Genomic DNA, 144,179 nt, shown 5'->3' on the forward strand with positions numbered 1-144,179 from the left:
AATATATATGATTTACTTCTGGAAAGGTTCTGGTGGACTGATTCACCGGGTTTCTTGCATAACTCAGAACTTCATCGCTCCATGTTGCAGAGTAAGCAAAAACATTATATTCACTTTCGTCCTTTTCGAGCAGAGTGGTGGTAATTTGATGTTTAGGAAAAGGCCTTATCAAACAAAATGTCTATGAGACTGTCTGGAGTTTAAAGCAGTTGAGTTATGTGTTGGACAGATGCCCAGCAGAATTGGGCTTCCATTATCTGTCACACAACCAGACAGCGATTAAAAGCCTGTCTGCTGCACAGCTCAGAAAATGCTCCATCACAGACAGCGAGAATCAACTTATCACTTTAGGTAGCCTTTGCTGAAGAGGGTCTCTCTCCTCTCATGACTGCTGAGACTTGAAGGCTATTCCTATTAAGCTATCCACCAGCAAAGAGTGGGACAGGAAGTGAAGTGTGGGGGTGTTTAGCCTGCAGTCTGGCAAAGACTTCATGTGATTAATGTTCTTTCTTGTTTTCTTTATTTATTTTCTGTCTATAAAATAGCTTAAAAATCTCCCCCTTAGTATCCTGGCAAGAATTAAAAAATAATTTCCGGAGTGATTGAAATTGGCTGGTTGAAATTAGACATGAAGTTACTCTTCATCATCTTAGAAATAATATTAAAAATACCACTTATTCTCTATTAAGGTACATTTCATGTTATACCGTGTACTACATTACATACTGCACATACATATACATTGGAATATTGTCCATGTTGTGACCAGATAAGATTTAAACAAGGGGAATCAGGAAATCATCGGGCAAGCTTTATTTAGAAACCAGACAGCTGCTTTCTTCTTCTGCTTACCATAAACCGGACTGCAAGGTTCATGGGAATCATAACAGACGACATGACACAGGCGAAATATCCCAGAGGGCTTTGCTTTGGTTCTCATGGCCAAACAGGGCCTCTTAGGTCAGACCTTACTTCCTCTGTTCAGTACAACACACGGCTTTACAAGCAAAGCCACAGTCCCATAGTATAAATAAAAGTGCCTCATTAGAGGCTGAAATGGCGGACTGTATCGTCATTAAATCGGTTGTTCTAATTAATGACGAGAGCACAATACATTGCCACTATGGCTCACTTTTGTGACTTTTCATATTTGACGAAGAAAATAGTTTTGATAAAATGGTTGTTGCTTATATAGTAATTACAAGAAAAGGGCAGAAAACATTCACATTGGCATTCTGCTAGATTTACCTAGTTTCTGCATTCATTGGTTTTCTTCACTGCATAACACCAATGATAAACATATGTATGTAAGAAATAACATTTCCAATTGCTATGACACACGGTGTGCATTTTTTAAAATTTAATTCATCACATGCATGATAGCATTTGAGTTTCTCAATTTCTGTTTAGCAGATTTCTAAAGCTAGAATAAACAACCTCCTTCCCTGGAATGTGCTTCTTTTCTTTGCCACCTATTCGTGATTTCACTGTAACTGCATGTGAGCCCGGGCCTGCCCGAGCCTGCGCCGTGTCATGTCCCAATTCACCCACATTTGGCACAGTCTGTGACATACATACGTGCCTCTGCAGAGCCTGCATCATGCCTCCAACGTGACTTCTCCACACTTTCCCTAGGAAAAACAGAGGGAAAAAAACAAAGCACTAAAGAGAACGGAAAAAACATTAGCTTCTCTGGAGACAATTAATGGGTTTTCTATTTCTTGCGGAGCCTCACATTTCAGCGCTCTCATAAAGCAGCAGTTTCCCCCACACTCTTTGTCTAAAAAAAAGATGGAGACCACAAGGTCCGCTTTGAGAAGGCAATTGTTTGACACAATGGCACACAGACTCATATCTGGTCTTGTTTGTTCAGATGTATGAAGATTAAACTTTATTGCCATGTCGCGCTCTCTCACTTCTCAGAGCTAAAACTGGGCACGTTTGAAAAATAGTTGCAGTAAATACCACACCACTTTCCAGACAAAAGCCAGTGGTGGATGCCAAAGCCACATATGGTGTAAACTCCATAGATAACTTCCAGCCTTTGCTGTGGTAGGATGCAAGTGTGTTAAAGTGTCTTTGGGAATTCAGAGTCCATTCACAACCACACAGCCCAATGTGTTTTTATGGTCTTACAGGCAAAGCATCAGCTCAAACTGCCCCTACTAAGTCAAACACACACTTTCAATGCCAAACACAAGCATTCACACTCTCATGCACACAAACATTGCCACACTGTTTACCTTGATACAATAGACACAGAGGAATACAGTCAATAAACCAGACTCTCCTCAGAAGAACTTGCAAGAGCTCAGAAAGACCAGGAAGAGAAGAATCTGTGTTTTCTTTGTGACAATCAGACTTGTGTTTCATAATGAACGCAAAACTAACCCTCTAATGTCTTCTGATTTTAAGGGCATAATGGGGCCTCTTTGCCTTTGGCCTTTTAAAATGTCTGATAAAAACTCACCCGTTCTTACCCTCGCCCTCGCATTTGCTCAATCATTCTAGGCTTAAAGTAGTTCATGTGACTGACATTCAGAGCACGGGGAAGCAATGTAGCCTCTGCCTTTTTTGCCAAATATTGCAGACACAGGAAACATTATAGACTTCAGTAAGTGTGGGAGAAGGGGGTTTGACTGGCTCACGGTTGGATGAACTCAAGGTGTGGAGAGATAAGAGAGGAGGCAGAGTCAAGAGACAAAAAATCCCCCTCTACTGGGAGAGAGAGGGATGGGAAGGAGGGATTGCTGACGAGTAATAAAATAGCAGAAGAAGGAAATGATCTTTCAAGCTGAATGCAATGAAGAAGCACTGTTAAGGTGAGCTAAAGGTGCAGTAAGTGATTCTGGAGAACGCTTTTCATCAAAATATTTTTTTGTCAAGATCAATGAATGACACCTCACGATCAGCTACCTGTCCCTGTAAAAAAAAGTCCAGTCTTAATACACACCCTAGGCTTTGTAAACAGGTATGTAAACAACAAAGGGGTTCCACCTTAGCTAGCTACATGCCCGTTTACAGAGTCTAGGCTGTGTATTTATACCAGAATTTCTTGCAGCGCACACACACAGTACGTACAGGTACATATCGTGAGGAGATATTCAATTATTTTGAAAAAAGTGACAACAAAGGCTTTTCACCAGACACGCTGACTCCACCTTTAAAGTGTGAGTGGGTGTCTGGTTGGGAAAGACAGCTTAGAATGCAAGCCAGCGCACAATTGGTGCTTCTGGTGAGCAGGATGTGGAGGTCAGAAGAGTGACCTTGATAAGCTGTCTTCCTGTGGTGCTCCACAGCATGGTCATGCCACAAACTGTCCCTCCGCAGCTCCGGACAGAAAGACTGGCGCTAGACGTCCTCACAATAGAGTCCTTCTTCAGTCTAAGATGGGCTGCACTGAGGAGACGGACAGAAAGCAGACATTGTGTGGTCTCAAAGATCCCTCAGTCTCCCGCTTCCTCCAACTCCTTTTCTCTCTGACATTTCCACTTCCTGCTCACACTCCCCCCCCCCCCCCATATCTGGTCTCCTCTATCGTTTGAAGTCCGTTCTATTCACTGTGATAAAAACCATAAACAGTTTGCCTTTTTAACTGGGTCCCATCAGAACAGACCTCCTGTAGGTATTTGTTGGTAAAGATGTGCTGTTTGTTTGTGTAGACTTTGCTTTTACTGCACGCTCAAACCCCGTCGGTCATGGACGGCTTGTTCTCACACTGTGTCTGGCTATGGATCATTTGTTATGATGGCTGAACTTGTTTAGTGACCCCCTGTCCTGATATATGCCAGAGCAGGCTGAGTGTAAATAGAAATGTTGAGAAAAATGAGAGAAGATGTCCACAGAGGCCATCCAGTCACACACAAATTGTAATCATAATGATACCCCCAGGGGTTGTTTGTTTACGTTCGCAGAGATTTATTTCTCAAATGCTGGAGCAAAGAGAAGCGACTCCAAATATCAACCCCACCATTGGCCATCTTTCACCAGTTTAAACAGAATGGTTTGAATCTAGAACTCTCCATCACAAACAGATGTGTCCACACAATCTGTGATTAAGCTTAGCCAATTTCTTTGAAACTGTTCCCCTGTTGTACGGCAAGCCTTCAATAAGTGCGTTCATTCTTCAAAGAGATGGCATCTGTCACGGGTCAAAAAAACGTTTGAAAAAAGGGCCCTTATAGTTCAAATCCTATGTCATGGAGGATCAGCTGAGGTGATGGTGGGTATGATGGGCATGTTGTCATGTGGGTAAAGAGAGGGTCAGAGGGTGAAGTTATATGATCTTGTGAGAGACCAGATGCCTCCAGAACTGGGAAATAAGTGAAAATGCAGGAAATGGTGAATTCTCGTTAACCTCTTTCTCTGTGAAAGAAAAATTATATTTTTTGGCATTTTCAAGCTTTATTAGATAGTACAGAGTTGAAATGGGGAGACAGAGAGAGAGGGGGGATGACCTGCTGTAAAGATCCACAGGTCAGATTTGAACCCGCGACCACTGCAACGAAGGCCTGAGCCGATACGGTATGCGCTCTATCTACTACGCCACCGGAGCGCCCATTCTCTTTCCTTTTGTTATTATTTTTTCTTCCTGCGCTTAAAGGAACAGAATAAGATTTAGGAAAAAAGACAGAAAAAAATAGATGAAAGGATAACAGTGTCATGTTTGTTCATTTGAAATAACATGAAGCTTCACTCAGCATGAAGACTGGAAATGGAGGAATTTAAAAAATATCCACCAACTAGCACATCAAAAGCACATGCAAAAAATATATGTATTGTTCAAATGAGAAAATGGTATCATTTCAACTAACTGTTTAATAGGATTTCCCAAAAAGCCCAAATATTCAGCTATAGTTGAAACCAAATGCTATTACTAAATCACTAGATCACTATAAGCAGCTACAAAATGTTTTCTTACACAATAACATGGAAATATAATTTTACAGTACATTGTAATTGTGTTAACCAAAAATGTTAAATAGATTATGTTAACTAAAATAAATGTAGAGTATAGCCTACATACATGAGCTACTAAATCTATCAGTGCGTTAAGGTAAAAGCTCCTGGCTGGCAGAGAGGCACGTACTCCTCTAGGCCCCTGTGTCAACACTCAGCCCAGTGGAGGTGGGCTACTGCAGGCACCATATGGCTGTCTGCAGCACCTGGACTACTGTTGATTTTTAAACAAAGCTGTCAGTTTTAATGCAGACTGTGTGACTGAGTGACCACCTTAGTACCACTGAAGGAGTCAAATATTAAACTTAGAGTTGCCAACCCCCTCCCCCCCCCTCCACCCTTTTCACTGCTCACTCAGCAGATACACATACTGCACACATTGTCCCATTCCAATGGTTTTAAGTCCATTTAAGATTGATACAATACTGATCACTGTGAAAATAAATGTAAGCTTCCAGTTTGCCAGCAAAGCCAAGCTGTTTTTGTAACTTAAGATGTATTGATTATGATGATGAATTTTACATGTCATTTTTAAATCAAACCAAATAAATATTTCAGACACGGTTTGGAAAGAATCATTGACCCTATGGAAAAGCGGAGTGATTTATGGTGGTGAAGAGTGGCTGAGGGCTCTCTTTTGCTCAGATCCGGCTTTGAAATCATAAGTATAATTATTAATTATCAGAGTAAAGTGAGAGTGAAACCACGAGAGAAACCTTAAACATTTGTCAACAACAACCAGTCCTACAGTTTAATAACCAGAATTTCAGGCCTTAACGTGGCCTTGACTGTAGTTGTAATCAATTGGCTGAGTCAACGGTGCATGAGAAATGGAGGCAGGCTGGGTGAAAAAAAACACTGTTATTAATTGTGCACATTAATGATAGTGTGATGCGATCATTTACAGTAACCTTAATGAGCGTCGTACTTTATTGTAAGAGGGCAGTGGCGGACTGACAGTGCCATGCATGGGTCATATGGTGACTATCCTTGTTGGACCCTCTGATTAGGCTCATCTGACAACAGTATTTGAGAATTGATCAGCAGCACTGCATACTGCAGACTAATGTAATGGATAGCATGGCAAGATTGAGCATGACATGTTTACATACAGAAACTGAAATGGAACAAAAGTCAAAAAATTTGAATTAAATGTTTGCTTTATGCAGTTTTTCCAGTAATGTCAGTGGACAAATATAAGCCACTGCAGCAGATCAGTGCTCAGCATTACACAGTTGAGGTGTAATATCAAGTCGTCATCCAGTCCCTAGATGTAATAACACTACCATGGCAGGTGTTGGCTATGAAATCAAGAAACTTCTGGATTGTCGTTGGCCTTGAGGCCTCTCGACCAAACTGCCACAGCAGATATGTCTTAAAATAACCTGTTGACCCTTTTCCAGCAGCTGCCACACCCACTGTCCCTTAATGAGGATTTGAATGGTAGGTTAACTGAAGATTCGATTTGAATGATGAGTCAACAAGTGAGATGGATCACGTAATACACCCAAGGCAGAGCAGTGTGGGAACTCATCAATCCAAGAGATAGACCGGCTGAACCAGCCCAATAACCCGGGGATGCAACGTGGGAAAATAGGTGTCACTGCCACTTCACTCAAGCGCTCCTGTTAAAAGGTAAAAATTGCCCCTGAGACACATAATGAGACAGCTACGGTAGCTGCATGGTTCTAGAAATGAAATGGCTGGTTAGTCCACTTTGATCCAGACTGAAATGTATTAACTAAAGGATGGATTACCATGAAATTTGGTATGGACCTCCATTTTCCAATCAGGAATAACTGTAATAACTTAGCTGATCCCTAAACTTTTTAAATCACCCACTAATATTTCAATCTAAAACGCTAAACATTTTTGTCGGCTTCAGTCTTTTAAAAGCGAGGACTTGCTGCTTTACTTTTTCTAATAGTAAGCTGAATATATCTTAACTGCGTTAGATTGCAATTTAAATATGACACTTTCAGCTTTGGGGAAATTGTGTATGTACTCAATGTGTGTGTGTGTGTGTGTGTGTGTGTGTGTGTGTGTGTGTGTGTGTGTGTGTGTGTGTGTGTGTGTGTGTGTGTGTGTGTTTAGAAAAAAGTTCAGTAAGTTTTATACCCAAAACGTTGAATTCATTTATCAAAAAAATCTGTCGTCAGAATTCACAATAATGTGAATAATCGATCCACTCTTTTTTAAGAAACAAGAGGCGCACACACACACACACACACACACACACACACACACACACACACACACACAGGCAATGATTTGCACCACTTTATGACCGTGACAGCCGCGGCGTCTGTGTAGCTGCAGGGCCGAACAGTATAATGACTTTTACATGGGACAACACAGACTGAGCACTGTGTTGCTAATTACTCAGCCGTTGGGCTCTGACACCTTTGTTGCCCCTTGTGACTTGTCACCACCCACCCACCATACAGCCATCAACCCTCCCCCAAACACAGTGTCTGACCCATGACAAAAGTGAAAGTCCTTGACTTGACAAGAGAACTAAAACTCTCATTCAGACCTGAGGCATGGTAAATATGCAGGAAAAGCTCTGGTTCTTCATCTGCCGAGACACTGTATAAAAAGGTCCTCTGCTTGAACAAAGTATATGCAATAGAGTCTCCCTCTGGGGTCTCAATGGCACTATATCAGCTCAAATAACAGCCCTCATTCACCTCTGTATCATCTAATCAGCACTATTGAACACATAAACAATGTGTGATCTAATCAGGAGTGGATTTCTGTTCCATAATCTGCGCTGACTTTTCACCATCTGTATTTGAATACCAGCTCACACATCAGCATAACTAGAGCAAATAAACCCCAGATAATGCAATGTTTACACAGCGTTGCTCTGAGAGGCTGAGTAATGCATGTCGCTAAGTGCAAAATCAAATAGACTGGTTCAGCAGCAATTAACATTCACATTCCTACTGAGTGGTAAACCCACAAGCATGCTGTGTTTGATGTTTTTGATGAAAGTTTAGCTGAATCAGGAACCGGTTTTAATGACACTTTCAAGTGAGAGTTTTCTTTTCAGGCTTTCAATCAGACTTTCAATCAAATATGTTTTTTTTAATAGAGGGATGTAAGGTCACAGTTAGGCAATGGTAAATGGCCCCTCTATGTTTCCTTACTTCATTTTCTCAAAGTGTTAGATGAGCAGCAAGCTCCGTTTCCCAGATTTTGTTTCCTGTGTCGCTGAAACCTTTAACATTCGACATAATATAACCACAAACTAAAAGATTTATAGTAATTATGATATTGAACAGTATCTGTCGATATCCAAAACCGAGATTTCGGAATCGGACCAGAACTGAAAAAAAGTGGATTGTGCATCTCAAATGTTTAGCAAAATATATGTAACACATCACCTGAAACCTGCAGGGCAATGTTATGGAAGTGTGCGCTGTGACGTGTTGCTTTTCTTTCTCGTGGCACATGATTAGCTCTTGTGTCTCAAGCGTGTATTGTTAATGCTTATTCAGTCACACTCTGACCTCCAACCACAGCTGTGAAGCCCCATAGGTGTTAATTGACAATTATCCTATATGACAAGTTCAACTTGGGAATCTTCATCCATATTAAGTCAGCAAAAAGAAAAACTCCATCTAACTCCCATGAAACAAGAGTCAAAGAGATGGAGCTGCTTGTTTTTACGACTTTGCCCCACTTCCTTCATTTGCCAAATGAGAAACCACGCCATCATCACAATTACAAATGAACATCATCTGCCACGGGAGCAGCCTCAACTGATGCCTTTGATAAGATACTAATGACATTATCACAGTGGCATTTGAAACACGGCTCTATCTGGGCGAATAAGTGAATACTGTGTTCCTTTGTGCACAGCTGCTTAGCTCCACATGCACTCTCCTAATAGGGTTGATGTGATCACATTAGCCCCCCCCCCCATGACTCTGCTGACAGGTCCCGCCTCTGTTGCCCAGTAGCAGAGGATGGGTTGGTGATCCTCCAGTCCTGACTCCACTATGACAGAGATGCTTTCATGTCACATCATCAGACCACAGCAGACTCCTCTTTCTCTTTCCCACACTCTCTCTCTCTCTCTCTCTCTCTCTCTCTCTCTCTCTCTCTTTCTATTCCTCTGGGACTTTCTCTCACCCACAACAAACACAGATCTGCCCCACAGAACGTCACCAAAAGCACCAAAATAAGTCTGAAAGTAACTGTGCATAGTAGTATTGTGACCGCTAAAGTATGGGGTAAATGCATGTTGTATGCTATTCTTCGTCCTTCAACTGTTGGTGGTTGAGTGGGGGCATTACCTTCCCAAACTTCATGATCTTTTTTAGGTCAAAAACACAATATTGTTCAGCTTGATTTTGTTTTGTCGCACACATTTTTTGAACACGTTCACAATTCAAGCGACAGGACTGCGAGGCTCTGTGACTCATGCGAGGAAATTGAGACCCCCGCAAACGTTTCAAGACAGTTTAGACACTCCCTTACAAATGCAGTGTCCAACTTGTCACAAACAGTCGCAGCCCAGTGAGATACGGCCCTAAGTCTAAATATTCTCATTCTATCTTTGCGTCCCATTATAATACAATACACTGCAACATTCTTGGTTGGCTTGCAGCACATCACTTACAGTAAAGTTACATACAGTGATACTGTATTAGATTTTTGTTAACATCCTCCCTGCTGCCTTTATTATATAAAACGTGCAACTTCTGTATTTTCCTGTGTGACAGCAATGGCCACATTGTATTATTTTCTTTATTCAAGCACGTGACCTGAATTTATTCGTTATGAAGAATGCTGCATTTGTAATAAGTTTTTGCACAAAGCATCAATGTCTTAACGCATTCTTTTTCTTATTATTCATTCCTTGATAATATACAGTGTACATAGTTCCCCTAGAAGGGGAAGTGATGGTTCAAATTAAAACCATAGAAGGAATTCTTATACCTGGACCAACCCTTTCATTTGCCAGAGTGCCGGTGACTTCTAAACCTCATTCACCATCAGTCTTTCATCCACTTTGTATGGTTCGATGACAGTCTGCACGGAGGACTTTGTCAGGTGAAACATCTGGTTTGGGGTGATGCTCTTTGGTCTTTAATGGCCTCTGCGAGAGGCCACATCAATGGCAGGGATGATAAATCTACACAATGAGAGAGCCAGTAAAGCAGTCAGCAGGGGTTCCACGGTGCAGACTACAGGAAGTGTGGCTCCTCTTGACCCCTGAACCCTGAGGTGACGTGTGCCCTTCAGGCTATACTGGGATGCTCAGGCTTGGATATCTGATGCCCATGTGCTATACATTGCAGACGACAGGCTGCATTTGGAATATGGATTCCCTTTGTTATGACATAAAATTATACACCAAATCTCTCATGAGTATAGTGAGAGATTTAGCTCATCTTAATTATTTTTTTAAATATTTGAATGACCAAAAATCCCTCATTACTAAACTGATGGTTATCCAACTTTAGTGTAATCTGCTCAATATCGCTGAATTTGCTACCCTTTATAGAATTATCAACTTACTCACTCTTACTAAGCCAAAATGATCTTAAGCTGACAAGGAAATAAAAGGAAAAGGGTAAAAATATAGATAATGAGATGGATTAAAACGTTCATATCTATACAGCAAATATGTGGATGATGGAGCCAGCGAATGATTAGCTGCACAAAGACCAAAAACCGTTAATTTCAGTTTGCCTAGCTCTGTACCAAATGTGACAAAATCAGCACCACTCAAGCTCATCAATGAACATGTCAAATCTGGTTTGGTTTATTCTGTTCTAAAATCAAGGTTTGAAAAAATCAAGTTGCAATCGAGGGCAACCGCAGAAAGATCCCGGGAAGTCGTTCCTTTGGGCCAATAAACTAATGCTGGACGTGCCTCACCATTAAACAGCATTTTAAAAAAAATACACACAAAACATACATTACTGACCTTGTTTGCTGGTAGATTTTATTTAACTTTGGACAGAGCCATGTTAGCTGTTTGCTATACTAAGCTAAGCTAAATGGAGCATCCTATGTAATGGACTGTATCTTTTCATCTTACACTTGGCCAGAAAGCAAACTTGTGCATCTCCCAAAATTATTTCTTTCACAGTCCATCCATAGGCATGAATCTTTGAATTTTTATGGAAAAGAATAATGCAATCACTTTTTTGGACTTATCATCTTGACTTTTTTCTTTTCTTTTGGTTACCTGCTGCCTGGTGCCTGTCAGTAAACAACACAGACTTGTTAACGCCATTGAGAGAAGGGGTTTTACAACGGTCTGGCACTATATTGGCTGTACACATTCAACTTCTCTCAATTAGCTGAGCAGATGTCACAGTAGTTGGAGAAGATCAATAGGGTCAGTGGCGACAGACTGGTCATCAGTGTGGGACTGGCGTTTTACAACACAGGCTTCTTCCACTGGGTCACTTTGGCTGCTAAAAAGAGTAGGAGGAAGTGTGGCAATACTAAAGAGTACAAGAACAGAGGGACTCTCACAAAGACAGAAGGGTCTAATAGAGCTATAGCTAAGCGCCTGCAGCCAGTGACCTCCTGGACTCTGAGATCTGCCCTTTTCAGAGAGCTCACTGTCCACTGCCCTAGAGGAAATGAGATGCTGCAGCCCAACAAAAAAAGACGATCTAGGTCTATATAAGGAGAAGGCTGAAGAAGCACTAAAACCTGCTGAGTTTCAACTTCTGCTGGTTCTGCCTATGGGCAGACCAGACGTTTACAGCAACTTGTCTAAACAATAGCAAGTGAGGCGGATATGGGGAGAAAAGGTTTCACTTCATGTATCCAATACCATATTTGGATTTGGATAGTGACAGCTGTGCCTGATCATGCTGTATATGATATAGCGTATCTGCACAATTCTTGCGAGTTTTGAAGGAGATACTTTCTGTGTGATTCGAAATGTACAAAAAGAGCTTTAAATGAATCAATATTTTACTAAATAGCCTTGAGCTGCAGGAGGAATTATGACTTGTTCCCAGTTATTACTGAGTGGTTAACCCCACTGCCTCTGGAACTATACTTGTGTGCTGCTCGTACTGGTCAAAAAGAGAAATCTGGCATCAACTTGATTTTTGCATGTCTGTCCAGTGCTATTCCTCAAGATGAATGGGCTGCCCCTCCAAGGAAGTAACACATCCCACCCATTTGTTTTTACTGCAAACCTCCTTGTAAATCCTTGTTTGGTACAAGCCTCTGGGAAAATGGGAGTACTCTGCTCGAGCACTTTTGAGAATGTTCTCTATTTCGTGAAGGAATCAGATTTCAAATACTCTGGCTGTGAAGAACCCTAAACTCCAATTTTGTTGAGTGAATCTCAGCTGGACTACACCAATGCCCAACTCCCAGTGCCCCCCTTTTCACTACCCATCTCCTATTTCAGGTTTTTCATGTGGTCCCACACCTGATGGTGTGCAGCTTTGGTGTTCGGATGTAAAAAAAAAAGAAAAAAAAAAACCTTCACACAGCAGGCCTTGTCCAATCAAGATAATTGGCACCAGACTGAAAACTACAAAGGAAGGGTCGGGCTTTTGGTTTTTTCCTACTTTGCTCTTGTGTGTTTATTAGTGGATAGCCCAGGTCAGGAGAATGTGCTGGCATCGATTCAATAAATTCTGTGCTTTATTCACTACTATATCAATGTGTTATTTATGTAGCTCTGTGTCTGCCTTTATTTATATTTATACAGGGTGTTGGACAATGTGTTTTGGGTTTTAAAATCGACCATGGCCAAGCACAAGAATGAGATGACCATAAACTGAACTCAGAAAACTACTGACTCGGTATAAGTTTTGCCTCATGTCATTTCCAACAGCTACTACCAGCTCATGCTGATACAGGCTTATGTTCCACCAAATTCCCTTTATTCATCAGCATGCAGTCCACATCCTTTAAAGGTGCTGTAAGCGGAATGGTTCTTTTAGCTAACTTCCTGTCAGTTACTGCAGTTAGCAGTCCCCTCGCTCGTCCCTACATCACCACATTAATGCACTGCGGTCTTCAAGCAGCGAGTTATCTAGCATCATCTCAGATCCATAAGTGTGATAAAACATGATAAAAACCATCAAAACAGACATTGGGAAGGATTTTTACCTGCTCCGCCATTGTAGGCAAATAAACATTCACCCATCTGTTGCTCTGCGGGTGCACCGGCAGTGAGACGGGTGTCGGTTTGTAGCGTTCTTTCTTCTGATTGGATAGCACTTTCGGGATCCCCGAACAATTTAATTTGCCGATTACATGCAGAGCGGGTGACTGAGAGATCGGAGGTATGAAACGCGCGCACTATAAGTGATCACGGTATAATATAGAGCGATTTAATACGTATATTAACCTAAATATATCGCTTACTTCACCTTTAACATTCAACGACCAATAAAGACACTTTCAAACATGCTCTAAAGGGAATTTTTTAACATTTTGGGAAATACTGTATATGTATTTTCCCACTTTATGCAAAATTAATACAAAAACCTTAAAGTGGCTACGAGGAACTTTGGCGGCTGGCGGCCCCTTTGGACAAAAGCGGTAGTATTTTTACAACGCCAGCTGTCGTAAAGCTGTTTTCTAGCGCGTGCAGGCCGTTGCGAGTGTTAAATGATTAGGACGTAATATAGTGCATGTCCGTGTTGAAAGTGTGAGGGCACGGAATCTTTTCGGCTCCGTGAGAGTGATTAGTGACACTGCATCAACTCAATGCCAGTTAGTACCACACACACCTGATTGCAATGAGTTGATGCAGTGTCACTAACCACTCTCACGGAGCTGACAGATTCCGTGCCCTTACAGAAAGCGAATGAACGAGAGACTGCAGTATGGATCACGGTGAGGTCGTGTGTTTATGTTGTTGTAAATAATGACTATTTCAGATGAATAATGGTCATCTGATGATGATGAAGCAAAGTAAACTTTGTTTTAGTTCCGTTCATTCACTTAGGAGTAAACATTGCACGACTAGTTAACTCCATGGACATATAAAGAAAGGTTCACTCCTGTTAAATTGTTTACACGTAACGCCCTCCTCCCGCCCGTCTATCGCTCTCCCTTTTAGCTTTTAGTTGTTCTTCATTGAATTTTCTTTTCCATTGTCGCCCTTATGACGACAAATAACTGTCTCAAACAAGGCTCCCCTTCCCTTACCTGGAGGCCGGGGCTACTCAAATTGCGTTGCTGCGCTACACTGAAATCTGCGACCAATACGAATATGTGACAATAGAAAAAAAATCGGACTGGGTGTGCGACCAGACCAAAGGCATTAATAAAAACTATATAAAAACTGCTTTCTTTGCACTGATGGTCCCGTTTGCTGTTAAAGGTCATTTATGATTATCAGAGGAAAAATTAGGCTGTTTTAAAGATATTTAAAAGTTCCTCGTAGCCACTTTAAGATTCTTGCTATACAAGACACAGAACATTCAGCGAAGAGATAGTTCTCGCATTTACAATTTTGGAAACGTAATGGAAACGTGGGAATCACTTTAGCTGTTGGCCACATCAAAGTCAAATTAGTTTAATTGATTGAAAATGATCTGTTTTAAACATCAAAAGACTAATGAATTTCAAAGACTGTGCTCTATATGAATATATCTGACAAATGTGAAGTCTTTTGTGGAGCTCCTTAATTTTACCTACGGCAATGTCCTAATGTGACAGCAATCCACTGACAGAAATAAGTCCAAACTGGTTGCTGGTTGCACTGATGCTGTGACAGATTTTCTATAAACCACATCAACCTCTTCATGTTCCCCTGAGGCCAGAGTGATGGTGTGCGAGTTTGATTTACTGCACCCTAAAAGAGAATCTGAAGGATTTTATAGCTGTCTAAATGTTATAGTCATAAACAATACCCAACTAATGTTGCAACGAGCAATTCTATAGAAGGCTTTTTCTTTACCAGTGTGAACAAATGGCCAGGTAGCATTTCAAAAGTATTCAGTGGTTTACCGAGAGCAAGATCAACTTTGCAAAGAGCGCTGTTTACACAATTTTAAATTTAGCCAATAACTGAATTATTTTTGGTCCCCTTAGCAACAAACCTACAGTTGCTACTGTTTGTGCTGCTTTAATTTAAATGTTTTTTTTTATAACCGATTTATATCCAAAACTCTGAAAATAACCTCATCAGAGCAGGTAAGGCTGCGTGAAGCCGAAGTTACCATGGTGATCTAGCCAGGTTAAAAGAGAGCCACCTTTGTGACATTGAAAACTCCGGCTTCAGGTTCAACATATTTTCAGCATACCTCGCTAACCCCCAAGAAGAAAAGAAAATATACTACATAAAGGCGTTCAGTCTCATGTTCAGTGCTGACCTAAACCCGACTGTGAACAGTTCATTATAGCTGTTAATAGGAGTCATGCAGGGCCCTGTAGCAGCCTACCCTCCCCTCCGCTGACACCCAGGTGTGAAAAGCTCTTGAATGAGGTGGAGGACTGGGCCACTTTCCCTGGAACCAAGCCCACACAATCACAAGCGTATTCCCTTTCAGGTTCACACAGGGATGACGAGCCTCGAGGAGATAAGAGTGATAGGGAGATGGGAATACAAGATAGAAAATATGGGGAATAAAAATAGGAAGTGCAGTATAAACAGTGGGAGACATGTGCAATGATAGCTCAGTTGCTTTTTGCTTAGTATCTCTTTGCTGAACTGAAAATGTTTTGCTTACATTTGCATCGCTATTTAAAAAAATTAAGATCTGTTATTGACAGACGCCTCCTTATCTTACAAAAATGGATCAGTGGTTGCCATATCACAGTCGATGACGGACTAGGAAAAGTTATTATATATTTTTTTTTATCATGACAAAACACATTCAGCATGAGATGTATAACAATTAATACTTTGCATACAGCAGTCTGTTGGATAACATCTCATCTCATCAAACTATGACCATGGAGCAGTCAGGGGATCCTGGCTGGTGGTGAGATCCAAATGTGCCTAGCTGCTCTGCCCTGCCCCAGTGTCTAACCACCGGGCCACGCCAAGGAAAACCTCCCAATCTGAAGCCAGAGCAAAGCCTCTGGTTTACCACCAGTGGAGATTCCCATGTTCAAATATAGACGAGAGCAGAAGCACAAAGTTACACTGGGAGAGCACATTCTTTCTCAGCAGAAGGTTACAGCACACACCCGGTAGCCTCATCCGCAAAATCAACATGTTGTTTGGCAGCGCCGCACTCCTGAATAAAATATTTGATGGAAGGCAAACCTCTCTCCCACTAACCCCTGTTTAGAGCTCGCCGACTACATGTTTAGCTTTGTAAACACACTCACCCTCACCCACACAAGAAGAGCTGGAGAAGCCTTTCCTTTCCATTGCCAGCAAATGCTGTCCTCAGTGGGTTATAGTTCATGCATGTGTGTGTGTGTGTGTGTATGTGTGTGTGTGTGTGTGTGTGTGTGTGTACATTGCTGCGTTGGGTTGATGTCATGTTTGAGCTATGATTAAAGCGTGTATGCAGTAATGCGTAATGACATGGTGGGACAAGAGGGATCCAACTGGAGAGTTGTTTTGAGTGATTTAAGCGCTGGTGATGGAGGGTGTTTCATACACCCACATCTGACTTGGCTCCCAAAAAGACTCACATGCTCACTGCCGGGTTGCCATGGTAACCTACGGCTCATTTAGAACACCTGGAAGGTAAGACGATGCCAGGCCCACCAGCACGGCAGGACAAAGGATGTGTTAACCAGCACACAGCAGGAGAGAAGAGGACTAATCTTAAAAAGAAAAAAGATTCTGACTAACTGACTGACTTTATGATGAGGTTTAGCGATAGAGAAATACAACATCAGTTTCAACCAAAAAGAAAAAGGTGGGAAATCCCCCCCCCCCTCTTGTAATGTTAAAATTGAAACATATACATATACCAATGATGAGGGGCAGTAGATCTAACCTCTGTCTTGCTGCTGAACGTATATAAACTAAGCAGCCAAACAGGGTTGCATTAGAATGAAATACTAGTCTGATTTTACATGATTCATTATCTTAAACGGACTACTCTGCGCCGCTGTCAACCTTATACATGTCTTCTACATGGATCATCAGCTAACCTTTTGCCTATAGCCTGTTTATTTTGGATGTGAGAAATTGTCAAATTTCAGACAACTAAATCGATGGTACCAGATATAACTGATATGTCCTTTGTCTACATTGTATGACATCAAGGAGTGGCAAATCATCCGCTTTGTCATTGAGTGTATTTTGTAATTATACTGTGTGTGAATGGATAGCTTGAAAGGCAAAACTGCACAACTTAGCAAAGACTCAATTATAATAATGTACTGTATATTACCTCTGGATTTTTCAGGTGGATGTATAGATTGAAGTTCAATGTTCGTAAGATGTTTCTTCAGTCTCACTTCTATGGAAGTGCAGAGGCAGCAGCCAAAATATTACACCAGAGATAACATTTTTTTAAAAATATCAAAAGAAACCGAAATACTTCTCTGGAAAACACTTAAACCTCCCACATTGTTAAGCTTTGATTCAATGCCATCAGATTAAATCCTCAATGTTTTTTTATCACTGTCAATAGTTGAACTGTAAGCATGATCCTTTGGACAAAAGTTTGCCAAACCCTGAAAAGGACATGTCGGGAGACATTACTGGAGACTGCTACAGCGCGATCCAATTGGCCACTTGAAAATGACATGAGGTAAACAATGGTCTCCGGAGAGGTAACAGTCTTGCCCCTGGGGACCCTGCCTGCAGTGTGGGGGGTCCCACCCCTGGCACACTTCCCTTGACCTCAGGGTTATCACCATGGTAATCCCGGGCTACAGCACCCATGAGGAATGGTGATGGCTACTGGGTGATATGGGTCAAACTGACTTAAGCTTTCAGCTGTTCCGGTTGTGGTGGTCAGTCACTGCGGAGTCGTTCACTGCATCGATGCAGACATAACCATATCTGTCAGTCTCACATTAGGGTGTTGGTAATCATATTTCACCTTTATATTAAACTAGACAACAAATGTGTTCAACTCCTTTTATTACCCTCATTGAGTTAAATGAAGGTTGTGTGTTATAGTAGCAACCAGCTTATCCTGTACTAATGCATACAGCAAAAAAATATGGTACAAATAATAACAGTATGTTACATTTGGTGGTCTTTCAATGTTTTTTAAGAATGTGTCCATGTTATTCCTGCACATGCATACTCCTAACACACGTGTCTCCGCATGCAGCGTACAGCGGGGAGACTGTTTGGGTTGAGTCCAGGGTCAGTTGGTTTCTCCTGACACTTTTATATACCCCAATAGATGACTGGCTGCTTGCACAGCGTCGCACAGATGTTAACTTCCTCTGTCTGAGAGGGTTTAAAAGCGTGCTGTGTGATGGTGTGTCGCATGCTCTATTTATGTTTGGGCCCTGGCTGCTCCATTGGATCGGAGCTCTGCGTGGACCGACCCTCACTGTACCGCTAAGGCTGGTGTAACTCCTCCGCCCGGGCAGGTTACTGTGTGTTGACATTTGAAAAAGCAAATAGCACTCAGCATTGAAACATGAGCTCTGCAGCAGGAGGAAACAGTTTGGTGAGGAGAGTGAAAGAAAGAAAGAAAGAAAGAAAGAAAGAAAGAAAGAAAGAAAGAAAGAAAGAAAGAAAGAAAGAAAGAAAGAAAGAAAGAAAGAAAGAAAGAAAGAAAGAAAGAAAGAAAGAGAGTAAATAAAAAAAAGCAGAGAAAATAATGAAGGAAGTACCCCACACCCTGTAAGATGAGGGAGATGAGTTTCAAAGCTGCCTCCATTCCATCCTCCTTTTCCCTGTGCAGGCTGGAGCAGCTGAGAGTGGTTTCAGCCAAGCCGTGGCTCAAATCAACTGTCAGAGAAAATCTGTTTCCAATATGAGCGTTTCCTGTGAATGCAGGAAATGGCCCTCCACACAAAGCAAAGCTTGTGAGGAGTCGCCCCGGTGCTACTGCACTCCTCTCTCTCTCCCTTTCCACCCAGTAGCCTATAATAGGCCTACCACTGGAACCTAAAAGAAAAAGGAGTAATCTTTTTTTAATCACACCAAACTTTACATAAAAGTTTTGCTTTGGATTCTGTTGTAAGAAGAAGAAAACATCTTAGTGAACGATCATTTTGGCTGGATTGGCACATTCAGGCATTACAAAATGATTTCCATCCTATTGATAGTTATTTTTTCTTTTATCTTGAGTTGCAATTGGCTGTAAGCTTATGTATATCTTGGATGCACAAACTGTTCTGACATCTTTTAAATATGACAATCGAATGTAAAACCAACTCCTTGTGGTCAGAAACTTTTCATTTATGAAAAAGGATTAGTGTGAGCGTCTCTTTTTGGACTGTGTGGAGGGCTGACAATCTCAATTTCATCTTGCAACTCAAATTCGGAGTTTATTTATTACGAATATGTGCAAAGAATTTGCAACATGCTCTGCAGATATAAGAGTGCTCCTATTGACTGCTCAATAAACAGGGTTATTATAGACTTATGGTGTGCATCAATCTGAACTACTATCTTTGGCAAAACCACTAGATGTTTTTTCAGCTGGGTTTATTACTCTGACACTTCAGTACTGAATGATCTATTAATGTAATACTTCTAATGTATACAACAGAGCTTTAAAGGTGCTCCAAGGAACTTTCAATTTGTGTCCTTTCTTGCACCCCCTTTGGACAAAAACGGTAGTGTTTTGACTACGCCAGCAGTAGCTCCTGGGAGAGCGTACCCATGACAACGGCATTCAGATTTTTTTTTATAAAAATAGCATTCTTTGCACTGATGGTCTCGTTTGCTGTTACATGTAGTTTATGATCACTAGAGGAAAAATTTGATTGTTTTAGAAATATTTAAAAGTTCCTCATAGCACCTTTACATCATTGCAAGCCCCCTTCAATGCAGGTCTGAACAAAATTGGATACTTTAAATGTCTCATAATGTGCTAAAATATCCAATATCCAAGAAATACATCATATAATTCAGAAAATACAAGCTGTATTGTGAGATGATGTTTTGCTAGACTATACTGTAGTTTTGATTCCAGTCACACTGGAACGGAATTATGTTTTTGTGTGTCTCTGGAGGCAAAGTATAGCTGATCATTATTTTATAAGTATGTTGTTCATTTTCTTTTCTCTCCAAATATTAATAATCATTGCCATTGTAGAATTATTGGTTGTTTTTCTTCTCTTTTTCTAAACTACACAGATGGCTTATGCATCCAGGTACCGCACTGTATGCTCTTATCTGTTGTGTAAAATCTAAAGAGATATTGGTCACAAAATAAAAAAATATTAACTACAAATAGAGGCTCACTCAAAAGAATGAAATGTGTAGGGGAGTACAGTATCTCGTCTCTTTCAGCATGACAAGGATTATTAACCCAGTATTACATTTGCATGCCTCTTAAAACCGCTGCCGTATGCACTGATCCAAAAAACCTTGCACCGGAGTATCCTGAATCCCCTTTCTGATCTAAAAACCAGCAGTGTAACACAATATTTCCCAGGGGACCCGCTGTCATCCACACACCACATACCACAACAGGCTTCATGGCTTGGGGCTCAGCACACAGGATGTGACAGGAATTGAAGAAGCTTTTCCTGCTAATTAAATCAGCAGCTCCAATACTTAGAAGTCATGGTCGTAGGACTTCAAAACAACTTCCTCATAAACTACTGCAAGAAATAAAGACAGCAGTTCACAATCATTTTTCAAATTGTCTTGTGATACTTTAAGTGAGAACTTGTTTGCTTCTGTAGAGCTTTATGTGTGTTTTAACTCATTCCTGCTTCAACTTGTTACCATGTTATTTAAACAGTGTATGATGTATCAGCTAAAATACATATGTTTTAAACTGATGCCTTCAAACACACGACAAGATACGTCATTACGTCAAGATTACAGCTAGATCTGCTGTGGCCCCATCCTGTTCCAGATATGAGACAATGTTAGGATGTGTTGATGTCTTTTGGCTGAGAGACATCAACACACCATTGCAGCCTCAACAATGAGCGTGTCTCATTAACGATCTTTTTCTCTCACGTTTAGCTTTATGACTTATAGCACTTTGCATAGTTAACCCTGAGGTCATGCCCCCCGAGGGCCAACCTGACCTGACTCCTTCCAGCTGCATATTCATTTCAGTTCAGTGTATTTGGTCACTGTTTGCACAGATCGCTTGTATTTGTCATTCTCTCGTCATTGAAACTATGTTTCAATTGAATGCAAGAGGGGACTTAAAGATCCCCTCCATGCATGTTTTCAGATAAAAAATAAATAAATACTGAATAATTTGTGTTTGATGAAATTCAATTACAATCCGGAACCAATGAATAGCCAACAATATTTCAGGATGTCTCAGTGTGTGTGCACCGGAGGATTTGAATTTCTACTGAGTTGCATACTGAACTGTGTTAGATTTGAGGTAAACAAAGAGAATGAAGGAGAAAAAAGCCTTGTAGTTCCAAACCGTTCCATAATGGATGCCTCCGATAAATATGCCAGATCTAGGGGGCGCCCTTAGCTCAGTTGGTAGGGCGTCCCCCCCCCCCCCATGGGCCTCGGCCAGCAGTGGACCAGGGTTCGATTCCAGCCCGCGGTCGTTCTCTGCATGTCACTCCCCTCTCTGCCCCATTTCAACTCTGTCTCTACACTATCAATAAAGCATAAAAAATGGCAAAAAAATATCTTTAGAAAAAAAAAAATATGCCAGATCTTTTAGCCTAATAAGATCTCCAACAATGACCTTAACCAAAAAACTGGAAGCGGGAGCATCACCAAGGAGATTACGCACAGACGCCTGAGATGGCTAGGACATGTGTTGAGGATGGAGCAGGACCGCATCACAAAGGTCGCCTTAAGATGGACACCACCAGGCAAAAGAAAACCTGGGAGGCAAAAAAAACAATGTATCCTCCCTACCCACACTTCTAGCCCTCTACCCCTGCCCAAAGGGTGTTTAGTAGTTTCTTTTAAGTATTTATTTATTCTTGTGTATTTAGCGTTGAATATTTAGCATTGAAGAAGCTTTACGGCAAAAATAAACTTCTTTGAATTTGAGATGCAGAGTGCCACTAATCCACATGTTAGCTTTACACAGTTCTAATTCAATAGGTAACGATATATAATTTCCACCACAGCTACATCTCAATACATGTTACTGACGAGAGAACACAGGCTGACAAATTGTCTTTGGCACTGCGTGAGCACTAAGTGACCCAGTGAGTCTGGGCACAGGATCAGATACAGACAGTGAACATGAAAACATGGGGTGTTTCTTTTAACGATGCAGGTCTGTCTACAGATGTCTACCCTGTTCTTTTGCGATACACTTAGTTAGGATGGTGTCTTTAAAAAGGGAGGGATGAGGGTTATGTTGAATGTACATGGGATGAGTGATTTTAACACAGGTCACATTGCCCGGGTGTAAACTGAGTGTGTGCTGTGAGGGAGTAATGGCCCTGTGAAGACTGTTGCTTTTCTTCTTGGGTCATTAAGCTCCTGGACAACAGCCAGGATAGACCTTGAGAGAGAGAGCGAGAGAGAGAGAGAGAGAGAGAGAGAGAGAGAGAGAGAGAGAGAGGGCCGAGATGTTGAACAGAATAACTTTACTTAGAGAAGCAGGTGAGAACGTGCCTTCTGGACATGCTTTATTACTCAGTGTAGGGCCTAATTTACCGATCACGCTGATATCACACGGGTTTTTCTTCCCATAAAAATACACTGCACATGAAGAACACGTTCCTGAATGGAAAAATCAGGGGCCACCTCTAAACCTCTCAAGAAATATGTGGGCAAAACAACGCTCACGAATCGGGCGGGAGGATGGAAGGAGAGGCTGAATTGGGACGCTAAGCCTTTTTTTTTTCACTCTGCCCGCAATCTCCGGAAACAGAGACTTCTCAGGCAACAAACTCAAAATAATAGCTGGCTGTCCCTTGGATCGGCAGAAACAAACTTTAATTCAGCTCTGCTTCTACACCTCTGGTCCCGCTCCCAGACCCAGCCTACTACAAGCTTTTCATATTGTTGAGTGATTACATGATGCTGTCCAGCTGTATGATCACCTGCTGAGAACCCCCCCCCCCCCCCCACCTCTCCACAGCACACTGCTACAAGATACTTTTTTCTAATGGAGCTGAGATGCTAAGTGCAGAGATGTGTGTGAATGTGTGTGTGTGTGTGTGTGTGTGTGTGTGTGTGTGCCATGCTTGTATGTAACGGGGATCCTCATGACCATTCCTATTCATACGTGTGCTGCCTCCATATGGAACATGCTCTCCGAACACATGTCAGGTAAGTCAGCGTCCCGAGTAACTGAATACAGGCACAGATGATGAGCTTTTACACAGAGCTAACTTTCCATTTATCTGATTCTCCACACACCAGGAGGTCAAGGGGACCGAAACTGTGGCGTGGGGTCATACATACACACACACACACAGGCTTCCTGGTGGAATAAACAGACTGTCATGTGTATTACGTGTATACATTTTTTTTTTACTTTTGAAATTCATGAAAAAAAAGGTAATAAACCCAACTAACATTAGACCTTTCAGTCTATCTTTGCATACGATCAAATGATGGCTGCTGATGTGAGAAGTGTTTTGATTGATAAGTAATGCAAACCAGGTGAGTGTCAGTCAGGCCCCTCTGCTCCCGACACAAGGTCACCAAAGGTTGGAGGAAGAGGTCAGCCTACCTCAGGGGGGCAGATGGGAGGGGGGCCCGAGAGTCTGTAAGTCCAGGAGTCGGTTTTCAATTAAGTCACAGCTCAAAGTGTCACAAGGATATATGGACAGCCCGCTGGCTCTCCTTCAAGATGAAACTCCCAATCCATCTTTTCCATCTCAAGCTCAAAGGAATGAAAGGACGCTCACACGTCTTTATCAAACATGACCGTGACTCTCCCATCCTTGTTCGTTCCCCTATCCATCACATTTTATCACTCTGACACATGTGCACTCTCCCCGTGTGTGTCTTTTCATCTCTGAGATTCACTACAGGGTGTGGTGGATCGATCTTTTGCTTTACCTTTCGTATGATTCACAAATCTGAATGATGGATTTTTTAGCTTCAGCACATCTTTCACACATGATCAAATTTAAAGGTGCACTATGCAGTTTCAGAGGAGGTGGATTTGTTTACGTTCACAGAGCCTGCAGTTAGTTTACGAGACATACAGTATTTACTCTACATGTGATTCTTAGTAGTGAATAATGCTATCATCGTAATCAAAACTAAATTATTTTGAGGAACGTGGAACCAAACATAAGACTAGAATATGTTTGTAAAGCAAACTGTGGGCCCTGCTGCTGTAAACAACAACAGTGAATCAGTAACTTTTCAGTAAGCTTTCTGACTTCAAACAGTGTTCCAGGGACCACATTTTACTGTGAGGAAAGTTTGTTTATTCAGTCATGAGAAAATGTTCACTTCTCTGGCACACCCAAAGTTACATAGTGCACCTTTAAATAAAAGGAATGCATCGCTGTGTGTGACAAATGTATTTTTCAGTCATTGCTATATTGCTAGCCCCAGGAAATGAACTCTTCCCATCAGTCTCTGTGCTGCATTAAATTCAATCTGTTCCTACATTTTTAAATGCATGTGTGTGCGTATGAATGAGAAGACAGAGTTGAAGACAACGACACTATCAGAGAGATCCTCAAATACAGGAAGGACAGAGCAAAAAGACCTTTCTATCGAACTGATGGATGACTCCATCTTTGAAACTCAAACATATGAACCAGATGGTGGACTTGCTCTGGAAATAGGACTATGCCTGATGAATAGGATGAGTGTGGTTCACATTTACACTGGAGTGCTCCCTCTTATTTGATTAGTTGATAACCACCAGACAGTCACAGGGTTGAAGACAAATACATTTTTTCGTTGAATCTTTTAAATGAGGTTTTAACCTTTAGTCATTGGTAATTGCTGATAAGTAATTGTAACGTCCTTAATTCAACATTACTTTACCATTTGAAGAAGCCCCGTGACCAGCAGTCAGCTAAGACTCTCTAAAGGACTGCTCTAATGTGCATGCTGTTCCACTCAGAGGTCACTCTTTGGTCATAGGACTAACCAGTGTAACATCATAGTCAACTTTAATTTACACATTTCATTACTGGTCATTAAAGTGTAGGTATTTACAAAATAACCACAGTGCTCTCAGTGGCTGTATAGTTCTTAAAAAAACAACCTTTCAAATTGAGTTTGGACACCACTTCTGACAACTGCTGAATGTTAGAAATACTGTAAAGTGGTATTTGTAGTATTAGTTTCATAAAAATAATAATCAGGCTCTTAACACAATAATGTTAGTAAATTGCATTGATTATAGAAGAAAAAGAAAAAAGACAACTTTTACTTTTACTTTTATCCTGGTTTGATGAAAAGTCATTGTGAGTGCTTTGGGCTTTTGGCACCAGAGTGAAACAGATATTGCTAAGCAGGAGAGCCAGCACCAGAGCAGCAGAGCTGAACATGACATAGATTAATCAGCAGTAAACAGAGAGGGTCTTCATCATGTGGTCTCCCAGGACTTAACGATGGCTTGAGCTTTGCATGCGTGGGAGGGAAAATAGGAAAGGAAGACTCATTCTTAGGGTATTTGTAAGGCTGACTTTTCCTCGTGTGTTTTTCCATTAACCCTGACAAATCCTTGTGTATTATGTAACACAGGGCAATGTGACCTGAATTAATCACCGTGCATGAATCTTTACAACCTTATAACGGTCCAATTTGCTATTCCATGTTTGGACAGTTAGTTATTGATAACAAATTATGTTTGTTTTTTCTCATTAAGAGGTTTCACTGCATTACAACCCCTCTCCTTAAATCCCCCCTTCTGCGTACTTGAAATCAAATGGCTGGGCATGTCTCCCACAGCGGAAATATGAGTTTGATGTTCCCAGAATGTGTGGGAAAACCAGAGAGAAAGAAAGTTTTGTGAGAGAACTGGGGGAACCAGAGGAGGTAACAGAGGGGAGATCAATGTCATGCTGTGGAGACAAACAAAATGTATTTTCAAGAACTCATTGGTGGTGTGATGTATTTTCTTAAATTGTGAGAAAAAATTGTAGGAATGCATCTATAAGCGTCTTGGTTTCATATGCAATCCCTGTTCACTTAAACTGGTAATCATTACAGTGCTTGAACGCAGCAGGGTACATTTCTCATATGTGGTTTTGTAATCATGTGAATACATTATTACTGTATCCATGGATCATTTTTCAAAAAGGAGGGGTGAACTCTGCTCTGAATCCGACCTTCTAAAAAGTAAAAATTGCCCCAGGGCTCACAGTATAGTGGGCCTGAGTCCGGAGTGGGGGATGAGGAGTGAATGGGCTGAAGGGGTGCATGACAGACTGTACACACTGCAGGGAAATTAGACAGGTTGTCGGCTGAGTGTGCAGCAGGGCTTTGGCGGGCCAGCCCTCATCTGGGATCTGGAGGGAGAGGAGTGCAGGATAGAGGAGTATGTGAGCCTTTGCACAAGGGGTCGAGACACGGTTTCCTGTGTGTATTTCCTGTGTGTTTAATGTGGAGCTCAGGGCCAGGGCCTGTTTCCTGTGTGTGATGGCTGCCAGGCCCCATGGACCCCCGACACAAAGACAACACGCCACCGATAGCCCACCAATGTCAGCAACAGACCACCAGCCGGTGCACGCATCAGGACAGTTTCACCGCTTTCTATATACAGACTCCTAGCTTCAAAAGGTTTACATAATGTAGCTCCCTCACTCTGTCTGTGTCATTACCTCTAATGGGCAAGGATCCCAAGCCCTGTCTGCCTGGAGGGCTCGATACAGCAAGGTGTGCCTCTCAACATATTGGTGTTTATTTTCTAATTATTCAATATTTTTTTAACTGACAAATGAAATGAAAAGGCCAATACCAAAACTTTGCTGTTAAATTTTTTTTTCTATAGGTAGATTCAGCAATTCTGGAGAATGTAGACAAAGGGGGCCCACCATAGCAATATGCCCATTTAAAGAGCCTAGCTGTGTATTAGTAAGGATATATATATATATATATATATATATATATATATATATATATATATATATATATATATATATATATATATTTAAGAATTTAAGCTATACAAGGCTTTGACCCATATGGTATAGATACGGAGCAACATTAGCATTCACTTTTTACGTTTTTATCCAATAAAAAGTCCAATATTCACATCTCTTTTAGCCTTGTTTTTCTCTCTGACTCAGACTCTTTAGCTGCTAACTGGACCACTATATTCAATAACTAGTTTTGGACTTTGTCTCTGCTTGAATGTGCTAGTGTTCATTGGGTTCTAGAGTCTTTTCACTGAAAACAGCCTGCAAGAGGTCAGAACTGCAGGGCCTATGTGGGTTCATCCCTACAAGCAACTTATTTCATATACAGCACAAGTAGCAATATAATCCATTGTTATCGTATAAACACTGATTATAGCCGCTTTAAAGTTAACTGGGAAAATTGTGTGTTTGAGCTTGTTTTAAATATTGGACATATGATAAGGTGTGTGTTCCTGTCAGGCCAGGAACTCTGACAAAGTGACAAAACCTCACTCAAGAAAACGGAGCATGTTTTCCCAGTAAGAGTAGCCTAAATCAAACAACCAACACAAACAAAGAGCATATGGGCAGAGAGGCAGAGGGAAAAGAGAGGACAGAGAGGACAGACAGAGCGGTAGAGGAAGGTTGGGATTATGTGAACATGACTGGATCTGTTAATTCACCTTGGACAAGTACAAACACACACACTGAAACTGTGACGCACTATAAACGACTCTTCCCGGAATCCTTCACCTTGATGGTCGAAGTGTGTGGTGAGGATGATCTGCACATGCGCATCCACAGCCGTGATGTATTGTTGTTGTGAGTGTGTGAACACTGGTTTTGCTGACTGATTTATTGATTTCCCTGCAAACAGCTAAAACACAAATACACATGAGCAGCAGGTGGGCCACAAAAACACACATAAACAAATACACACACACACACACACACACACACACACACACACACACACACACACACACACACACAAACACACTGCAATGAACAAAGAGGCACACAGTGATATATGGATGTGTGTGGTGGTCAGCCAAGGGCCAGGGTTATATGAGTCAATCAGACAAACACAGATAGGTAGGCAGACTGCGTCCAGAGGGAAAGCCTCTTTACACACAGAGGCTGCCAGTCCTCTGTCATCAGATGTCAGGGAGGCAGCCTGAGACCCTTCATCTGTACTGTAAAATATCAGAGCAAAGGTAGGAGGCAGGAGTTTAAATGTGAAGGCAGAGGGAACGGAGGCCAGCTGCAGAAGCAGGACTGAACCCTCCAAGGAAATACATCATTAGGGGTTTTATTCTCCCATATTTTCTCATACAGTCATAAAACTTCACTCTAAACTCACATATTATAACTCATTATATCACAAAACACAAATTCAAAGCCAATCACATGTAGCGTAATATTATTATCTAACAAGAACTTGTGACAGTAAACTGACACACCCCCCACAACTCTGAGTCAGTTGTGACACCTTGACACACATGTTGCAATCAAGAGAGTACAAATACCAGTTGGCTAGCGCGCAGGAATGCTGCAATGGGTAGCGAACGGTATATGTGAAAAATAAATAAATTGTTGACATGTCCAGCTTCTGCCACTCCTTCTGCCACTCCTGGTAGTATAAGCCAAAACAAAGGCAATTGCACAATACATATGTTTTGTGTTAAATATAATTGCATCACTATCCATTCATCAATTTATATAGACCTACAGTTTAAAATGGGCATTACAGTAACATCCTGTCTTCTAGTGTACAATCAGACAAAACTGGTTGGAAATGTTTCCAGTGACAATCAGTAACATGCAAAGTTATAATTTAGCTAGGGAAGAATGCTGTATGTTTCATTCACACTTTGAAGATGCAGGTATGAAGCTTAAAGACTGGCCACCCCTACACACAAAGGTCTTAAAAAAACAACAACAACAAAACACTATTTCAGCGCGTGGTAACAGGATACCACAAAACCCCTCAAACTCCCCATCACATCCATAAATCATTAACCTCAGCCGGTTTTCAGGGTCCAGGATATAAACCACATCTTATAGCCATGGGTAGAGAGGTCTGTGCACAGACCTCTCTACCCATGGCTATAAGTCCCCCATCACTCAGCACTCAACTCCTTTATGTACATTTGTCCACCCTGCAGTTCACTGGGGGGAGGAAAGCCATTCACTGAAATGTCTAGTGCGCCAGTTTGAGTGCATGTGTGAGTGTGTGTGCGTGTGTATGCACATAAGTGTGTGTGTGTGTACACGTGTGTGTAGTGTGTGTGTGCGTGTGCGTATGTGTGTGTGCGTATGCGCGTGTTTGTATGCGTGTGTGTGCGTGTGTGTTTGCGTGTGTGTGTGTGTGTGTGTGTGTGTGTGTGTGTGTGTGTGTGTGTGTGTGTGTGTGTGTGTGTGTGTGTCCAACAGAGCTGAAAGGCTGGTGGGGGGAAGTCTATGAGATTATGTACAAAAAAGACCAGGCTGGAGTCTATTGAAAAGGCTCTTGAGGCTAGAAAAGACCTCTCACCCATTACGAGGAATCCCCAAAGCCTTTTTTATTTTGTCCTCATGCGTCATCGTGTGCTATTTACTGCAGAACTCATCTATCAGAGGAATGAAAGGAACACATCTCGATGGGTGTGTATATTATGAATCTGTGTAAGAAAAATGGTGGTCCATTCATCTGCTCTCACAACATGTATGACTGACAAAAGCACAGCAGCGGCTTGGTTACCAGACGACGTGTATGCCTGAGCGCTGTAAACATGAAGCATAATGATGCATCAATAACTCATTAAAAACCCAGACTGAATTTCACAAAAACTTTGGGATGGGCAGCGACATGGACTATTTAATCCGCGGCTTGCCCATTATTGCTGCACATTTTGCAGTGTCACGAACTGACATGTCTGAACATGAGGATGGAAACTCAGGGCAACAGCAAGAAAGGTGAAAAACAACTTACACTAAAAGCTGTAATTGGAAAAGTGCAGCCATATACAGGATGCTGCAGCTTTTTATATATTCAGAATTATTATAACTACTCAATGTTAATCACTTTCAGATCTGTGACTAGTGACCACAATTTGTTATTGGCCTAATGATGAGGACACATCAACACACTCATCCTCAGCTGATCAGACAGGTCACTGTTTCTTTTGGTTTACTTTAACCAAAAGGTCAGGGAGACTTGGCTGTACTGTCGCCTTGTTGTAAAACAAAAGCTTGTCATTGTGCTTTCAGGATCTTAATCCTCTGAGTAAACCAAACGTTTTCCACACCTTGACATTCTGTTTGGTGCCTCTTGTTGTTTTCAACAAGAAGTACCAAGTTAGCAACAACACAGGCTTTCATATTTGATCAACACAAGGCTTTGTTAAATTGATCTCAAAGATACTGAAAGTGATCCTTGAGACAATGCAATTTAATTATATGTTCTTAAAACGTAGGATCTATTCTTATTAGAGTACTTTCAGTGCAGGGCTCTCAGTTTGTTATCAAGCCTTCAAGTTGGCCGTAATCAGAAACAGGACAATCGGATTTCCACTCCACAGTTATGACATTCATAAAAACAAGACAAACTCTAGACTTTCCTACACATTTACTGATCATACCCGATGACTGGAAATGAAGCCAACTGTCGTTGTCCTGTGGTTCCCTCTACTGGTGGTGCAGTATTTCTTCACAAAAAGCCACATAGAGACTGCAACAGCTGATTACAATGGGAAACAATTGATCCCAATAAAAAGCTTCTATTAGGTTTTTATTAAATATGTTTTACTTCTACTGCTCTAAAGTGTATACCATACTTTAGATTGTTTTGTGCGGGAAATGCATGTTTTCTATTGTGTATTGTTGAAGTATTCTCATGATCAGCTTAGAAAAAGAGCCTACCTGTGCCTAGAGGCCTTCAGATGATGTAAGTTACTGCAAAAACACTCATATCCACATGTACACACTAAGAAGCTAATGGGTTTACCTTCACTTATCTACCTTCTGTTAGAAAGTTATATTATTGGTATACACCATAAGATATACACTACGGTACATAACCTGCCATCCTAAAGGCCTTGCTGCTCCTCTTACAACTCAAATTCATTGCATCATTCATCATACACTTATATAATGACTACATATTCTGGTTTCTCCTGTACCATCAATAGAAAATGGCATCGCACATCAGACTCAGTGTCTCCTTCAAAAGTGTGCATTTGAAAGACCAGTTGATTCAACTGACACTCCAGGCTGCCTTTGAAGGTAACTGTTGATGTAATCTAATATCGGTATGAAATAAAAAAAATTAAATTGTACTTCCAGCCTGAAACACTAGAAGGCCTCAGAGAGTTGTTTTGTTTATCCATGGCTCTAGTGAAATTAAAACGTGAGAGAGAGAGAGAGAGAGAGAGAGAGAGAGAGAGATAGGTTTGTCAGAAGCCACCGAAATGTCTGCTTGAGACAATGCAGAGCGAGGATTTTCTTAGTCATCAGTCTGCAGATCAAAGAAGGGATTATCCAGTCATTACACTCACCCCTTAAGCCAAACCTCAATATTTACCTGCGACTATAGCAACATCCATTTCTTTCATGTTTCTGACTGGTGTAAAAATAAAATCATGCTATTTGTTACGTCAAATGTTGATCTACTAAAATGTTTGCCACATGTACAGATGCTTTTATGTTTTTGTCAAAATAACTATTTTTGGAGAAGGATATGGATGTTGAAACAATGATGATATGTTCTTGCACATGTTCTGTTAACTGTCTAATGCATACAATAATAACAAATGATCATTTTAATAATATGGAAATCATTATTTTTAATGACCGTCTACGACTGAACAGCATTTGGGACCGTAGAACTGACAGTACAGACACTAGAGAATATAGATATTTTCATCTCACTCTCAGCAAAAAAGTTAATATGTGTACTTTTTATCCCAAAAAGTTTTAAGTTGAGGATGCTGAGAGGCTATAAAAGTCATTGAGGGAGGAATAATGTTGATGGGGAGGAGTCAACTGTGAGGATAAATGATCAGTTAATCCATAATATGATAGACAGTGGCTCTACAAGAGGGTCGAGGGCCGATGGTTATCTACAGACACACACATACATCACTAAAAGCAACACAGATCTCAGTGTCAGTCACTGTGTTATTTGCAAGTCAACACTGACTTTAAAGCCGCAGAACCCGGTTGTTATAAAGAGTTATGGGAGGTCTTGTAAGGAAAAGTGGTGTTACTTTAACAAGCTAAAACTCCAGCAAAAGTGGGGACACACCTACAATGGGAAAGTACTGTATGTTGTTTCTACAAGGTTCAAATTCAATTATGCAAATATATATTTGCATAATTGTGAGCACCACTGTGTTATTTCCCTTCTTCTTCCTCGTATTAAGGATGTGAAGGAGATGCTCATGTTTGTTTAATCTTGAGGTTTTGCTTTTAAATCTTTTGATGCACACTATAGTGCTATAAACGAGATAATGATAATCCCAGACAAACTGCTGAATCATCACAGACAGTGCCATTGTCTATACTGTATGCGTTTGTTCAGACATGTTGCCACTCTGTCATTAGAAACTCAGAATTAACAGCTGCAGTGTTCTGTATGCCCTGACCCGCAGGTCAATGGGTACACACTGATGAAGGAGATGTGACCAGCCAAAAAGCAAAACAAGTTGTCACAACACACAAGGGATTGACAATATACTCAATCTCAAAGATTGGTCGGTATAACTCGTCGTAACATGTATCTATTTGTACTTAGCTGGCATGTACAGACGTTCTTAAAGACCATTTTTATCCTATTTTTCAAACTCAATTTAGAGTTTAGTCTGTGAGGTTAGCCAAGAAAGAGAAGGTTGGTATGAAAGCATAACATGATTTGATTTGACCCTGTGTTCACACAGTAGCAACAACTATCATAGCATCGCATCTGTTTGATTTAAATCCAGGTGTTAAGTTTTTTAATTTCTAAAAAGAAGACAAGACAGCATCAATTTTCGTAATAATATGGTTTGAAAAACTGGATTCCAAATTTTATACAAGACTAAACTTGAAGTTGTGAAACTATGTCTCTTGAGACCTCCTATGAGGACCTTTTAAATGTTCATGAAACAGTCTCATTTTTCCTCTGATGATAATGAATGACCTGTAACAGCAGAAGAAACTATCAGCGAAACCAACGCTATTTGTATATAGTGATTATTAATGCCTTTGCTCAGGTATGATTGCCTAGGAACTTTGACAAAACAATTTACGGCAGACCATGAACATCCCTAATCTTAAATAGTCACATACAGTACATTACCTCATCGCGGTACATCCTGAGGTCTCTTTTATTTCACTTCATGTCATAAAAACAGTACAGCGTTTGTCCAAAGGTTCCCCTCTGATCAACAGACGCTAAAAGGTCCTCGTAGCCACAGGTTTTGTAATTGATTTAAAGCTGTCATGTATGCCAACAGTGGCTTAACCTCAACTGGGTACCTTAATACTGCTTCTAAATACAGTATAGTACCTGCTGAATAGAGCAATTAAGTCACCTCACAAGAGCTACAACTTACTTTTACTGAGGCAAAGCAATTGTCAATTTCAGGAATGTCTTAATATGTTCATTTTGTGTGAGAAAAACATTTCATCTGAAGCTTCCATTTAGTTTACTTCTAAACTCTTATCAATGAATCATAATTTTGAATGTGTCACACGCAGTTTCTGAGCAGCACATGCCGTGTTGTATCTTCATGTATATTTGTACTGGGTGTGTGCAAATATGTAGCCGTGCTAAAATCATATTCTGGCCATAGCCACAGAGCAGAGAAGAATCTCTTTCTGTGATATGTTGTCACTGTGGTTTCTTATCAAATTTTACTATAAATCATTCTGCAATAATTAAATTAGATCTTTTAAAAGCATGCATAAGCTTCACTTATACATTAGCATAAAGACGGAACACTTAAAAGCCTGGTTCTTTCCAAACTAGGTAACACAATCCATCCACCAGCATCTCTTAAGCTCACATATTCATTTGATGCATCTTGTTTGTTTGCAACTGGTCCTGACCGTAGACTTACCTAAAGCCTGGACCAGGTCTACTGGACTCTATTTCTAAAATGAACACCAAACTAACTAACTCCAGAGACAATTCCTAACCTTTTTTCAAAACATAATTAACAGTGTATTTACATATCCAATCTAAACTAGCCACATAAAGTATGATGGCCAATTTGTGGACACTCACCGATGGATTCTGTTCACGCCATGATCTCTCTTTTGGCTCCACCATCAGGCCTACATTTTCGTTTTGTAATTAGCTATCCACACTTACACTCCAAAGAAAAGCAAACATTAACATTTTTTGGGACCTCATTAATTTCCTTCGACTATTGTGCAAACCTTTCAATTTGTAAAATGAGAAATGTATCCCCAAACCACTCTGTCATACCCATTTTCCTGTTTAAGTTATACTTTTCCTTACCCGTATCTTAATTAACCAGTTTCTGTATTAGAGGTATGACAGCTGGTCACTGGGCTATTTGTCACATGGACAGGTGGTATTTGGAAAGAAAGCTGCAGGCGATTGAGGATCAATAAGAGAGCCTCGTTGTTCATCCGCCTCTCTACACTTATACAACTCTGCCTGAAAGAACCAGGTGAGCACCCATGAATTCCTGCCTTTTGATGAGGTAAGCATCCCCTCAATGTGCCTCCGGCGGAAACACAGCCAGGGTCAGCACCAAAATTTTCTTTTGGATAACTCTCAGCAAACACACTCTCTGCTTCAGTCAACACAAACGTAAGCGGATTTGACCGTTGTCAACAGGCTGCACTCAAGACACCAAATCCACACTCACAGTGTCATTCGCAAAAGAAAGCACAGAAGACAAACATCGCATGTCATCATTCAGTCTCTTTGCATTCCTCTCTCCATCTGGAAACAACAGAACTCTAATAACGAGTGAAATGTGATCAATTATTATTTCACCATTGTGTCTGAAAAACAAATTCCGATTAAATGTTAAGAAAAGAAAAACTCCTTTTTTAAAGTAAGGAAGGAGTTTTATTTTGAAATCAAATCAAAAGGGAGAATGAGGAAGTTATTAACTTTACTGAGTGACCGTTATAACAGCTTTACAGAGTCTGACAAATGTACAAGAAAAATGATTACCTTTGTACCCAACTGCCACCTGTTCAGTCTAAAAATAAATACATGTTCCCACCTGTTGATTGACAGGAGCTTGCTACTGGGAGTTCATCTGCACATATTACAACAATCACATGCCAACTTTTACATCTTCTTTCATATACCTGGTATACCTCCAGATTAAACCCTTGCATGAGAAACGAAAGACTTCACATAATAAGTTCCTTATTAATTAAGTAGAATGACATCTGTGAGAATATCCCTGTAACCACAGTCTACAGCAAGTGGCTACCAGAATACATCCATCAAAACAGTTGGGTAGAGTAAATGCCTTGCTCAAAGGCACATCAGTGGTAAAGCACTGGCCAAGAGATTCCAGCTGGCCTGGGAATCTAAGAGAAAAATCCCACCAGCACAAACTCGTCGTTCCTAACTTTGAGGCAGTTTAGTGTTGTAGCCTGGTTATGATTATGAGGGGGATGTCACATGACACTGTGAAGGACAAAATTAGAATGAGGCGAACTATGCGCAAAGTGCAAATTGAAGCAGATTCAAACCCAAGTCATCTTTTTCTCTATTGTCCCTAACCAACGCAGACTAAAAAGCGGTGTCAGGAGAACATACATGGTGCTGGAATGTGTTTTTATTACTGCAACATGTTTAGGGGCAGCGCGTTCTGTTGGCTGATTCAGAAGTTCCTAGCTGCACAACACATCTGCCTCACACAAAAAATGTTTTCGCTTGCTTGCCTGCCTGCCTCTTCTCTCTTTTTGAAAGAACAAAAGAAACTGATATTTTTCTTAGTGGCACAGAAGCAATGGATGCAAATAAATACACCATGCATCTGAACAGCATGTGTGTTGTCAAGGTTTATCCTAAAAAAAAAGAAAATGTGATGAAACATGCATGATTGACAAAAATGTACCACACATCATGTCATTTCCAACCCGGACAAACATTACATACAATAGCATTGGTAAGAGTACGCTCACATGGAGAACATGAAGACATACCGGAAGGAAGGAATTTGCACATTATTCCAATCACCTGAAAAAGAGTCTTGTGTAAGGCAAGGCAAGGCAAGTTTATTTATATAGCACAATTCAAACACAAGGCCACTCAAAGTGCTTTACAGGGGCAAGATTAAAATACATAAAACACATTAGAAGACATTTAAAATCGAATGAAAAGAAGTAAAACATTTAAATTAAATAAAAAGTACAGGTTAAAATGGAAACAGAAAAGTCTTCAGACTCGATTTAAAAGAACTGAGGGTTGCAGCAGACCTCAAGTTTTCTGGGAGTTTGTTCCAGATATTTGGTGCATAAAAACTAAAAGCTGCTTCTCCTCGTTTAGTCCTAACTCTTGGGACTGTAAGTAAACCTGTCCCAGACGACCTAAGGGCTCTGGACGGTTCATAACGTATCAGCAGATCAGTAATGTATTTTGGCGCTAAACCATTTAGTGCTTTATAAACCAACATCAGTATTTTGAAATCAATTCTTTGAGTGACAGGGAGCCAGTGTAAAGACCTCAGAACTGGGGTAATGTCATCCACTTTTTTGGTCCTAGTGAGGACTCGAGCAGCAGCGTTCTGAATTAGCTGAAGCTGTCTGATAGATTTTTTACGAATAATGTCCTGAGAAAGTTGTGACAATGTATCTCCAGTGCTAGAGGGGCTTGGAAGGAGTTCAGAAAACAGTCTGTATCAAAATCAAAGCCAGGGCTACATCAAAAATACCTCCTTGCACAAAACAATAAAATCAGTCATAGTGTAAAAGAACATACAGAATATACAACAATATACTACACACTGTAGGTTGGGGCGGCAGTGGCGAAGTGGGTAGGGCGTTCGCCTCTGGTGTGCAGGGTCGGAGGTTCGATCCCCCGTCTCCCCGCCACATGTCGAAGTGTCCCTGGGCAAGACACTGAACCCCAAATTGCTCCCGATAGTTAGCTTAGTTAGCTTAGCACCCTAGTGCTAAACCTACCCTGCGTGGTAGCTGCTGCTATCGGTGTATGAATGTGTGTGTGACTGGGTGAATGTGTACAAAAAACAATGTAAAGCGCTTTGAGTCTGTGATAAACGGAGATATAGCGCTATACAAGTCCATTTACCATTTACCATTTACCATTTTAGGCTTAAACACCACAGTCTATTATTCAAGTGCATTATGATGACCAGTATAACATGCTTTACCTATAAAAAAAAAGCATAAAATAAGAATGGAGGATATGATATACTGTAGACTATAGGCTAATTTAGGCGGAAATAGCATGAATCTGATGAGTAGAAACTTGTTGTCCAGGTGCTGCCATGGTAACAATGGCTGTCAAATGAATTAGAGCAAACAGCGGGAAGCTTGTCTGTAAAGGAGTCTAATTTGTGTTGATGTACATTATAGGGGTTGCGCCCTTGAGGGGCAGCTTTTGGCAAGAAGATAACAGGCTCAAGGAGTGTCTGTTGACTGACTTTATTGGGCTATTCATTCTTATATATGACAATATCTATGTTATGAACAATAGATGTTCCTAAGAATTTAAAGTAACACTTTACAATAAGGGTACATTAATTAACTGATAGTTAATGCTTAATTAAGGCTTAACAAGCATTGCTAAGCATAAGCTAACTGTTAATAAATGCTAAATAAACATAAACTAATCATTAACTAACTGTAATGCTTAACTAAGCATTATTTAACGAAACATTAACTAACCGTTAATAACGAAGCATTAACACTTACTTAATGCTTAATAGGCATAAACTAACCATTAATAGCATTAACTAACAGTTAATTAATGTAACCTTATTGTAAAGTGTTACCAAATTTACAGACGTGATAGCATCTTCAGCATGCCCATGTTTGGCAGTTATAATGTGATATTTATCAATATTTAAGTAAATCAAAGGTGGAGCTTAAAATACTTGTAACTTCAGATCAGACAATAGTCTTAGCCCTTTGTGTGCTTTTGAAACCTAAGGTGCTAATAATAGCCATACTGGGAGAAGAAGAAGAAGAAGCATTCTGACTTGATTTGGGGCTGATGGGATAATGTCTTTCTGTGATCTGGGCAAACACTTTTAAATATGTAGGAGTGTTAATAAAATATTTGCCACATATCTTGGTACCTTTTGATAAACAATCAATTTGGCTGGTATCCCACTGTAACTGCACACATCGACACATGTTCATAGGTAAGGATCTTCCCACACTGTACTGGAACCCATTGCAGTTGAAAGCCACCAGATTTACTGCTGTTGCAAGAAAAGGTGAATGCAAGATTTTTTCCAAGCCCTAAACCATCCAGCCTGTCTGTCTCTTTATGGATACCTTCAGCAAATTGAAATGACGAGGGTCAGTGGATAGAACCAGGGATGGCCGACAGAAGATCACGGCTACATAGCTCTACAGTTATGTGCAGATTGTCCTAAAAGGAATACTTCACCCATACGGAACAGGCGTTCTATATAAAATCACTATTATAATATAATGAATGGTTTTTCTTCCCTCTGTCTTCCCTCAGTCTTCCCTTGGCCCAGCTGTCCTGTTAATCCTAGCCCTTACTGTGATGTCACAGTAAGGAAAATGTAGGGTTAGACAGTGAGACCATAAAACACTCTTTCTGCCTTTTCTCAGGCTAGGATTAACCAATTTCAATTTTTTTTGCACATTTATACTAAATAGGATCTCAGAATTCAACACACCTTCATGTTCCCACCGGTGGAGTAGGTCTTTAATAAACTATTTAAAAAGAAATCCACCCAGTGTAATACAGTTGACAAACAGAACTGGATTAGGGCTAAAAGGGAGTCCGACACCTTGTATTTGAGAAGGCCATGTTGAAGCCCAATTCCACAGGTGCTGCTGTATTTTCCAGGTCAACCTGCAGCTATTTAGTAAAAATCCTCTATAAGCAATCATTTCTGACCTAAATTTGTTCCAATGATCACTTTATTTTGCGTGATGTATTTATATGTATGTATGTAATACCATTTTACATGTACCAGCAGGAGTAAATAATGGAGTATAATTAACACAGATAATTAAATTAACGAGGGTCCTGCTATTTTGCATGCTGGCTCGCTATCACAATATCATGGCTTTTTCGGGAGTAATTAATAGAACAGAGCCATATGTTAAATGTTATATAAAAACAACTGCTATAAGGGAGAAAATAAATGTCACTAATAAAATATACAAATAAAAACTATTTTACAAATTGCTAGCTATGTGATATTCTAGCAAAGAACAGCACTCTGACTTACAGTAGATAGATAAGCTAACATTTCAAGCCTTCAAAGTGCAAACACGCTATTTATTTGATTAGGCCTATTTGGTTTGGTCAACGTTAGCATGTTTTTATATCTCTGAACCACCTGGTTTTGATGGAATGAAATAGGATAGCTATTCATTTGGACTATCAGTCCAGCAGTGAATTAGTCTTTTTATTGATGAATATATAAGCTAAATTATATTTCAACATTGCACCTGCCCCTGGTGGTAGCAAGATCACAAACGCCTATGGAGTAGGCCTAAGTGCTGTTCAAGGCTTGCAGTGCTAATTGGTGTGTATTGAAAGACACCAATTAGGTGTCAAGAAAGGTGAAGTATTTCAATTAACAATAATCCTACTGTAGCATTTCATTTTCTGAACTAAGTCAAATGTCCTCAATTAACCTACACATAGGCAAGTAGGCTAGATAACACAAGTGAACACTGTAGCCAACTTTAGGAAAATACTACTACTACTACTACTACTAATAATAATAATAATAATAGTAATACAAGGCTAATAATAATAATAATAATAATAATAATAATAATAATAATAATAATAATAATAATAATAATAATAATAATAATAATAATAATAATAATAAAAAAAGGCTAATATTTAGTTTAGTTTAGTTTAGTTTATTTATTTAGCACACATTAACAATTAATGGTGCAAGGAGGGAACGAAGCCCAATGGGCTTGTACAGAGTTCCACCCCTATCAATAATCACAATAAAATCATATTCGGGCTAACAAATAAACTCTAGAAATTAAGGAGACAAGGTACATAAATATTATTAATAATATGAATACTACTACTACTACTACTACTACTACTACTACTAATAATAATAATAATAATAATAATAATAATAATAATAATAATAATTGTTATTTATTTATTTATTTATTTATTTATTTATTTATTTATTTATTTATTTATTTATTTATTTATTTATTTATTTATTTATTTATTAAATTGTCAACCTTCAAGTTCCTGCTTCAAATGTATAGAGCCTTTACTACAGGCAATAAGTGAAATCGCGTGACCTTGGGTGCCTTGTCTTACCTGGAGATGTAGCGGAATTATTTGGCTAATGTTTCAGCTCCACTTGGTTACACGGGTTGCTTGCAGGCAGGAGCAGGGAGGGACAAGAGGCAAAGTGAATCAGGTTGGAGAGAGAGAGGGAGAGAGAGAGAGAGAGAGAGAGAGAGAGAGAGAGAGAGAGAGAGAGAGAAAGGCATCCGAACAAGTCTGGACTGTTCTGCTGCTGCTTGTGTTCAGCCTACGTTTAGCAAGGCAGCCTCGGGAATTAGAAAAAGCGTGAGCCTTGACAGTCTCTCTCGGGGATGCAGCGACAGGAGTTCAGTTATTGAGCGTCAGTGGATGATTGTGGAGTTGCTCTTTGTTTGTGGAGTTGCTCTTTGTTTGTTTTTAAAGTTGTGACACTGGACACCGCACCGGGGTCGTGGAATACGCCGGTGCGTCTGGACGCTGCACGGAGCTCTAGGGCTGGATATGCCACAGGTGGAAAGGTGTGGAGCGGTATGCTGTTGCCCGGTGCACGGAGCAGACATCCCCAGGTAAGGTGCGGCAGAGGCGGGAAGATGAGGTTATGTGGAAGCCATCCCCCCCGTCTCCCCACAATTCCTAACGTATCCTACAAATGAAGTAACCTGTATTGGACTACCGATGAACTTGAGAGTCGAGCTCAATTTAGGCTACATTTCTGCATTCAATGCTACAGGATCAGGATAAGGCGTAATATTATGTCTGCGATTGCTTATCACACTTATAGATGGAAATTGATTTAGCTTAGTTAATGATAACTGTTATACAGGTAGTCTCCTCCTCAGTACATCCCCTGCAGCAAAAGCCCTCACTTCGAACAAGACCGAGCAGAACATTTCTTTTAATGTTATTTAAATAATGACGTCAGACTTTCAATTGCTTAGGCTTAGAGTTCATCAACATCTGGCTGGTTGAGTCCTCTGAGTTATGAGACTGAAAAAGCCTAATAAAACAATATAGCCTAAGCAATTTTTAATGAAAGATTTCATAACCAAAAAGCTGAAATGATACTGCCTTGCCCTCTCGAATGCTTCCAACTGCATTAGTCCTTATTATGGTTACACAGAACAACAGGGGAGTGCACATTCATGTTGACCTCAGATGAACTAGTGTGGTGTTAGGGCACTACTCCTTCTACAGTCCATGATGCTGCATGAAGGAAGAGACTCTCACTCCTCCGCTTCCTTCTCTGCCCATGTGTCTTGATTGTTCCACGTCTGAGGGAATGTCTGCGGCTTGGCAAAGAAATCCCCGATTGACATGGAAGTCTTTATTCTGACTCAGAATGACTTTTAGAAGGACTGATTAGACTCTTCCTAGCTTCCTCAACCTCTCCCTCCCTCCCTCCCGCTCACTCTCATCTTTTCATCCGCTGCATTTGTTGCAGCTTTACTTGGTTAAGTTCCTGGCGTGCCACGCTGGTAGTGGACTGCTCTGGACTCAACCCCAGTGTGTCATCTTAGGGGGAGGGCTGCTGCTGGTTAACTGTGAGTGTTTGATGTGTTTGTGATATTTTCCAACAATGGGCATTCACGTGGGAGTATTTCTGCTTTCATTTTGAGTGGGTACTTGAGAATTTGGATTGTTGGAGATATTGACTTTTTTATTTTTTTCGTTTTCCATTCATTCATGTCTTTAAATGAGTAGGATTTCCCATTGATGAGTGTATTTATTTTCCTGATTTAGTCCATCTGGCCTTGTTAGTAATAATATAAATACAAAGCTTGTGAAATACTTATTTTGAAGCTTGTTCCAACTAGGAAGCATTCCATAAGCTGCTGTACTTTTGTTTAGTTTGGAAGAAGAAACAGAAAAGTACTGTTCATGTACTATTGGTGGACATGAGATATACTGAACGTGACCAGAGGGTACAGGTCAAAGGTGACAGGATCATTCTTAACTGTACATGACACCCAGACATGACTCTTCTGTTCTTACTACAAGCAGCCTGTGGCCTATCAAGTACACAACATCCTGCTGTCTGAGCAAATTTGCCAGAGACTTTGATAATTTAGTGTGACCCCCCCCCCCCCCCCCCCGTGACCCCTCCATCCCCCTGTCCATTTGTGTCACTCTCTGTCCATGGACTGATGTTATGTTGAGGGCAGCCTGGCTCTTACACAATCCTGCACTCTGTCACATTGCAGTGGCCAGTGGGCCGTAGCCCCCCTGGGAGAATGGCATCTCTATTAACCCACAACCCTGTGATCTTGCCTGAGCTGAACTTTCAGAAAGCACAGCCCAGCCTCTCAACAGCTCCCACCAGAAACAAGGGTTGAGTCCTATTCTCTTATTTTTCTTGTCCCGGAAAAATCATTTTCATCTCCTGTCTCTGCTGATGCATCCAGTTTTCTTCCTCTATGGTTACCCCTCACTTGATTTATGTTGAGGATAGCTCTGTGCAGCACATACATACTGTGTAATTGACCTTTTCAACTTGTACATATGTCAAGTTTAATTGCCAGGTAGTGTATTGTGGGCGTGCCCATATCCAAGACCCAGTTACTTCATCCCCTTTAAATTCCAGGTGTGGGGGCCACCCATCACCCTAGGAATGTACTCCATAAAGGCCAAATGCACATGTTACTATAACAGTAAGAACGTTTATAAGAGGAAGTGTGCCACTCCCACAATTGGCATGCAATCCAACCAGTGTGAGTTATTGCAATTATGATTTGATAATTATGTTTTTTATTTAACCTTTATTATTACAGGTAATCTCATTGAGACATGAGGTCTTATTCTCAAGAGAGAGCTGGTTAGACAACAACAGTACAACATAAAGGTACAGACAGACATTGCATCAAGTACAGAGACAATACATAAAGTAAAACCTAATGAATAAATAAATATAGATATAGAATATACAGATGGATTGTATGTGCACACAGATTAGGGTATAGGGCCTGAAAATAGACTATGGTTTAGTGGTTGTGTTGTGTGAGTGGCAGGAAGTTGAAGAAAGGAGGAGAAATCGTTTTTTTCTGACGTGTACTGCCACTTCTTTCAGTTGTCAGCTGGTGTTTTTAATGGCCCTCGGATATTTAATGCATTCAATTATGACCTGTTGGCCAGGATATAACTGCTCAGAATAGGACTAGACTGTGGTCTCAACACCTGGCTTACATAATGAACCCAGGAACAAAACAAAACAAAATTACAGTCCATACAGGGAGGAAGAAAATCAACATGAGCTTCTGAGCGAGCGTATGCGGTTCGTCAGGAGCTAATTGCACATCATTTCATTTTATAGGTGAAGAAGTATTTAAATAAGTGCTTTGATTCTCAACATGGGAAAGGGCCATTACATTTGGAACATATTAAGCTTTATGTGACTTCATGTTTAGCAAAACAACTGGGTTGGGTGTGTGGGCTTTTGCATCTTACAGTTTTACATTTTAGGAAATATGCTGATTCGCTTAGCTTAGCTTAGCATTTAAGCTCTAAAGTAATGAAATCCACCTATGCTAAACTAAGATAACAGGCTGATGACTGCTGCCTTATATTAAGAGAGAGTGGTATTCATTTTTATCATCTGATTCTTAGCTAGGAAGCGAGTAATCCTACTTCCAAAAATGTTTAACCATCATTCAAAAGGACAACAGATCTAGTTAATCTACAGGAAGGTTGGTTAGTGAGTGGGAGCTTGTATAGCTATTGTAATAGCCATAATAGATGCAACAACCTCAGTACGCAAAGTAACAACAACAACACAGTGGGAGCCCCTTCATGTAGTTTCCTGTCTGCTTTGTTATCAAGTGCCTGTAAGCATGAATCGAATGCATCTGCCTTTCATGTGGCCTAGTTCTGACGGAGGCACACTGACAGTAAGTCTGGTTTGGGTCAGTGATCCAACTAATGCCAAGCAATGAAAACGACCCAATGCCAGATGATGTTAATGTTCTTTGCATTCCATAACAGAAAATCACTTTTGTCTGCCCCTTGTCATGCTGCTCTCCGTTACACATTTGGTTTCATCAACTTAAGTGGTTTCTCATGGTTCTGCCCCCAATGTTTACTTTAGCTCGCGTTGCTCTACAGAGTAGATCAGAGGTTTTCTTCATTGGCTCAACATCTGTCAGCCATTTGCAATAGCCACTGTGTCGCACATCACCTCCTGTAAATAGGTGAACGTGAATAGAGGTTGTCATGGAATCAAGCGCTTCCCATTTATAATGGATTTCTCTTACCAGATAAAAGCTCTCACTGAAATCAGCCAAGAGTGATAGTTCAGTTCATAGCATGTGAGCAGTGGTTGGTGACACTGATGTGTAAGGCTGGCAGGCAATAAATAAACAAATCTACGATGGGAAAGTCCTGCACTCTTGTGTCTAAAAGAGCAGAGATCTGTTTCTTTCTTTTTTTTTAAAGGGTACATATTGTCCATAGAGGTTCCGGCATCTGACAACCAGACACGCAGTAACCAAAGACAGACAAAAATGTGTGAGTTGCAGTTGATTATGGTAGTAAAGTTTTTGTGGCTGTTAGAGGGATAGTGTTTGGATCATCTTCCCTCCTTAAAAGAGGCCTATTTAACCAGAGGTCTCTGTTTTTCTGTTCTAATGTGTGGCATTTTAAGACTGCTTTCAACATCAGTTTGAGGGCAGATTCATAAATAGTTTATCTTCAACAAACATGAGTCTGCTATTGTTGGCTGCTAAATATCTCAATTGTGATGTCAGTTGTGTTAGATCAACATGCACTGAGGTTATTGAGGCATAGTGGCTATTTTCCTAATCATGTCTTCTCTTCTTTTCAGCCAATGTAAAGGCTTTATTTCTGGTTTTGCCACAGGGAGGTTGCTGGTTTATTAACTCCCGGACCCCAGTTATTGAGAACAAATGTTGGACATCTATTTAGAAACAACGCAGGGAGGAAAAATAACTAATCTACTTTCCACTATTTCAAAGTGAACAAGTTTAAAGTCTACAGAATAAGCCACAGGGCTAGATTATTATGAGAATGATCATGTTATTTTTTACTCATTATATTCAAAATAAGATGTTCTGACAGGACATGTGCATAAATGTTCAAAAGAAAAAACTAAAATTAAGAGATAGTTTGTGCATTATTTCAAATTTGGGATTTTTTGTAAGGCAGCACGATCAAATCATCACAAGGACAATACAGCTCGAGAGAGTTGAAGGGGGAAACACACTAATCTACCTGTAATGTCTAGTCAAACATAAATAAATAATATTCAAGCCTTTACCCAACGTGTTTGAAATATGCTTTAATTAGTGTCAGGACAGGAGGGACAGAAACTGAGTGGACTCAGAATTAGAAGAAAGGTTCGATGTTGAATTGTGATATGTGATGCTTGCTGGGTTGAACTTTCTTCAGTTATTATTATGTACCATATAGGTCCAGCATCCGATTGTAGTACTTACAGAGTTTTCATGATATTGGTTTATATGTATGATAAAAATGTTCCCTGGTGAGAATGGGAAAGTAACTTTGTATGGCAAATGCCACAATACTGTTTTTCAATGTTGTGCACATGTGGACAACATTATATATATATATATATATATATATATATATATATATATATATATATATATATATATATATATATACATGACACACTTTATGACTACAATGTTATAGGGCGCACATGAAGGGAATAACACCAGCACAAGCAATAGATGTGTTGACCATGGCATGTAGTACACTCAAGTAGAGCACTCAGTTATGGGAATGTTGTTTCAGCTACATGCTAATGACTTATAATAATAATTTTATAATAATTTTTTCTGCATTATTAGTTTTGTTGATTATTCTACGTGAGCTTAAACAGACTTGTGAAGCTTGGCTTTTATGATATTGACCTCAAATAACATTTAGAACAAGAAATCATGTTCAAAGGGATGAGGCGTGTCAGTCAGGATATCAAAGATGCTTGGTTGGTCAGAACAAGTAAGCGCAGGAACACTAAGCTACAACTTAGAGGCAACATATACAATCCGACAGATAACCAGGCTGATTAACATCAAATGACTAATGTGATGCAGCTGAACAGGAAAGTGTAAAGATGAGTCGACAAGCAGAGACAAGGATCTCAATGGGGATGAGTAGTAAGTATAGCTGAGGGATGGCAAAACAGAGATGGTTACAACTGAGGGATTTATGTAACCTGGAGACGCAAGGAAAGGAGGAGCAAAAAAAAATAAGATCCTTCAAAGTCTGCAAACATGTATAGTGAAAATGTTTTTTTTTTGTTCTTTTTGATTACCAGTTGAAGGTGGAGAGCACTTGATGTCAACATCAGTTTTGGTCAAAATCAGTGAATATCTCCTTACGATCCGTTACCTTTCCGCACTGTGTGTGTGTGCTGAAAAAAAAGGCCAGTGTTTATACACAGCCTAGGCTCTGTAAACATGTACTTTGCTATCTACAGTGGGCCCTACATGCGTTCCCTTTGTTTACATACCAGTTTACAGTGCCTAGGCTGTTTATTAACACCATATTTTCTTTCAGTGGCCACACACTACAGACAGGTAGCCGATCGTGAGGAGATATTCACTGCTTTTGACAACAGGCATTCTCCAGAATCACTGACTCCACCTTTAAAGGATGGTGTCACTATTAACAGAAAGCAGCATGTTATCAACATGTTGTATTTGACTGTCCCAACAGAGTTTGAATTGTTTCCAAACATTGCAAAAATCTTGCTCTTTTTTTCCCCAGGTTGTGAAGATGTGGAGCTGGCTTTTTACTGGGCTTGTCCTTCTGTCCTCCATGAAACAGGCTGAAGCTCAGGGTAATAACTCACTGTTCTTCTCGCACGTATTACATCATATCCCAGAGCTCTTCTCATGTGTTTGTCTGTCAGTTGATGAGCTCCTTATGTGCTCACACGTGTTTTCCTTTACCTGTATTTGCAGGCAGGTGTAATAATGTGCAAGCAGCAGATATTGTTTTCCTGGTCGATGGCTCTTCCAGTATTGGCCGAGTTAACTTCCTGCAGGTGAAGGGCTTCATGGCTGGAATCGTCAAGCCCTTTGCCGGCTCTGTCAGTGAGACGGGGATACGGTTCGGGGCAATACAGTACAGCGACACCTCCAGGTGACTAACAGGATTTATATCTATGTTATATCTTTTTTCCGTGCATACAACAACAAAGCTGCAGGTGCATAAGTGATGTACTGTATTAATGCACCATTTCTCTCCCTCCAGAGTTGAATTTACATTTAACACCTACCTGAATGGCACTGAGCTGGTCAGCGCTGTGCAGAATCTGAACTATAAGGGGGGAAACACCCGCACCGGTGCCGGCCTCAAGTTTGTAGCTGATAACTTCTTCAACCCTACGTCCAGTCGGGATGTCGCAAAGGTCTGTGGAGCAGCCATTCTGCCCTGTTCCAATAATATAAACCTGTCATTTTGAGTGTTTTTTTAAACATTCTACCCATGTGTATCTCCTTATTAACTTTCAGATCACTATCCTGATCACAGATGGGAAGTCGCAGGACAGCGTGCAGGATCCAGCACAGAAGCTGCGCAGTCAAGGCGTGCATGTTTATGCAGTCGGTAGGTGACGCCATCTGCAGGTTCTCCCCCTTTTTCTGAGAAGTTTGGATTCTTTTTAGCCACTGTGATTTATTTTTGACCAATGTTTTGTCTTGTGTTGTTAGGTATAAAGAGTGCAGACAGGAATGAATTGGCTGAGATTTCCTCCCAGCCCAGCAGTGATTTCACTTCCTTTGTCGGGGACTTCAAACTGCTGGACACACTTCTTCCTCTTGTGAGCCCCCAAGTGTGTTCCAAAGCAGGGGGTGTCTACGCTAGCGATGGTACGTGTGTCACCTTAAAGAGCGTAGCATCACTAAACTAGAATACACAAAGTCAGCGATATGTGTCAGACTTCACTGCCAGACCGTTAACCTGGATTTAATTTGATCTCTGTCTAAACCTTCTTCTCTGCTCTCCGCTCCTCTCAGAGGCATTTTCTGGTCCGTCCAACATTCAGTTCACAAGCCAGACGTATGATTCCCTGAGGTTTCGCTGGAGTCCAGCAGGGGGCCCTGTGAATGGTTACTCTGTCCAGTTTGTGCCGCTGTCTGGCCTGGGTCAGCCTATCACAGCAGAACTGCGTCAGGTGAGTCCAGGTGTTTCAGAATATTCCTGACACATGGGGATGAGCATTGGTCTGACCTAGATTGCAAGAGCAAATTTGCAGTTTAAGGAGTCAAAGTCATTCCTGCTTTTGGAGAGGAACACGTGCATTCAGGCTGAGTATAAACATGCCTAATGGGTGGATCTTCTTCTAGTAGATGCTTCAGAGATTAAAACTTGGCAGTGAAATTCCCTTCCCCTGGCAGACATGAGGAAGATAGAGGAATGTCATGGCTAAGCCATCTATCAATCTCTATCCGTCATACGCTTTGCAAAAACTTGTTTGGGGGCTTGACCTCCACCTCTCTCCCTGCAGGAGACTGTGTCTGCCAGTCAGAGGACGTTTACAGCACGAGAGCTGAGGTCAGGAACCGACTACCTGGTGACTATCATCGCCCAATACCCCAACAGTGTGGGAGAGTCCGCTTCTGCCAAGCAACGAACCAGTGAGTCAAGAGTGAAGGACGCAAAATGCTATGGCCCTTTTGCACTAATGTTAAACATACCCTATTCACCTCTCATAGGGTCTTTGCCAGGAGCCTCTAGTCTCCGTCTGGACCAGGCAGGCTTCTTCTCTCTCTCTGTGAGCTGGGATCAGCCTTCAACTCCTGTCCAGGGCTACAGGCTGAGCTATGGTCCACGAGGTCAGGCACACACAGACACTATACCTCTATTACCAATCTGTCTCTATCTATCCGTCTTTCTTTCTGTCTGCCTCTCGTCTTACGTTGTGCATTCAGGATTTCAGTAAGGTAGAAGCTACAGTAGTCAGTAGCAGTTAACCTTCAAGTTGGAAACATGCCGAGAATGTAGAGGAGTGAAGGCTGAGTATATAGGGAAAATGAGTTTCTCTAACACCTTACCTCCCTCAGGCACTCAGCTGTCAGAAATGATTTTTATTGTTCAAGCATTACCTAAAATATCAAATACATTTGATCATCACCACTAGCCTTGAAATCAGATATGCAGTAAAAAAAGAAAACCTTTACTTATTTAAGAGATTGTCAGTACAGTGCATTTCCAGAGACAGGGTGTGGCATAGATCATAACAGTGTTGAGATGTCTGGGTGCTTATACCATGATTCAGGATAGAAAAGTGGCCCCTGAGGGCTGATATAAACAGTCTCTCCCATCCCAACATGTGGCAGGAGTGCCAGTCTCACACGGAGCTCCTCTTCTGACTGCTTTGGTTGGCATGTGTGTGTGTAAATAAGGTAATGAGGGGTGCGTTGTTTCTACCAGTTCATGTGTCTGCTAGCAAGTGTGCACCGCAGATCATTCAAAAAAACAAGAACGATCATGACACTCAAGCACATACAGGAAATGTACATGTACTGTACATGCAGTCATGCACACAACACAGAAACACCCACACACTCATACATCATGCACTGCCTCTGAACAGTTACTCGTTACAGCTGGACGGCTGCCAGACTTGAGGCTCTGTTCAATGAAGTGAGAACACATCCCTTCTTTTTGCTTTCTGTCAGCTAATTTGTCCAATGACATACAGTGAATGCTGTAATTTGTGATTCCTATTAGTGCACTAACCAGTCTAACTGCATGTCCGCCATTTGTATTATTTATTTCTCTGTCTATTATGTGGTTGGATGAGCAGGTCAGCCAGCAGCTCAGCTGTTGGAGAAGTCCCTGTCTGCAGACTCCACATCCACCACCTTGGAGTCACTGCAGCCCGACACTGAGTACGTGATCAGCCTCTACCCCCTGTTCCCCCGAAACTCTGCCTCCCCGTCCGTCCTCAACGCCCGTACATGTGAGTCCACACACTGTGGCCTGTTAGCAATGCACTTTTAATGTATATGGCACTGTTAATGTATATGATGTTGGTAAAAGTGTTTGATACAGTATTCATATGTAGTGATAACATAGTGGTACAGTCATATGAAAAAGTTTGGGAACCCCTCTCAGCCGGCATTATAATTGACTCTGCTTTCACAAAAAAAAATATAAAAGTGGTATGTCTTTAATTTACCAGGAACAGCTAAGTACTGGGATGTTTTCCAAACAAAGATTTTTTGAAAAGCAGTATTTGGTTGTATGAAATAATATAAAATGTGAAAAACTGGCTGTGCAAAAATATAGGAACCCTTGTGGTTTTGTTGATTTTAATGCCTGTAACAGCATGTAAAACTGATGACTTTAAACACAAAGTTGGTTGGATTATGTTGTTAAGCCTTGAACCTCATAGAAATGTCTGTTTAATCATGAGAAAATGTATTTTAGGTGCCTAAATGCAAGTTGCACTTCTCTTTGACTCTCTGCTGAAGTGAGACAGAATGGGATCATCAAAACAGCTCCCAAAAGATCTGAAAAACAAAGATTGTTCATTGTCATGGTTTAGGGGAAGGCTAAAAGAAGCTTTCCCAAAGGTTTCAATTGTCAATTTCGACTGTAGGGAACGTTGTCAGGAAATGGAAGGACACAGGCATAGTGGCAGTTAAACCCAGGCATGGCAGACCAAGAAAAAAACAGGAGCGGCATAGGTGGAGGATTGTGAGAATGGTTGCACACAACCCACAGATCACCTCCAAAGACCTGCAAGAACATCTGGCTGCAGATTGTGTATCTGTACATCGTTCAACAATTCAGCGCAATTTGCACCAAAACATCTGCTTTTTATAAAGACCAAATAACTTAATTTTTGTCTCACCAGTCCAAAGCATTTTCTTCCAATATGAAGCTGGCTTGTCTAAATGAGCTTTAGCATACTCCATGCAACTGTATCTGTGGCGTGGGCGCAGAAAGGGCTTCCTTCTCATCACCCGGCCATACAGATGTTTTGGTGCAAATTGCACTGAATTGTAGAACCATGTACAGATACACAATCTGCAGCCAGATGTTCTTGCAGGTCTTTGGAGGTGATCTTTGGGTTGTGTGCAACCATTCTCACAATCCGCCGCATATGCCGCTCTTGTACTTTTCTTTGTCTGCTAGACCTGGGTTTAACTGCAACTGTGCCTGTGTCCTTCCATTCCCTGACAACGTTCCTTACAGTAGAAATTGACAATTGAAACCTTTGGGAAAGCTTCTTGTAGCCTTCCCCTAAACCATGACAATGAATAATCTTTGTTTTTAAGATCTTTTGGGAGCTGTTTTGATGATCGCATTCTGTCTCACTTCTGCAGAGAGTCAAAGAGAAGTGGAACTTGCATTTAGGCACCTAAAATACCTTTTATCATGATTAAACAGACCTTTATATGAGGTTCAAGGCTTAACAACATAATCCAACCAATTTTGTGTTTTAAGTCCTCAGTTTTACATGCTGTTACAGGCATTAAAATCAGCAAGACCACAAGGGTTCCCATATTTTTGCACAGCCAGTTTTTCACATTTTATTTAATTTCATAAAACTAAATACTGCTTTTCAAAAAATCTTTGTTTGGAAAACATCCCAGTACTTAGCTGTTCCTGGTAAATGAAAGACATACCACTTTTATTTTTTTTTGTGTGAAAGCAGAGTCAATTATAATGCCGGCTGAGAGGGGTTCCCAAACTTTTTCATATGACTGTATTGTCTCCTTGCGGTTTGATGGGTTTTCAGTACATGGGCAAATATTATTCAGAGTCTGTGTGTTTTTCCCTGTGTGTCTCAGTGCGCCTTGAGGCAGTGCAGCAGTTAACAGTGGAGACGGAGTCAGAGGGCAGTGTGCGCTTGCGGTGGAGGGGTGTCGGTGGTGCGCGGGCCTACCGTCTGGTCTGGGGGCCATTTACAGGTCAGAACAAAGAAAAAAAAATACTCTGCAATCTATCGATACTGTCATTTCAATTTGAATGTATATACAGAGATTTAGTTTTTTCCACATTTGCATCATCAGTGAATATTTTCTGTTCGGAAAGGTCGAAATGTGGAGACGGTGGAGGTTGCTGGTGGCAGTGAGTTTCACACTTTGTCCAGGCTACAGCCGGACACTGAGTACATCGTCACTATCATCCCGCTGTATGAGGGCGACACTGAGGGCCCTGGGGCTACGGCCAGGTTCAAGATAGGTATGTGTGCTTTCACTTGATCCTCCCATCACCAAACACCCCTCTCTTCTCTCTTTGAATGTGTCTCTGTTGTCATTCATTGTAGCCTCTTCCCTTTGAAAACTCACTCTGTTAATTGCCAATATGCTTAAAGGGGTAGTTCAGGATTTTAGACATAGGGCCTTATTCCCAAGTTAGCCTTGGTGTTCTTTATCAGTGGAGACAGTTTTCAACACATTTAATTCAGTCCTTCTAGTTGCAGAGTGCGCTCGTGCTAAGCTAGCGCACGGCATCGGGGGGGATACCTAGCCTGCTACTAAAACAGCCTTCCCCACTTCACAGTACACCCGAGGCCAATCAATTATAACGCCAGACTATCGATGTAAATGTCTGTGTTGATAGAATAATTTTAGAAATAAAACCAACCTCGCATATTGCATTTTGAGGGACTTTATTCCTTGTAGGCTGCGGCAGCGGCGGACTAATACCTAGGTTACAGGCTCTATAATAGTTTGTTTACCTGCTGCTGCCCGTACCTGTACGAGCCGGAATACACTGATGAAGAATTGAGAGGGATGCTCAAAGGGCAGAAAGAGAAAGAGCGTCTGTAGAGACAGCCCCCGCTGGAGCTGCAGCAGAGAACCGGGACAGAATGACGGTAGACTGGTGGCAGTGCAGTTTCAGTTTCTGTCCCACGCTGCTCTGTTTACTTTCTGCTGTAGTGATTTGGTTACACAGCAAAGTAAAAGTCCGCTGCTGCTAAGAAAGTAGTCCCTCAAAATGCGATAATTCATGCGATGCGAGGTTGGTTTTATTTCTAAAATTATTCTATCAACACAGACATTTACATCGATAGTCTGGCGTTATAATTGATTGGCCTCGGGTGTACTGTGGAGTGGGTAAGACTGTTTTAGTAGCAGGCTAGGTATCCCCCCCGATGCCGTGCGCTAGCTTAGCACGAGCGCACTCTGCAACTAGAAGGACTGAATTAAATGTGTTGAAAACTGTCTCCACTGATAAAGAACACCAAGGCTAACTTGGGAATAAGGCCCTATGTCTAAAATCCTGAACTACCCCTTTAATGAAATTCTGGGCAACACTTAAAAACGAGGGTACATTTATTTACTGTTACGTAATGCTTAGTTAATGCTTAATATGAATCTACTAAGCAATGACTTACCATTAATAACTGCTTAGTTAATGTTTAATCTGCATTGAATAAGCATTAACTAAGCATTAGTTAACTAATCATTGTTACTTAATGCTTAATAAGCATTACCTGCCTGTTAATAGCATTAATAAAGAATTAACTTACAGTTCATTTGTGTACCCTTACTTTAAAGTGTTACCAAATTCTGTTTCTGTGGTGAAATATAGCTTTTTTTTGGTTAGCGGCTTGCCCTCTCTGTTATGTCCTGCCTAGCACTAGGACCTGAAGTAGAGATTGAAAATCTTGCCAACAATCTTCAATGTTGTTTGTCCTCTTCTGAAAACCAACTCCCGTTACTGTTTAGTTCTGTTTAAGGAACATTTCTAGCACACCTACTCACTCATCGCATGCACACACCATCTGTCTCTCGTGAGTAATACCCATATGGCGGCACCAAAGTCGGACTACTCTTATTTGAATAAAGGCTGAGTCACTGCAGGGCCGATGTACTACTGAGCAGAGAGCTGTGAGAAATGGATAGCCGAAAATCTCTGTGTGGCCTAGATCTGCTATCAAACAAGTCAGAGATATATATAGTGCTTTACATACTGTCCACCGCAGTAAATGGCAAGTTTGTCTTGTTTCCCTCTTGTTTGTTCCTGTGTAAACCAGCCAAGGAACTATTACTGAACTGTTGTCGTGTCCGTGGTTTGTGATGGGGTTTTTCTGTTCTTTCTCACAAGGAAAAAAATGTTGACTCTTTTTTTTTGTGACCACATTAAAATGAAGCCCTCGTGTTTAGACACCCTACACTGTGTATACTTACATCTACATATCAAATATATCCATCAATACAGTACGAACCTTCCTAACATATAGTCCTAAACAATACTTTATCAAAGAGTGCATGACATTTATAGGTTAATTAAGTCCTGCTTTACAGAAGGAATATTTGGGTTGGGTATATTTAGATTTTTTCCCAACCACTTCAGAAGCCATGACATTCAGTCAAGTGAAATACTGTGTTGTGGAGTGAAATGTTGAACTTATTAGTGTATAGTGTGAATCCCAGACCTAAAAAGGGACAGCAGTGGTGGGTGTCTACTGCCCAGCCTCTAGTCTGTATAATGTGTTATTTGGCTCCCAGCTGACACCTCATACTTTGTTGTTGATTTATGTTCGTCACACCTACAAGAAAAGACCTGTGGCTACATACAGCATTTGGTCTCTCTTGGGACTGACCTGTGTGTTACATTTATTCAATCAATGTCAGAGAGAGAGCATTTCTCTGTACTGTGTCCACTACACTGGCACCCTGAGGGCAGAGGTGTGGTATTCTGTCAGAAATGAAAAAAACAGAAAAGCTCAGGTGCAATAACCTTTAACAACATTAACAATGTTCCTCAGAACAATAAGAATATATGCTACACTTTAATTGTGTGCGTTGAGCCTGCCACATTATATCACCTTTGTGACATCTTTGCAAGCAAACTACAATTTGTAGCTACAACCCTGCAGCTGCAGTAGGATGGGTGTGTGTCTCTTTAGTAGTCAGTTGAATAGAAATCAGGGTGCAATAGCATTTTTTAAAGCATCGAATTAAATCTAAACTGCCAATGTGGCTACTGTGTGTGTGTGTGTGCGTGTGCGTGTGTGTGTGTGTGTGTGTGTGTGTGTGTGTTTGTGTGTGTGTGTGTGTGTGTGTGTGTGTGTGTGTGTGTGTGTGTATCTGTGTCTGTGTCAGTGCGCAAGGGTGGTGAAATATGTGATGGTTATTTTGGCACAGCCTAAATACGCTGGCATAACTACAGCATTTCTGTATGGGCATTACTCGAGATGTTCACATTGAACAATGTCTTTCTACAAATAGATGGAAAGCACCGTTTTTTTATTTGATTTGAGATTAAATCTCAGCCACGTTTGTTGCAAGTAAGGGCAATGCAATGAGTTTAGCAATGCAGTTCTTTAGGGAAGGATAACTTCATTTTTTTTCAAATCCATCTTATAACAATAGGTGCGAGAATTTTATTTCGATTAGCGTGTGTGACTTACCTTGATGTGTGTTATTTGACAAAATAACGACTTTACTTATCTTAATTTAACTTAATTCAGACAGCTAAAGCCTGATATTAACTTCAGCTGAACTTTAGAATGCATTTTTTCCCATATAGCTTACATTAAAATAAGCAATACACCTTTCAATTTACAGTATATATAGAATGTGAACCTTTCTTTTTGCATTTTTCATTGATGGATTGATGGGAATAGAGCTTTACGTATTACATTACCACATGCATAACACGTACCATGTGTTTCCCTCAGAGCGTCAGGAGCAGCAGGTCCTCAGAGCAGCTACCACCGGCCCCAATGCTATTCGGCTGACCTGGAGAATCATTCAGTCCTCACAGGGATACCGCCTGGAGTGGAGGGAGGGAGAAGGTCAGATGTCATGTGCGCCCTCACACATTCACTTGCCTCCTTTTTTACTTATAACACTATAGTTTCAAGGAGGGCCAAATAATGCTTTTGATATGTTATTATGTGTGTTAACTAATTCAAAATCAAGGAATTACATTTCACCTTATGTTGATCTGAATTAAAGTAGTTTCAAGCTCCAGATTTCTTATAAACCTATTTTGCGTTGTTATGAACAGGTATATGATAATGTTTTATGGCGATAATATTTGCCTGAAATATAGCCTAATACTATATTAAATGCCATAACCATTCTTAAGTTGCAAGTAGCAGAAAGTACATATCATACTACTGTAGGTAGTATAGCCTACCATAAATCCATTGATCTTTCATTTACTTTGTCTCCAGGAGGTCGTGTCCAGACACTGTCTTTTCCGAGAAGCACTAACAGCTATGATCTAACAGGCCTTCGGCCCAACACAGAGTATATCATCACCCTGTACACCCTGTTTGAGGGTCGCGAGGAGGCCACACCTGTCTCCACCACAAACAGAGGTCAGTGGACCACATTAAACTCTGATTTCCTTTTCAGGTTGGTTTTGGGCTCATGCATGTGCAGGGGGTTGAATTCCATGCAGTTTTTGAATGTATTGTATAATTAATTTCACAAATTTTCCCTAATCGTCAAAAACAAATGTTGCAGAGGAGCAGCCGGTGGGGAGGGTTTCAAACCTGAGAGTTGTGGAGTCTCTGGGCAGTACCGTCAGACTGGGCTGGACAGGTGTAACCGGGGCAACACAGTACCGCATCGTTATCCTCAACACAGATGGTACACTGACTGACTTTTACTAATGATTTCATAGTGCAGCTGGATTTGTTAGTACCCAATTATGAATGAAATATTTCTTGTGAAAATGGCGCATGTGTGTGTGTGTTTCCATGTCATGTCAGCGGGAACAGACGAAATTCGGGTTATCCCTGGAAACCAGACGACCCTGGACCTCAGAGACCTGACCGTGGGAGTGTCTTACGGTGTCAGCGTCACAGCGCTGGTGGGAGACAATGAAGGAGACCCAGTGACTGTCTACATCAAACCAGGTGGGTTGAGCAGTGGTGCTTGGTGCTTCACCCTGCTTCCTGTATACTGACCATCCTGGATCACGGCCGGGCTGACAAAAATAAATCCTGTCCAAATTTGTCCTTTGATGTTTTAATTTATTTATTTCCATTGTTGCTTTTTACTGTCACAGTGTTAGAGATATCTATAGTGATCCTAGGTCTCTCTTCATTTTTCAATATCAACACCACAGAGCCTTTTTAAATGTTGTTCACAGAAACAGTATGAGCTAATTATTATAGTATTAAGGTTTTTTTTTCCTGTGGATATTTGTATAAAGGCACAATTACCCAAAGTATGAGTTTGAATATTCTTATTGAATCGATTTGATTAAATATCTTGTTTAACCCATAGCCTTTGTTGGCACTATTAGTGTACTTACTATCTTTTCTCTTATACATTTAACTTTAGCCACATGAGGCTCTGTCTGCCCTTCGTTTTTACAGAACAATCCGCTGGCAGAGTGACTAACCTCAGAGTGGCGAACGCAAACAGTCGAAGAATTCGAATTGCCTGGACAGGTGTCACTGGGGCAACAGGGTACAGGATTACCTGGAGACAAGGCAACAGTAAGTGTTATGTGCTTTGCGATATTTACCCTTCTCAATCCAGTTAAGTTGTATTCATTTACCTTGATGCTTTTGATAATGGTAGCAGCACTTTGTAGACTGTGCAACTGGATTTGAAGTTTCTTTCTTAATCCACTTGTCTCTTTGCTTTGCTCTGCTGTCTCTTGTTATGTGCATGGTTCCACATTCCTTTATGTTCTGCCTTGCAGGTGCAGAGCAGTCCCGTCTTCTAGGCGCAGAGGCCACGTCCTTCACTATTGAAGGCCTGCAGCCAGATGAGGCGCTGGTGATGGGTGTTGCAGCTGTAGTCAATCAACGCGTTGGAGAGGTGGTCACACTGTCTGCTCGCACGAACCCCAACGGTGGATCAGTGTCTGGCCTTCGCATCGTTGACGTCACATCTCAAAGGATCCGCATCGCATGGTCACCTACCACTAGGGCAACTGGCTATAAGATCACTTGGCGCCGTGGTAATGGTAAGCAATAAGTAGCGTTATTCCTCTAGTATTTTAAAGAGAGTTCCACTAAAATGATTTCAAACTTCATTTAATCTTGATAGATCATTGGGATCAAGCTCTCATTCTCCCAACGATGTTGAGAATGAATAGTATATGGAGTGTGAAGCACATACAAAATCAACAAACAAAACAAATAACAATAAGTCAATAAGGACAATGGTAAGACAATGTTATTGATATAAATTGCAAACAGGACAGACCCAGGATTGAACCCTGCGATACAACATTTGTAATGAGCAAGAACGGCTGGGCATTTCCTGATTTCACACACTGGATTCTTCGAGATAAGAGCTCTGAAAATAACTACAAGTTATCCTATCAAAGCAAATACTGTGGATTCTCCGAAGAAGAAGAGAATGAGCAACTGTGTCAAATGCTTTTGACAGATTTACCAATATGGCAGCACAGTGTTTTCTGCTGTCCAAGGCGCATACTATTATTTACAACTATTGTGGTGCGCCGTTTGCGCTAAAATAAGATTAGTGTGCAATTAGTATTGAGTATTTTGAGAGAAATGCTTTGAGTTATTTATTTACCAATGGTTTCAGGAATTTTGTTAGGCAAGAGAAATGTATGAGCCGTTTATCATACTGTAGGGAATATACAGTATCTGTTGATACAGAGACATTAAATATATATGCGATATTGTTTTAGTGATTAATGGAGCAGCTAGCCTGAGAAAAAAAGGAATTCAGTTTATCCTGTCCTGTGGATTTCCTGGGGTTAATGGATTGCTATACTTCTGAAACAACACTTTGAGAGAATGACTGGAGGGCAAACTGAGAGACCTGCCCTATAGCATGCATATGAGATTGACCATGGAAAAGGGGGGGGGGGGGGTCCTGTATCAGTGTTAAAACAAGTTACTAGCATCAATAATGTGCTTAGGCTGGCAAAAATATTTTTCTGGTCAAATATTGTCAAGAGACGAGACGCATTTAATAAAAAACTGTCATTTCACACATAACAAGTAGTTCATAACCAGAATAGAGAGAGAGAGAGAGAGAGAGAGAGAGAGAGAGTAACTATGCTATTTTGTCAATGGAGCTAGCATCAGAATAAAGAGGCTGATATATACACCAATGACATTGATCGAATTATTAGTCCCCAAGACAACCTGCAAGGAACATTCAAAAAATGTTGAGACCATGAAAGCATTTAGACCTGAGACAGAGAAACATGATTTAACATAAATAAAGATCCATTCAAATGTGTGATAACAGGGCAACATAATGAATAATAAAAAGCTTAGTGTTTAGATTTGGACAGTGTTCTGGCTGGTGAGCCACCATCTACCCTCATGATTCTCTAGTTAAAGAGAGACGCAAATGCTCTCTGCTCATTTCTCGCCTGGTGCAGAGTCGGAAACAACTCGTAACGTGGCCCCCGACATTTCTTCCTTCACCATTGACGGACTGCAGTCAGATTCGGCCTACAACGTGTTTGTTTCTTCAGTGATTGGCTCGCGAGAGGGAAGTCCTACCACCCTGAGAATCAGAACAGGTACCGCCACGCTGAATCTGTCAAATGCACATTGTGGAGTATCTTCCGGTGAAAACCATGGCCATGAGTGTTGTGGGGGGATACTACGATAGAAACACACCCGTTTTGATTGTTTCCTGTTCTAACCTTCAGAGTCAGATCAGTCCGTGGTTGGGACTGTGACGTCACTGCAGGTGCAGGAGACCCAAGGAGAGGTTGTCCGAATCACTTGGGTTGGCGTTCAGGGAGCGACGGCTTATCGCGTGACTTGGAGGAAAACGGACGGTAGATTTGTTGATGGTCCATTTTCACTTTTCTCTGATCAAAATCATCGTCTCATAGAGTTTCCCATAGATCTTGTAATTGTTATGTGATATCCATGAATGATCAAAGTTTCTTTTCAAACCTTTAGTTTTTGTTTTGAAGCCAAGTTATTGAGAAATAAAGTGTGATATAAGTGTTTTTTGGTTTTGTTTTTGGCAGCCAGTCTGCGCTGCACCACTCACTCTGCGTCTGTGTGTTGCTGTATAGGTGGTGATGAGAGGAGTCGGCTGGTGGGGGGAGATGTGACTTCAGTGGATTTAGACGGGCTGGACCCCGGAGCCCAGTATGAGGTGCAGGTCATGGCTTTGGTTCAAAACAGAGAGGGAACCCCTGTGTCCGTCAGGGTCACCACGCGTGAGTCCTCCTGTCTTCCTTATGTTCAGACATTGTGTCAAGGTTCCCACCAGGTTAAGAGTAAATTACCCTTGAGAATGTGTAGATTAGAGAAGTAAACAATGTATGTTTTAAATAATTAAAAGTAGTGAGTGTATGACATTTAACAGTATTTGGATTTTCTTTTTATAATTAAATTTAGTTCCACAAATGCTTAATATGCCTCACTAATGCTTCTTTACTGTCAAATCTCACAATAACATATAGCAATAGTTATCACTAAGTAAAGATTATTGTACATTATCATTTGATAACTGTCTTTCTTATGTGCATAAGTATTTTACCAAATAACAACTCTTTTCAACAAAATATAATACATGACTTTTTTTTATATCACTGTGTACTTGCTGATTCTCTGTATCCGTGTATACAGCTGGTCTCTCCACTCCCCCTACCCCATTACCTGGTACTACCTTACGAGTGGCGGAGGTTACCCAGGATTCTGTGCGGCTGGGCTGGGTTCAACTACGGGGAGCCACAGGATATATTCTACGCTGGCGAGAAGAAAGAGGTGAAACGTGTTATTATATGTTTTATAATTAGTTTATGTTTTAGACTCTTGTATGCCTGCTCTACACTCAATATAGTACATTATTTTAAACTGTTCCAATTTTTGTTAGATGGTGGTCCAGGCTTGTCGGTTACGCTCCCTGCTGAGTCCAGCTCTTACCAAGTGCCTGGGCTGCGTTTGGGCCGTCTGTATCGCTTTACAGTGCAGCCCACCTTTCCAACTGGATTAGGAAGAGAGAGCTATGTTGATGAACGCACTGGTAAACACATCCCCTTTCATATACTTACCATAGCTATATAAACACATTTCAAAACATTACTTACCCCACTACAAACGTCTCTGTCCACAGTGTGTGTGAACGGCCGTCTGGATGTGGTCTTCCTGGTGCCAGGATCTACTGATCGGGTTAGCCTGGCCAGAAATGTGCGTGAACTCCTCACAAATGTAGCCGGGTCATTCAGCACTATTGGACCACGCGACTCACAGGTATACTGTTCTTGAAGAATACGTTTTTTAAAAAGGACATTGATGTGTGTTAAGCTGTTAGGCCACGTGTTCTACATTGTTTTTGTACCCTGTTTCAGATGGGAGTTGTAGTATACGGTTACAGACCCAAAATATGGTTCCTGCTCAACCGCCACGGCAGGTCTGACACACTGTTTCAAGAGATCCAGTCCACGCCATTTGATGAAAGCCCTGGGAATAACATTGGTCAGTGTTTTTCTCCATCCTCTCTGATAAATAGATAGATAGATAGTGTTCTTAGTGAGCATCATCTCTGTAGCTGCTTGGTGTGTGTGTGTGTGGGGGGGGGGAGGGCGCTGGTATTATTCATGTTGTGGGGACATTTTTCTGTTTAAACAGTGATATTGTGGGGACGTACCTTCCTTTTGGGGACAAAAGGAAAGTTCCAATTACGTTATAATGACATTTTTGGGTGAAGACTTGCTGCGTGTGTGTGTGTGTGTGTGTGTGTGTGTGTGTGTGCTTGCGTGCGTCTGCTTCTGCGTCTGCGTGTATGTGAGACCGCGAGCCATTGTAAATGATATTGCCTGTCTCCCCCTGCAGGCGAGGCGGTGACATTCACCGGACAGTACCTTCTGACCCCATCAGCTGGACGCAGACCAAGGGTCCCTGGTGCCGTGGTCATCATCACTGACCGGACATCTGGTGACAACCTCACTCTGGCAGCCAGCAATCTCAGGACTACAGGTATGCAGGAGCAGAGCCAACAAGCAGCTGCATTGTTAGTCATCTGTAGAATTAAACCATTTTTTTTTCTTTAACCTGGTTGTAACTTACCTGCAACTACTAGATCATTTACATTGGTGGCATCTTAAAATTTAGTTTTTAAGAAATCTGCCACAGAAAGGATTGTAAACTGATTTTTTTTCAATTACATTCCTAAAAATTGTCTTTAGTCACTGGTGACAGATGCCACCTATCAGGAACTTATGTGTTGTCTACTTTAACTTTAACTATATGATAGACACTTTTTGATAATAATAATAATAATAATAATAATAATAATAATAATAATAATAATAATAATAATAATAATAATAATAATAATAATAATAATAATAATAATAATAATAATAATAATAATAATAATAATAATAATAATAATAATAATTATATTTGGTCGTTTCAGAAGACTCAAAGTTGCTTGTACAGAAAACCAAAACCTTCCTCTGTTTAGTGAGACAAATCTGTTGATGTGTGTGTGTGTGTGTGTGTGTGTGTGTGTGTGTGTGTGTGTGTGTGTGTGTGTGTGTGTGTGTGTGTGTGTGTGTGTCTGCTAGGTGTGAAAGTGTTAGCAGTGGGTATAGGCCAGGCCAATATGGAGGAACTGCGGCGGTCGGTGACGGATGGCAGCACCCAGAACATTCTGTACGCCCGTGACGGAGCACAGCTGGACACCCTGCACACTGATCTGGCTCACTTGCTCTGTGGTTTTGCCAGAACAACAGACGTAAGAAAGAAACCTGGAAAAAGCACCCTCAACAACATTTGTAACCAACATGCAAAATTAACATTTGGATGCAGATTCTGACAAATGTTCATGCTATTGTTTGGCTTTTTTGGGGTGCAAATTACTGGAATCAAAAAATGGTATATGACAAAAAATAACTTCTCATCTCAGCCTGATATTTCTGTCCTTGATTTTTTTCCCAGACTACAGATCAAAAGTGTACAGTTAATTGCCCACAGGTGAGTTATTCTTTCTACTATTTTTTTTTTACTTTGTCAATATTATCACAGGTTCAGTTTATTGGATCCATAACACCCCAGCTGTAACCTCTGTTACCATGATTATTGTTTTTACATGAACATACCAAAGCACATTGCTTGGATGTGAAATCCTTATTCTCATTGTTGGTTTATTCTTCCCAATTTCTTTTAGGGTGAGAGGGGACAGCCTGGGCTGAAGGTATATCTTGGAAAGTTGTTACATTTCATCAGCACTCTTTTTATAATTTGTATTATCAGCTCAGATTAAGGCGCCATTTTTTGTTTGACCCCACAGGGAGACAGAGGCAGAGATGGGGTAGATGGACGCAAGGGAGAGCCTGTGAGTCATCAACACTGACCTTCAATGACTCTTCTAATCAGCGATTTACAGATTTTTTTCATAATGTTATTGATTGTATTGTACTAATATGGCGTCCATATTTATGTGTGTGATGTAGGGTCGTGATGGTGTGCCTGGGAGGGAAGGTCCCAGAGGACCTGAAGGACGCCAGGGTCTGCCGGGCCAAACTGTCCCTATTGACCCCTCAGTGAGGACCAAAGGAGATAAGGGCGAGAGAGTGAGTACATCTAAGGCCGTACTAAAACTAGACAAACATGCATACTCCAGACTCAATTAAAGATACACTTTGTAACTTTGGGTGTGTCAGAGAAATGACATACTTCTAAGGTGTATTCTCATAACTGAATAAATAAACTTTTCTCACAGGAAAATTGGATCCCGGAACACTGTTTGAAGTTAGAAAGCTTTGTGAAATGTTACTGTTTGACTGTTGTTGTTTACAGCAGCAGGGCCCACAGTTTGGTTTACAAACATATTCTAGTCTTACATTTGGTTCCAGGTGCCTCTAAATAATTTTATTTTAATTCATGATGAATAGCATTATTCAATACTAAGAATTATATGTAGAGTAAGTATGTTTTGTAAACTAACTGCAGGCTCTGAACATGTAAACAAATTCCCCTCCTCTGAAACTGCATAGTGGACCTTTAAGAAGCCGTTCGTATTCCATTTTAGGGCTTTCCGGGTGTTGATGGAAGTTCAGGGTTGCCGGGACGATCGGGTTCCCCTGGAAATGCAGGGCTCCCGGTGAGTAGAAGGGCCAGAACCCACATACACTATGAATGCGTTTATGTTGACACATTAGCGAATTATAATGTTTTTATGTTTTTGCAGGGTTCACAGGGCGTACCGGGCCTAAGAGGAGACCCAGTGAGTACAGCCTACCTCTGGCCCTGACCTGCAGAGTTGTTAAGGTGGACATGTGAATACAAAGCACAGTGCTACCCTAAGTGCTTTTCTTATTGTTCTAGGGTGAACGAGGTGTAACAGGGACGCCAGGGCAAAAGGGCAACCAAGGTGAAAGGGTGAGTTTAGTGGTCATTTTTCCAACCCCTTTTTTTCCAACCCCCCATCACAAGTGTCATCGTGCCACTTTGAGAAGAGACAGAGTGCAAAGTGATATTATGTGACTGCTCACTGCACTTTTTCTGATGCTGCAGGGTGAACCGGGCTCATCCACACAAGGAGGGGGTCTTCCAGGGAGGAAAGGGGACGCAGGCATCGCGGGATTACCAGTAAGAAAACCAAAATGGAGATCAAACAACCATGTGTCAATCACATCATCATCATTATTATTTGTCCTTAATCCCACAGTGACACCCAGCTGCAGTAGAGAGGTCAGGTGTTAGCTTTCTAGACGTTTTGAAGGAAGAGGTTTCTATGTCCTAAGCAGTGTTTGTGTTGTGTTGCTAAGGGAACTCCAGGTCGGCCAGGCATCGACGGGACCAAAGGCGTCCTCGGAGCTCCAGGGACACCAGGTCAAGATGGCCGCCCGGGTGTGTCAGGAACACCAGGACTCTCCATCAAGGTGAAGCCTTAGCATAAGTAACTTTAGTTTACTATATGCAACATTAAGTTGAATTAGAATTAAATCCCAAGTGTCAAATCCAAAAATCATAATCTAAAAACGTGCAGTCTTTTAAAACATGCTGTGAGCATCGTTCTGTCTCGATAAAGCAGGACAATGTTTAGATCTTTTGCTGCTTTTATCCCTTCTCAAAATGGAGACTTCTGCCTCCAAAGCGCTGTTTCAAGATGAAAGTGTTATAGTCAGACTCATGCACATGGTGGTAGTGTTGAGCCACTTCTGTAATTTGTCCAGTGGAGGCTCAAATATTCACTATGTGTATAAGAAAATCTGAGAGGTCATTTTTCTTACACAATGTCATTTTTAATGTATATTACTTTTAATTTTAAAATGTTGAGTTTTTGTAGTGACTTTAATACATTTTTTTCATTTCAATCCTCGAGAAGGACGACTTCCCCAGTACTTTTTTTCTATATTTTTACAGTGTATCAAATAACGATATGATATTGTTTAGTAGTTGGGACAGATAGTGATGATGGTGATGGTATTTCTAATACACATTTGTGTATACGGTGTCTTTGGAAAGTCACATAAATCCCACTTATTTCAAGTATTGATTCTCAGTCAGAGTACAATAGCATTCATTTTTCAATACAGGTTTTTGTTTTTCTGTGGATTTAAAATGAATGACATATCACTTGATTCTTTCAATAAGTCAGCTTTTATTCCTGGTACTGTTTTCAGCATCCTCTCTCTCTCTCTCTCTCTCTCTCTCTCTCTCTCTTTCTCTTTCTACAGGGAGACAAGGGCAGCACAGGAGAGAGGGTTAGTCACACACCATCACCAGCTTGTCCTCTCACAGCATAAATATCCCGAAAGGAGCACACATGGGGCATAAATGATTCTCTCCTCTTATCTCTTCTTTCTTTGCTGACAGGGACCTCCAGGATATGGCAGTGGGGTGGCTGTGAAGGGCGAGAAGGGCTCCCCAGTAAGCTGTCAATCACCGGCAATGTGCTGACAATGTTTAGTTAGCAGATGAAGTCTGTGTGCGTGTAAAGCTTGCATTTTGCATTTACTAATTGCATTTTTTACTATCAGGGTACTTTGGGACTTCCAGGGGCGCAGGGTCCTAGAGGGCTAGCAGGGCCAGAGGGCAGGAAAGGAGACAAGGTAGCTACAAGAAACAATCAGCCAATAAATGATTGAGCTCATGAGACCTTTTTTTTTTTTTTTGAGATTATGTTTTTCTTTTTTTTTTCTTTTTTTAAGGGTGACAGCGGCGAAGGGACACCCGGACCTGCAGGCAAGCAAGGGGAGCCTGGGGACAGGGTGAGTTGAACACAGAAGTTTTCGATTTCGACTGATTTTATGATGATGATTCATCTGGTTTTTGCACAATATGCATACTGTAAATACTAAAAAGAAATAGCTGATAACAGGCAGACATCTGCCATGCCTGCACACAGTCCTCACTACGCCCCATCACTTCTGGAATTTGTTCAAGAACGATCCGTCCTTTCCAAATTTCAAATTTTTGAGACTAATGGCACATAGTCATTTGAAGTCTCTAGCAGTCTGTCGCACCATCTGTAGGTAACATACCATCACATTTTTGCAGCATCTCATTAATCTGATTTGCACATATGCCGTTCAAATGCTATAGGCTTTACGAACCATTTGCTTTAATGAATAACCATTTGCAAAAAAGGAAAGTGCTGTAAAATAAACTGGACTGCAAATTTAAAAAAATCTTTGGCCTATATGGATAGATACATGCTTGGACAATGAAAAAAAAAGTTGTGTGTGTGTGTGTGTGTGTGTGTGTGTGTGTGTGTGTGTGTGTGTGTGTGTGTGTGTGTGTGTGTGTGTGTGTGTGTGTGCGTGTGTGTGCGTGCATACCCAGGGGTTGTGAAGAAAAGTTTCACAAATTGCAACATGGTTGGAGATGTCCTGCTCACTAATGGATTTACACATTATAAAACAGGAGGATTAAAACCTCCATGATTGAATTGAATTGATATATTTTACATTTTAATTGCTGCCACTCTTCACCACTATGTAAATGTTTCAATTGTTTTTTTGTTTTTTTCTCTTCACCTGTTGTTGTGTATTTGATGTTTTTGCATTGAATATTGTTTATGTATTGTTGTTTTTCCTTTGAATTTGCTTTGAACTCGACATCATTGTAAATGAGGGTCACCCCTCAATTGGTCTCTCGAGGATAAATAAAAGTTAAATGAAAAATTAAATATTAATGCTCATGTCTTTCAGGGTCCGCGTGGGCCTCCAGGAGGAGCTGGCAGCAAGGTATGATAAAAGAAAGGAAAAAGACGTGTGTTGTCACGAAGGCTTTTAATAGATGAATAACCTCTGTGGCTCTCTGTAATCTGTTAGGGTGACCGAGGACAACCAGGGGAGGCTGGGTCACAGGGAGACAGGGTGAGTCACATTAAATGAGAGTGGGTCAGTCAAGTGTGAACCTGTCTGTGTGTGTGTGTGTGTGTGTGTGTGTGTGTGTGAGAGGTAGAAGGGTGCAAGTGCTGTGTTATTCATAGACGTCTAAATGTCTGTGATCCTTATTCTCCAGGTTTGGTGATGTGTTTTTACCACAGGGTAGAGCACATGCAATTATCTATCTATCTATCTATCTATCTATCTATCTATCTATCTATCTATCTATCTATCTATCTATCTATCTATCTATCTATCTATCTATCTATCTATCTATCTATCTATCTATCTATCTATCTATCTATCTATCTATCTATCTATCTATCTATCTATCTATCTATCTATCTATCTATCTATCTATCTATCTATCTATCTATCTATCTATCTATCTATCTATCTATCTATCTATCTAGTTATCTATCTGTATGTCTATCTGTCTATCTGTCTGTCTGTAATTTTAAGGTGTCTTAATCTATATAAATAAATTAGCTTGACTAGAATCTAAAACAAGCCCATGTATTGATAAGGTGGGGTTGCTGGACAAAAATTAACCTAAAAAATCCATGTGTCTCTTTGCAGGGGGAGAGAGGAGCGGTTGGTGAAACTGGGGAGCGAGTGAGTACAGCAGCATTTGATTTACAGTTTTTCTCAGTCGCTTTGGTGCTTTTCTCACATTACTATTAACATTTGCACAGCAGTTAGTGCATTTCTCAAAACAATTAGTGCAAACTGCAAAACCTAGTGGATAACCTGCAAAAGTACATCACTTGCTCAAAATGGATAGTCTATTCCTCAAAAGCAAGTATTCATGTCAATGAAACTGCCAGTGTCATCAAAATGAGAAGTCTTGACACCATTGTTTATGAACAAGATAGTCAAATGGCTTTGTCATGTTTTCATTATGACAGTTTATTCTCTCAGTGTTTTCCAATGCAAAAAAAAGGTCAGAACTCGGTGACACTACCTGAAAATGCTCAAGACAGCACTATACACTACTTGTACAGCCATTTGAAAACTACAGTAAAGTTACACATTGCTGTAGTTAGGGGAGTAAGTGAGTACAAGACACTGAATACGTATATTTCACATTTTTACTGTATATGCTCTTTGTAATTCTACAGCATTGTGCAAAAGAAAAATACACTTCAGTCACTTATTTAGAACAAACATAAAAAAACACCCTTTTGGTAGAGCTGTGCACAAATGTGAACAATATAACAGGACATATTGTAACATGTATAGGTAAATCATTCTGGCACATCCAGACGTTCCTGTCTGTCTGGGCACATATTTTCATCTACATCACAACGGATATTATCCCTTGCAATGCAGCGAGGAAAGTATCTATGATAAAGAAAAGGTATAAAATTTGCTTGACAGAATTTGATAACTAGTTCAACAATTTTGTATGTAATGACTCAAGCAATGAAATGAAGACTATTAGTTTTATTGGGAACGACTATTCAGCATCCATAAGTATTGTTCATTTTGACTGACATGACATAAGCAAATGACAATGTTATAAAACAGCAGAGAATTGTATGAAAGCAACTGATACATGTCCAAAAGCATTTGCAATTTGTTCAGAGGAAGGAGAAATTGCTACTATGATGTGCTCAAATGACTAAATGTTGCGGAGGTTGAACTAATAGTTATGAGAATTTTCATTCTGATCTGAGAAAAGCACCAAAGCAACTGAGAAAAACTGTAAAGTACTTTCACTGCGTCCGTCCTTTTTTATTTAATTATTGGATTTCGTTGCCATTACCATCTGAACAATGTTGTCTTTCTCAGGGCGACCCAGGGAAGGCGGGCCTCGAGGGAACACCGGGTTTGAGAGTGAGTGACAAACTGCCACGGTTGTACTGGCTAATGATATCAGCTTGCCCTTTTTTTTCTTTCATATTTTTATGGAATGTTTATAATAAAATTAGCCTTTTTAAAATTTCCATCAGGGTTTACCAGGCCCCATCGGACCGGCAGGAGATAAGGTGAGACTCAATCAATTAGGGGCGTAATCATTGGAGAAGCAGCAGGTCAATATAGGAACGTGACTCCATGGCGGTACGTTTCATAATCGGATGTAATGAATTTTCAAGTAATGAATAAAAGAACAACCGCACCTGTCTGTTCCCAGGGAAACGACGGTGCACGAGGGGAGCCCGGCAGAAGTGTGAGTTTTATCAGATTAGGAAAAGAATTGTGAAGTATAATGCTTTATCAGTCTTTTCATTTTGGATATGCACTTACTGTAATGTCTATGACGGTCTACTGCATGGCTGCATTGATAAGCCTTTACTTTTGTTATCCACATTTTGCAGTCCCCAGGTTTTCCAGGGAAGAAAGGGGACCAGGTGAGCTATTAAATTCAATTAGCATACAACTTTTGACTTTAAAGCTATATTGTGTAACTTTTTCAAGTTAATGAATGTCGGTTAAATTCAGGCCATCGCCAAATGAGTTGACACGCAAAGTTTATTAAGCCTATCAGCTCAGACAAAACTGTCACTTTATTTCTCTGTAGGGCAGTGTTTACAAACTGGTGTCACGATGAAATGTTCCAGTTGTACTGCTAAGAAAAAACCTGGATGTACAGGCTTACCTCATGTAGAAGTGCCAACAGTGTTGTTGTAATTACTCTGAATTCCGCATGGGGGGAGGGGGGAGGCAGAAGTTACGCACTATAGCTTTAACAAAGCTCATTGTTCACTGACGTCAGCATCAAATTGATGGGTGTTGCTGTTCTCCCACAGGGAGAGAGAGGCCCGATTGGTCCGGAAGCGCCCAGGGGAGAAAAAGGAGATGCAGGACAGAGAGGAGAAAAAGTGAGCAAAAAATGATGATGATGATGATGATGATATGGAATTGTTATTGTATGTGTGGGGAACATTTACAATCCAGAACCTCATTTGGACAGTTAGCTTCCTCCATAAAGGACGGTCACGTCTGGAACACGTTACCCGTTGAAATCAAATTAATACCTCATATAAAGTTGTTCACAACAAAAGGTTAACAACTGGCTAAAAGCAAAACAAGCCTGTACCCATTCTTAGCTTACTTCCCGTTGGTCACAGGTTACAGCGTTTTGTAATGTGATTATATAGTACAGTTTGTGTGTTGCTGCTTGAGTATTCATGTGTATTCTAATGTATTCTGTATGGTACTGTGGTTGTAATATGTTGATCAATGAAGGCTTTGTATGTTGATTGTATCCTGATTAAGTTGCCCAAATAGGGACAAGGGTTGTACATTGGCGAAAGCTATAGACTCTCTGTGCAGGACATCAGTTACATTCTTTGTAATGGAACTATGTAAAACTGCATTGTCCCTATACAAGAAAGAAAGAAAAAATGAATGACATTTCCTCTTACTGTGGTTTTGCCAAAGGGCTCTTCCGGTTCAGGAGGAGGGTCGACTGTGCCTGGAGCTAAAGGAGAGACGGGAGAGAGAGTAAGTCCATGCTGCTGGATTCACCTTTAACGCCTCCTTGTCAGAGCAGCAAATGGCACACTCATAATGTATACAGCTGCTGTGATATTATTAAATTCCTGAAAAGTATCATCCATTATTTATGAAATCTTCCCGTGGGTCAACTGTCAGCGAAATTTGTGCCCCCCCCCCCCCCCTCCCCAAGAAACAATCCTCTCAAACAGTTTTTTTTTCTTCAAAAATACATAAAACATGTTGCTCTTCTCATTAGGGACCTGCTGGTATAAATGGAAAGCCGGGTGCCAAGGTGAGAGGCCCGCTAGTGTCTTTGTTTACTGTCCTTTTTTTAAGCATTTCTGTTTATTTATATTAATTAGATTTTTATTCAACTGTTCTCATCTCGTATCTGTTGTTCAGGGGGATCCAGGTGAACCAGGAGAGAGGGCGGAGGATGGCCGGCCAGGAACCCCAGGAAAGGCTGGTCTCCCTGGGAAAGAGGTCAGTGTGATGAATGGAGATATGGCTACACTCAATTCTTGACCTAGCCTGGAAATCCAGACCTGCCGCTGGTCAAAATGTAAATTTGCTCAACCTACTGGTCTGGAGACGAACCATTGGAGCTCATTAACTATGTTGGAAAATTCAGAGCTACCAATCAAATGATACTATCTGATGACAAAGATGGATGCGGATACTTTGTTTGAAACGGCTTTGGCCTCGACACTTAACAATTTCGAAGACGGCACTCAAATCTTTCATTAGCAAGAAAGAGGAATTTTCAGTTTTGCCTACCGACCACGGCAAAAGTTTAATTTACCAGTTAGCCCCACTGTTTGCTAAACAAACGGGGCTTAATACATCACCTTGTTCACTGCTCTGATTGGTCGTAGTGCTATCCGTTTGCGTGCAGTGGTATTTTAAATGCATAAGTTAGTGCCGCCCCTTGAGTTGGGAAGGTCTATTGCTCGTGGCCAAACCCTACAATATTCTAGATGTGGGTCTGGATTTCCAGGCTAGTCTTGACAGTGAAAAGTAACAGAATTCACCCTTCATCAATACCTTCCCTTGTTAGCATGCTCTACTATGTAGTAGTTAGGAGTGCTGGCCTATATCATTCAATATTATTATTTACTCAGTGCTGAAGTGATTGGAAAATGATTAATGTTTGACTGATTAGTCAATGGACAGGGAAATGAAGTGGCAGCTATAATTCTGAAAGTGATTGTCAATGAAAAAACATTATATTACTGTGGGAACGTCAAGAGTCAAGCTGTCAAGCAGTTATTGTTATTGCAATGCAGCTCTTGGTGCTGTAATCAAAGACCAGACCGCCTGTTAAGCTTTCTTCTGTTCCTCCCAACATGCATCTCTTTCTTATGATGCCATTTTAGAGGTAAATACCCTTCTCCTTTGTATATTCTAAAGCTCTACCTTCTTGCTATTGTAGATTTGGAAATCTAATAATGCCACTAAAATGTCATCCCAGTTAAAATCTGTTAAATATTTAAACGTATGTTTTACAGGGAGTCAGAGGAGAGAAGGGTGATGACGGCACACCTGTGAGTATCTTCCTCTTTCCGTTTTTCTCTTTCAAATTCTCCCACTTTTATTTTACTTTCTTTTTGAATATGCTTTCTTTATTGATGCTAACATCTTGATGTGTCCAGTCTAATCGTAAGGTGAAACAAGTGTTTATTTCAGAAAGATTTGTCTCAATGTGTCGCTGTAAATGTCTTTTTTGTTTCCAACTTGCTATTTCTTTTTCATCAGGGAGAATCTGGACTCCCAGGGAAGACAGGAGAAAGAGGACTGAGGGTAGGACAAGTGTGACACATGTGACACAGTCCAGTATTCATTCTTCAATACTTAAGGTGCATCGATTAGAGAGCATTTCAGAGCTTTTTATTAACCCCCCCTCCCCCACACACACACACACACACACAGGGACTGGCAGGTCAGCCGGGACGACCAGGAGAGAAAGGAGACTTTGGTGACCCAGGAGAGCACGGGCGAGATGTGAGCCATGTGATTTTGTCTCATCATAAAGACAGACAGTTTTTCAATACGCTCCGGTGCTGCTATTGACTGAGGCCTTGATAGCGGGAGCAGCGGGGAAGGTCAGATCCTCCGCATCTTTATTGATCTATTCTTTTCAATCACAGGGCAGCAATGGACCTGCCGGAGCAAGAGGAGAGAAAGGAGATCTGGTTCGTTGTCTGCTTTATTTTTTACAAAGTGATTTTACACGCTGGCTATCTATCCATCTATCCATCCATCCATCCATCCATCTATCTATCTATCTATCTATCTATCTATCTATCTATCTATCTATCTATCTATCTATCTATCTATCTATCTATCTATCTATCTATCTATCTATCTATCTATCTATCTATCTATCTATCTATCTATCTATCTATCTATCTATCTATCTATCTATCTATCTATCTATCTATCTATCTATCTATCTATCTATCTATCTATCTATCTATCTATCTATCTATCTATCTATCTATCTATCTATCTATCTATCTATCTATCTATCTATCTATCTATCTATCTATCTATCTGTTTATAGTAGAGTCACATATGTCACTCTGTTCTTCAAGGGACCCCAAGGACCTCCAGGACCACCCGGAAAAATAGTGAGTGTATCACACTGTACAGTTAAAACAAAATGAACCAATACAGTAATAAACAATTGTTATCAAAATAAGCCAAAGTTGGGAAAACTGCCGTCTTCAGCGCCTATTTCTCACCATTGAATGGACTTCCTAAAACCCAATTCTGACGCTGCGTGTAATCTTACGTTTGTATTTGTATTTCTCTACAACAGGCCGATAGCCAGGGCACGCTGAAAGGAGAGAGAGGAGAGAAGGTATGTGCTGCACATTTGCCTCGTGAGTTGCAATAAGGCCTGGCCCAGTATTCAAATGAGAGGGTAATAAAGTTGTTGCTGAAAACCCCACCATGTCAATTTGATTCCCAGGGTGAAGATGGCGACCCAGGAGAGCATGGCGGCAAAGGTCAGAAAGGCGAAGCAGGGATCCCCGGAGCCGTGGGCCTACGAGTGAGTTTGCCTCATTCTTGCAATTTCTAAATGCTTCCGTGAGCATTTGATAAGCCACAGTGCATATACAGTATGTATATGTGCGCTGACCCCTCTCTCTCTCTCTCTCTCTCTGTTGTTTTCTGTCCATAAAGGGCCCAGAGGGACAACGCGGGCCTGCAGGCATAAGAGTGAGTTTTGCTTTCTGCCCTTTGCCTCTCTTTCTTCAATGCTCATGACTAGATCATCTGCAAAATATCTGTATCATTTGCTCATTTTGTCTCACACTTGCATTGTCCACTTCTAAAATATTTCACATTATACTGTATATTTTCCAGGGTGACTCAGGGGAGAGAGGAACACCCGGAGAGAAGGTGTGTGTGTGTGTGTGTGACTGTTCCATACAATGTCACAGACTGGACGAACCCCATGTGTTATTAGAACCATATTCTGGCAACAAAAAAAAAACTCCATGTTCAAAAGTTGCAATGAGACATTTTACATTGTCTTCTTAGCGTTTCATTTTGGTTCACTTGTAAAAATATGTTGCTCGCTCCAAAATGTAATAGGTAAACCAAAATTTAAAAACTGGTAAAATTATGGTCATACTAGTTATTAGGTTATGGGTTCAGCATTATATCGACCAGTTATTACATTATGGTTTGTATTACATGTCCTTATTAAAGGATGGGTCGTTGTTACATGTCAGGTTGTAATTTCAATGCAGTTGTTCTTATCGTAAACCTTCACTGTGTGATCAGGGAGAAAGAGGAGCGTCTGGATTGGATGGACGTCCTGGTCTGGATGGTAAACCAGGTGCTGCTGGAACAGCGGGTCAAAGGGTATTTCACTTCAATGCTATCTTCTTTTCACCAAGCTATGAAACAGATTGTATGGAGCCCCACTGGAGGTGAATGTGTGTGTATAGTTCACATGTTGTATTTTGTTGTATTTATTCTTTTCTTTCTCTATGTCACAGGGTGATTCTGGGAAACAGGGTGATCCTGGGAGAGATGTGAGTTTTTTCATTTTTTTCTAGGTGTGATTTTGATCACTAAATTCTGTATTTAATGCATTTTTTTAAAAACACTTCTGTGATAGAATTTCAACCACACGTGTGCACTTCAATTGTACATGCTGCAGAGGGCACTGTGGAGGTGGTAAAATTCATCCTTCACTCCAGTTGCCAGTTGCATAAGCCCACTGCAGGGAATCGTGTTTTATTCCAGTATCACAGGAGACTATAATGTTAGATTGACTATTAAGTCTTGATAAAAGTAGGATTAAATCATTAACTGTCATGCGTTGGTTTCATTTGATCAGGGTTTATCAGGACCTAGAGGGGAACAGGGCCTGCGAGGACTGGTCGGGCCTCCAGGCACTGCAGGGACTCCCGTGAGTAAACACACACACCGCACACACAAACACCGCACGCACAAGTTTATTCTCTATCAGTCTCATCCATATTTCTATGTTTCTAGACATCTCAGTCTCTTTTTTAAACCACATTTACTAAAGTGTGCATCTTCATAAATGCTGTTGTCTTTCAGGGTAAAGCAGGGGAAGATGGCAAACCTGGGGCCGCTGGCAAAACGGTAACTACTCACGTTAACCTTTCTCAGCTGGTGTACTTCAGGATCTTGAATGTAATCACTCTGACACGCTGTCATATATACACACAGTGAGAATCCTTTTAGTAACTTGACTGACATACTTTAGTATTGAATCTGTTAAGTCAGAATATTAATCTTGTCCAGTTTTGCCATTTTTCTTTTCTGGGTTTCGTCCCTCTATCATTCTCTAATTGGTAATGTTCTTGACGTACTCTTTTGCCTGGGAAGGATGCCTGCTATTTGAAAGCGGCACACTTATTTTGGGGTGTGCTGCGTAATGGCTGTCTTGGCGTAATGGCACTGAATTATCTGAGTGCTACTGCAGCAGTCCTGCCGTTATTCAGTTTGCTCCTGTAGAGTCCCTTAATGCATTTGGTTTTGATTTACAGGGTGAGGATGGTGTGCCAGGTGAAGATGGGAGAAAGGTTGGTGGCTGGTTATTCATTAGAAAACAGTGTTTGAAGATTGTGCTTATTATGTCTGTTGTGAGCCCGACATTTTGCTGTCTGTCATTTGCAGGGTGACAGTGGAGAAACAGGAGCAGCTGGAAGAGATGTCAGTTTTGCCAAATCTCCTTTATATAATTTTCTCTATTTCTTTTGCTCGTTAGTTAGTTTCCATCCTGTATCGTGTCTGACTCAAACTGTCCTGCCCCCTCCACCTCCTTTCTGTATTACTCCTGCACTCGCTGACTTTATTGTGTTATGCATCAGCATTCCACCTCAGATATGTCTTTGTCAACTGTGGTTTGCTCTTACATTGATGTAACTGTCACCCTCTCGCTCTGGCTGAATCAATAGGCTTCTCAGAAACAGCTATATAAATTCACAAGCCTCTAATGATCGAGCCTACTAGCCTTTAAGGGGGAGCCACTTCTGAGAGGGTTCCAGAGAGGCGCAAAATGTCAGAGTGCTGTTTTCATGTATAAATTCATATTAATTAAAATCTAGAACATCGGTGGAGGGGTGGCAGCGGCCACCTGCTTTGATTTTATAGTTCACTCTGGGCTGAAGTGCAGGAGGAAGGAACGTGGAGAGTCTCATTTGTGTAACTGCATGTGATTCCAGGGCCGTGACGGGCTGAAAGGAGAGCGGGGCCCTTCGGGGCCTGTAGGCCCCTCTGGACCTGCAGGCTCTCCTGGAGTACCTGGCAGCATTGGTCCTCCTGGACAGGTGATACTGATGCAGACACATTTGAAATGTATTTTAAATGAAAATTATAGTTTGTATTTTTTACTTATGCAATGTCCATGTTTTTAGGTTGTGTATGTTAAAGGAGCTGAAGTTACACCAATACCAGGCCCACAGGGGCCTCCAGGAACCCCTGTGAGTGCATGACTTTTTTTGCATTCTAATATTGTTCCTAATTGAATTCTTCAAATGCCTATTACTGTTTTACACACACATTACTGCGCTCCCTGCAGTGCTGTGTGCTAGTGTGGACCTCCAACGGGAATGCTGTGTGCATTAATGGAAGATAAAAATCACCATACTTGTAAAAAAATTCCTCAGCATGTAATTATGATTTCATAGAACTGAGTTTCTCATTGCATCCTATTTTAGAAAAGGTACATTTACAGAAACAGTATTCCCGTCCTGTGTGGCCATTTTATGCCTAGCAACATTGCTCATGGCCTCATGTAGCAGCAGCGATGTGTGTTTTTTATCTCCTTCTGTCTCTGTATGCCACTGCAGCCCTCCCACAGCCTCCCCTCTTTATGATTTTATCTTTGTCCTTACTCTGTCCTCCAGGGTGTACCAGGGATCCCGGGAACCCAGGGAGCCAGGGTAAGTGGTAGTTGTCTGTTTGATCTCATTCATTATCAGTTTTTTCCTTAGATAAGTGACCACCATTAACGTCTGCTTTTTGACCTCTGATCTAACTTTATTTGCTGTAGGGGGATAGAGGTCCAGCTGGCCTTAAAGGCGACACTGTAAGTCACTCTTCCATCCCTGCTAAAAGTAAAGTGTGGCATGAGTAAGGTTTGGTGTTGACACTTTGATTTCTTTCTATCTATCTCAGGGAGACCCAGGAGAAGACGGGATGCCTGGCAAACCTGGGACAGCAGTGGTATGACGTCAGCACATCACATGTGACAAAGCCGTGACTGATACTAAAACTATTGATAGTTACTGTGAATACTCTTCCTTTCTTTGAAATGATCTGTGTATTCCTCTCATTAGGATGTACAAAAAGCTCTGGCCAACCTTGGAATACAGGTATGTGGACTGCACACTATAATTATCTACATTTAAATGATTCTGTAGAATGTTTGTTTATTGAAAGGTTTATAGAAAGATCATATGAGCAGTTATATTGGAATGCTGAAGATACACCTTTACATTGGATTTGAACATGATGGAGTTGTGGCTTAATGATCCCTTTGGCGATGGAAATGTCTGCCTGTGCCGAATCCAAACTAATTTATTTTCAACGAACATTGTTTTTAAATGCATGTGCGTATTACCAATTTCCCCACTTATGTGTCTTGTAGCACACTTCTTAAATTACCGTTTGGCAAACTAGATTCCCATAAATGCAAATGACCATTTCATCATTACTGAATACAAATAAACAAACTGATTTAATCTCAATTCTTACTAATATTTTCCTCTAATGGTCTTGCTAATGCGAAATTTCCTGGAAATTATGCAAAGTGTTATATTAGTCTGTTTATTGGCACTTTTTGCTATCAAACCATTAACAACGTCAAGATTTAGTCATAATGGCTTTATTATTACTATGTAAATGAAAACGTCTTAAATCAAGTGAAAGTGGATTTACAGAGTTGCCATGGTTAAAAATTCAAAAATAGAATTCGCTTTTAGTTTATGGGCAAAAATAGGACGACAAGTTGTTTTAAACTACTGCAGCATGTGGCGCTTGTTGTCAATGAACAATAACTGACGGAGGTCTATGGTTTATTTAATAGTTATAAAAGGAGACTGCTTAACTGCCCTTATTTAGCTTAAAAGACACAGATCAACAGCAATTTTTCAGATGCTGGGATGGAGTCTGAATTATGTGGTGTTTAGTTGTGGTCTAAAGCACACAGACCACCACACGTGTCTGAAAATGAAGGAGCTCTTGCCAACCATTTCCCCTTTTCACCTTCCACACAGGTGTCTGATCTGAAGGCGGTTGTTGATAAGAAGGACACAATAGGGACTCCTGCAGTGCAGAAGGCAGAGAAAGGTGCAAAGGGAGACAGCGGTGAAGCTGGACCAAGAGGACCATCTGGTTTTGATGTGAGTCTGATTAAGGGCATCTTTGACGCCCTTACACGGAATACTTGATGAAGGCCACCAGCAAGTCCAGATGGTGCACTACAATGGGTTGCATACATATACAGTATACACACACTTTATATACATTGTATATACTGTATATACATACTGTATTTTTTTTTCACTTTTATCTTTATTGACCCAACATATAAACACATCTACAAGTATAAGCTGGCAAATGGGAAGAAAGAAAAAATAAAAACAAACTGCTTGAGAAGTGCCTTTGTATTCTCACAATCTGCTAGATGAGTTTATTTATTACTTATTGAGTCCAATGTCATCATTTTGTTTCCTGTAGAGTCATTTCTTCCCATTTTCTGTCCAATTGTGCTTCTTGAAGCCTCAGTTTGTGTGTCAATATATCCATTAAAAAAAATAAAATCTATTCACAATGGTTAGCCACTGATTGCTGTTAGTGGTGTCTTTTGACCCCAAAATGCCTGGTGATAGCTTTCTTGCACACTACTAGCAGTGTATTGATCTGTCGGATGCATATTTAAGTGTCGGGTCAATTTGAATGCAAAACATGTACAAATTGAAATGTGTGTTCTTTTCCATTGTTCCTGTTGTGCATAAGGGTGCGCGTGGTCCTCAGGGAGAGAGAGGAGGTAAAGGAGACCAAGGTGAGCGTGGCGTTGCGGGCGTCCCAGGCCCTACAGGCAGAGCCATAGGAGAGCGAGGGCCAGAGGGACCAGCGGGGCCCGCCGGGGAGCCAGGCAAACCAGGAATACCAGGTGTTCCTGGGAGAGCCGGGGAGCTGGGGGAGGCCGGAAGACCAGGAGATAAGGTGAAGAGGAGAATTGGCTTCAAAAATAAAAATATTTTTTATTATTATACTGTATGTATACACTGTATATATTTCTCTTTTTTTCTTTTTTCCGTTTTTCTTTTATGTGTATATGTATGTATATAACTTTTTCCTCTCTGTATCTGTAAAAATGTATCTTTATTTTTAAATATTTTTTTCTTTCTCTATCTTCTTTAATTGTTTGCACACACAAAAAAAGGGTAGGATGCTGTAAATGTGTACGAAAACAGTCAGATTATACATTTTTTATCCTACAATAAAGTAGGCTGTGGTGAAGCGGGTAGGGCAGTCGGCCACTGGAGTGCAGGGTCGGTGGTTTGACCCCCCGTCTTCCAAGTGTCCTTGGGCAAGACATTGAACCCCGAATTTGCTCCCGATAGTTAGCTTGCGTGGTAGCTGCTGCTATTGGTGTGTGATTGGGTGAATGTGTACAAAACAATGTAGAGCGCTTTGAGTCTGTGGAAAAACAGGGAAAGGCCCTATATAAGTCGAGTCCATTTACCATTCACCATATATATAAAAAAAAATATTATAATTATATACTATATATTTCGTGGCCTGGGCAGGATTGTGGTAATAACATGTATGTCTGTATTTCAGGGGCCGGGTGGCGAGAAAGGTGACAGAGGAGAATCTGTAAGTGCTCATCTTACATTTACATTGTTCGCTTTGGTCCTCCACATTAAGATAGTGAAAATAAGTTCATGTTTTATACCATCACTTCCACACAGAACTGAAGTTCTTGTTTTTCAGGGTAAAATTGGACCAACAGGACCATCTGGCCCACAAGGTCAAAAGGTAAACCCCTTCTAGTCCTTGTTGTGATTGATGCAATATAACCATCAACAGCTTCGTAGTGAGACCTTAATAGAATAGAATAGAATAGAATAGAATAGACCAGGGTTAGTGCTATTTGTTTTTCGGTACATGATGGTAGGACACTGCTTCTGTCCTAACATCACACATATTATAATACAACATCACAGTAATAAAGTGTAACCATAACATATCACACATCTCACCAACAGGTCATAGTAAAAAAAAACTTAGGCCGCATTAAAAAGTCCTTAGTATTGGTGATGTAGTGAAACCTTCTTGATTTTTCTAGATATAAGTGACACAATACATAGAGTGGAGTTGAAAGGCATTTGTGTGTGTGTGTGTGTGTGTGTGTGTGTGTGCGTGCGTGCGTGCGTGCGTGCGTCTGTCTGTCTGTCTGTCTGTCTGTCTGTCTGTCTGTCTGTCTGTCTGTCTGTCTGTCTGTCTGTCTCAGGGAGCATCTGCTGAGTCAGTGTTGACCGGTCCGCCTGGGCTCAGAGGCCTTCCAGGAGTTGCAGGAGCGAAGGGAGAGGCTGGTGCTGCAGGTCCAATGGGAGCTAAAGGAGACAGAGTAAAGGATTTACACATAGTACAAGTCAATACATTCATAATCCCCATTGCCATTTGCTTGTATGTGTAAGCTACTTTCACTGTGTGCTCCAGGGTACGGACGGACCTCGCGGTGATAAGGGAGAGAGAGGAGAGTCTGGAGAAAGAGGACGTGACGGCTCTCAGGTGTAGATTACAATATTGCAATAATCACAAGCTCCTGAAGTGAGAAAATCGGATTTCGATTTGTTGTTGTTGTTGTTCATTGCTGTTGTTCCATTTTCATGAGAAGCAATCTGGGGGTTTGTTTATTTCAGGGAATACCAGGAGAACCAGGAAAACCCGGCCAGGATGGGAAACCGGTGAGTGTTTAGACATACTAGATGTGTGAGCTAATTTATATACCAGAAAGGCGCATTTCAAATCAACAATATTCTATGTTTCTTTCTGTGTTTTTTTGGAATTTTCACAAATAGCCTGATACAGTAATAACTTCCCTGCTTTAGAGGCACTTGTCTAACTATTTAGCTGAATATTTCCATCTAAAAACTTGGTAAGTGTTCATTTTTTTACGAGAGTAACAACTTTTATTTAAATATTAATCAATATTATATAAGTATGTTTACATTTACTTACAGTGTTGTGATGTGTTAATCTAGGAGTTGGAATGCAAATGAAGACATTATGCACCATTAAGCGTATAGCTTTTTCTTTTTCGTTCCTTAACATACTTTATAGTGATAATAATAATATAGTGGATATGCCATGCTTGGTTGGGTGCAGGAGTAAATCTAAAGAGACGCCATGAGAGATATTTAGAACTTTCTCACAGTTTTTGTTTTCCTTCCCTCCATGACGGAGCAGGGCCCAACAGGGCTGTCTGGTCCTCGAGGCCAACCCGTGAGTAACCAGTAACTCAAAGCAAAGTGGGGCCTTCTCTTAGAGGCTTCCTCTTCAAAGGAAACCACTGGCTGCAAGCACTAAGCTGATGGAGCTCTTGGGCCGAGGCTTGGTAGATACTTGGTTACTTATAGAGAGTAACCTTTTTGCAGCTGTGCGGCTTACACCTTCCTCTCTCTCTCCCCTCATATTTGCTTAATCTCTGTCCAATTCCTTTCCTGTGTTGTCTGTTTCCCCCTTCTACCTTCCCCCTGTCTTTCATCCTCTCTTTAGGGCTTGCCTGGGTTCCCAGGAGTTCTAGGCAGACCGGTAGGTTCCCTTGCTGCTGCTGCTGCTGCTGCTGGCATGCTTGAGCTGTGGAGAAGGGAGGGCTGGGAGAACCTGTACCTCTGGTATCGGATACTAGAGGGAGAAGGGGGAAATGGACCAAAGCTGTAGAGATGTCTGTAGACTTTAGCTTAGACAGCAAGTAGCTCTAATAATGTATGGGTGCTTAACAATAGGAGACTAGAACAACCCATAAACGGTATGCACACACTGTTTTTCATCACTTCACTGATTTTATATCAAGGTTTTAAATAAAACTATAGTGCGTAAGTTGATTAAGACTTTCAGCTCCTCAAAACTCTCTCTGTATTTTGCAGTATGGTAGCGTTTACAAACTGGTGTCACCCCCTGACACTGGCGCAGGAGCTCAAGAAGCACCCACGAAATGTTTCAGATATTGATTTTACTGCTAAGAAAAAAACCTTGAAGTACAGCAGGAGGTATAAAATCACCCAAGGCTTACCTCATGTAGATGTGCCGACAGTGTTGTTGTAATTACAACTGAACTCTGAATTCCTCATGGGGACAACAGTAGTGCATTACGCATTATAGCTTTAAATATCATTCAGGGAGCTGTGGTCAGCGGGAAGTCGAACCATGATCGCTTTATTATGGAATATTAATTAAGAAGCACTTGTCCACAAATAATCTGTGTCAAACTTGTGCCGAGTTTTAAAGTGTAATTTTAAGTATGTAACAACACCACATATTTGTTGAAGGAAATGAAAGAAAGTCAGCTGACATCCTGAGATGAATCTCTCGCCAGGAACCAATGTACAACAATAGTAGGGAATACTAAATTGAGTTTACTCGAAAAAGTCCTGTGTTGTCGAGTCGCTTGAGTCTGCTTATCATGCATGCAGCTGTGCCTGCTATCTGTTGTGTGCTTATCCCTCTCATTGTACTGATTTTTCAGAGCTTACCATGTGAGTCTCTCTTTGTTGACACTATTGATCCTCTGTGTTTGTGTTGTCCTCCCTGTCGTCATCATGAGTCATTTGTTTACGTGTTTGTATACGTGTGTGTGTCTCCTAGAGAGACGGTCATGTGAGTCAGTCCCACGTCTGTGTATTATTTACAGTATGTTAACCCCATGTTGTCCAATATTGAGTGCATATAAAGAATGTAAAGTATTTTACATTTTAATGGGCTCCGTCTTATAAACATTCATGCGTAAAATACATTTAAGCATGTGTCATGTACGGGACTATGTGTTAGATGTGCACAGTGACTTCCTGGAGTTTTGTCATCACAGTGATTGCCAGGCAATCAGCAGAGGCTTCAGGAAGTCATATGGAATGACAAACACAAGTACATTGGATCAGTCCTTTCATCTAAATCTCAGCAAAAATTTACATAAGCTTTTCCAAAAATGACAACATAATCCTTATATATTCCTAAATGTGTGCTGTGTCCAGTTCTACTAAGTATTTTAAGATACGAATACGGTGTATATGACTTGTAATTTTGCTTCTAGGGAACCCCAGGAGAAACTGGCGTAAGGGGGCCAACTGTAAGTAGCACACACACACAGCGACACACACACACACCCATCCACATACTCTAATGGAAAGCAGACATTTACATGTTGGTGTTTTTGTGTTTTAATTAGGGCCCCATGGGTCCTAACGGCCTTCCAGGTCCAGCAGGCGTGAAGGTGAGTGTCTACTATCTCAGTGTGCCTACCTGTTACCACATGCACACTGAAAGTATTTAGTGTGTTGCTTGCCGGACAAAGTCTTAAAAAGTATATTTTTTTACAGGGTAATCAAGGAGAGCCAGGTGTTGGTGTCAAGGTAAAACACCAGTGGTGTTTAACATATTTTAGACATATGATGTCTTTGCCTTAGTATCTAGTCACATTACATTCTAGACATTGAAGACATTGAAGTGTGAGTTCATTCCTCCTACCTGCAGGGTCCTCCTGGTGCCCAAGGGAGCACAGGTCTGCCTGGGCCAGTAGGTCCACCAGGAGCTGTAGTAAGTCTTCCCCATAATTCACAGCTTCTACCTCAGTGAACAACTGCTTTCACATTTTTTTCTCAAGAAATTCACAAAAAAGAAACTATCATTCGTGTGTGTATATTGTGTTCCCTCATTCAACTGTATTTATTTCTCCCTGTAGGGTCCACAGGGCCCACCGGGACTATCAGGGCAGGTGGTAAGTATGCCATCCCTGATCTGGCTGCTACTGTTCCTGCACAGTGAGGAAGTGTCAAATTGAAGATATGCTTTTTCCGCCTGAGGCATGTGAGGCATATCAATAAAAATGCTTTTGATTAAACACATATACAATGATGTATTTGCTGCTCTTCAGGGTGAAGCGGGTAAACCGGGAGTCCCTGGTAGAGATGGGATCCCTGGCAAAGAAGGAATACATGGATTACCAGGAAAGCAGGTGTGTGTGTGTGTGTGTGTGTGTGTGTGTGTGTGTGTGTGTGTGTGTGTGTGTGTGTGTGTGTGTGTGTGTGTGTGTTTGTATTCATGTACAGTGGACTGCATATGAGGTGTGCTCTGTGCTGTTTATATAAGGTCAACCTGTGTGTAATCATTGTGTAACTTGCTCCTCAGGGCATTGCTGGGCCTCCAGGCCAAAATGGCTTAAAGGGGGAGCAGGGAGACAGCGGCCCCCCAGGGAAGGTGAGAATATACTGTCTCTACCGAGCAACCTCCAGCTGAAAGGACAGTCAATGAAATTGTTTTTGCTGTTGCTTTTATTGGATGTGATCCCAGCTGCAGACTGATTTTGCAGCCTGAAGTAATTGAAAAAAATCTCTGTAGTGCTATTATTAGCTTCCTATCGCAAAGGTTTTTTTTATCTGATGAACAACACTAGGTGGTTCTTTTTTTGAGTCATTCTTCAGGGAATGCTGTTGTTTGTCCACCCGAGGCTGGGGCTGCCTGTAACCAAACCGCGATGACGAGCAATCCAAAAGAGAAAGCAACAGAATAAGTACTTTCTGCCAGACTGTGTATGAAGGGATCTGTCAGTAGCCTGTGATTAAATCCAGTAAAGCCAATACAATGGGAAAGTCAGATTTGGAGTAATTAATGAATGACAATTAATTTGAAAATTGTCGTACACACAATGAAAACACATAATTAATTTGTTACATATTATAATTGAGTGACAGCATATCATTGTGGACCTGTTCTCTCTTCTCGGAGATGCTGTGGTAGGGTGCTTATGAATTATAGGGTGAGGGGGTCACTTTTTAGAGCCATGCAATCACTGTACGTCTAAAGGGAGAGCTGTGTCCGCCAGGCCTGTGCTTTTGTCACCAATCATGTCAGTGATATTCATGGACAGGATAACGAGGTATAGTCATGGAGGAGAAGGGTTGCAGTTCGGTGGGCTGAGGAATCTCATAGCTGTTTTTGCAGATGATGTGGTCCTGATAGCATCATCGGCCTGTGACCTTCAGCACTCATTGGATTCGGTTCACGGCCGAGTGTGAAGTTCACATCAGAGGTCTGAGGAAAAACAATGGATTGTCTTCTACGGTGAAGGAGTTCAACGGAATCGGAGAAGCGGTGGCGGTTTTGCACTGGCTTTAACCCAGCTTTGTGACGAAATGAAAGCTGAGCCGGGAAACAATGCTCTCGATCTACATGTCAATCTTTGTTCCTAGTCATGAAGGTTGGGTCCTGACCAAAATATCTAATCAAGGGTACAAGCGGCCAAAATGTTTTTTTCTTTATTAGAGCTGGTTAATGTGGCCCGGGGAATGGTCCTTTCTGGAGCTATTGACCCGGCACCTTATAGTAGAGTAGATGAAGATGGATGGATGGATGGATGGATGGATGGATGGATGGGGTTGGCTACGTACCTCTTACTTAAATTGTTCAGTGCAAGTGGTACAAGCTGCTCTTGTCTTGCATCAATTCATTTAGAAAAAGGTGATACAGTACATAAATAAAACCCTGGCGGATCAGAAACTAATTTGGGGAATTTATCCGTGGATGTAACGAGAAAGAGCCTGGAGAACACTCTTGACGGGTACATTGATGCTCCCAACCATCACAAAGAAATGCCCTTGAGCATTGTGTTCCAACTACTCTTAGAGCTCATCATGTAAGGGCGCACTCACACTAGGGCCGTTTGCCTGTTCCGTGCTGCAGGAAGATTCAGCACGATTCCTCCCTCCCCACTCCCCCCACTGGCCCGTGGTCACACTGCTCGTGGCCTGGGCACGATTGCACCTTGCCTACGTCACTGTGCGCGTTAAGGATTTGGAGCGTAGTCTACTTGTAGGCTATACGACTGTTTGTGAATATTTTCATCCGGCCAAATTTGCATCATATATTCCACTTCCACATTAGAGCAACGAGAATCCTTAAACTATTGTTTTTTTAAATGTATAGCCTTGACGTAATAGGTCGCGATGGACAGTCTCATATTTGTGCAGCACGCTGTTTATTATTAATATAACGGCCCGTCATCAGACCATACGTACCAGATGGTTTTATACACATCGATCGCTCCATCAAATCCTAGTCAGAACTTTTTGTATGGGCAGAGATCGTTTTTTTAAGTGTCTTTATAAAGTTTCCTGTTAAACCTTAGTGTAGGCTACTGTTTCCTTATCACCGGGCCGCGGTGTGTTGTTTTGGGTGCGTCTCCAACGCCATGCGTAAAGGCAGTTATGACAGCTGACGGGAGGAAAAAGAAAAAAATCAGCTGACGAACGTGAGTAAACACGAAAACCTTTTTGCTTTGCTTTCTGCGCTCACCAATTTAGCTCTCTCCCTCTTTTTTTAGCCCACACCTAGGCCTACACACACGTTAATTCTCACACATTTTATGTAGCTACAATTCCAAGTGGTGGGCAATTCTGGTGCCGACTAGTAAGGCAGCGGACGTTAACGGACTATGCATCCTTAATAAATTCACGTCAGGAACGCCGCCTGTGCCCAAGCTACTGATACTATAACAGCAAATGGCGGCCATTTTTTTAAATGATTGCCATAGCAACCATAGGATAAATTGGCAATGGCCCTATAGCCAAAAATCTTCCTTAGGGCATGCTCTAACAGTGTGCCAAAGCTCATGTTTGTATAAAAAAAGCAAAATGCATTCAGATATCTGCTGGACTAATAGGGCTCCCTATTTGTCCATTCTATCCACTCCATTCTATTTTGAAGACTTGTGCTGGTTGCACAAGTCTATTTTAAGGCTCATAATCACCTCTCACAAATAAATAGTATGGGTATATTATACATTTTCTGAATCATCAGAGGGCCTTGAGTACTGACGTTGTTGAGTGTTGTGTCCCTGGTGTTCTTTCATTCAACAGGAATGAAAGAAAGCATACTGTTTTGGCGGAACTTGTGAGAAAATGTGTTATATTTCTGGTTTAAAGAAGTCATGTGACCTCTGTGTTTGTCAGACAGATTCAGTATTGGGCTTAAATGAAAGCCTCAAAGGTCCCCTTTCCAGTGATACCAAGCATCATATTACAGAATATGTACAATATCCCTACCATGAGCCTAAACCAGATATACACCGGATCCAAAAAACGCAATTTATCTTAGGGGGTTAGTAACTTCATGAGCTGAAAAAAGTGATTTCGCTACCAACCCGTCACTGCTATCGTGATTTTTCTAGTACTAGGGGTTTACACCTTGCCAAAAAACAATGATAGCATTTGCCCCCCAGATGATACCGATCAACCCCCCTGGCTCATGGACTATATGTTAATGAGCTTTGGCACGGGGCCGCGGCACTAGTGTGAGTGGCCCCTAATACTACATGGTCAGAGAATGAACTCGATGCTCCAGTGCAGCTGCTCCCATGTTCAGATCAACACACCCATGAATCCATTTACCATGGATTTAATGTTTCACTTAAATCTTTCTCTTGACAAATAAACAAGCCTCAACATTTTAGGTGCAAAAGACACTCACTCGTTATTTGTCAGCGCTACTTGGTCTTCAAATGGAAACACCGACACTAAAATGAGATTGCATGCTCTACGACTGCAGAGTGCAGAACTATGTTACTTTAGATTGGCTTCCCTTGTCTGTAGCAGTTCTACAGATGAGGATCTCAATTGAGCAAAACAAAATTTCACATACATTGATAACTTTCTGTATGCAGGGCTCATCCCATCATCATCATGCTCTATCTATTGTACAATATCAATGTCATTACGCTGTGGACACCAACACAATTCAGACCAATGTAATCATATATAGCATTTATTAAGCTATAATAACCTATACTTGCATCTGACCTAATCTGATGAAAGGATAAGCACTATACTCTAATCTCCTGTTGCTGATCCCCTTTGCAACCTGGGGCACAGGCTTTTGTAATTCCAAACAGGAGTCTGGATATTGACATGTAGTGGCTCTCACACACACACACACACACACACACACACACACACACACACACACACACACACACACACACACACACACACACACACACACACACACACACACACACACACACACACACACACACACACACACACACACACACACACACACACACACACACACACACCAGCTGTTGACTCGATTTTTAAGCATTTTGATACAAAATCAGTGGCTCTCTTATACAGGTGTGGGGACAGCTTCATCATATTACTCTGCATGATGCCTTTACAGGCGTTTTACCAAATGTGTGGCAGCAGGTGGCTGTTTGTGATGCTACACAAATAGCTATTTAGGGTCATGATGCTCATTTTCTTTACGGCAGGGTGCACAAAGTGTAGCTCTAAAAGCATTTACATAATGTGTCAAGGAAACTTTTTCCTCAGTTCATCATAATGTAACTTTCATCAGAAAGAGGGGTATGGGTAGAACCAGTGAAGGCGGCAATCCCAGCCTATGGTATGTGTTTTAACCACTAGGCACTATTGTAACCCAGATGACAAACAAGCTTAAAAGGACAGCCAATCTGATTATCTTTTTTATTTGAAGTTGATGGCAATCCAATCAACCCAGACAAAAACCCCAGATCCTTGAGTTGAAGAGCTCAGAGCCTAGAACTGCCAACCGTATGATTTTCCTGCCACGGCGATAGGGTATAAACTGCTCAAAGCCGGCACCACTATTACAATCAACTCCCAACACTACTTGCACAGCTACAAATCCCAGACTCTAGCTTTACCCTTTTTTGATTTGACTTGGAAAAGATACTTACCTCCGTGGAAAGACTGAGTATGGACTGAGTTCTCATATTATTGATATTGTGTATTATTCTGCTTTGGTCACAGTGATTTTGATATTGCTTATGCAGTGAATGGTGAATTATTTTAAGATTGAATCAAGTTAGTAGAGTAAGAATATTAAACCTGGATCCAGATAGAGACTATTCAGATTTTGAATTCCCTTTATTAGGATGAACCCAATCAGACTTCTTGTATTATTTGAAAATAGCTCAATGGTTTGAACCAAAGAGAATGACAAAACTGTGTTATATCGTTGTGAAATGTAACTGTAAATTGAGCCTATGGTCGCATATTGTATATTGTTATATTCAAAATTGTTGTATCAAAAATACATGGTACCAGTTCACAGCGCTTTGTCTTGTGTGGTCATCGGCTATTGCAGATTGGCTTTTCAGTCTCCTGTTCAAGTCTAGTATCCTCGGATTCTGGTCTAGTGTGATTGTAATTTGTACCAACTAATTATAAGTGTACTATATTTACACTCACTTTCAGTAGTTTCAGAAGCCGAATGCTAAGCTATGCTCTTTTTTGTTTTAAACAGTTTACACTTGTGATTGCGAGGAGCTTCTAGTTGACATTGTAGTGGTTTATATTTGCAGGTAGAAGGTGTTGGGAAAGTGGAGAAAAAGACACAAAGATTGATCTTGCTGGTCAAGTTCTCAGACCTGCTTTTTCAAACGTTGTCTAGCAGAAGTGACGAGTGTCTGCTTTAGCTCCCTCATTGCTGACAGCCTCAGGTTCAGCACCTTGGACAGAGATAGAGTGACAGTCAGTCAGTGAGTTCACTAGTTTGATAAATGACCAGGCAACGCTTGCCCATCTGCTCTGCAGCTCCACCACCTGTTAACACACACAAGCGCACATATGCACACACGCAAACATACACATTTTATCTCTGCCAGTCAAATAGAAACGGCTCCTGCTTTGTTTCTTTTTCTAATTTTTTTACATACAACTTTTATGGAAGTTGTCATTATAGGGCAGAAAAATGTGGGGACCTTGAGCGACAAAATCTGCAAAATGTTCCTTTAATTAAGCTTCATGGTCTTGTGTTTTATTTTCTTTAAGTTATGTCATGTCGGATCAGAATTGTTCATACACCTTGTGTCTCGTGCAGCAGAATGGTAAAGCAGAAGGAGTTTTGCATTAGCTGGCTGTCCTTGTCGAAGACATTATCCCTCTGTTATCATTCGAGAATTTTTTTTCCTTAGGGGCCTTAAAAGGTAGTGAGCCGGGGGGGAGAGGGGGTTAGCACCTAATCATTGAGAGCTGAAAATCTAATGGTTGAGCCAAATTGATATTTGAATACTAATGCTTTTAAAGTATACATTTACGGCTGCGTTGACAAGTACCCATACTACGACGCACAGGTAATAATTATTGTATTCTCCATTTTCCCACACTCTTTCAGGCTGTGGCTGGACCCCCTGGAACCAAAGGAGAGAGGGTGAGTTACTGTCATTAACACTATAGTGGCTCCATTAACCATTTATGACATTCTCCTTGTACTCAATGATATGTTCAATAAAAGTATTGTATGTAGAGTAGATGCATAGTGTGCTCTTTCAATGCAGCCTGGACTCAAAATGAAAGGCAAAAACATATATTAATTATTGAACAAAACAGATCACAGTTTTTTTTCCTGCTTATGATTTATATCCAGGGTCCTGCTGGTCAAACACTGCCAGGCACAGCCGGAGAGAATGGTGTCCCTGGGGAAAAGGTGAGCCTGACCAAAAACTGTCTGCTCTTGAGCGGGGGGGGGGGAGGGGTCACTCTCAGTCCGTGACACGAGACGGTGTGAGAAAATGTCAAAGTGCTTTCTCATTAAAACTGTGTGATACTCGCTGTCTCTCAGGGCAACAGGGGAGACAAGGGTGCTGCTGGCATCAGAGGCGAGAGAGTGAGTACCGTCATGTTGCAGAGCTGAGCGACACATACATTTAATGCTAACATAAAAACATCTTGACAACATGTCATCTGCTGTCATGCTAGGGAGAGGCTGGTGAACCAGGAGACCCGGGAGAAGATGTAAGTAAATCAGCTCCCACTGTGTTTTTTTCAAACTTAAAATGCATGTGATATATGTCTGAATGTGGTTTGGTTGTGTTCATATAGCACCACACATCCAGATCAGAATTTCATAATGAAGTCGTTATTATGTGCAGCATGTTGATATTTAGCGTGTGCTAGGAGGAACTGTGTGCGCCAATCAGCTCCAAATGGTCCAACGTTTCACTGGCCCTACCTATGTTACCATGTCCTACTTCAACCTGTGTTGCGAGTGGCGTGATTACACAGGTTAATGTATCCAGTCTTGTGGCTGTAACTCACCTCATTTCTCAAAGTAGCTTTAAGTCCATCTCTATAGGTCAACAAAGAATGTCAACTCTTTTTTTCGACAACCGAACTTGTCTTCACCAGGTTCATAATGGACACCAAATAGATATTAGGGAGGATTGCAAAGATGTGTTACTATATTTAAAAAAAGCTACCTCATTGTGTTGTATCATTCAAATGAATACAAATCTGATACATAGATATTTTTCTTTCATTTCCAATGATATGTTATTGGTATGGGTCTTCAGAAATCCCCAATAAGTATATTGTTCTCACAACCTTCATATGTGTTTTTCAATGCAGGGGATGCAGGGATCTCCTGGGACAAAGGGAGATAAGGTGACCTTTGAGTCATGTTCCTCATTCATTTCACTTAAATCGTCTAACCCTCTCAAATATTGTTGACACTTATGGCTTAATATGTGCATTGCAGGGAGAAAAGGGCATAGGAATGGCAGGTCCACCTGGTCTGGGTGGGCCTGCAGGTTTAAAGGTGAGAAACCATGTGGTATACCTCTTTGATCAGATAGTTTTTGTCATAGGTTTTTGCCATAGGTGTAACACATCTAACTGTGACTCATATTCAGGGCGATCCCGGGCTCCCCGGTCCAGCTGGTCCTCCAGGCCCACTGGGGAAGGCAGGTAACACTGGACCGCCGGGTCTGAGAGGAGAGACTGGACAACCCGGAGCTCCTGGGCCTACAGGGGAGAGGGTTAGTGGAGCTGCTCAATACACATAACTGGACTCTTTCAAGTCTTCTACTCAGTTTCAGTGTTTCTCTTTTTGAAATCGCTCAATGGCTTGGCACCTCCCTCTCTTTCCGACCTTCTTCACCCTTACACACTTGCTCGCCCGCTACGTTCCTCTGGTAGCGACTTTCTTTCCACTCGCGTCACCTCCAGTGTGGCCGACCCCTAAACTATGGAACACTCTACCTCAGAGTTTACGTGAATGCACCACAGTTGGCTCTTTTAAATTTCAACTAAACACACAGCTTTCGATCTGCATTCCCTGATCTTCTGTAAACGCATTTAATTTTTCATTTATTTTTATTTGTTATCTTTTTATATTTTCTTCCTCCATTGTTCCCTTTGATACTGTTATTAATATTACGTGTGTGTATATTCATATGCCTGATTCATCTTTTGTGTATAACATAACATGAGTGTATTATTTAAAGGTGTTTGATGTCTATTTTATCTGTGTATGTAAAGTGTCCTTGGGTGACTTGAAAGGCGCTGACAAATGAAAAGTGTTGTTAATGTTATGACTCTGTGGTATGGTACTTAACTCTTGAGCTCTCATTTTCAGGGTCTCCAAGGCTTTGCAGGCCGTCCAGGAAATGTCGGAGGCCCCGGCCCTCCTGGACCTGTTGGACCGGCAGTGAGTCTAGATCCTGTTGTTATTACACTTTTGATTTAGTAGCTATAGTTTCAACTAACCGTGTTTAGGCTTGATTTTAATCCTGTTCTACATTGTTGTTGGACGACTGCCTGTAGACAAGTTTCTTAAGTTGTTATATGGGTTCTCTAAAATCGTATTGTTCTGAGAAAGAAAAATTGAAAAGACCGACAATAGATGTTATGATTCATACAATCAATAATTTCTTTTTTTCAAGGGCTCTCCTGGTACCAACGGGCTCAAAGGGGACAAGGTGACTGTCACTGAAGCCAACACATATAACGGTCTACCTGTGTGTGTGTGTGTGTGTGTGTAAATGCTCATTTCTGAAGGGCGTACGTGTTATTTTTCTTTTTGTCAGGGGGAAGTGGGCGTTGGCGTGCCCGGTCCTAGAGGAGAGAGAGGCGATGCAGGGCCCAGAGTAAGATGAGATGGGATTCATCACTGTATCATGGAAGATGTTGATCTAATGTGTAACTTGCCTCTGAATGATGGAAACTAACAGCGTGTATTTGTGTCTGAAGGGAGAGGAGGGCCGTGCTGGTGGAGACGGGGAGAGAGGAGGATCGGTAAAGTGTTTTCCTTTTCTATTCATCACGCTCTAGGAACACGACGTACCACAGCAACGCAGCCTTTTCACCAAAGCTTTTAAGGAACTCAGCGAGGATGTTTGTGTTTTTCAAAATGCCTGAATCACCAGGGAGGCAGACTGTACAGCGGCACAAAGGGAAAAACACATGCATACATTATAGAAGAGCTTCTTTTTCTTTTCTTTTCTTTTACAAAGGTAAAATATATTTTTTAGATTATAAAGTGTTTCATGTTAAGGCCATTCAACCTGCACGCACTGTTTATTCAGATGAGTCATGGCAGGATTAGGATTTCAGTTTTGTTGTCTGACCAAAGGAAAACTTGGTCAGATTTATAAACATGCCTGATGGGTTTTTCAGTGTGGAGCCATACACTGTACACGTGTGTGTGTGTGTGTGTGTGTGTGTGTGTGTGTGTGTGTGTGTGTGTGTGTGTGTGTGTGTGTGTGTGTGTGTGTGTGTGTGTGTGTGTCTACCAGGGTCCTGCAGGGGTCCGTGGTGCTCGCGGAGAGAAGGTGATTACCATTCCTTTTTCCCCATTCATACATGACATTCTGCTAGTGCGTCCCCCACACACCCTGCTCATGTTGAGTAGCGAATTAAATTCACACACCTGCTTGGAATGTTTTTCTTTCAATTATTTTAGGGAGACATCGGGCTGCAAGGGGACAAAGGAGAGAAGGTGTGTGCATTTATAAATATCTGATGTGATCGAATACTGCTCACCCTCTTGCTCTCTCTCTCCCTCTCTCTCTCTCTCTCTCTCTCTCTCTCTCTCTCGCTTTTATTTTTAAAGAGTGATTGACAGAAATGGCTGAAAATTAGGCACGTTTGTGTCTGTGTTGGCTGATTTTTGAAAGAGCTCTTTTACTCAGTTGAGAGCAAGAGGAATATATGAATGAACACACAATGTTAATGAGCTGCCATACTAGACAGGATGAGAATGTGTGTGTGTCAATGTTTTTGGGGTGAGGCCAGATGTTTACAGCTGTGTACTGTCACTCACAGGGGGACACGGTGCTGGTGGGAGGAGCTCCTGGAGACAAGGGCACCAAAGGAGAAACAGTCAGTGAACACCTGGCATGGGTCAAAATGATCAATACAGCAAAAACATCCACTTTGGCTTTTACATTGTACATTTGATTTTGCTTTTTGTTCCATTTTTTAGGGTGACAGGGGACCCAAAGGCGGGCAGGGAGAAAAAGGGTTGAAGGGTCAAGATGGCCCACCAGGGGAGCAGGTACATTGATTTAGTCTTGCCAGAACATATATGATAATGTGTTTATGTGTTTTTTAATAGTTATTTATTGAAAAATAGTAAAGTCAGCGAAGTATTTGAAGAAAAATGGCAGAACATAGTTAAATATGCCCATCTGAATTTCCGAAAAGCCCAACGTGACATCTTCAACATTGCTAGTTCCATCCATCCAAAAGTTCAAAACGCATGTTATATTATTTCAATCTATCAACACTATTTCACTAATATGAAGCAGAGACACTTACTACAAGGAGAAGTAAATCAGCAAAACGTTGGGAATGAATGAGTCTTACATTTCAGGTTCAGGTGGTTTCTTTTTAACAGTATCTAATATCGATTAGGGGCGGATACAATATTGTCATTAGCAATGCAGATCTGACAGTCAAGCAGGTTTTAGCATCAACTATTTAGGAAAAGGAATATATGGCATTTAAACAATACTCTGGTGCTGCAGTAAACAAAAGACAAATTAAGATGTCACTGGATTCAATCTATGTTTTGTGTAAATGTGTGCATTTTCATCAGGGTCTGAGGGGGGAGCCGGGAGAAAGAGGATCCACTGGATTTGCAGGTGCCCGTGGCCCTGGTGGACAGAAGGCAAGTGACACTCAGCATGGATACTCATTGTGATCAGATCGGTCTAGTGATGAATGGCAGGCAATCATTTCATTGCTTTAATTACTGTAATTTGCTTTTTCTCTCTCTGCAGGGAGAAGCGGGCCAACCTGGGGTACCTGGGGAATTGGTGTGTGTTTTTTTTTTTTTACTGCCATCGAAATACAGAATGTGCGTGTGTGTGTGTGTGTGTGTGTAGTTTTTTAGTTGACAGAATAAGGGATGATTTGTGTTTCTCCTTCCAGGGTTTGTCAGGAAAAGATGGGCTGATGGGGCGCAAAGGGGAGCCCGGAGAGATTGGTGTCATAGGATTGAGAGGAATCAAGGTATCTTCATTGTGCGCGTGTGTGTGTGTGTGTGTGTGTGTGTGTGTGTGTGTGTGTGTGTGTGTGTGTGTGCATGCGTGCGTGCCTGTGTGTGTGTGTGTGTGTGTGTGTGTGTGTGTGTGTGTGTTTGTACTTTTGCATGCATGCTTGAGGCAGTGTTTTTCCATTCTGTGGGGATTCAACCATGAGGCATCTTTCAAGGGGCGCGCAATGATGGTCACAACTCATTACAGTAATAGCATACAATTGATATGATTGCAGGTCATACAAAGTGTGCCTATTATGTCCATTCAGAATGCTTGCTTTCACCCTAACATTATAATGATTAATACCAGTGCATATGTGTTTGGTGTTCTGCCTGATTTCCATTTTCTTTCTTTCTGTCTTTCATTCTATTAATTTATTTGAATTATATTTGAATCACTCAGCCTATCATATGAGCAACCCTAGGTGGGGGCGCAATTTCATTATTTTAACCTCCATTTAATCAGATAATCATTGTGATAAAAAATCTCTTTTTTGAGAGAGACCTGACTACAGCAGGAAGAGAAGTACAGAGAGAATATAGCTACTCATAAACCCACAAACAGCATCAGAAACAACCACAGACATCTCTCTAAAGGTACAACTATATAAAGTCCTTCCGTGGGATGCAAACCATGCATGCACTGGAACATTAGCCCCTCTGAGTCATCGGCGGTTGTCAATTATCTTGCTCTTAAGTGTCATTAAGCACTGAACACCCATAATCTGGAAAATGGCATCCGCTTCTTCATCACATCCGTTGCTGTTTGTGAACTGCTACCCACGGTGGTTCATGTACACATGTGTGTGTTTCAGTGTGTGTTTGTGTGTGTGTGTGTGTGTGTTTTTGTGTGTGTGTTTCTGTTTGTGTTTTAGTGTGTGTGTTTTCGTGTTTGTGTGTGTGTGTGTGTGTGTGTGTGTTTTTGTGTGTGTGAGTATGTATTTTGTGTGTGTGTATGTGTGTGTGTGTGTGTGTGTGTGTGTGTGTGTGTGTGTGTGTGCCTGCCTGCATGTGTACAGTAAGTGATGACGCACACGGATTCAGCCTGAATGGCAGGAGAGAGAACGCTCTGTCAGCAGATTGATGAGCTCTCTGTCTGTCTGGTTTGGTGCATTTTGTCTCTTTCTGTCTCACAAGCATCTTCATGTGTTTCTGTCACTGATTAACATGTGTGTTTCCAGGGTGACCGGGGACCCAAGGGGGCATGTGGAAGCGATGGAGCCAAAGGAGAGAAGGTGGGATGATTGAGACAGACTGAACAATGTGAGAAGAGAAAAAAGGGTTTCATACGGACTGAGATTTTGACACTGGGTCATTTCAAATAATGAACACATAAATGGAAGTGTGTCAGCATTTCACTGACGCTAGTAGAATAAATGTATTATATGCTGTATCACTTTGCTTTGGTTATATGTTTAAGTTTAATAGGCTTAATAAGTCACACATTTATGGGCGATGTACTGTATGGTGGGGAAGTTCTTGAAACTGTGTTTGTGTTCAGGGGCTATCTGGTACTAATGGAAGATCTGGCCTACCAGGAAGAAAAGGCGAACAGGTAGGACTAATGTCTGTGGAAGAAATACAGGAACCATGTTGCGTGCTCTTTTCCTCTGCATGCGTCTTAAAGACATGCCCTCTGTGTTTTCCAGGGGGAACTCGGACCACCTGGGCCCTCAGGGACCCCCGGAAAAGAGGGAATCGTCGGTCCCAAGGTATGTGCTGCTGTGTAACTTTTCTTTGTATCTAAACTGGGCCCGTATGCAAAGCTTAACCACTTCACATTGTCTGTGTAGGGGGACCGTGGTTTTGACGGGCTTGGAGGACCTAAAGGAGCCCAGGGAGACAAAGGTGAAAGGGTAAGTTTGTTAACTTCCACTTCAGTAGAGTGTGCATATACTGTAGGAATCTAAAAGTAGACTGTTCTAATATTAAAGGTCACCTATTATGCAAAATGCACTTTTTCACAGGTTTTCAAAATTAACATATATCTATCTGGCAGGTAGATTCAGGGCCAAACAGAGCAGACTGGGCTTTTTGGAAGCCAGGGCCTTAAAGAGACAGGCTCTAAAACTTAGCGTTTCAGACCGAGGCTGAAAAGAGGATATTTGGTTATGGCACTGTGAGAAATATAAAGGCTTTTTTTTTAAACTATGCCAAGAACATTTTCTACTGTAGGAAAAAGAAATTACAATTTTGAACCTTAGAAATGAGCTTAATATGTGACCTTTTAAGGAGGCTACATTTTGCATCTCCATGTGCAGCAGGTAGCATCAATGTGATGTACAGCGCTCATCCTTATACAACTCTAGGAGAAGTTGACTGACTGATGAGTAACCCTCTCTGTGCTCCATGTAGGGTCCATCTGGGCTCCCTGGTTCCCCCGGTCCCAGAGGGGTAGACGGGGCGGCGGGTGTCACTGGCTCTGTGGGACCAGCCGGAGCTAAAGGTCCCGAGGGGCTTCAGGGACAGAAGGTGACTGTTCTGTTTTCTCACGATGTCTGCCTTCTTACTAATGAAAGATTTGAGAGCCGTCTTCCAAATCGTTAAGTGTCGAGGCCAAAGCCGTTTCAAACAACGTGTCCGCAGCCATCTTTGTTGTTTACTATCACCACTTCGACGGCGCAAACGCAGCACTGTGTCGTCATCCGGTTACAACTGCCCATATCAGATAGTACGATTTGTTTGGCAGCTCTGAATTTTCTGACATACGTAGTTATTAATCAGCTCTATTGGTTCGTGCCCGACCAGTAAACTGAGCAAATTTTAAATTTTGCCAGTGGCAGGTCTGGATTTCCAGGCTTGGATAAATCTACACATTGCTTGCATGTTTTATCCGTGGGAGCAGAGGTCTATTAAAGAGAAGATGAGATATGAAGACGTTCCAATCCCCTGTTACACCAGACAAACGGGTGCACCATCAATTATGATCGTGCACGGATATGATGGAGATGGTGTGGCAAAGAACAATACTGTATAATGAAAACAAGAATATATAAAAGTGTCATGGTGAAGGCACAGCAATGGTAGCAGTCAGGGTTGTACAGTGGTGTATTGGTGTCGAAAATAAACTCTTCTTTTTGACAGCTCTAAAGGTTGACGTTAGACACATATAGACAGATAAAAAGAATATAGTATTTTTGTGTTTCTCTTTCATTTGTTTTCCTCTTTCTTCTTCACCTGAATGCTTGTTTTGTGTGATTGCTTTGTATTTCTTTGGGGATAGCAGTCTGATGGGTCCTGCGTTTGACTGGCTTGTCTGCTGTATAATCGAGTAAATAAAGAGAGTTGATGACAGGAGAGCATATTCTCTTTATTCAACCTTGTTCCACTATTTTCCTCAACCAATATTTTTTTGCTTGGGTGCCAGCCTAAAAAGAAGGCCCGAGCTACTGGAGAAACTGAACCTTTAATGCCGTGATGTATGCTATATAATTAGAATACTGTAAGATTATGAAGGAAATGGGGATATTTACATTCATGTGCTTTAAGTCCAATGTATCAGCACTGCGTTATGAAAGTTGAAGGGGCTTTCACACCTACCTTGTTTGGTCAGGACCTTCGTACTTTTGTGTCTAATCCGATACAAAGTTACAGGGGTGAAACAGGACCACGGCAAACAGCCGGACCTTGGTCTAACGAAAGAGGTCCTTTCAGTCTGGATTAAACCAAACCATGGTTCGGTTTGTGTCCAGTTTGAAAGCATTTTTTGGATGGTTCGGACTTTTGCCATTTACAGGGAGGAGGAATGAGCTCACGGGCAACTGTAGGTATGTCATGGAAAGGTATTTAGTGCCCTGGCAGAACTGCAATGTGAAACCAAACCTAAGCTGATCAAAACTATACAGTAGATAAAAGAAATTAAACTTTGGTTCGGCCTTTTAGGTGTGAAAACGGCCTTATACGTTTGCTTGTATTATACATTGTATGCTACACCTCTTCAATGCTGATGTGCTGTATGATGTAATGGGCTTTTTCCTGTGTGTCAGGGAGAGAGAGGTCCACTTGGACCTTCTCAGGTGGGTCCACGCGGTATCCCAGGAATCCCAGGGGAGCGAGGAGAGCCGGTCAGTGTCAAATTGCTGCTTGTTTTCTTATCTAATAGGAAACTACTTGCTGAGAATATTGACATCACTCAGAACTGAATTACTGGTTGAAAATGTATCACATTGTTAAAGGAGGCTAAGTTGTCTTGTATGGACCAAAAGCCACATATTATTAAAGCCATATATTATTTCTTAGATTTTAGTGATATTACATTGTTGTTTGGGCATCTAGACAATCCCATACAAGGACACAGGATGTTGATACTCAGAAAACTAAAATATACTAAAAAATATAATTTACTTTGACACTGAATTTAGTTCATGTGCTTGCACTTGGTCTCATTAACATGTGTGTGTGTGTGTGTGTGTGTGTGTGTGTGTGTGTGTGTGTGTGTGTGTGTGTGTGTGTGTGTGTGTGTGTGTGTGTGTGTGTGTGTGTGTGTGTGTGTGTGTGTGTGTGTGTGTGTGTGTGTGTGTGTGTGTGTGTGTGTGTGTGTGTGTGTATCCTAATACCTGTCCATGTTGCAGGGAGAGTTGGGCCCAGATGGAGCCAAGGGAGACAGGGGCGAGTCAGGCATGACGGTCAGTGCTTGAGCCTTACCGCAGGGCTACACCTGAAGATGCTGACGCCAAGCAGCACAAACACACACACACACACACACACACACACACACACACACACACAGTTGATATTACAGCCATGTCTGTAAGTAGGTTTTGTTTCCTCTGCTCTCCTCTTTATTTTGTATTCAGGAGGATGAAGTCAGAGACTACGTTCGCTCGGAGATGAATCAACACTGCGGTGAGTATTTCATGCGACCCGCTATTGATCATGTTTAACAGGGTTGTCCCCGAGTTGAACTTCAACCACTTGGTATTCACGGCATATGAGTCACACAGCCTCAGCTAAACTCTATGAAAGCACTAGAGAAGCTATTGTAGAACTGTTACTGTGCCATGACTCTTTGAACTGACCTCTGTTATTCCCCCTCTCTCTCTCTCTCTCTCTCTCTCTCTATCTATCTATCTCTCTCTCCCTCTGCTTCCTTCCTGTCCATCTGTCCGATCCTCAGCGTGTGGAGGTAAGTGAGCCATTCAGCTGCAGCAGAAGAGAGAGAAAGGGGGGACAGATGGGCCGTGATTTAGCATGAGTCACAGCGGTATACTGTACCACATATGCTGCTTCAAGGTCTGTAGTATAGAGAGTACTCAGTGTCATGTATTATATATTTTTGAAATGCTCGTTTAGCATTTGTGTGCAGTTTCATTGGGTGGAATGCCCGATTGTTTAACCCTCACACACATGTTTAAATGATTTAGCATCACCTTAGCGATATAGCTAAGTTTACCGGTTTCATAATAATCAATATTTTGTGTGAAGGCTGCTGGCCTCAGTTGAATCAGCACTGATTTGACTTGGGTCTTTGGATTTGACCTTTGACTCGAGTGCGACTCAAGTCCTTAGAGCAGCGGCTTGAGTCAGTAAACGATTACAGCCCGTTTTTTGCAAGATTGCCCAGTGTTGATCAGTCTTGCAAAAACTTTGTGGTAACACTTTACAATAAGGGTACATTAATGAACTATTAGTTAATGCTTGTTTACTGCTATAAATGGTAAGTACATGCTTATTGAGCATTACGTAATTGTTTATGCTTAGTTAGTAATGGTTAGTTAATGCTTGGTTAAGCACTTACACATTTTTAGGTTACTAATGTTTTGCTAAGCATTACCTAAGCATAACGGTTACTTAATGCTTACATAATGCGTATTAACTAAGCACTTATTAACAGCTAGTTATTGCTTAGCTGATGCTTACTAAGCATTAACTAACGCACCCTTATTGTAAAGTGTTAGCAACTTTTTAAATCCTTTTTAGCTTGTGTGTGTTGGAACGGTGGAATGATTTTTGTGGTGCTTTTGGGATTGTTGTTCATGTTTTACTACCAGAATGTTCTTCCCTTTTATTTTTCAACCTGCCCCCCCCCCCTCCCCTCTGTTCTTTCCTCCCTCCTGTTTAACACCTGCGTGGTCTGTCTCACTCCCTGAATCCTGTCTGTCTGCTCCCCTTGGTGTCCCTGTCCTCTCTGGCTCTCTCTCAGGTTCAGGCCCAGTAGGTCGGTCCCAGCCCCCGGTGGTCAGGGCTCGGCCTGCACCGGAGCAACAACTGGCTGTGAAGGGTGAGGAGGGTGAGTGTGTCGGCTGGCTGTTGGCCTCCATCCGTCTGTCTGTCTGTCTGTCTGTCTGTCTGTCTGTCTGTCTGTCTGTCTGTCTGTCTGTCTGTCTGTCTGTCTGTCTGTCTGTCTGTCTGTCTGTCTGTCTGTCTGTCTGCGTGTCCGACCCTCCCTTAACAAACAGGTTTTAACTTGGTGCTGCTGCTGTGCATATGGAGACCTCTGAACGCCGGGGTGGTTTTCTCATCAAGAAAACAGAGGACTCAATTTTTTTGTTTTACATGATATACATAATGCATTCTGTATATCTGGGCATTTCAAGACAAATACAAATCTCACAGGGTATATATATATGTAGGCATCTGATTTAACCAACTGTTTTCTGCCTATATCTAGAGGCTCCTTGTGCTAAGTTAATATGGTTGAGAGACTTTCTCTCTATTAGAATGTTAATATATTTGACTTAAGACTTAAGTGGAAGGATCTCTGACACTGTGTGGCCCTTGCTCTTCTCGCAGGCCGTGAGCTGCGCGTGGTGGTGAACACCAACGACCCGGACTACGAGCACATCTACTCCATCGAGGCCTATGACGACCCCCGGAGCGAGCTGCTCTATGCCGTTCCCTCAGCCAATCAAAGTGATGGTACCGCCCCTTTCATACTCTGTCCAGTGCTAATCATCATGGATTGATAACATCACTTTTAGACACACAACCTAAACCTGGTCTGGTCTTGTGAAAAAGTTTTTGTGAAATCAGCTTTTTCTCTTAACCCATTGATGACGGCTGCTGCGCGACTCCACATTGGCTCTCCTGCCTGATGCTGCGTCGCGCAGCATTATTACTTTATCTAATTTTCATGGCATTCCCAGCATAGAATGCACTGTCATTGGTTCAAATACACATGAGGTGGGTTTTGTTGATTTTTTTAAGACCACGTGACCACCCAAAAGTTGTGTGGTTTGCCGAAAATCATGTCAATCAAAAAAATAAAAAAATAAAACAAAATAATAAAAAAAATATGCCAGCTATGTCGGCGACAGAACAGTTAGTGGCGTTTGGTGCGCAGAATCAAGGTCTACTATAGACTACTGACGAAAATCACACAACACATTGCATCTATTTATTAACAATATTTAATAATTTTCTAATTCATCTAATTTTGACGATTTTTAGAAATATTTGTTGGTTTGTAAGCGCTAAGGGAGCATGTTTAAATAAAACCTGTGAACCTTAACTTTTAAATGTATTTTATTTCATGTTTCTATGTGCTACACAGGCTTAGATATTAAGGTTTTGGTAGACTTGACAATTCGTACTATTTTTTCAGAAAACCCTCAGGCATTAAGGACATGCATCCTAGATTGCCATAGTCATCAATGGGTTAAAAAGGTTAGAAAATCTGTGGGTGTTCTCCCCGTGTAACCAAGGGTGTTGTTTTTTTGCAACCACACCTTTGTGTGACACAAGTGTGTACATTTGTGACATGTTCACACTCAAATGATAGTATGACAGAAAAATCACATTGGACAAAAATATTAGAATTAAAACCAGATTTTCAAGTACCAGGATTCCCCCTTAAAGTAAATGATCTTAGTTGCCCGATTATGACCCAAAGATTACAAGTCACATACTGTCTGTTTTGTGTGATCAACAGAAGATGGCGTTTCAAATTGTATGATCATGTTGCGTAATTCGGTTTATTCAATCACCACATAATCCAATTTGTGCTAGAGGAGCGTGTCGCACATTATGTACGCGTCCCACTTTGTGCTAATTTCACCACATTATGTGACCGTGTTGGCCTCGCCTAATTCCTCACACAGCCTGCTACAAGCACACACCACCGTGAGTCTGTGACCCTTACACCCCTGTTATCACATTAATGTATGTTTTTCTTCTTTTTTTTCTATTTTTACTGAATGTGTTTATGCTGTGTGTTTGTGTGTGTGTTGACAGGTCAGGCTGTAAAAGATGAAAGTGACAAAACAGTCAAAGTCTCAAACAAATCAGACAGTGCTGATGTTAAGAAAACAGCAGCAGGTGCTGATCAGAAAGCAGTCAAAGTTAAACCTTTGACAGCAGTCAAGCCCAAATCAGTCAGGTCCAAGAGGAGAGTCAAAGGGGAAGGTAAACCAGCTCATGTGCTGTCGTCCTGTTTGGGGGATTTATTATGGGTTAATTGTGTCACCATGGCTGCCTGGTGTTTTGCCCTCTCTGCATGTGTCAGGCTGCAATGGCTGTTTTGCTATTTACTTAAATGCATAATGTCAAATACAAAAATGGAAATAATGTATATGTGCTAATGAGATACTTTGCATCTAGAAAATTCCATTCAAATTCAGCTCAGTGGACATGTTAGCTGGTTGCTGTCGATTGCTGCTCTGCCTTTGCTACTTTTTCCTGGTCTGCCCCTTTTCTCCTTGTGTGTGGTCAATACATTCACACTTTTGACATTTTTGTGTGTATGTGTGTGTGTGTGTGTGTGCGTGTGTGTGTGTGTGTGTGTGTGTGTGTGTGTGTGTGTGTGTGTGTGTGTGCGTGTGCAGCTCCAGCAGACCTGTGCTTGTTCCCCATGGAGGAGGGGAGCTGTGGACGATACACTATGCGCTGGTACTTTAACAGTCGGGTTCAGGCCTGCAGACCCTTCATCTACAGCGGCTGTGAAGGAAACGAAAACCGCTTCATTGAGCTGGAGGAGTGCGAGGAGGCCTGCCTTGGGGAGGCAGACGGTACAGAAACACACACACACACACACACATACACACACACAGACACACACACACACACAAACTAGTTAACATCAGCTATTGAATGTGTGCAGACTAACGATCGATCTGTTGTGCAGGTGCTCATCCCCTGAAGATGCCACGATGATCACGGCCAAAACCTTCTCATCCATAGGAACATTAGCCTTGACTTTGCTTTAAAAGATCAATATTGTGTCAAATGTTTATGGTCAATATTTGTTTTTGTTTATTTATTGTGTCTGCAAACCCAACTGAACTTAACCAGAGTGCCTCCTTGCTATATTTTCTACAAATCATACCTAAATAGAGACAATAGTGTTTATTAGGTTTTATCTCCGTTTAGTTGTGAAACAAAAAAATGTAATGCACACAAAAGCTTTTTGACTTCACATTGGTTTTTGAGAACTTTGCCGCAGTATCAATTTTCTCTAGTAACTTTATCCATTTCACACAGAATCTAACACAGTGTGTTATCTTGTCTGTGTACAGAAAGGGAGTGAATAAATTAGCTGACTCACCTTACGGTGTAATGCAGTACTCCTGAATTAAATGCTTATATGGTGAAGCTCATGATGTTTCATTAAAGCGGCTACGAGTAACATTTAAATATCTTTTAAACAGCCTCATGTTTCCACTGATAATCATAAATTACCTTTAACAGCAAACGAGACCATCAGTGCAAAGAAAGACGTTTTTAAATAGTTTTTATTACTGCTTTTGGTCTGGTCGCACACCCAGTCCGATTTTCGGTTCGCTCGTGCAGGCTCTATGGTCACATATCCATATTGGTCGCAGATTTCAGTGTGGCGCAGCAACGTGATTTGAGAAGCCTATCCCCCCAGGTGAGGGAAGGGGAGCGGGAGCCTTGTTTGAGACAGTTATTTGTCGTCATAATGACTGATAACGGGGCTGAACCATCAAAGAAAAAAATTTAAATGCAATGAAGAAAAGCTAAAAGGGAGAGTGATATAGGCTACGGGCGGGACGAGGGCGTTGCCAAGCAACGTGTATACAATTTCACGAGAGCGAAACTAGACTGCAGAGTTTACTCCTAAATGAATGAGCGATTGGTACTAACACACAGTTTGCTTTGCTTCACCATCATCAGATAACCATTATCTGAAATAGTCATTATTTACATCAACAACACAAACACATTACCTCATCGTGATCCATACTAACTCCCGTCTCTCGTTCATTCGCTTTCTGTGATGACACGTCTTTCAGCTCCGTGATAGAGAGTAGTTAGGTGACACTGCTGCATCAACTCATTGCAATCAGGTGTGTGTGGCAGTGACTGGCATTAGTTGATGCAGTGTCAAAACCACTCTCACGGAGCCGAAAAGAGTCCTCACACTTTCAACACACGGACATGCACTATATTGCGCCCTTCTCAGTTCACACTCGCACGCCTGGCACGCGCTAGAAAACAGCTTTGCGACAGCGGGCGTCGTAAAAATACTACCGCTAAAGGGGACGCCAACGTGCCATCTTACTCGTGGCTTTAAGTTAGTATAGTGTTGTTTAGTATATACGTACGTGCGTTTACATGGAGCCTATTCATTTGTCTAAAAATCGGAGCGTGAAAATTGAAACAAATCTATTTCAGTTTAAAAGTGATGGTTAAATCTTTCATGTTTTGAAAATGAAAATACTCAACAACACTCTCCTTCCTCAGTTCATCCAGATATGTTCCCTTTGCATCGTTGGTATTTCATATTTGCATAAATATTGTCTGATAAAATTATCATATCAGTTCTTGAGAGTGTATGATATAATTTCATTTTTTAGTCGTTAAACTTTTTGAGAGTGGAAGATCTGATTAATTACATTAAGGACATAACATTTCTACATGTGAGCAGTGTTCCCCTTCGGTGATGAAGGTTTCTTGTGTTTGGTTTATGTCCTAATGATTTGCATTGGTGCACGCAATCTAGGAAGTGTAGCCTGTTTCTACCTATGTGCCTCAAAAAACACTTATAAAAATGGTGACACTAATAAAAAACATTTGAAATTTAAATCAAAAGACCTCTATTAAAGCTGACAGGTAGCTTAAGTAGACACTCGGCAACACTGAATAGAATTCACATAAACGTCAATGGACAACACAAACAACATCCTTTATGAGCTTCACCACACTGGTATTTTCTACTAGGATGCTGTGGTTTTATTATTTTGCTCACTCCTTGTACATAGAGACTGTGGCAATATTTTTAAGTGCGTCATCATCTCTTGAAATCATGAAATGGCTGTACATACTATATAATTGAATAGCATAAATTACTATAGAGAAGACAGAAACCAGAGCTTTAATACAAATCAAAACACTGTCCGCACCGTGTGAATGCTGAATTCATCCAAAACGGCCAATTGAATCAATCCTTTCTTCAAACTTAATTTTTTTTAAAGCATGAAAAACAATAAAGGTAGAATATGTATTTAGACCAAAAGCAGGAAGAGAAACTTAAATTAGTTTACACAACAAGCTGATGAAAAACAGAAACAATAGAGTATTTTGTAACTACAGTGCGCCTTGGATGGATAAAATCAATTAATTATACCAGGAGATTTCCATCCCCAACCAAGCATCAAAAAGTGCTCAAAGTCCCTTGATGCTGCACTTTTACGTCCAGAACTGCAGATGCCTGAAATAACTCATCACACATATAATAACTATTCAACACAAATATATTGGGTTTCGTATGATGGATATAATGTTATAATTTCTATTAAATATGAAGAATATTTTGTACATAATGTTTTTTATTTTTTGGTGAAAGTTGTGTTTTGAATCCAGACTGCATGTTAACCTGCCAGAGAAAAAAAGGTGCTATTTTTCAATGTATTTTTTTTTACCATGTATTGAAGATGGAAACTTGTGTGTTTCTGTAATATTATATATAAAAAAAGATTTAATAAGCATTTCTAACAAGCCAAATGCTTGAATAAAATAAGTTTTTTGTATTCTCTGACATGAGCCACTAATCATTTACAGCTTTTTGCTTGGAATGTGAGCAATATATAAGCAGGTTGCCAATCAACAACACTTTAAAAACACCTGCTGCCATGACCCTCTCTTTAACTGAAATCAAATGATAAAGTCTTGATGATCTGTGTTCGTGGGAATTCACTCTTTCAGTGGAGGGGTTAATGGAGACTATTACGAGATAAGAAATAGTCGAGTGTGTGTGTGTGCGTGCTTGTGTGTGAGTGTGTGTGTGTGTGGGGGGGGGGCTAAAGTAGATGTTTTAATTTCCTCAGCAGATTTTATTAATGAGAGGATGTTCTGCTTGTTGGCCACCACTTATCCTCCCTTGGTTTTTCCATGCTCTCTGCCCTCAGTTGATTTCCCCTGGTGGAAGACACACTGACTCCACATCCACTTCACTCTGCTCCCAACAGGCCCTCACATAGCCATTTCACCCTCTTTTTTTACGTTTCTTCTACTGACTTACTGTAATTTTCAAAAGTTAAGTTGTGTGACAGCTTTTTGTCTTTATTTTTATTTTTTTGACTGGGACATTTCTGTAAATATGCCAGATTTAGCCAGAAAGCTAGTGTCCATCTGCAGTCCTCGGCCAGATGTATGATGTACACTACAGTGACGTCAAGGACAGGCCCATGACACACTGATAGTGATTGTGGATGTCAAAATCAATAGGTGAAATAGGCTTCAAATTGCTCAGGTGATGGGAAAAGACAGGCCACCGGGTACTCTGCCTCAGTGTCACACTAAATGACCATCTACACTACTGAAATGTTATACTCTGAGTGAAGTCGGCATTTTAGTTTAAGGTGAGGTAATTGTTTAATATTCAGGTTACACGCTCCCTGATTTTCCCTCAATCTGTTCCATTCCTCTGGTCTGTTATGAGAGTCTCAAGTGTGTGTTCGCCTACTTGCTCACACACACACACGCACACACGCAGACAAACATATTTCATCATGATCCATATGTTAGAGATGCTAAAAATAGCTGCCAGCTTTCAGATTTCAGTCGCCATAAATCAGACAGCGTTACATAAATACGTGACACACTGACTGCGTACTTGGGTATCTTTGAAACAAGGGGCACTTTAATAACCATAACTAATTTGATATTCACTCTGCAACCTCCAAGGGCTCATTCTCTCTAAACACAAACACACACACAGTGATATGACTCAAGGTTGTCCTTCACAGCGCTATGCTAATCTAACTCTGTGTGTGTGTGTGTGTGTGTGTGTGTGTGTGTGTGTGTGTGTGTGTGTGTGTGTGTTTGAACGTTGGATACAACTGAATTGTAATTTAAGTTGAACTACGCCTCACTGCATTCATGTACTGAGCTATATTAGTGATTTAGCTTATTATTCCCTACAAAATAGCGGGACTGCTTGCACACGAGGTTAGCTCATAATAATGTGATTATGAGCTTTCCCATACCGAATAAAAAACCATGTTCAGGTCTATATGAAAAACAAAATAGGTATTAACGGTATCATTTTTCAACATAAAATTTAAAAAGTATCCAGACAGAGCTATTCAAATAAAGCAAAATGAGGATTAAGTTCCCCTTCTTTTTTTCTTTTAATTTTAATTATTTCTTAGCTGTGACCCTTCAAGGGTATTTTACAGCCACCATGATCCTCGTGTAGTGGGTCTGGTGGAGGACAATCATGCTCATGCTGAGGTGGCTCCCTCTGTCAGTGTGAGCCAGAACTGCTTCTTGTCGCCACTCTCGGATGCAGAAACATGTTAAGGGGTTGTTCATTTTTTCCTCTTCGGTGACCTTGACTGTTTAAAGCCCCAGGGTCTTGAGTTGGCAGAGAGCTTGATTGGTAGAAGAGAGGGGAACAAGCCAATGACTCTACTGTTCTCTCTCTTTCTATCTTTCTCTCTCTCTCTCTCAGCCTCTCATCTCACGCTGCTCTTTTTTGTACCACCCACTTCCCTTTGCAAGTACAAAGGCTGTTGCTATAGCAATGAAACATACTAGAAATGTGCTCAATATCACTTCTACCCTCTCAGTAATATAAACATATGGTCTGTATTACTTCTCTTAATATTTCTTCTTATATTCTCTTCATTTTCCATCCTTCTTGCTCACACATTTTGCATAAGGATCTAAACAGAGGAACCAATTGTGTGTGTGTGAGTGTGTGTGTGTGTGTGTGTGTGTGTGTGTATCCATCCTATTCAGGTGCATATACACTTACTCATCAATAGGCACGTGTGTAGGTGTCAGGCGGGGGAAAAGAAACATGCACTATAGGATAACTGTCAAGCTTGTGTGTGCTGTTTTCAGCAGATTCTCCAGATGATTTGACCCCTGGTTCTCTTCATTTTATATCATGGAGTCTGTGAGTGTGGCCGGGGCATCAGAAGTTCCTTTTGTCCTGTAAGTCTTTGACTTGAGCACTCACAGTTGTGCCAGCCTAAGCATTTATTCAGCCTACTGATCTGAGCATTCCAGTCAACCTCTCTGGGCTCCTGGCTGTACTTATCGCTTTCACACTGAGACATTTGAATTAGAAATGGCTACCAGCTTCACCTCATACTTTACTGACTTTGAGTTCAGATTGTTATGCACGGTGGATTGGCCCAGGATGAGTTCAAACTATTGACAAAATCTACAGACACCTTTGAAAGAGCATGGATGAAGGTCACAGAGGCATTAGCTGAACATTTACCATGTGTAATTTGAAAGATTTTGGAGCAACTCATTGCTAATGTCAGGCAGCACCTCCTCACTCCATCCCCATCCATCTCTCTCCCTCTCCCTCCCCTGTCTATATCTACTCAATACGCTAACAGAGAGCGGCCAAGGTGCTGTTTACGTTGTTTAATTTTTCCTCCGGCAGACGAGTCAGCTATTAGCATATTCCCTTCATTATGGCAGTGATGAGCACGGGCCACCAGAGTGTCACAATGCCTCAGCATTATTAAAAGGCTCTCATGGGATATATCTCAGGCGCATAAATCCAAATTAGCATATGCCATTTCTCATCTGTCCCTGCCGTCATTCAGCAGCATAGTTTGCTCGCTTTCAATTTATGCTCAAACTACTGATGGCAACACAGTTTTTAGTTTCTCAGCTCTCGCCGTCCGTTTCACTCACACACCCATCTTGCGCCTCTCTCCTTTAATCCTGCCCTCCAGCGTTCCACCTCCCTCTCTTCATGACTGTAGGCAAATCTGTGGACTGTCATTTTGCAGCTGACTAGAGAGCAGTAAGGGCTGGATATGGTTGTTTTTTCAACACAGTCTCACTCCTAGAACGTCAAAGTGCGACTGTGGGCCAGGGCCACTTACCGTCCGTCACTGACATGAAATCAGACTTTGCCGCCGTCTGAAGACGGATTGGGGGTTCAATTCACTACAATGTAATGCCACCCCGGGCGCTATTCATTTCTATTGGACAGATACATGTCACGTGACTTTCAAGTTTCTCCCGGCGAAAATGAAATCCAAGCTGTGAACGCCATTGCTACAGTTTTTATTCATATTTTTTAAGTTATTAATTGGGTTTTTGATAACATTGTTGGTGAGAAATGTGTCATACTTTCACAATCTTCACCCAGTGAATGTGTACGATTTAGTTTGATGGTTATCACGAATAATATTCTGGACATCGCAAGGTTTGTTTATCTTTGATCAGCTGCTTGCTATGACGCTTATGACGCTGCCTCAACAACGTGCATTTGTTGACAGCGGAGATTGAGCGTGTATCACGTGACAGTAGACGAGCCGCGGCAGCCCTTGTGGAGGCTGTATCTCGATTCAGGGGTTGCGGTCTACGAAGGCTGCATTTGAAGACCGATTGCGTCATAGCGGTGCGCAAAGGTTGTTCCATTTGCAAGGCTCCTTGCAAGGCTCCTCATATGCGGCCGAGAAATATGGAATGAAATCAGTTTCAATATTAATGAATGCACAGAGAAGGATTCACACTTGTATTTTGTGATTTATATATAAATGACTCCCTTCTCACAAATACATTTCAATGCACACACAAATGAAAACGGTCATATATAAATGTAAAATAAATCCATCTATAAGAAAAACGATTCACAAACACATTTCCGATCCACACACAAATGTGTATTGTTTTAAATAAATGTTATATAAATCCATAAATATATTAATTTAAAAAAGATTTGCAATTTTCATCAAAAATGTGTTTGGATGTTGTTACATTTATATACAAACTGTTACATTTGAATGTACAAAATGCTTTCAATTTGTGAACTTCCTTGCATTCATGTGTGAATTGGTCTGTATTTGTGTGTGGAATTATGAGACTCCCCTGACGTCGCTGGTGTTTTTTTCAACCAGGAACTACCTATAGCCAATCGGATGTCTTCCTCGTTTTCAGCCAATCACATGAGCGCAGTCTCACAAGGGTCCGTTTACGCCCAGAGACAGAGGACGGTATGGCACGACTGAATGAGCTCAACCTCGATGCATTATTTTTAAAACTGCCGTGGAGTTGTTTTGCCGCAGTGGACCACGTTTTTGGTGAATCATAAACGAGTCACCAAAAATTCCAGCATTTGCAGCGTCCATTTCTCCAAAGAAGAGTTTAGTAACTTTGGCTAGAAGGCTGCTGGCTTTGCAAAGCGGCTATGTCTAGCTGATGCCTGCTGGAGCTGCCTTTCTTTACTTCAGACATCACCGACCCCGTGCTGATTGCCGATCATGTAAGTCACTTATCAGCTTAGCTGTACATTACATTTTATTGTCTCATCAGCTTTAGTTATGCTACTACAGTGTAGTTCACTTGTGTGTGTTGCTAACATTTAGCCCTAGGCCCAGTGTTTGAAGCTAACGTAGCTAACGATGTTATCATAGTAGCCTACTACCGAATGTTTATTTTTAGCAAGTCATGCTAGCTACCTTGATGACAATCACACAAAATATAGCCACTGAATTAAGAATTATATTATTCCCTAACAGAATATCTCTGTATTACAGCATTACAGACAGCCTATGCCAGAGTGAATGCCAGTGTTGAGGGCTAATGCGACATTGAGCCTGAACCTCTCATCTCAACCCGGGACCCTGGAAGACAGAAGATGTGACCTACACATGCAGTAGTTAAAGAACCATGGAGAAGAAAAGGAACAGAGGTATGATGAAGAATCTACTCATGCTAATGTAATTAAAGATATCCTAAACTGCATAGAACTCTCTGTATATTCTATTTGATTGTTTCACTTAATAAGCTTATTAGGTGAACAAGCAGACTGCATTTATTCTTCTCATAAGGACTGTTTTCTTCAGTGTCATCATTGTAAATATATTCAATTTCTTCTTAAAAGCAGAAACAAGGTTTTACTCAAAGACATCTCGAAGTGCATCTTCACAATCTCACAAAAGTATTCATACCCCTTAGACCTTTCCACATGGATAAATCACACGTACATTTATTTTATTGGGATTTCATGTAATAAACCAACACAGCATTGCTTATAATTGTGATGTGATGATACATAGTTTTACATTTTTTATATTTAAATAAATAAATAAAACTGAAAAGTGTGGTTTGTAAAATAAGTTCAAGTGGTATGAATACTTTAGCAACCCACTGTAGATCATTTGACAACAGTTAGCCAGGCCTGTGTGTGTGTGTGTGTGTGTGTGTGTGTGTGTGTGTGTGTGTGTGTGTGTGTGTGTGTGTGTGTGTGTGTGTGTGTGTGTGTGTGTGTGTGTGTGTGTGTGTTAACCATAAGCAAACCTTTACCTATTTTCTGTCACTGTGCTTTTGTGTTGCAGTTATCAAGAACTGGACGAGAAAGGACAAAGTGTTTTTGTGGAAGTGTCCTGCTCAAAGACCTACTGACTTCAAACTCTTTAAATAAAGCCTCACATATTTTCATTCAACGCTGTGTGCATGTGTATTTATGCATTTTAAAATAATTATAATATAATTGAAGTGTAATAAATTATGAAGCATTTTCAAATAGTAGATACAGTATTATTGAAGAATGATGGATATTGAGTTATCTAGTAAGCTGCTTTCCCTCTCAAAGGCAGGGTTCCATAATGTGCCCTGTAAATCAGCTTCTAAGGCATAAGGGTTGAGAAACATTTGGTTCAAGGCCTTGAAGAAGCGTCCTGCACCTTGGAGGCTCCTGAAGCACCTCGTTCCTGACCTGGAGAAAGTATTATTGTACAGGGACATGCACTGGTACAGCAACAATGTTTTTCATAGTAAAAGTAATTTAGTATATGCTCCTTCAGCCAAGGTAGGCCATCACAGAATATAGATAGAGATTTGAGAGGTTTAATACATTTATTATTTACTGCACACCAATGTTACAAACTGTGACATACAATTTCAAATAGTTACTGTCGTCGTCTGGCACTCTCCTGCAAGTACAATACGTTGTTTGTTAATTGTTTATTGGGCATTTATTGTACATACACTATAAGATTAGCATATGTATTCATAAGTACCTGATCTGCATCCAAAGTATGAAAATGAGACAACCAGAGGACACTCCTGGACAACACCTTGACGACTTCCAAGTTGGAGGTCTGGTACAGTGGGCTGAGCTTCGAGATGTCTTTGAGTAAAACCTTGTTTCTGCTTTTAAGAAGAAATTGAATATATTTACAATGATGACACAGAAGAAAACTGTCCTAATGAGAAGAATAAATGCAGTCTGCTTGTTCACCTAATAAGCTTATTAAGTGAAACAATCAAATAGAATATACAGAGAGTTCTATGCAATTTAGGATATCTTTAACTACATTAGCATGAGTAGATTCTTCATCATATCTCTGTTACTTTTCTTCTCCATGGTTATTTAACTACTGCATGTGTAGGTCACATCGTCTGTCTACCAGGGTCCCGGGTTGAGATGAGAGGTTCAGGCTCAATGTTGCATTAGCCCTCAACACTAGCATTCACTCTGGCATAGGCTGTCTGTAATGCTGTAATACAGAGATATTCTGTTAGGGTATAATATAATTCTTAATTCAGTGGCCATATTTTGTGTGATTGTCATCAAGGTAGCTAGCATGACCTGCTAAAAATAAACATTTGGTAGTAGGCTACTATGATAACAACGTTAGCTACGTTAGCTTCAAACACTGGGCCTAGGGCTGTTAGCAACACACACAAGTGAACTACACTGTAGTAGCATAACTAAAGCTAATGAGACAATAAAATGTAATGTACAGCTAAGCTGATAAGTGACTTACATGATCGGCAATCAGCACGGGGTCGGTGATGTCTGAAGTAAAGAAATGCAGCTCCAGCAGGCATCAGCTAGACATAGCCGCTTTGCAAAGCCAGCAGCCTTCTAGCCAAAGTTACTAAACTCTTCTTTGGAGAAATGGACGCTGCAAATTCTGGTATTTTTGGTGACTCGTTTATGATTCACCAAAAACGTGGTCCACTGCGGCAAAACAACTCCACAGCAGTTTTAAAAATAATGCATTGAGGTTGAGCTCATTCAGTTGTGCTGTACCGTCCTCTGTCTCTGGGCATAAACAGACCCTTGTGAGACTGCGCTCATGTGATTGGCTGAAAACGAGGAAGACATCCGATTGGCTATAGGTAGTTCCTGGTTGAAAAAAACACATTTGTGAAACCAGCGACGTCAGGGGAGTCTCATAATTCCACACACAAATACAGACCAATTCACACGTTAATGCAAGGAAGTTCACAAATTAAAAGCATTTTGTAAATTCAAATGTAACAGTTTGTATATATATGTAACAACATCCAAACACATTTTAGATGAAAATTGCAAATCTTTTTTAAATTAATATATTTATGGATTTATATAACATTTATTTAAAACAATACACATTTGTGTGTGGATCGGAAATGTGTTTGTGAAACGTTTTTCTTATAGATGGATTTATTTTACATTTATATATGACGGTTTTCATTTGTGTGTGCATTGAAATGTATTTGTGAGAAGAGAGTCATTTATATATAAATCACAAAATACAAGTGTGAATCCTTCTCTGTGCATTCATTAATATTGAAACTGATTTCATTCCATAGAGAAATGCAGCCTTCGTTTCACGGTTTTGAAGGCTGCATCAGATGTATCCTTCGCAGCCCAACATATCCCATGATTCATTGCGTTTTTTTCAGAGATGGCATACAATAAAATAAAAAATAACAAAACAGCAACGTGTTGCTCCATCTTGTTAACTTTTATCTTCCTTTCTTTTTTTCTTGTATTTTTTTTCCTTTTCGTCTGGTAGGCAACTTCTTTTTCTTTTTTCCTCTGCTGACAGGGCTGTTTCCGTTGGCAGCTATCAGGGTTGCTAGGCAGCACAGGAGCGGCGTGTCGTCACGCAAGGTAATGGCTTGTTACGCAAACCGGAAATGCTCGTAAACGGAGACCTGCGGAGACCGTCCCGTTTAACAACGCTCTTTGGCCTTGGAACTATAGGCTATAGACCGCGAGACCGCGTCCTACCAAGGAGGCGGTCTCTGTAACGGGCTGCAGACCTCCACCCACACGAACTTCCGCTGCAGACCTCCACCCACAGAAACCTCCACCAGCATTTTATTTTATTTATAAAACGTATTCACTTTCAGTACTCACACTTGCTTGTAATCGTTCATTATCGTTCATTTCTCAACTTCTTCTTCTTCTCTGGTTAAAATGCAATTTCCGGTCTGCTGGTGGAGGTTTCTGTGGGTGAAGGTCTGCAGCGGAAGTTTGTGTGGGTGGAGGTCTGCAGCCAGACATTGGCTGTGTTCGGAAAGCCATACTAACGTCCTACTCATACTCATTTTGACTTCAATTTGAGTATGTGACGGTTGGGCGAGTTTGGGTATGTGAGAAATTCACGGATGAGTACTAACTTCTGGGAAGATTTTGGGTATGAATCGATTGTATACTACTCAACCGCCCCACAATGCATTGGGTCAATTCTACCCCACAGGAAAATGAAATATTTTCGAGCAAGTTGCTAGGCAACAACATTGTTTGGGGTCCGCGATCTGACAACTGTACGTGCAGTCATTCATAAACTCTTACAATAGATAAGAGATGAAGATAAATACCTAACAACATTAGAGTTACGAAGTGAAATGAGTGATGTGAGTCTGATAGTGGAGAGAGATCAGGACAGATCGCTGTTCCACACACCGCGGCTCGTCCAGCTCAACTCACAGACAGCTGAGTGCTATGATGAGCCGGACACAGAGCGTCGGAGGGATCCTCCGCCTCAAAACATAATTATAAAACAAGAGGTCTAAAACACAGATGATGAACACAGGACTGTACAAATCTAGTTCAATATCTAACCTGTAGAGGGCGGTTATATGCTAAACAGCGTCTTAACTGCCTGAATCTTATAAGAAGAAGAAGAAATTCTAAATTGCTTGAGTATACTTCAACAGAAAACGTTTCGACGCACCTCGCATACACAATCGATCTTTGAGTAGACAGTATGCAGTATATAGATGGTGAGTATGTAGGATGTAGGACGCTAGTATGGCTTTCCGAACACAGCCTCTGCTGCATTTTTCTCCTCTCATTGAGCATTTCACAATGCGCGAAACAGCGCCCCTTTACATTTAGATTCTGAAGACGCGGCGAAACACGATACTGCACACTGTATGTCCGCGAGGAAGCCAGCCCGAGCTGGCATCCCTTGGTGAAAAAAAGAAAGAAGGATTGACCAATCAGGTGAGGCTATTGTCTTGACACTGCCCTCCTGTGATTGGTCAGGAGGGTGTCATGAGGGTGCCAAGGGAAGCCACTCGGCCCTTGGCTTCACACCAATCAAATCAAAGCATCATTATCAACGTCACTGAAATTTAACAACAATAACAATAGCGGGAGATTAGCATGTTTGCATTGTTATCATATTAGCAAGAACAGTTATGGAGGGTGGAGATTTTGAGTATTTAGTAAAAAAATATTTTACCAAACTGCCAATTGAGGAGCCATTAAAAATCAAATCTGACGGCAGGCCAATGCCTGTGGAGAGAAAGAAAGTTTATCGCACTTTCAGGGAGGAGAACTATGTCCGCACCGAGTGGCTAGCTGGTAGCGGCAATCTGAAGATTGGCCTTCCTCTACAAATAGTGAGTAAAATACACACCTTCTCCCGGCGCGGGTTAACTGTTCCCTTTACTGTCCGTTTAGCTATATGTTATGTTTTGTGTTATTTTATTGCTAATTGTGCCTTGATGAAGTTGCATTGGTATCCACTGAAGTTGTTCTGGGTTGTCTTAAGTATGTTGTATAATGAACATTTGGCCTAGTTCTTAAACGAAAAGGATGTATAGAAAGTATGTGTGTATGTCAAGCACATAACTGATCGTGTGAGTCGTGTCTCACGTGAACGTGAAACTTAAAATAGCCTATAAAACGCCCCCTAATTATATTGTGAATGAATTCGAATCTGTATTGGGCATTAAGCGGCTAGTTGTGCATTCCGGTCGGGGTGGGGGGTGCATTTATAATACAATGTATAATTTAATAAAACGATTAGGAGGTGTGTGAGTGAGTGAGTGAGTGAGTGAGTGAGTGAGTGAGTGAGAGAGAGAGTGTCAGACAGATTACAGGCTTGTGCAAATCCTGGTAAAGTGACCAGGCGCTATAATAGCTCTTGTAGTTACATTGAATACAAGCTGCGACGTAGCCTACTCTTTTCTGTCCCCCACCTTCCAATAAACATGTAGATTAAATGTCACATATTATGCTAAATGCACTTTTTAAATGTGTTCTAACATATCCATGGGTCCACGGTGTGCCTAGAGACTGCCAAAATATAAAAAAAAATAACAATCTCTCCTTTTCTGACTCTCCCCCTTTCTAAAACCCCCACCCCTCCCCCCCAATATACTCCAGTCAGAATTCTCCTCGTTTCTGACCTCACAAACTGGAAAGCCAGAAGCTTCCACTGTGCAGCCCACACCCCTATTTCTTATTGGTCCACGGCCCCGACAGACAGAGGGCGAGGCTGGCTTCGCTTCCGGACAGGGGGCGGGGGGAGCTCAAAGATTGTATATTTACGAGGGGAGCTGCAGCTCTTTTTAAAAAATAGGCCATTGTGAGATTAGCTGAACATCAGCATAGTACAATAAATTATCTGAAAGTTTTTTCAGCAAACAATTAAAGAAAAACGTATTAGGGACCAATAAGACCATATAATATGGTGTATAATAGTCAGTGTTGGGAGTAACTCGTTACAGGAAGTAATGCATTACTGTAATGCATTACGTTTTGCTGTAACGCGGTAATGTAAGGCATTACAGCAAAAAAAATGGTAATATGTAACGCGGTACATACAGTAGCTCAGAAACGCGCGTTACAATGCATTTTAAACCCGAAATTGACAGGTTTGTTGTTTTTATACAAATTGGCCAACACCGCGAGTTTCGCAGAGGAGGAAAAAACCCACGCTAATGTTACTGCTAGAGGAGAAGAAAACTCGATTTGCTGCTACAATTGATTCCAAAGATGCGCTAGCCTACTGGCTTCCGTCTCACTGCCCAAGTTATTGAAAACTTTTGTGGTGTTTGGAGACTCTGACGTGAGCAGCGGGTGCTGCCGCGAGCCCCTCCCCGTCTAAGAGCACTAAAATGAACCAAGAGTCAGTTCCAGGCTGGTGTTGGGGTCAGTTCAAAACTGGTTACAGCCTTATCCCAGTTATGAACCGGTTGGTTTCACATCGACCGGAGACAGCAAGAGAGCAACGTCATGACGTCACTGTAAACGTGTGTGTACGTCACCCGACGCCGCTGCTCTTGTGGCTAACGCTAAAGCTACCGCTAGCTTTAAGCACAACAACAGCGGCGAATACGTCTTATTTTTACACGTGTTGGCTCTCGCTTTGCTTTCTTAACCAAACAGGACCCATACAGCGTATTCTCGCCGGTCAATTTGATCGCTACGTTCGGTAATTATGTTATGTTTACGTCTCGTAGTAGCGGTGTTTTTAAATATGGCGGGCATGAGGTTTGAGTTGCTCTGGTTGGTCAGGATAATCCCTCCCCCGGCCGCTGGCGCAAGCAGTTCTTCCCAAACCCTGCTCAATCCTGGGGTATGAGTTCCCCCGGTTTTTACGGCCCGGAGCAGGCTCTCTGGCGGTGTGAAACCAAAACACTGGCTCTAACTCCGAACAAGCCCAGAACTAGCGCCGATTTTGCGGCGGTGTGAAAGGCCTATATGAGGCGGTCAGTCTCGGAGCAGCCCCTCGGAGCGAGTCCCAGCCTGCTGTCAGAGCAGAGAGGTGACACACCTCCGCGTCCAGGCTGCAAATGAATCGCGCTGTTGTTAGGTGCGAAATCGGAGATAGTGTGCCACTAAGCTATTTATGCTGCAGCTGTATTGCTGGATTTAGGAGTTATTTAGAGATATGGCAAGCAAAAAGTTGACGAGTAGGGAGTTGGTGTTAACTCTTTCTACGGCCCCGGTCACGGTGTGTCCATGCGCAGCAGTGGTGCAGCCATGCGACGCAGCATTATATATATATTAATATTATCATATTATAATGATAATAATGATAATAATAATAATAATGAAGAATAAAAGAAAAAAGGAAATAAAAATGGTGGTGGGTAAAAAAAAATCATAAACGCCTACTGTTTATATGAGTTTTGTGGTGTAGTTCTAGTTCTAGTTTACAACTGTTGGCTTACAACAAAGTGGACATCATTACAAATGGATGGAGGGGTGAATCTGATTAAATAAGTTCAACTCTCTTTCAAAATATCAGGTATTTCATGGAAATTACATAATAGCCTACAACATGGCCTCCACCATATGACGTCATAATATGCTAATTAGATGGGAAAATTTACTCCCCAGATAAACTTTAGGTCATTCTCAATATTTGTCTCATTTACACTTTGTCTCTATCTCAAACCACTTTCAATCCAGAGCCTTCTGAAATTTAAGTGTCAAAATCTAGTATTTTTAAAAATAAAACCCGGCGCCTAAAGGGTTTGCTTTGGTGCAAATTATGAAATCTTAACATAACGGCGGCAATGATGGTGCGTAAAGGACAGCGCAGTTGGCAAGCTCTCCTCAGCACTAAAAGTGCTGCAGCAAAAAAGTCACAATAGAGTTGATCGCTTTGTCGATTCATGCCTCTGACACACACGTCGACTCCCAACATAATGAGTGGATGCTTTGAATTAGCAAAGGAGATATATATTTAGGCTACTATTGTTATTATAAAATGTCATGCAAGAGAGACGATAAACAACCATAATGGGCAGTTATCATTTAGATTAGATGTCAAGATGATAAGGCAGATTCTTTGGAACAACTAAAAAAGGCAAAAGTTGATAATGATGTGAACAACTTGTTTGTGCTTTTAAGTCGCCAGAACGCAAGAAACAAATCTTTGAGGCTCAATTTACTTTTTCAACCTACAGTAGTAGGCTCTAGCTCTATTGATATTAATATAGGCTAAATAAATACCTAAAGATACAGTATTTCTATTATAAAATGTATTGCACCATGAGCCATAACTGTGACCATTATATTATAGGCCTACTTGTGTAAGCCTTAAGCCTAGCTCAGTCATTATGCCATACCATGTCACCTCCTGCTGTGTAATGAGCTGCATTGAACACAAGATCTATTGAGAACACCAAATCCATATTTCATGTTATTTTGGTGAAAGTAATGCAAAAGTAATGTAAAAGTAGTGTAATGCCTTACAATTCAAAGACAGTAATATTGTAATGTAACTAACTACTTTGAAATGCCAGTAATAAGTAATAAATACCGCATTACGCTTTTGAAGTAACTTGCCCAACACTGATAATAGTACCGAAAAGTGTATAATATGGGAGCTTTAAAGGTGTTGTCTCACTTGGCTTCCTCAAAAAAAATCCCCACGCCACGCCACTGGTGGTGTTGTTTTTATAAGATTTCTAGCTAGAACTTTGTCCTTTACTTTCATAATCTTGATACAGCAAATTCATATGATCTGTCTGAAGCCTGATAGTCACGGAATTTTCGGTAGCTATTCTAACTGCACTGAAATATGTTTTACACACACAGCTGAGAAGAGCGCTCACTCCAATCGTTCTTCATAAAAACCAACTCGCCAGTAGGTTTAAGAGAAAGACAAACGGAGTAATATGAAACCATCTGAATAGGTTATAGAAACAACAGCGTTTCACATTTTTACAATAAATGATTCAGATAGGCCTATCATACTCAGAAAAGAAATTGCACATATATTAGTGGTCCATGTGCAAAATAGCTCACGAAAATATGTTTGCTCTAATCTGGGACAGTCTGTATTATGCATAAAAAAACAATATCCCCTTAATAAATGCAAGTCATAAACACTCATGGTCTAAGATGCATTACTCAGGTTTGATGGTTTAAATTTGAACAATATGTTCTTGCTTCCTGCTAGATAAAAAAGCTAAATACATGTTCCAAATAGTATTGTATAATTTTATTCGTAATTGGGGAAAAAAACTCTCCCAGAATCGAAAAAAAACTGATTGTCCAAAGGTTAACCCATCTTAATATTGAGTTAACAAGGCCATTTCCATGTTTTAACTGTGAAACGCTGTTGGTTCTATAACTTATTCATATTGTTTCATATTACTCCGTTCGTCCTTTTCTCAAGTTTACTGGCGAGTTGTTTTTTGGAAAAACGGTTGGAGTGAGCGCTCTTCTCAGCTGTGTGTGTGTGTGTGTGTAACATCTTTGAGTGCAATCTCTGCTATCAACAAATGCACGTTGTTCAAGCAGCTGATCAAAGATAAACAAACCTTGCGATGTCCTGAATAATATTCGTGATAACCATCAAACTAAATCGTACACATTCACTGAGTGAAGATTGTGAAAGTATGACACACATTTCTTGCCAACAATGTTATCAAAAACCCAATTAATAACTTGTAAATCTTTTATAAATCTGAATAAAAACTGTGACAATGGCGGCCACAGCCTGGATTTTATTTTCGCCAGGAGAAACTTGAAAGTCACTTGACATGTACGCTGTCCAATAGAAATGAATAGCGCCCAGGGTGGCATTACATTGTAGTGAATTGAACCCCCAATCCGTCTTCAGACGGCGGCAAAGTCTGATTTCACGTCAGTGACGGACGGTAAGTGGCCCTGGCCCACAGTCGCACTTTGACGTTCTAGGAGTGAGACTGTGTTGTGTTTTCTGTGCAACACTACAACCAATTATTGATACTGTGTTGTTTAGCCTGACAGCAAAATGGACCCGGGTGTCGAGTGTGAGTTCCTGCAGCTTGTTACTCGTTATAAGCTATAATGGCCATGATGTACACCGATATGTTTATCACTGGATGTAACAAGTCAGCTATTATCCAATCAGTAGATAAATACATATGATAGTGAAGCATGAAAGAGTCTCTCTCAGCTCTCTAATGTAAGGACAACGTCAGGGCTCTGTTCAAACTCCAAATGGAAAGCTTTATAAAAACAGAGAGTTGTCATTGCTTTTCTAGCAATGTGGCTCTGGGGATGCACGTTGATCATAGACTGTATATACAGGTGAAACTCGAAAAATTAGAATATCGTGCAAAAGTTCATTTATTTCAGTAATTCAACTTAAAAGGTGAAAATAATATATTATATAGACTCATTACATGCAAAGTGATATATTTCAAGACTTTCTTTGTTATCATTTTGATTAATATGGCTTACAGCTTATGAGAACCCCAAAATGCAAAATCTCAGAAAAATTTAATATCACATAAAATCAATGAACAAGGTATTTTCAATACAGAAATGTCGGCCCTATATAGAGTATAATCATACATATGTACTCAGTACTTGGTTTAGGCCCCTTTTGAATGAATTCTTGCCTCAATTCCAATTCATTTTCCATGATATTCTAATTATATGAGTTTCACCTGTAAGCTGCTGATCTATCTGCTGTTCCAGACTGAAATAGCTCAACATCCATCGGATACATTGCTATTGCATATTGTACGGATATGCATGACATTTTTGTTTTTTAGTGAATTATCTGATCAACTACAGGATGGATTGCCATTCAACTTTGGCACATACTGTACATCCATTGGCATCAGTGGAGGAAATGTAATGACAACTCAGATTTCCTGACTTTTCATTAAGACTATCATCAGGTCAAAGTTTACTATCTCTAAAATACCTACAACCTAATGACATTTCCATGTACATAACTTGTACTTTTATTTCATATAGCAAATGTTAGCATGCTTATGTAACATAATGTCATTAGAAACACAGCCAAAAAACACAGAAAGATGCTGGGTAAAACAAACCCTTTACCCACTTTACTTTTGGTTATATTGGGTGGAAGAATAAATAACGGGAGTTCTGTGTGTCTTTCTGCAATGCATTCACTCTATGGATAGCAACAGAATATATAATACAGTTGGCACTCCACCGTTGGCTCAGTCAGTTATTTTAACCTAATTGAAACCATTGAAAGACCAATTTAGCTATGAGAAATGAATCGTTCGTCACAACGCCTGGCTGGCAGCATTTCACAAGACTATATCCATGCAGAGGACAAATTCATATGCACTAGCACAGAGCCGGCCCAAGCCTTCAGGGGGCCCTAAGCGAAATATGATTAGGGGGCCCCTCTCCAATGTTAGCGCTGCTGAAACTATAGATCTTTGTTAAATATCATTCACACACCCAGTGTTTTCCGCTAGTGCCTCCACTGTGCGGCTGTGCGAAAGTATTAGACAGCCGAGATTCAGACCCTCTTAGGGGGGTCCGGGGGTATGCCCCCCCGGGAGATTTTTTTAACCTTTTTAAAGTGAAATGCATGAATCTGGTGCACTTTGAGAGGAAAATTAAGAGGCTAAATCTGAGAAATCTTGTGTGAACAAATAATTTGGAGACACTGGGACAGATGAATTAGAAGCTATTGAAGAAGGACACATGGATTTTCCATAAAAATATTAATATAAAATAAAATATTATGGGTTGGGCTTGGAGCTCTTTTTCTTTTACGGGACATATTTCTCTGTAATATAGTGAATGCATTTAAATGCAGTGTGAGGAACGAAGCAGAAGAACTCTGTTATCCAGCTACTGTATCTTTTTTTCCACAGACAAGGCTGACATAGGCTATAGACTATACACAGTGCATGGGCAACTAAGGGCAGCCCCATTTCCAATTGTTTTTAAATAAACTCAATACACACTGTGCATGGATGTGAACGTGACATGATCAGATAATTTCGGATTTCCTCCGAGATGAACTAATTACATTTTTAGGCTATTAATTATCTAGACCAAAACATTTTATTCCTTTTTTTGTATGATAACTCACATTTGCATAGTATGATGTTAATATCAAACACACAAACTAAAAAAAGGCAGTCGGGGGCCCTAAGCGGCCGCTTAGTTCGCTTATGCCTCGGGCCGGCTCTGCACTAGCTATGCATTTGTACAGCCTACCCCGGGCATCCTGAATTGGCAAAGTTACACAGCTACCAGAAGGTGTAATCCTCCCATACTGTGTAAACCCTGTTGCACTAAACCAAAGATGATCCACATGGTGAACATACATGTTTCAGGTCAGCATTAGCTTTGGTTCAAAGCACTGCAGAGCCCACAAGTGCAGCATGCATGGCTGTAGACTTACTCTGTATAGCACACTCGTAATTCCACAACCCTTCCTCAGTTTGTCATGGCATTATAGCAGCAATGTCACCCTGTTCTCTCAGACAGAGTTGGGGTTAAAGTTCAGAGCGCAGACCGTTGACCTCCAACCCCACTTAGCCAGTAGCCTGAGCTGCCAGACGTCTTTGTCAGTGAGACGCTGTGCAGTGTCCTGCTCACGGTTCAGTTTTTGAAATTCGCATTAGTAAAGTTTTCCCTCGGATTTTAACTCTACTTCACTTGCACATCAAGTCGAGGTAATGGCTTTTAAAACACTATCTTTAATTTAACTGTTCATTCCCTTAATGACTCAAATCGTGCTGTTGCTCTGCACCCACGGGATCATTACCTGAATGAATTTACCGCTCTGTGCTCCCTAACCCTCCTCGTGCGACCACTGCACCTGCTTCCCTAAGTAATTGTCTATTGAATGTCTCCAAGGTTTAAGGCTCCGTCTGGCCACATTTTGCAGCAACTAAACTTTAAGACACTGTAAGACCGGGATGACACACATGCAGAGAAAGTGTCAGATGGAAGTGGAAATAGAAGGGGACTGGTGAAATGACACAGCAGAGTATTTCTCTGTATATGGATGTATGGAAGCTGTCTGTGAGGAGGAATCAGTTTGGATTACCGGGGCTCCAGGGCTCAACAGCTCTCTTATTCCTGTACATTATCTCTGGCAGGTTTCAAGTAATATCTTCACTTTGAATCAAATACTATTCTAGGGCTTGGGTGTACACACACACACACACACACACACACACACACACACACACACACACACACACACACACACACACCGATAACAGTTTGTGGTAGTAATGGCTCGTTTAAAAATGTTTCGGGATGATGACCATAGGCCATTATCAAGTTAATGCATGCAGGTGGGGTACAGGGAGGCCTGCTGTTGCACTGCTGGGGTGAAGTGAAGTGTGGCTGAGTGGTGAAGGGGAAGTGACAGGCTGTACGTGTGGACGGTGAACATGAGGGCTGTGCTGAAGACAAAGGCCGCGGATGTCAAGATGATGCCACCCAGGGAGAGCAGAGCTCACAGGCTTGGGTCAGGTGGGAAAGGGGCAGAGAATTGGAAGCCAGGGTGTTTTGAAGTGACAGGTCGGTGCGGGTCTCTTCTTCGATCCATCACACAGTCCCTTTGTGGCTAAAAATCAAACCAGTAATGTCCTGACTGAGTTTGACTGCGTGAGCAGAGGTGAATTGAATTGCAAAGTCATGCGGACACCTGTGCCTACTCGTGCATGATGCCGGACAAAAATATCAACCAATCAAATTCAAAAGGCATGTTTCTTTCTTATTGAAACCTATACATAGCTGGTCAAATACCTTTACACAAATAGTGTATATGTTAACTTTAAATTTCAAGCATTTTTTTTAAATGGCTAAACACTCTATGAAGGCTTATTTAGAGTAGAGTGAAAATGCACTTTCCACACCCACCCTTTTGGGTAAACTACAGAATTGTTGTGTAGCCATATTGTGTGCAGAGATAAAAACTAATTTCACAGTCCATTAGGCTTATTTGATAAGCAGGAGCCAGTGGACTCACATTGAGCATACAGCATCAGAAAAAAAATTGTAGTTTACAATCACCACCAAATACTATAGCTAAAGGTAATTGGCCAGCCATGACGGTTCACACAGTCACGGTGGGTCATGCAGTCATGGTGACACGCTGTCTATAGTGTGCAGGTCCAGGGCTATTTCCTGGGTACGCTAATGAGAGGGTAAATCACACTGTCAGTATACCCCCTCCCTAGGCAGATCACCATGAGCTTATACAAATACACTTCAGAGGTGGCATTTAGTGAACTTCTCTGCTTCCCCTTTCTTTATGCCAGCAAAAGGTACATTTGCTTCTCCTCGTTTAAAAATGCAGGATTATAATTGGCTGCATTTTGATCAAACAGCTGCTGGGGATCAGCTTCATTTTTTCCCTTTTCTTTCCAGCTCTCATCTTTGACTGTCCCTCTCATCACCACCTTTCCCATAATCCTCTCTGTTTGCCCCCATGCCCCTGGCTCAGCGTTGGACCCTCTCAAACCTCCGCTCAAGGTCATTTTGTCGAGCAACAATGCCTTCAAAAAGATGTTTTTTTTTTGTACACAGCTTCTTTCCTTTTATGGTCTACTCTTCTTCCTCATACCATCTCCTGCATAGCGTTATCAGGTTGCACCATTTGATGGTTCATTTTTTGCTCTCCTCTTGCATCATTATTATAATTTTTTTCTTGTCTGCGTCAAAGCACGTCAGACCGCTCATCTGTGTAACTTGGAACTCAGTGAACGTGAAATCCTTGTTCATGTTGCTCTTCTGTCACTTCCTCTCCTCTAAGGTCTACCTGTTTAATCTGGCCTCTTATCTTTGAGTGCCTTTCACTTGTGCAGGATTGTGTGGCTGAGTCATTGGGGTGAACATAGTGATGCATCGTGACATTTTTTATTTGCACTTAATTTTATAGGACACTCCAGCTGGCCACATTTCTGTCTATGACAGTAATAAGGTCAGCCACAAGTGTGTTCACAGCATGTTTCTGTTGCTTTCAAGGGCACGCGTAACCATTTCTGTATATAAATCAGTGCTTAAACATAACCCAATTATATTCTCAATGTATTCAATTCCTGTCCTAAGGGTTTAAGATTATGTTTTCAGACAATGGGAATATAATGGTGGTTGTTATTCATACTTACTCAAGGACGACTTTTGGTTCATTCTGAAATATCTCAACAACTTGTGGGTTTTCTTTGAAGTTTTTGACACATCCAGGCGAAAGTAGCCTTTGTATTGCATTGTGTTTATACTTACACATAGAGGGAGTCTAAAGTAAAATGATGTATATTTATATTGTAATACTGTGCACTATGAAATATGGAATACAAATGTATAGAAAGTTTATAAGAACGTATAACTAAAATCGAACATTTAACTGTGTAAATCTATACTGTATTGCATCATCTTTATACTTACACATCTATAGTGAGTCTGGAGTAACATTATATATATTTATATGGAAATACTGTGCACTATGTAATATAGAATAAAAATGTATACATAATGTATAACTATAATCAAACTATACTCAATAATCAATGGAATTCTTTCTTTTCTTTTCTGGTTTTGCTTTGTTTAACTGACTTCTGTTTTTCTGTTTTATAAATTCAGGATATTGTTTGGTCTATGTTTTTTTTTCAAATATTCTTGTTTTTGTGATACATAATATGTAATGTCAAGAGGGTAGGCTCAATAAGCCTCGGCTTCTTCCTACACCCATTTCGGCCATTGTTTATTTTTTTTATTATTTATCGTGTTTATATTATGTCTTTGTGGTCATGGACCGAAAATAAATGTACTACTACTACATAGCATACAGGTGTAGAAAATAACATTGACAATGTCTTGGTATTGTAAGAATTGTAATGAGATGCACCTATTAAAAGTGTTAATAGTTGCACCTGTGTGTACATTCTACTTTTTGAAAACCAGTCGGTTAAAGGCCAGGACACACCAGCCCGATAATCGCCGTCGTCAAAAAAAAAGACGAATCTGTTTGGTGTGTGCCGTGACGTCGGCCGACGTAGAGGTCGTCGGGCTTGTTTTGAGCCTGTCGGCCGACCGTCTTTCGTTTGGAGCAATTTGATTGGTGGAGGGCTAGCGAATCAGTGAAGCCCGGAAGTGAGGCGGGTAGCACAAACAGCTAACAACAGCTAGCCATCGTTTTAATGTGTTTGTTCGTTTCGTTTTGCGAGTACTCACATGCATCAACCCTTGTTGACTGCTCGACACCATGCTCGACACTCTCTGCTAAAAATTGTGCTCTTATGGTCCATAAGTATAAATACGTATTTCTATCTATGTTTATGCTCTAGAGAGCTGTCCCATCATTTCCGGCTTTCGTATTTTTTCGGGCCACAATACAGATTAGCGCCGCCTGCTGTTGTGGAGACATTACAAGCGCGGGACGTACGGAAAATAAGCAGTCGTCTCGGTGTGTTTTTGGGCCGCGACGGAAAGACTGGAGCTTCTTGAAACGGCGACTCCAGTTTTTGGGTAGTCGGAACGTGTCGGACTGGTGTGTCCTGGCCTTAAGATAACTTTACTTCATTTTCTAAAGCAAAGCACAAATGGCGCAGTATTTAGAATGTATTTCTTTCCTTCTGTTGAGCAGTCAGTGGGGCTGAAGCCATGCTGGGTCTAAGGGTTTTGACACGTGTCCAGGTTTACCAGAGGTTCTGTGGGCATCGTTGATGCTGTGCCGTGCAGACAGAGTTGGACAAAGACACTGCCAGGGCATTCTGTTTAAAATATTTTTTTTGTGGAAAATAGTCATCATCTTACAAAGCATCCACTTCAACATATTTCCTTTTTCTTTTTTGAAACAAACAGCAACATATAACATAATTAACAACACAGTATATAGCAGCTGTGAAATGCAATACTTATGTCTTATCAGAATTTGTCTTCATATCACAGTGCCAAATGAACAGTAAAACTATAACAAGAAAGTTTTGAGAAGAAAACATATTCTTTCTAAATGCAGAGTTTCTGTCAAGTCTGCCAAGGCATTCTGTTAGGCATGACACAGCAAAGAACTCAACCCAGCCACCTCAGAGGCCCATGCGTATTATCACTCCAATGAATGTTTTATTCCCACATTGATCTGGAAACGTGGCCACAGACTGTTTACATTCACTTTCCTTCAAAGAAAATAAAGCCACAGGGAGAGAACAGATCCTGTGCTTTCTCGATGCCTCTCTCCAGGGACGAAACAGGGAGGTTACATCACTGTACGTTATTTGCGATGGAAAAATCCCTTTTAGGGATTTAGATTTTACTTGACATACACAGTCAAATATTAACAACTAGGGATGGGCACGGATTGATCAATGATCCAAAAATTTCGATCACGTGAAATTTAACGATCTAAGTCTTGAAGCAATGCAATGAAATTTCACAAAGTGGCCTCAGACATCTTGCCAACAAGGGCGATATTTAACTGGCTTTAGGAGACAGAGAAAACAGAACAGCCTACTCAGCTGCCTGCGAGCTGTAGATATTGAATGTAAACATGATGAGGTCAAGGTGAAGTTTGGCTAATGGTGCTAATACTCTACTCTACTATGCTCTACTCACACTCAGTATCAGGTACTTTTCTGTAGGTCGCTTTCAGTTACAAGACAGGAGCCATGATAGTATCGCCTCTGTGTGGCTGGTCGTCAAAGTGACGTTAGTGGCAAATGCTTTTCTACTCAGTCTTCATTAAGACTCATTTATTCAATTGGACTTGTCACATCCTGTGGTTTGAATGTTTTTTTTCTCATTCCTGGCCATAACTAGCCAAATGCAGACACTTTGAGATGTATCCAGTGCAGCTAAAATAAAGTGTGACAGAAAACTTTCCAGTGTGAACACATCAGAGAAAATAGTAATATTGTGTTATAACTCAAGGGCTTCCTTTTAGCCTTAGCATTGTGTTCTGACATTTAACAACCATATGGGAACTAATCCTCTTTAGAGGAAGCAGAGATACTGTATGTGATCCCCCATCGACCCGGTCACATGTTGCATTTGGAATTTCCTTGAATGGAAAACCTTGTACTCTGCTGTTGCTCCTTAACCCACGGCTGCATGCAGCATGTTTGTGACCCTGGTCTTGGTGTTGCTGAAAAGCATTGTGGGTAATAAAGGAAATCAGTTAAATGGATGGGGTGATGGAGTGAGTACACAAGGAAGAGGCAAGAGGAGGTGAATACACTGTGTACATTGTATAAATTAAATATAGAGCATTTATCAAGCGGTGCGAATCATAAATGGATGATGCATTAAAGGGAAGAAAGAAATCCTTTATGATACATGCTGTGTCATCTTGCTATACAGGCTGCAGTTTGTCTCAGCACATAGTATGTGTGTTGTGTATGCATTTTTGTGAGGGTATAGATGTGTGTTTTCTGTGCATGTGTCTGTCTTTGGACTTACTGTCGACATTGTGTGTTTTTATTTGTTTACTTGTATTCTGTATGCATGTTTAAATTTTTTCTGTATTTTTTCCTTGGCTGAGTGACAAAGGCATATGGTATGTGGGTGTTTGGCAGATGCTTCTAATCTCTGGCTAGCTTTGCATTAGTATGTGACTGTTTTCACAAGTGATTCAGATCAGAAGCAAGGGCAACTTTCCGCATTTTGGAGGTTTTAGATCAAAAAAAGAGGTTGCCGCGGGCTCAGAGGGGGGCCTCGGTGTCCTGTTAAATGTGTGGCTACAGAAAAATATGGTGACGCAGGGTGTGCAGTGTAGACCATGAGGTGTTGAGTACAATCTGTGAAGGTTCACACCAAGTCATTATGTACCAATATCTCCTTTCCCGAAAAAATCTTACTACTTGCAGTCCCTACACGTAAACACATAGGCCTACTCTTGCTTAACACACACACACACGCAAATGCACACGCACGCACGCGCACGCACACACAAAGGTATGATCAATTTACAGCAGTAGGTCAATCCACACTGAACCAGAACAGGGCAAGTTTGTAAAATATTTCAGACAAATACCACTCTCATCATGTAACGATTGGCTCTAAAAAGCAGATTTCTCCAAAATGTCATTGTAAAACGCATCTTCTGATGTAGCGAGACACATCATCAAAAGACACTCTCACAAGCCGGGGCCGTTCAAGGCTTTTCTTTTCTTTTTTCCCTTGCTGGCTCGAGGCCACTTCACCCGACGGTGTTCCCATGTTGTGCGTGGGATGTGCGTCACTTGGAGGTTCCCAGCAATGTGGGGTGACTCCGGAGTCCGGACCTGGCCTCTCCCTTGTGCAAATGATTGTGTTCGCAAAACTGAAAGAGCTATTATTCATAAATCCTTGTTGACAATGCCACTGCTACCAACAAAGAAAATGCACAGTCAACATTAGAATGTACAATGAATTCCTAGGTATATGGTGGATGGAGGGGCAGGAGGGCCTACATTGATTCAGTTAGGTTTTTATAGGCATGACGTTTCTTCCATTACATCCATTTGGGAAAAAGCTAATAAAGTCTTAATGGAGGCACACATTTCAACATGGGAGTGAACAGATGACCTGGCTTGGCTCTACTACACATATCCAATCATCCCCCCCCCCCCACCCCCTCGCTAAAAGAACAGTGAATCAGTGTGAGAATGGAGGTGACAGGGACGTAATATTTATTGGGTACTCAAGGTCACAAATTGACCAGTCAGTGACCTTGGACACTGCACACAGCTCATGCTGACATAGTAAGTGCCGATGGTACAGCAGGTGCGTGGTACGAAGCACTCTACAATGAGATGATGATCCCAAGTAAAATATGGCTTCAAGCCTCATGAATCCGCTCTATTACCAGCTCATCCTGCAGCAGACATGAAGTCGCCACATGGAAATTTAAAGTCTGACAGAAGCATGCCAGATACGCCTTGTACAGCAGTGTGCAGCAAAGCATATGGAGACAGAGCACTCCATGGTGACTGATATTTTCATGTCAAGTCATTTTCCTTTGAGGGAGATCAGGTGAAGTGTGTGTAAGATCTTTTAAGAAAGGGAAACACAGGTTATTTGGAAATCTTGTTGAATTGCCTACTAGAGGAGTGTTCACCCTTGAGGAATCTCAGGTCGTCCTTGTGAAAGGCTACCCATCACACACACCCCAGCCCCCCACTCCTTCTCCCGCATCCATATCTCCTCCCCCTTCCAACAACAACGAAAAAAAAACCCTCTCTTTGCCTCCCTTCCTCCCTACCCCCTCCGCTCGCAGATCACAGTGTTGGTCGCCGGGATGGAGCAGACTGCGCTCCAGCGAGCGGTAGCGCGTAATCATGCGTTTGGCCGGTCCGTGTGCGGGATGCTGTGCAAGTCCGCTGCATAAAAGTGGACAGGTGTAGTACCGCCGTGCTGAGTGGGGAATTAAAAGAGAAACTGTGATTTTACCTTATTTGTGAGCGGGCGCCAGCCACTGCTGCGCTGTGTATCTCTAGCCGTGGAGGGTGTCCCCCCCCCCCCCCCCCCTCCCACACCCCTCCCGCTGTAATATTTATGACAAAACGGAGGCAAATTATTCTGGTCACGTTTTGGGCTGACAGCCGGCTGTCCTGGAGAGCGCTGAAGAGAATCGGGCTCCACTGTTGGAGACAGCGCAGCGCACCGACACCTGCAGTAGGATGTAAAGGGAATTCCCACTCATCAAATTGGTAAGTTTAACACACTTTTCATTTATTTTTTAATTCAAGTAGCTTTCAAATCCTCATCCGGAAGAACACATTTTCTAATTGAGACAATTAGACTTATTAGGGATCCTGGCTTTCGAAGGGATACGGTCTTCTGCTAAATGAATAACATGCTGGGGTGGCGGGACAAGATAGTCCAATCCTGTTTGGATTCCGGAGGCAACAATAACATATACCCTCATTGTCAGATCGGCACGCACGGGGGGGCAGGAAAACCTCTTGTGACTTGTGATTTGAATCCCTTGTATGCACATCATGTCTATGGGACAGATAATCCAGTTGCTGGCGTTCTCTTTCTGTGCAGTAACAATCAGACAGGGAGGAAAATAAAATCTTAATTAGATGATTAGAAAAAAATAGCCCTGTGGTGATCAAGTGGGGATCCAGGTGGGTTTACAGTCATTTCGATCCTCCAAGTCTTCCATTTTCCGGGGCGATTGTTGCTATGCTTAAGTCACATGGATGCGCCACGCTTGACATGGAGGTGGCCCGTTTGATCATTATCAGCAATGGCAGTTCACAAACTATTTTTTTGACTTTTAATGTTTTAATCAAATACAATTATTCCACGCTGCACATGTAAAGTTGGTCTGGTACAACCCCACGAGACCATGATTTCAATGGATTGTTTACCAGCTCATCTGCGTTTATTTGCCTTCCTTTGAATGACGAGCAGCCAGTAATAGAAATGCATGTTTTTTTTTAGCCTGACTGGAACCGTGCATTTTCTCTGCCTGAATTCTGCTATTTTGTATGCCTTAATCTTACATCTGAAATGTGATTGTTGTAACTGTGTAGCAAAGTGTAAATGACCCCCCCCCCCCCCCCACACACACACACACACACACATTTTATAGATACATCAAAACTAGTTTCGTCCGATATAACCTCAGGAATGGTTTTTAAAATGCACAAATACTGACTCCTGTATTATTTGCAATCCAGCCCCTGACTTGCCATGTGACACAGTGTCTTTTTCGATAATGGCTGTATTGTTTATGAGAAGTGAATTACTCTGTGATGGGTCTGCTAAACAATAGAGCAGCATATTGTCCATATAAGGTTATTTTGTTCCAATAGTTTAATGCTAACCTGCTGTTTGCGTTAGTCTATAAATATGAATGAAGTGGCCATGCTTTTCAATACCAGTGATCTTAGGAGCCGCAACATGCTTTGATCCCTGGCTTAAGGTTTCTGCTTTAGCCTATATGAAATACTTAAGATTCATTCTCTGTAACACCCAGTGCTATGTCACAATAATGTGTTGACTAATTTGATTTTACCTCAAAGTTGGCCTAAAATAGCCCATGCAGTAGTTAATGTTCAGTAAGCGAGGTATGCAATTTATGAACAACTGGAAGACTTTAGTGTAACTGTAAAATAAAGAAAAACGTTAATATGGAAGATGTAGCTTTGTTAGTATATAACATTGTAAAAATGTAATATCATATTAAATATTGAAATAACAGGCTGCAAATAGGAGGGTCATGCAAAGTAACACAACCAATATTTTACAATTTTATTGTCTCAATTGTATCAAACAATCTATCTGATTTAACTCCTCTGAAAACAAGCTATTGACTATCTCGTCTTGATATCAAGTTGCTTTCATTAGGGCCGTTTAACTCTAACTGAAGAGTTTTTAAAAAGGAGTACAAACATGCAAAAGATTAAAGAGAGCCAGTTAAATGCCACCTTCTCTGTGATGTTGGCTGTTTGTGTGTGTGTATATATATATGTGTGTTTTCTTCCCTTTTTCTGTGTTGAATCCCTGCTTTGAATCCCATTTTTACATTTCCATTGAGGCATGGTGGCAGCCTGTGTGTTTGCTTTGTATAACAGTTGTTGTGTCTTTGCGTCTGTGCGTGTATTTTTAGAGAGAAGCTTTGATGCTGCTGGTGGGGGAAATGTTCCACCACACGTGTCACACTCCAGTTATGCTGTATCGCAGGTGAGGGGAGCGCTCATATGTAGTTTCTTTGGTTTTAGCGCAATGAGAAAAGGTGCACTGTACCTCTGATATGATGAGCTGATAGAGATTTCTTATTTAACTTTCATAACAACACTGGAGAAGGTGACAGTATTGTATTATAGGAAAACAACAGTGTTGGAGGAGAACACAGGATTTATGTAAGACGTGCTCCATTGTCATTCAAAGTTTTAACAAAGCTTTTTTTCTGTGCCTTTGGTTAGGGCTACATATAACGGACTTCACAGCTAAATTGATAATATTTTTAAAAGGAGTGCAATGTGTTTTCACATTTATGTAGTAAATTGAAATTTTCATTGACAATTCAAATTCTTCAAGCTGTTATGTTTTAATTGTATGATTATTTTGCCTGGTAAACAATTGGTGAGACTGTTTGGCATGGCAGACTTTGAATGATAGGAGCAAAATGTCACTGCAGTAGCTATAGGAACAATTGCCTATACAGTGAATGTATTGTTTTGAACAAGTCACCAACACTGGTTGGAACCAATCTCTGGACTCTAAAAGGCAGATGAAGTCAGAAAGGTTTATTGTCTCAAAAAAACAGAATGTGCATGTGAGACTTGAGGAGTGTGAAGTCCAGTGCTAGGCTTCGGTGTCCTTGAGAAACCCTTTACATTAATGGCATGTATTTATCTAAAGAAATTAAACAGTGAATATATATATATATATGTTTCTTCCTTATTAGAAAAATATTTTGACTGCCAGCCTCTGAACGAGTTAAACATACATTTATTTAAAAAAAAACAAGTTACTGCTTGCACATAGATGTATTGATTACAAATGGCTGAGATAGTCTATCCTTCTTGTCAACACACACACAAGTTTACCATGTGAAGTTAAAGACTCGCTTCACTAAGTTCACAAAGCTAATACAAGAAATAAGAAGGTTCATCGAAGTGTGAGTGAGTGCATGGAAACAAAGGGGGAGGGGGGGGGGGGCTGGTATCAGTGCCAGGTGTATCAATGGCAGGAGGGTGATGGTGAAAAACTGAGACAAATGAAGAACAAATAGAGAGAATAAATGCAACAATAAATCATTAGAAGATCAGAGTTGAGTGACCAGGGTGAAAGAGAATCCCAAGAGAAGACAGAGGCAACATGGAAGAAAATACAAACACTGAAGCAGAGTGGAAACCAAGAAATAAAAAGCAGGAGTAGAGCTGTTTCTTGTATATTTGTTGCATCATTTTGAAATACCAACACATTTCCATGCATCATTAGTTAGTTGGACGATTGTAGACATTAGATGTGTGGGTATTTTAGGAGCAAATATTAAGTATTTTTAGTGAAAGCTCTTCATGTGGGAATAGGAAATGAATCCATCATTGTTTGGGCAGTTGTGTGTATTTATGTGTGTGTTGGTCTCCCAGCCCTCAGGTTGGTGCTGGGCCTGTCATAATGGTGTGATAGTACAGGTGAATGCATAGATGATATCCCCTGTTGGTCAATGATGTTCTGTCTGCAGGAGATAAATGTAATTAATTGAGCTCTAATTGCCTTCTGGTGTGAAGTAGCTTAATCATTGTAACCTGCCAAAGACAATTTAAGTCTTTCTTTTTCTAGCACCCCATCAATTCCACTTTCTGCTCATTCCATTGCCCTCGAATCAATCTGGTTCTAGTTTTGTGGGTTTGATTACATTTTTAACTAAAACTGAACACCCTACGAGTGCAAAATATTCCAGATTTGACTTGTTAAATGGCTCCTTCTGAATGACTAACCATAAGTAGCACTATGGGACAATATTTATATAGGTTGGTCCCTGTTTTTTTTTCTTCCCATGTACACACCTTTCTACAACATGGTTTCACGCTATTCAAGTTCAGCAATGAATTGGGTGCATGCAATTTGAAATTTCAATACCTGGTTTGAACCCTAATTACATCAGCCGGGCAAATTTATGAAGTTAGTTAGAGTTACACTCCCTGTTCCAATTTAACTGATCTTAGTGTTTAAAATGGAAGGTTAAGAAATTTCCCCATGTTGAGTCTCCTGTTTGTGTAAGATTTTCAGTGCAGGTGTGTGCGGATATGTTCAGCAGCAGCATTTCACCTCTATGGGCACGGCTCAAAGCTTTTTCTTGCTGAAAGTCAGTCAGGCCTGTTATCACACAAACAGCTGTTGGTTTGGCCACCAGAGCAGCATCGAAGCAGACCACTGGGACTTTATTAACTACAGGTGGGTGCAGGATACTGACTGCAATCAGTCAATCCATGTTGCTGTTGGATATCCAACTCCTGATGTCAAGTGCTGTTGAAAAAGCTGGAGACACAGAGGGAGACATAGCTGATAAGAACACTTCAAAACAGGAGGGGGGCGCTCGTGGTGTAGTGGTTTGAGCGTCCCCCTAGAGGCTCAGACCGGGGTTCGAGTCCGACCCGGGTCAGCTCTATGCATGTCTTCCCCTCTTTGCCCCATTTCAACCCTGCCTCTCCAAATCTGTCGAATAAAGTAGGCCTAAAAGTGGCAAAAAAATTATATACATAAAAAAAAAAAAAAACGTAAGAGATATAGGACTAATTGCTGGTATAAAAGGATCACTGTTATAGTCTTCATTTCATCCCCTTTTATTGTCTTATCATCATTGTGACTAATCATTGCTATTCTATTCGATGGGCAAGTGAACAGCCCTTTTAAGCTCTGATTAATAGAACAATCTCCAGTTGCTCTTAATCAGTCTTACTTCAGTTTACCAGGTCTCAAGAACAAGAACTGTGATTGCACGGCAGCCTTGATTAGCGCTTATTGATGGGTGGTGAGTGTAATAAAAAAATTAGAGGCTTGAAACATCATAGCTGGATATAGTATACCAAGGAGTGTTATCTGATGAGTGGTGGAGCAAAATAAAATACATTGAAGATGACAACGATGCCTCACACCCTGTGTGGACCAGAGCTGTCTTGCCACCAAGGTTTCTGTACAGAGTGCTTTCTACAGGCTGTGATAATTAACCCACCTACTACAGTATATAGCTTCCTTATAGATGTTCTGGGAGCAGCCTGTCAGAATTGCGAGATAAAAAGTGACTGCACATATAAGCCCTTCTCATACCAGCGAGGTACAAAGCTCTAATGTGGTGACAGGAATCTTTGAGAAACTTCTTGGCTCGCTCTTTAATATTCAAAATAAATCACAGAATATTATATCCAGGCAATCTGGTCGGATTTCAGAAAGATAAAGCAAAAAAGCCATGTGCCGCTTTGGAAGATGGATGACGAGGAGGGGAGGCGAGGGCGGCACAACTGAGACTGTTCAAAAGAGAGATGGATTGAGGTAGTGTGCAGGGAACAAACATTCCCCTCCAGCAAGCACACGACTCAGCATCCGTCTGCACACCCCTAAACCTCCCTCCAATCCATCACGCCCTTGATGCACCTCTGCTTTCATCTTACCGCCCGACACCCCTGTCCCTTTCTCCCCAACTTGTCTCAGGTAAAAAGTGAGGATGGGAGTCAGCAGTTTCTTAACCACACAAGATGTCATTCACCTCAGTTGGCAATCAATCTTTGGCTGTATCCGCACAGAGCACACACGGGCAGTGTGCAGAGATGTGTGCTGGCAGTGGGTGGCTGTGTGTGGGTGGATGGCAGTTAGCGATACATTGTGCACTACATGGTGTTCTTTTGTATCTTCACGAGCTTAGCAGGGGTTATGAAAACCCATTTCTTTGAATTTCATCGAGTTAAAGATCTCCTATTAAACTACTTTTCTGGTCTTAATTTCTCATAATGACTCCTATAGAGCAACCTGACACGAATCACAGCACAAAAACTATGTAGATTTTCGGGAAATGCTTCCTCTCATCTGGGGCTTTAAGCATTCTCTGAAATTTGAACAAGTGAATCGCGACCGGCTGCCCTAGTGTGCCCTAGCACTCAGCACAGCCACCCCAAATGGTCAGCAGGGAATACGTCTAAATGCATGTAAGTCATTATTTAACACTTAAGTATGGTTAAACATGGCTATAAATCATTATAACAACGTTTATAGGTCATAAAAGTTGAAAAAGCATAATAGGTGCTCTTTAAGCATTGCTTTGCCCTTAAGGGGTTGGGCAGTGTGTGGGTTTTTAGCACTTTGGAAGCTACACTTACACCTTTAATAAACAAAGTATTCAGGTTGTGTGTTCTCACATTCATTGTGCATTTCCTGAAGTCCCTGTCCTGATCAGAAATACATTCGATTGGACGGGATGTTGTTGCACCGCTGAGCGAGCTGTGTTGTTGGCCAGTACAGGCTGCTTTGTTGGGAGCCTGCCAGAGATGCTGCTGCCCAGCTGGTGGCTGCTTGCTGTTAGCGCTGCTGGATGAATTGAGTGGGAAAATTAAGCCTTTGATCGATTGTCTCTCTGCAGACATTAGGAATACCTGAGACTGCCATGACTCAGCGTGCTGCATGCACCATCAACCTGTTTTCTTTCTCTTTTTCCTCCTTTTTCTCCATCAAAGGAGAAACAGATAACTATATCTGCACAAATAGAAGCCTGAAAAAAAGCACTCTTGTAAATGTAGTTTTTGTTATCAGGTCAACCATTCACCACAACAATAAAAAAAAAATCCAATTCCAAAAAGAGATAGAGTATTGTTATTGTAAGTTATTGTAACTCCTGCCTGACCTACTTGACTAACTTCAAGCAATCTATTGTATAGCTTAATCAAACCTGAGACTTTTCAAATAAAAACTATAGCATAGATGGCTGGAACACTATCTAATGTCACTCTAGAGTGTTCCTGTTCCTTATTCAAGCAATTACCCCCTCTCGTCTCACTGACAGCAGTACAAAGGCGGTCACAGAGATTAAAAACAGGGAACCACAAAACAAGTCGCTGCACAAATGATTTACAACAGATCGAAATTCAGCAGGCCTTGTCCTCTGTTAAAAGTTGTTACACCTTCAGAAATATGCAAAATCTGAATACAAAGTGAGCAAAGGGAGGGCACATATAATGCTTACATTTAAATAAGTAGCAAACTAAAGTATCACCTGTACCAACTTCCATCTAGATAACACAGTATTGAGGGGAAAACGGCCTGGGTCAAGAACAGCACTTTCAACACGACGAGCAGCAGTCAATTTAATCAACAGTTGTCGCTTCACTTCAGACGAGTGTGTGTTGTTTGTCAGACAGGTGCACTGGCATGGAAGTGCAGTCATCATCCGAAGTGCATCTTGAGTGAAATAAGTGCAGTGGGCCTCTATCCATTGAGGCGAGATTTCACCAAAGACATTTAAGTGTATTTACGACTACATGTGGTCCGTACATGTGGTCTGTGGGAGTCCATTTTGAGTAAAATTTTCTCTGATTCTGAAAAGCAGGTGCAATTTTGTGCTGGTGTGTATTAATAACATGAGATCACATTGTGCAGCAACTGAAAAGTATACAGCAACTCAACGTCTGATTGAGATTAAGGTACATAAAGTTGTGGCTGGGTCTTTTGTCTGTGCTGATTGCACTCTTTTGATAACACTCTTGCAGTGTCTTGCTACAGCTATCTTTGGAGATCACAGAAACATCAGCCATATCAGTACCATCTACATCCATGTGTATGTTTTTCTGTCCATGCCATTTTTAAATTTTTCGTCTCTGTTTACCTAAAGTAAACCATTATCCATCCTCTTCTTCTGACATGTCCCAAGAAGGAGGTAACGTTGTGTGGTATGTCAGCAAGGCATACCTAAGCAATTTGCCAAGATAATGCAATGCCTTACACATATGTTAAAGACACTCTCTGGGCTGAAAAGCATGACTGCTGTTTTTCTTTGTTTTGGGAAGAAGTCATTTTAGCCTTTGGCAGGAAAACGTGTCATCAGGAGAAAAAAAACACATGGATAGTGTGTGCAAAGATTGCACAGGCCAAGAGTGAGTAAGAAAGGAAAGAGAGAAACTGAACTATAGTCACACTGACAAAAAGATTGGCTTGCGCATTTACCCACTGATATTTTGAAAGGGGGCATGACAGCTTGCACCACACCTATTATAACCCTGTAAGTAACAGTAAATCATTTAATCCCATATTGAACTAACGAGGCACATTATCTAGCTTCTAATACACAATTATAAATTATGATGTTTACTGTTGACGGCAGAGAGACCACGAGTTTACAGGAAACCAATGTAAGACCCCTGGGACTGAAATGAAGCCAAAACAAATCTTCAAAACAGCTTAAGATCTGTTAGTCTTCAACTACCAAAGCTGTCAGAGAGATTGGGAGGCTTTTTAGATGTTAGTGCCTGTTCGTTTAGGTCCTTTCCTAATATAACATTTAGCTCTTCTGCCTCCTTCTCCTCTGTCTGACATGTCAGTCAAAGGCTTTATTTAGTTTATGGTGTGGAAGTTTCACAGGTTAACACAGACTGTTTCTACTCTTTTGTCTGTGTCATCTGCCAGTTCATCACACAGTACCCATTGGCAAAGGGCTGATTTGTTGCTCATTGTTCCTCTTAGTCATATAATAGCATAAATGACTCCTGTTGAAAAGCCATTCAGCGTGCTCAGTTCACCAGCACACAGACATCCCCTTGTAATTATTTGGCAGATCTGTTAGGGGAACAGATGATGGCCTGATGTTATACGAGACCGATCAAATCAGTGACTGCAGAAGAATCCCAAGCACCACTTTGCTCTTGTCAAAAAATTACAAGTAAATTAACATGTCACTGTGTTGTTTTCACATCACTTGTGAATATCACAAGTTAGATCAGTTTATGGTTTCTATCATTGACTTTTCTCGTCAATCATAAGATTACATTTACAAAATTATTCATTCAGTTCTCTTTTCACAGACTCTGCCCGGACGATGAAATATTGACACATATGTTGCACTCTGTGATTGTTGCAAGTGATTGACTGCTAGATCTAAAGTGTGTATTGATTTCAGACTGTAAACACAATTTATTTATTTACATTATTCCATTTATTCGGGGACATTATAAGGTCATGAACCACTGTATATTCTTGTGCTATGTGCTCAGTGTGAAATAGTCTCCGACACGAGGTGGTTCTGCATTAATATGTTTCAATGTCTGTGAAATAAGATGATAATGCAGTGAAATGCAACCCAAAATGCCAGCTAACTTCTTCTTTGACAGATGTTTGGATGAGAAAAAAGTGCCACAAATACTGAAGTTATATCCAACAAATCAAACACAATACCTTAGTCCAATACTTCATGATACCGTGAGTTGTGCTTAAGTAAATAAATTACAGTTGGCTGCAGTTGGTCTTAAAAAAAAACATAATTAAAACACATTTGCTCAAAACTATTTAAGGCAGTGTTCATCATGAGACCACAGGTACCCGGGGCAGGATATGATAGGGAGTGTGTTTTTGTGCTTGCTTGCCTCTGGCTTGTTGAATTGGCAGATCGATGATGCTTTAAATCAATGTTCCAGCAACATCGCAAACCCCATGGAACCCATTAGTGGATTAAGATGGACCACTCTTCCACACTGAGTCCTGTTCTGCCTGCAGGTCTTTTCCACATGACAAATGGGAGGGAAAGCTGAAATAGAATAAAAAAATGGAAAACGGCAAGGGAGAGGTTTGGAACAACAACTGTGGCAGAAGAGAATGTATTGTGGCCAGGAGGGACACACCTGTAACTCTTCCATCAGGGACCGCAATAGATTCTTTCTTATTCTATATCAACAACAAATCTTATAACTTATGAAACAACACTTGGTATGATTCCTTCTCAGGCACATGAGAACATCCAGCCAGCCATGAATAACATGCTCTACATGCAAAGTAGTTTGTCTCCGCTAGTAAACTGAAAAGGGAACAGAGTGGGAAGGCATGTGAGCGATATAGGAGAGCAGATGAGATAGAGAGGGTGTCGCCAGGGGGAGGTGGTCTTTCTGGTCTAGCATTGTTTATGTGTTACTGTCTGTGGAACATTGATCCATTCTTTTTCATTATGTCTCCCTGTGAGAACTATTAACTGCTGCCACCCCATTGGGAGCCTTTCATGTTGATATGCTCTGCACGGACTCTTTACCTGCCCAACAATGATCCTGACACCTCTACTCTTGGTTGTAGAAGCTGACAATTTTATACTGGTTGTGGTAAAAAAAAAGAAACAGAGGATTTAACAAGAGGGGCTTTTAAATTGGCATTCACTAGACTTGTACAGGCATTCATTGTCTTGCAAAGTGGGTTGTCAATGATCTCTAAGGCCTCTGGTAGAAAAAT

At 41.1% G+C, this 144,179-nt stretch overlaps 2 protein-coding genes across 2 annotated transcripts; both read left to right on the forward strand.

The window, feature by feature from the left end:
• Positions 1 to 40,759: 40,759 nt before the first annotated feature.
• Positions 40,760 to 101,076, forward strand: col7a1 (collagen, type VII, alpha 1; the record flags this gene model as incomplete). The annotated part of the gene is made up of 113 exons (XM_080026571.1): positions 40,760 to 41,022; positions 47,201 to 47,273; positions 47,398 to 47,578; positions 47,690 to 47,846; positions 47,950 to 48,043; positions 48,148 to 48,306; positions 48,454 to 48,611; positions 48,945 to 49,074; positions 49,153 to 49,272; positions 50,247 to 50,402; positions 52,243 to 52,362; positions 52,487 to 52,636; positions 56,088 to 56,204; positions 56,589 to 56,735; positions 56,884 to 57,009; positions 57,132 to 57,278; positions 57,744 to 57,866; positions 58,076 to 58,342; positions 59,744 to 59,887; positions 60,020 to 60,151; positions 60,398 to 60,544; positions 60,957 to 61,094; positions 61,204 to 61,353; positions 61,444 to 61,580; positions 61,679 to 61,805; positions 62,163 to 62,306; positions 62,900 to 63,069; positions 63,273 to 63,308; positions 63,502 to 63,528; positions 63,625 to 63,669; positions 63,788 to 63,907; positions 64,366 to 64,437; positions 64,525 to 64,560; positions 64,662 to 64,715; positions 64,851 to 64,925; positions 65,105 to 65,218; positions 66,017 to 66,043; positions 66,156 to 66,209; positions 66,320 to 66,391; positions 66,491 to 66,550; positions 67,493 to 67,528; positions 67,616 to 67,660; positions 68,252 to 68,287; positions 69,467 to 69,511; positions 69,628 to 69,663; positions 69,810 to 69,845; positions 69,994 to 70,026; positions 70,426 to 70,497; positions 71,060 to 71,122; positions 71,373 to 71,408; positions 71,519 to 71,599; positions 72,625 to 72,660; positions 72,872 to 72,916; positions 73,046 to 73,117; positions 73,264 to 73,308; positions 73,711 to 73,746; positions 73,938 to 73,979; positions 74,091 to 74,171; positions 74,306 to 74,341; positions 74,489 to 74,524; positions 74,912 to 74,992; positions 75,130 to 75,165; positions 75,474 to 75,545; positions 75,701 to 75,745; positions 76,153 to 76,188; positions 76,283 to 76,318; positions 76,831 to 76,935; positions 77,023 to 77,088; positions 77,515 to 77,550; positions 77,661 to 77,696; positions 77,786 to 77,833; positions 77,947 to 77,982; positions 78,886 to 79,011; positions 79,628 to 79,837; positions 80,459 to 80,494; positions 80,612 to 80,656; positions 81,132 to 81,248; positions 81,341 to 81,412; positions 81,544 to 81,588; positions 82,400 to 82,435; positions 83,931 to 83,966; positions 84,066 to 84,110; positions 84,217 to 84,249; positions 84,371 to 84,433; positions 84,579 to 84,614; positions 84,771 to 84,851; positions 85,025 to 85,093; positions 91,049 to 91,084; positions 91,301 to 91,360; positions 91,496 to 91,540; positions 91,633 to 91,668; positions 92,281 to 92,316; positions 92,411 to 92,470; positions 92,565 to 92,690; positions 93,290 to 93,361; positions 93,597 to 93,632; positions 93,741 to 93,800; positions 93,904 to 93,948; positions 94,449 to 94,484; positions 94,616 to 94,651; positions 94,978 to 95,034; positions 95,138 to 95,209; positions 95,753 to 95,828; positions 95,941 to 95,972; positions 96,088 to 96,168; positions 97,375 to 97,428; positions 97,695 to 97,748; positions 97,843 to 97,905; positions 97,987 to 98,049; positions 98,549 to 98,665; positions 100,180 to 100,257; positions 100,765 to 100,818; positions 100,990 to 101,076. The coding sequence occupies exons 1-113, from the start codon at positions 40,987 to 40,989 to the stop codon at positions 101,074 to 101,076; spliced, it is 8,745 nt and encodes a 2,914-aa protein (XP_079882697.1). The 5' UTR covers positions 40,760 to 40,986.
• A 1,108-nt stretch (positions 101,077 to 102,184) lies between these two features.
• Positions 102,185 to 108,128, forward strand: LOC307249722 (uncharacterized protein; the record flags this gene model as incomplete). Its single annotated transcript, XM_080026573.1, has 5 exons — positions 102,185 to 102,422; positions 102,926 to 103,051; positions 104,366 to 104,536; positions 104,956 to 105,138; positions 105,255 to 108,128. The coding sequence occupies 5 exons, from the start codon at positions 102,185 to 102,187 to the stop codon at positions 105,281 to 105,283; spliced, it is 747 nt and encodes a 248-aa protein (XP_079882699.1). The 3' UTR covers positions 105,284 to 108,128.
• Positions 108,129 to 144,179: the final 36,051 nt, after the last annotated feature.

This window comes from Ammodytes marinus (genome assembly GCF_949987685.1).
Source record: "Ammodytes marinus genome assembly, chromosome: 4".
In the NCBI taxonomy this organism is placed as follows: domain Eukaryota; kingdom Metazoa; phylum Chordata; class Actinopteri; order Uranoscopiformes; family Ammodytidae; genus Ammodytes; species Ammodytes marinus.